The 140,628-nt window shown below is 42.4% G+C and overlaps 1 protein-coding gene across 1 annotated transcript; it reads right to left on the bottom strand.

Annotated features, from left to right (window-relative positions):
• Window positions 1–43,169: 43,169 nt before the first annotated feature.
• LOC140485920 (NXPE family member 3-like) lies at window positions 43,170–109,005 on the bottom strand. Its single transcript, XM_072584366.1, has 6 exons — window positions 108,979–109,005; window positions 96,790–96,969; window positions 92,789–93,576; window positions 66,556–66,629; window positions 60,905–61,108; window positions 43,170–43,714 (listed from the first exon to the last, which is right to left on the bottom strand). Exons 2-6 carry the CDS (start codon window positions 96,913–96,915, stop codon window positions 43,170–43,172), a joined length of 1,737 nt encoding a protein of 578 aa, XP_072440467.1. The 5' UTR covers window positions 96,916–96,969; window positions 108,979–109,005.
• Between the last annotated feature and the right edge of the window lie 31,623 nt (window positions 109,006–140,628).

Raw genomic sequence — 140,628 nt, 5'->3', positions numbered from 1 at the left:
ACCTTTGTTGAAATTCTTCCATTTCATACTTAATTCTCATGAACTTACTAAAACTGCAAATGAAGACCTACTTTCACCTTTTAAGCAGTACAACTGTCACTATAATGTTTACATTTAGTTACAACTGGGAAAGATTTCCCTTCTTCACCGCACATTTAAAATCCTGAAAAATTTTCCAAGACATTTCATCGACAATTTGCTCACCTCGATTCAATGTTTTAGCACAAACTATTAACAGTGTTTTTTTTCAGAGTATGTTCGCTTCTGTTGAAAATACTTCAATGAATGGGTATCCAGAATGTTGTATATCAATTTACAAAAAATAATTCCTGCTAAATATGGGTGTTGCACTTCTATAGCCAGCATTGAGATTAACACCTGAACATACCACTTTGTGTTGAGTTTTGCTTTTCACTGGAAGAGCATCAGACACTAGTATGATAGGCAGTGTTAGCAAAATGTAAACCAATAGATGATACTCATCACATGAAGGAATCACTTTGACATAACTATTAATAACTGTCCAGTATTGTCTAGTTGTTTGCACATACCTCATTCACAAAGAAACGGTAGATAATAAATATATTTCACCACAAATAAGAAATAATGCTAAGAAAATATACCCATTAGAAAACACTGCTTACTCAAGCATTCACAGGAAAGTTATTCATGTTTGCAGTGGCCATTGTGAGGGAATATGGCATGATCGATAAAGTACACGGAAGGAACCTGGCAAAAATGTGCTTAAGAGAACATGCACATAAACCACACCCCATTACACGTAAACAAAAACTCAAATGCCGTTTTCACAAGATACAGGTGTGACAGACTGAGATAGCATTGTTCTTATTAGTTTTAAGCTCAGCATCACACTGCTAAAACCTATACTCTGTAAAAAGACTTGTCCTTACATTGTACTATCTCATATAAACCACCTTACAGCTGATGAAGTATTTTTACTGGGGTGTAGTAACTGTTTCTGTTAATGCTTGGCTCTACTGCCCAGGAGATGATGAATAATTTTAAGAATGCTATGGTAATGGGGGATTCAATTGGAAGAGGAATAGATAGACATTTCTGTGGCCTCAACAGAGACTCCAGGATGATATGTTGCCTCCTTGATGTCCGAGTCAAAGATATCTCAGAGCTATAAGACAGTTTGGAGAGGGACGGAGAGCTGCCAGTGGTTGTGGTACACACTGGTACCAATGACATAGGTAAGAAAGGGCTGAGGTCCTTAAAGCAGAATATAGGGAGTTATGAAGCAAGTTAAAAAGTAGGTCCTCAGAGGTAGTGATCAGAGGGTTGCTCTGAGTGCCATGTGTTAATCAGAGTACAAATAGCAGGTATACCAGATGCATACATGGTTGGACAAGTAGTGTGAAGGGGAGGCTTTCTGATTCCTGGGACACTAGTACTGGATCTGCAGGAGGTGAAACCTGTGCAAGCTAGGCTGGTTCCAACTGTTCAGGATCAGGACTGATGTTCTAAGACATGTATTGGTGAATGTGACTGGAAAGGATTTAAACTAAAATGGCTGAGGGATGGGAACCTTAGTAGGGAAACAGGAGAGAGGAAAACAAGGGCAAAAGCAAAAAAAAAACTGAATGGGATATAAGAAAAGACTCAAACAGAGAATTCAAGGGAGAGAATCAAAATGCCACAGTACAAAATAATGCAAACATGATTGATAATGTTAAAAAGTCAAGCTTTGTGACTTTATGTCTTAATGGGTACAGTATTCACAACAAAGTGGCTGAATTCATGCGGCACTTAATAAAACTTACTATGACATTGTTGGGGTTTTGGAGAGTGACCAGGAATGGGAAACAAATATCCAGCAGCATTCAATTTTCAGGAAGGAAGTGGGGTAGCATTTTTCTGATTAAAAAGGAATTGCAAAGAGTGAGGAAGGATGTCAGCCCTGTGATGTAGAATCTGTATGGGTAACCTTAGAAACTGCAATTGGCAGAAAACGATATGGGTGGGTCACGCATATACCCAAAATGTGGTGGTGATCTGGGGAAGGCATTAAACAAAATATTAGAACCACAAATAATAAAAGGACAGCTGTAATTATACATGATTTTACATTGCGTATAGATTGGAATCCAAAAGAGAATGAATTACTGGAAAGTACATGGGATGATTTTCTCGTTCAATACATCAAAGAAACAATCAGACAATTGGTCATCCGAGATTGAATAATGCATAATGAGAAAGAAATAATTGGCAATCTAGTTGCATGACCTTTGTAGGGAAGGGTGACCATAATATGATAGAATTCCCTATTAAGGTGAAGAGTGACAATTAATTCTGAGACTTGGGTTCTGAACTTAAATACAGGAAATCATGATAGTGTGGAGGCGAGAGCTGACCATGACAAATTACAGAACTTTACTCAAGGAGAGGATGGTGAGAGGCATTGGCAAACATTTAAAGACAATACAAAAGAATTGCAATCATTGTTCATTCCGGTCCGGCACAAATAAAATGGGAAAGGTGACCCGACCATGGCAAGGCAAAAGTAACAATATAAATTAGGGATAGTGTTAGCCTAAGGAAAGGGCATACAAAATGGCAAATATCGACAACAGAACTGTTGATTGGGAACACCTTAGATTTAGGTTTCAGGAAAGGGGAACAAAGGGATTAATCAAGATGGAAAAATAGAGTCTGAGAGTAAACTTGCAGAGACTGTACAAACTAGCTGTTAAAGCCCTTATGGTAAGTAAAGAGAAAACATAGTGAAGGCAGAAACAAGGGGAATTCTAAGGGAAAACAAGATTTATCAGAGCAATTAAATACTTTTTGGTCTGTCTTTACAAGGGAAGACACAAATAACACACCAAAAATGTTGGGGGACACAGGGTTTAGCAAGACCGAGGAACTGAAGGAAGACAGTATTTGTAAGGGAATGGTATTGGGGAAACTGATGGTATTACAAGCCAAAACATCCCCATGGTCCAATAGGTTACCACTAACAAAAGTGGCCTAGAAATAATGGATACATTCTTGGTCATCATTAAAGATTCTATAGAGTCTGGACCATTTCTAAAGATTGGGGGATGGCTAATAATATAATCCCAACCATCAAAAGACAGGTGGTGAAGAGAAAACAGTGAAGAAGTCTGACATTGTTAGTTGGGAAAATACTAGAGTTCATGATAAAAGAGTAAATAGCAGAGTACTTGGAAAACTGACAGGATTGAACATAGTCAGCATTGATTTACAAAAGGGAAATCATGCTTGACAAATCAATAGAGTTGATGAAAGGGAACCAGTGGATGTAGCTCTCTTGGAATTTCAAAGGATTTCAATAAGGTGCCTCATAAGAGATTAACATGAAAAATTCAAATGTATGAGTTTTGGGTAGTGTATATACTGGATAGAGAACTGGTTGACAGACAGGAAACAAAGAGTAGGAATAAACAGTGTTTTCTTTCAGAAAGTCAGTCAGTGATTAGTGAGAGAAGTGTGGACTGCAGATGTTGGAGATGAGAGTCAAAACGTACGGTGCTAGAAAAGCACAGCCAGTCAGACAGCAACCGAGGAGCAGGAGAATCAACGTTCCAGGCATAAGCCATTCATCAGGAATGAAGCTTGTGTGCCAAGGGGGCTGAGAGATAAATGAGAGGGAGTTGGGGCTGGAGGGGGAAGGTAGCTGGGAATGTGATAGGTAGATGAAGGTGGGAGAGGCGAAAGGGATAGACCGGAGAGGTGGGTGGAGCGGATAAGTGGGAAGGAGGATGGACAGGTAGGGCAGGTCAAGGGGGCGGTGCTGAGTTGCAAGGTTGGGACTGAGATAAGGTGAGGGGGAATGAGGAAACTGATGAAATCTACATTGATCCTGTCCGGAGGGTCCGGAGGGTTCTTCCTCCAGGCGCGGGTGGTTAGGGTTTGTCAATGGAGGAGGACCAGGATCTGCATGTCTTTGGCGGAGTGGGAGGGGGAGTTAAAGTGTTTGGCCACAGGGCAGTGGAGTTGGTTAGTGTAGGTGTCCCAGAGGTGTTCTCTGAAATTGGCGTCCTGTCTCTGCAATGTAGAGCAGACCACATTGGGTTACAGCACATACAGTAGATGGTGTGTGTGGAAGTACAGATGAATCTCTGCCGGATGTGGAAGGATCCTTTGGGGCCTTGGACAGAGGTGAGGGGGAAGGTGTGGGTGCAGGTTTTGCATTTTTTGTGGTGGGTCAGGGACGTGCTGGGATTGGAGCCAACAGAGAAAATGCTGGAAAATCTCAGCAGGTCTGGCAGCATCTGTAAGGAGAGAAAAGAGCTGACATTTTGAGTCTAACTGACCCTTTGTCAAAGCTTAGCTGGACCTAACAAGGGAGTCGCTGGGGATGAATAATGAGAAGGATACCGAAATGCTGCAGTGTGATTTGAACAAATTGAGTTAGTTGGTAATACATGGCAGGTGAAGTATAATGTGCATAAGTGAGAATTTATCCACATTGGTAACAAAAACAGGAAGGCAGATTATTATCTAAATGTTCATAGAATGGAAAAGGGAGAGGTGCAATAAGAGCTGAATGTTCTTGTACACCAAGTGCTAAAAGTAAGCATAAAGAGGCAATGAAGACGGCAAATAGTATGTTGGTCTGCATAGTAAGAGGTTGCAACGACAGGAGCAAGGATGTCTTGCTGCAATTGTATGGGGGCTTGGTAAAACCACATCTGAAACACACCTTATAAACAAAGAGCAAAGATCAGTACAGCAGAGGAAAAGTGTTGAGAATGTGGTGCTGGAAAAGTGCAGCCGGTCAGGCAGCAATCAAGGAGCAGGGAAATTGTCGTTTTGGGCAAAAGCCCTTCATCAGCCATTCCTGATGAATGTCTTATGCCTGAAACGTCGATCCTCCTGCTCTTCGGATGCTCCCTGACCTGTGGTGCTTTTCCAGCATCTACAGTCCTTATTTTCTTCCAGCAGAGGAACAGTTCCTGAGGCCCACCAAGACTGTACTGATGCATGTTGCTTTTCTAAACTAAAGGCCTCTTGCCTCTACGCAGTCTCTATCTCTCTATTCCTTGCCTATTTATATATCTGTCAGGATGCCTCCTAAACATTGTTATTGTAACTGCTTCTACCACCACTTCTGGCAGCGCATTCCAGGCACTTACCACAATCTGTAAAAAAACTTGCCTCTCATATCTTCCTTAAGCTTTCCCCCTTTTGACTTAAACCCATGTCCCCTAATAATTGACATTTTTACCTTGGGGAAAAAGACTCTGACTATCCATTCTATTCATGCTTCTCATAATTTTATAAACTTCTATCAGGTCACTCCAAAGACTCCAATGTTCAGGTGAAAACAAACAAATTTTGACGAACCTCTCCTCGTAGTTAATACCCTTCAAACCGGGCAACATCTTGGTTAACCATTTCTGTGACCTCTCGAAAGCCTCCACATCTTTCTGGTAGTGTAGTGACCAGAACTATACAGGTTAGTCCAAATGTGACCTAATTAAAGTTCTACACAGCTGCACCATGACTTGCTACTCTTTACACTCTATGGCCTGCTCAATGAAGGCAAATATGCCATATTCCTTATTGACCATCTTATCCACTTGTAACATTTTCAGAGAACTGTGGATCTATATGTGTCTGCTGTACGTTGGTGCTTTTAAGAGTTCTGCCATTTACTATATACTTTGCTCCTGAATTAGACCTTCCAAAATGCATCACCTCATATTTGTCCAGATTAAATTCCATCCATCATCTCTCTGCTCAAATCTTCAATCTATCTGTATCCCACTGTATCCTCAGGCAATCACCCTCACTCTCCACAGCTCCCATGCATAAGGTGGTATTTTTGACTTTTGTAATTTTGACTATTGGATTTTGTAATTTTCTCTAAGACTGAATTAATCAGATCATAGGTCATCCCTTCACTTGTTATTCAGCCTTTCAACATTCCACTCACACCATTTGTGCTATTTTTTGACACTCTTAATTACTTGGAATAATCTTGCAATGATCTCTCCGTCTATAAATTCTGTGGCTGTGCACTTCCCTTCACTTCACCTAACAGAGGAGCAGCACTCCAAAAGCTTGTGGTTTCAAATAAACATGTTGGAATGTAACCTGGTGTCCTTTGACTTGGTCTACCCCAGTCCAACACCAGCACCTCCACATCATGGCTAGCACCTTAAATGGGTGATCAGATTAGATTACTTACAGTGTGGAAACAGGCCCTTCGGCCCAACAAGTCCACACTGACCACCAAAACGCAACCCACCCAGACCCATTCCCCTACACCTAATACCATGGGCAATTTAACTTGGCCAATTCACCTAACCTGCACATTTTTGGACTGTGGGAGGAAACCAGAACACCTGGAGGAAACCCACGCAGACACAGGGAGAATGTGAAAACTCCACACAGAGAGTCACCTGAGGCAGGAATTGAACCTGGGTCTCTGGTTCTGTGAAGCAGCAGTGCTAACCACTGTGCCACCATACCATCACATACTTTAAAACAGTGATCTTTAGTCCCATTCTGCACTCCTATTTCCATAGCCCACTAACTTCATTAATATATTTTGTGGAACTCTTAACAATACATTCTTACGATTATAGATGTGACTACCTTGTTCCTGGAGGCCATTTCTTAAGAAACATTTCTGCGAAGTGTTATGACCAGGTGTCTACTTTTGGATATATTAAACTTTTAATTCCAACATGGGCGTATGAATAGGAAGGGTTTAGAGGGATATGGGCCAAGTGCTGGCAAATGGAACTAGATTAGGTTGGGATATCTGGTTGGCATGGCCAAGTTGGACTGAAGGGTCTGTGTCCATGCTGCACATCTCTATGAATCTATGGTTATGTGTTGTTTTAAAAGAGGTTTGATAAAGCCAAGGTGATTTTAGACATAACTTCAGTGGTTATCAGAAGTGAAATGCTGGGACATCACCCCTGTACAGAATGAGCAAAACTTAAAATAGAAAGGCTGAAAAGAAGGAAGAGACAACAACAGATTGACCAGCAACCATCTCTCAACAGGAGGTCATGACCTTGTTTTCCTGAAGTTTGATAAAAACTTTAGCTAATACTTAGACATCTCCTTGTGATAATATTTGCTAGATTGGTCACAAGCCTCTAAGCAACAAGTGCTAGACATGCTACCTTTAGAACATGTGTAAATATTCAAATTCATGGATGCAAATGTCTTTGCACGATATGATATCATCCAACTGACTAATGTCTTTGTTTATTTCCTTACTTTTCTGTTGTACCTGGTACTCTATCCTGTGTACATTCATAGGTGTTTTCCAAATGGCTGTTAAATATTTGGATGATAATGGTATTAGGTAAAAAGTGGTTGACATATTGCATTAGGTAATCTTTTTATATCTTCATTTGAGGTTGTTTCTTGTTTCTGAATATTGACCAAATGTGCATCACCCACCTAGTCTGGGATCTGTAAGGTACACTCATTGGGCATATGCAACTCTCATACTGAAATTGCTGTTTGGTGATTGTATTGCAAAGTCTCCCTTTATGCCTTTCCTGTCTGTTCCATTTATCTGGCATCATCTCTGTGATACAGTTAGCTGTGGTTTTCAATGCACATTTTACTTCCTACACCACACAGATGGAGTATGATCACACTACCATTGTGACTCTATAGTACTTCCTGCACCAATACAAATGAACCAACCATGTTCATTCCCATACTTTGACTGTATAAGGTGCTACCACATTGTGATACCATATATAATAAGCTTCCAATGTTTTTCCCGTACATAATATTCTTTCCAGTCTTGAGTTTGTCAATAGTTGAATAACAAACATCAGAAGGAGCAGGTGGTGGTGTTGGTGGTTGGGATGGGTGGGAGTGGGGGAGTGGTGGGGTGGGATGGGGGGAGGGGGGAGACACATTGATACAGTCTCTTGTCATTAGATTAGTATTCCAGAGACTACGGAAATGTTCTGAGTCCCAGGTTTGAATCCCACCAAAGCAGATGGTGGATTTGAATTTAAGAAATCTGGATTTAAAGGAATTATGATGACCATGAAACCATGCCAATTGTCGTTAAAATTCAGCTGCTTTACCTAGCATTGTCTAGCACAGGTATCATCATCCTCAAAGATGTGGGAGCACTGTCGCCAAGCTGTTCCGTTCTTGGTAACTACCCAACAATGTGGAAAACTACCCAGGTATGTCCTACACACCAAAAGCAGGACAAATCTAACTTCCCTGGATGGTGCCAAGCATCTTGAATGTTGTACTCAGTCAGACAAGTTTGGCTCAGGGGAGGCAAGCTCTGGAGCGCTGAGGTACAGAGATGTTATCAAAAACTCAAAAAGTAAACAGCTTGTGAGACCTTTTATTTAAAGTTTGAACAATTGATGCATCCTGTATTTGTGTGGTCATGTTCCGACAGTACCAGGACTTTTAGTTTTCAGTAGTAGCAGTTGGTGCTGAGGTTATGGCTGCAGTACATCTCCCACTCCTACACACTCTGTTAGAATTCTGTTGAAGCTGTTTTTCTCCTGGGATGCTGGAGATGCGTGTGAGACAACCTGTTTTCTGGATTTGCCTTTTGCCAAAGGTGCATTTATAGGATGTTATTATTTTGAAACAGTTACTGTTTCGTAGCTAGCTAGTCCATTATTCTGTTAAGTTTTCGAATAGAGTGGGAGCCAATAATTTTCTTTCTTTTGTTGTATTTTAACTATGGTGTATGAATAAGTTATGTTTTACTTAACATCAAATAGTTTGACCAATCAACTTACATCAGTAACACAACACCTTACATTTACCTAAGGAAAAGTTAGGATCCAGAATACTTCTTAAGTATATTTTGAGGGGATTTGATCTGGTCCATAACAACTGGCGTTTATGATGCTGGAGACCAGTGGAGGAGGCTGCAATGCATCATACACTCGGTACTTCTGGCTGATGATTGCTGCAAATACTTCAGCCTTAGCTTTGCACTGATCTACTAAGCTTTTCCATCATTGAGGATGGAGCTATTTGTAGAGCCTCCTCCTCCAATGAGTTGTTTAGTTGTCAGTACCATTCGCAACTAGATGTGGCAGGACTGGAGAGTTAAAATCCCTACAGTGTGGAAACAGGCCCTTCAGCTCAACAGGTCCACACAACCCTTCGAAGTGTAACCCACCCAAGTCCATTTCCCCATTACTCTATATTTACTTCTGACTAAAGCACCTAACCTGCACACCCCTGAATGCTATGGGCAATTTAGAAGGCCAATTCACATAACATGCACATTTTCTGATTGTGGGAGAAAACCAGAGCACCCAGAGGAAACCCAAGCAGACACAGGGAGAATGTGCAAACTCCACACAGACAGTCACCTAAGGCTGGAATCAAACCCAGGTCCCTCGCACTGTGAGACAGCAGTGCTAACCACTGAGCCACCAGGCTACCACAGGTAGAGCTGATGTTTTTTTGGTTGTATTGCATTTAGCTCTGTCTATCATTTGCTGCTTATGCTTGTTGATACACCAGTAGCCCTGTTTGGTAGCTTCACCAGGTTGACACCTCATTTTTAAGTATATCTGGTGCTACTCCAAGCATGCCCTCCTGCGCTCTCCATTGAACCAAGGTTGATACTCTGGCTTGATGGTAATGGTTGAGTTGAGGTATGCCAGGCCATGAGGTTGTAGATTGTGTTAGAGTACAATTTGGCTGCTGCTGTTGGTCCACAGCACCTCGTGCATGCCCAGTCTGGAATTGCTGGTATGTTTAAAGTCCATTTAACATGGCAATAGTGCCACACAACATGATGGAGACTAATCTCAATTTGTCTCCTCAATGATACTGTCACAAAAAAATTTATCTGCTACGTACAGATTGGTATGAATGAAGTCAAATATGCTTTTCCATTTTGTTGGTTCACTCACCATCTGCTGCTAACCAAATCTAGCAGTAATGTCCTATAGAACTTGACCAGCTTGATCAGTTGTGTTGCTATCCAGCCACTCTTGTTGGTGGACATTGAAGAGTACATTCTGTGCCCTTGTCATGTTCAATGCTCCCCTTTAATGTTGTTCAACATGGATCAGTACTGATTGATCAGTTGTGTTATGCCACATATTGTATTCATCAGGTTTCCCTGCCCATGTTCCTGGTATTCAGACTTCATACACCATTATGCAGCCACCATTACTGGGCCAGAACATATCCAGTGATAGTGTTGGTTGTGTCTGGGACATTGTCTATAAGGTGGAATTCCAAATCTATGATTATTTACTGTTGCTTCACTAACCTGTGAGACAGCTTTCCTGTTTTTTTCATTAGCCCCAAGATGTTGGTAAGGAGGAAATTTGCAAGGTGAATCTATTTTCCCATTGTCATTTCCAAAACATCATTCTTCTAGTTTTATTCCCTTTCAGAGATGATTTCATGGTTTGAAATAATTAAGTGGCCTACTAGCCATTGCAGAGAGAAGTTAAGAATCAACAACATTGCTGTAAATCTGGAGACACGTAAACAGGATCAGACAAAGTTGGCAGACTTCTTTCCCTAAATGATATGAGTGACCCAAATGGACATTTAATGATAATCTACAATGATTACATATCATCATTGGGCTTTTAATTCCAGACTTTATATTGAATTCAAATTTCATCATCTGCTGTGGTAGGATCCAGGCCAGGGACTCCAGAGAGACACAGGGAGAATGTGCAAAGCCCACACAGACAGTGTGGAGTTTTCTTCTTCATGTTCCTCAGCTTCATTCTTCCTACCCTGTCTCTGCTCCTGTAACCATTTTATGATGTCACTAATAACATAATCCTTGTCTTCTACCATTTTCCTTAATGCCATGCCATCTTTGTAAAGACAGGTATACAGGTAGATTCCTGAGTCCACTGATCTATGTCCACTGGATTCTGTCTGACTTGAGGATCACACAAAGATACCTCTCCTTCAGATTACATCCTTGGAAGCCAGCACATCCATCATGTTCTTCGATACTTCCTTATCTTTAACCTCCTGCATGACTTTCAAATATCTACTGGCTATCCTCTTTCATGTATTTGCTAATTAATCAAAGTGGTCCAGAAGTTTACCCTGGACATCAATGACTCAATGTGCATTTACTTGTGATTTACATGTGATGTAAACTGTGTGATGTATTGATATATATATTTAGTTAATTCATTATAGGTTTAGGTTTCTGGGTTTTGAGTTAGTAACTGCTAGCTTTCTGTGTGCCTGAAGTTAATAACTAACTTGTAAGTATTTCTGTAGCTATGGTAATTTCTTTTATAACACTTTTTTGAGACCTGTGTTTGGTGGTGAATGGTTTTGTGCACTATTGTTGGATTTTTATTATCTCAGATTGTTTTGAGCCCAGCAAGTGGAACTTGTTCTTTTTTAAAACTTACGCAGAACATCCATAGCTTAGAGAGAAGACTTGGGCAGACCTGTGAAGTCCTTGGAACAGAATAGCTTTGTACACTGATGCTCCTGAGAAGAAAAGGGCATATAGTGAACAGGGCTGCCTTAGAGTGACGAGTTAGTATTAGTCTCAGACCAGAAGTGTTGGGGTAAGTCTCTGAAGAGGTTACTTAAAGCAGAATACATTTAACTATGAAAAAACTGCCTGCAGTGCAAGTCTAAAAATTTAAGTCACAACGGACTTAAACTTACTGAGGTATTAAATAAAAGGACTGTGAAATAAAATGGAAAGCTTCTCCATTTTCTCCATGATCCAGTGCCATTTTGAAAAGATTTAAGAATTTGACAAATAAAAAATATAGCTTAAAGAAAGAGTCCATCAATCCTGAGCCAGCTCATCAACAATGCCTTCGCCACCTCATTGTCATCTACACTGGATCGGACTAACATTGAAGTTGCCACCCTTCAGGCATCACCTTTTACCATTGGGCCAATTCTCCTTCTCCACTTGTGTTGTACAAGTTGTGTTTTTGAGCTCTGTGCTAGGGTTGTGGTTTGCATAATATTTTCTTTCTTTTCAATTTATGAAGGAATGCTTTATGATTAATGTGCTTGTAATTTTGCTGTGTGGCAAAAGAAAACTTCTGTATTATTGTTCTTTCAAAATCTGCAGCAATGTGTGCTTATGTTTTAACAAGAGACCACTTCGTTAAAACCAACACAAACCAAAATATGATCTATTAAGCCAGGTTGTTTCTAGCTCTTCTGTTCCTCTCTCGACAGATGCTGTCAAACTTGTTGGGTCTTTCCAGCATTTTTTGCTTTTAACTTGAGAACCTAGTTCTCAAGTCTGCTGGTCGGCATGGTAGCTCAGTGGTTAGCACTGCTCACAGTGCCAGGGACATCGGTTTGATTCCAGCCTCAGGCGATGTTGTGGATTCTCCAGTGTCTGTTGGGCCAAAGGGGCTGTTTCCACCCTGTTGGGATTCTATGATTCTGGTGTTAAGAAAGTGACCTTCCTCCATTGGGATGGATGAGGGCTCAATTTTGTCCTATGACATCAGAAGTAGTAGTGGTGGAAATGCCAATTGTCTGCATGTCTGGAAAAATGAAGGGAATTCCATCAACTTTCATAACTTACAATGTTTCACAAACTTTTTTCTTTTCCAGGTGAGCATAGGACCTAGCACTGGAATTGGCAGCTGCTACACTAGCAACAGTGACATCAGAGAGGTAAGTTGGTACCTGAGGATCGGCGACTTCATCATTGGTTGGGTCCAACACTGGCAGCGGTGAAGCAGTGGTGGAAAGTCATCACAACAACATTGATGAGGTAGGCCCAGTGATGAGAGATGTGACTCTGACATTGGTGGGTCTGGCGCAGGTGGTGGCGAGGCAGTGGAGGAGGAGAATTGGCCCATTAGTAAAAGATGGTGCCTGAAGAGTGGCAACTTCAATGTTAGTAGGATCCAGTGTAGATGTCAATGAGGTGGTGAGGGCATTGTTGATGAGCTGACTCAGGACTGATGGACTCTTCCTTTAAGCTTTTTCTTTTAAATTCCTAAATATATTTAAAACGGCACCGGATCATGGAGAAAATGGAAAAGCTTTCCTTTTTATTTTGCTGTTTTTATCACTGTAAAATACACATGGCAATAAAATCATAAATCATAATGCGCAGCAACATAAGTCTCATAAACTTGTAGACTCTAGTTCACTGCCTACTCCACCCATCATGTACAAATATTGCTTCCAAAGTGATGTCAATTTTATGAGCTTGAATTGTCTAAAGATCACTTGGCTAAGATCCATGTGTGCAATGTATTCATGGGCTGGCCAAAGAGGATGATTCGGGTAAGGAACAATGAACCGTCACAAGATATTCTTTGTGCAAAGTCAGATCATGTTGGTTTCTAAGACATCACCTCCTGATGCAACTCTGTGCCTGGCCCAAATGAGGCCCACCTATAGTGCTGGACTGGATATGCTGAACAGGAGCACATGGGGGACAATGGAACAGGAGGCTGACCTTCGACATGAATGCTTTACTGTCATTGCACATGCGCTTTGGTGGCTGAAACAATGTTGTTCGACAAGGAACAAGAGTAAGTGAAAGTGAGGACTGCAGATGCTGGAGATTAGAGTCAAGAGTGTGGTGATGGAAAAGCACAGCAGGTCAGGTAGCATCTGAGGAGCAGGAAAATTGATGTTTCGGACAAAAGCCCTTCATCAGGAATGAGGCTAGGAGCCTGCCGGGTGGAGAGATAAATGGGAAGGGAGTGGGGCTGGGGGGAAAATAGCTGAGAGTGTGATAGTTGGATGGAGATGGGGGTAATGGTGATAGGTTGGAGGGGAGGCTGGAGAGGATAGATGGGAAGGAAGATGGACAAGTAGGACGTGAAATGAGGACAGTTCTGAGCTGGAAGGTTAGAACAGGATAAGGTCGGGGGAGGAGAAATGAAGAAACTGATGAAACCCATATCGATGCCATGGGTTTGGAGGGTCCCAAGGCGGAAGATGAGGCATTCTGTCTCCAGGCGTTGGGTGGTTAGCGAGTGGTGATGGGGGATGCCCAGGGCCTGCATGTTCTTGGCAGAGTGGGAGGTGGAATTGAAGAGTTCGGCCATGGGGTGGTGGGCTTGGTTGGTACAGGTATCCCGGAGATGTTCTCTAAAGCGCTCAGTGAGTAGGCATCCTGCCTTCCCAATGTAGAGGAGACCACATCAGGAGCAACGGATACAGTAAATGACGTGTGGAAATGGAGGTGAAACTTTGATGAATGTGGAAGGCTCCTTTGGGTCCTTGGACGGTGGTGTGGGGGGAGGCATGGGCACAGGTTTTGCAATGCCTGCAGTGGCAGGGGAAGGTGCCAAGAGGGGAGAGTGAATTGGTGGGGCGCGTGGACCTGACGAGGGAGTCATGGAGGGAATAGTCTTTATGGAAAGCGGATGGTGGGGTGAGTGAAATATATCTCTGATGGTGGGGTCTGTTTGTAGGTGGCAGAAATGGCGCAGGATGATGTGATGTATACAGAGGTTGGTTTGGTGGAAGGTGAGCACCAGGATGTTTCTGTCCTTGTTGTGGTTGGAGGGATGGGGTTTGAGTGCGCAGATGCAGAAAGTGGATGAGATGCGCTGGATGGCATCATCAACCACGTGGGAGGGGAAATTGCAGTCTTTAAGAAGGAGGCCATCTGGTGTGTTCTGTAGTGGAACTAGTCCTGCTGGGAGCAGATATGACAGAGGTGGAGAAATTAGGAATACAGGATAGCATTTTTGCAAGGGGCTGGGTGGGAGAAGTTGTAATCCAGGTAGCTATGGGAGTCAATGTGTTTGTAGAAAATGTCAGTGTTGATTCAATCACCATTGATGGAGATGGAGAAGTCCAGGAAGGGGAGGGAGGTGTCTGAGACGGTCCAGATGAAGTTAAGGTCTAGGTTGAATGTGTTGGTGAAGTTGATGAACTGTTCAACTTCCTCGTGGGAGCACAAGATGGCGCTAATGCAGAAATCAATGAAGTGGAGGAAAAGGTGGGGAATGGTGCTGGTGTAACTACAGAAGATAGACTGTTCCATGTAACCGACAAAGAGACTGGTATAGATGGGGCCCAAGCTGGTGCCCATGGCTACTCCTTTCATTTGGAGGAAGTCGGAGGATTCAAAGGAGACATCGCTGAGGGTGAGGACCAGTTCAGCCAAACAAATTAGAGTGTCAGTCGAAGGGTACTGGTGGGGACATCAGGCGAGGAAGAAACAGAGGGCTTCCCCTCTGTTTCACCATGTCCATGGTGAAGAGGAGGCCTGGGGTCAGGAAAATGAAATTCTTGGAAGAGGTAGAGGGTATGAGTGGTGTCGCGAATGTATGTGAGGAGTTCCTGGACCAGAGGGGTTAGGACTGTATTGAGATATGTGGAGATGAATTCAGTGGGGCAAAAGCAGGCTGAGTCGATTGGTCGGCCAGGGTAGTCAGGCTTGTGGATCTTGGGTAGGAGGTAGGCAGTGCAGAGTCCCCAAACTATGATATTGGAAGCTGTGGGTGGGAGATCCCCCGGGTTGATGAGATTGTGTAAGATCTGGGAAATGGTGGTTTGGTGATGGGGGTTGAGGTCATGGTCGAGGGGACAATAGTAAGAGGTGTCTTCAGTTTGGTCCCTGGTTTCAACAGTGTACAGGTCAGTGATCCAAACTATCACTGCACACCCCACCCCTTGCCCACTGGTTTGATGGTGAGGTTGGGGTTGGAGCAGAGGGAGTGGAGGGCTGCCCGATGTAAGGGTGAGAGGGTGGAGTGGGTGAGGGGGTTGGACAGGTTGAGGTTGTCAATGTCCCAGTGGTAACTGGAAATAAAAAGGTCGAGGGCAAGTAACAGACCAGCACGGGGTGTCCAGGTGGGCGATGTGTTGGAGGCGGGAGAAGGGGTCCGCGAAAGGTGGGTGGGCATCTTGATGGAAAAAGTAAGCTCGGAGGTGGAGGCAGCGGAAGAAGTATTTGATGTCACAATGCGTATTGACTTCATTAATGCGTGAGTGGAGGGGGATGAAGGTAAGGCCTTTGCTGAGGACTGATCATTCATCCTCAGTGAGGAGGAAGTCTGGGGGAATGGTGAAAACCCGGCAGGGCTGGGAGCTAGGACCTGGTATAGGGCAGGAGCTGGGAGTTGGAGTGGAGACTGTAACTGGAGTGGCAGTGGTAGTAGAGATACCGGGATGATGTTATTTACAGAATTGATGCTCACCCCGGGCATCGGGGGTGGGGGTGGGGAGCGGGTGCGGTGACTGTGGGATCAGCAGGGGAGGAGGCATGTTGGTGGTGTTCAGGTGAGTGGCATATGTGGGGCGGCAGCAGCTGCCGGGGCAGAAGTGGTGGAACGCATAGCATCAGCGATGACATTGGGGGCTGCACTGGCAGTAATAATGGGGGTGGAAGTTGCGAAATGTGGTGTTGGTGATGTCGCTGGGGCTGAGGCAGTGGCAACCAAGGTGGTGGAAGTAGTGGAGCGTGTAGCAGAAGTAATGTCAGAGGGGGTGAAAGTGGCTGCAGCAGTGGCAGAGTCAACAGAGGAGGTGGAAGTGTCGTTCCGGTTGGGCCTAGCGTTGGTCTCGGCAGCAGCGGATCTCATAGCAGTAGAGGCGGCAGTTGTCTGGCCAATGGTTGCATCTGCTGTTGTCTGGCCGGTGGTAGCAGAAGCGGCATGATCAGCTGTGGCTGCAGACTGTTGAGCAGTAGGGACAGAAATGACATCATCATTCACCGCGGTAATGATGGCTGGCACAGCCCCGTGGTGTTGGTGGCCAAGCAGTTCCAGAGGCCGGGGAAGCTTCTGGAGTGGTCGAGGAATGTCGATTATTGAGGTGAAGACATGAAGGTTTGTTGTACTTACAGTTTTTGATGTCCAATATGGTGTAGAAAGAGCGTTTGTGAAGTGCGTGAATCCTTCTGAGGATGTAATACAGCAGGGGTCCTTTGCAGTCCTGACAGAGTGCGGCCCTCAGTTGAGGCAGGGCTGACTGCAGAGAGATTTGGTGGCGGTGCATGGCTGTGAGTGTGGAGTGGAGGATCCAGAAGGAGAACTGTTGCTGGAGGTTTTGAATTTGTAGTCTGTAAAGGTTGTCCTGTTCAGATCCAAATTGTGTTGGTCTGAATGTAGTCTGGAGTCCATGTGGGATCTGTTGATTCCGTAGGCAGGCACTGAGGAAGGAGATGTAGCTGTGGTAGTGAGTCTGTTTCAGGAATTGGCTGAAGACCTTCAGGGCAGAGGAGATGACCTGGGGGGTGCAGTGAGAGAGAGACACTCACTGAGATCCTTGTAGAGGGAGGAAGAGAACTTCTTCAAGGTCGGTATCCTTGGAAGAGGATTTGCAGTGCCTTGTAGCCTCCTCCGCCATTCAATAAGATCATGGCTGAACTGATTTTAATATGAACTCCACATTTCTGTATACTCCTGAGAATCATTCATTCTCTTAGTAATCAATAAATTATCTACTTTTGCCTTAAAAGTAGTCACCTTTAAAAAAATACAGACCAGAAATCTGCCATCCTTACCTGGTCTGACCTACATGTGACTCCAGATCCACAGCCATGTGGTTGACTCTCAACAGCCCTCTGAAATGGCCTAGCAGGTCATTCACTTGTATTGGGAGCTTTGAAGTCTCAAAGAAATGAAACTGGACCAACCAATGACAATGCAAACATAGAAAAAGCCAACGACAGAAACAGCCCTAACAACTCTGCAAAGTTCTCCTTACTAACATCTGGGGGCTAGTGCAATGTTGGGAGAGCTGTCTCACAGACTCATCAAGCCACAGCTGGACATAATCATAATCATGGAATCATATCTTGCAGACAATATCCCAGACACCACCATCCTCAACCCCAGATATGTCCTGTGCCACCAGCTGAACAGACCCAGCAGAGGTAGCCACACAATTGGTGTACAGCCAGGAGGGAGTTGCACAGGGAGTGCTCAACATTGACTCCAGACCCCATGAAGTTAAACATGAGTGAGGAAACCTCCCACTGGTACCACATATCACCTTCCCTCCACTAACGAATCAGTACTCTTCCATGTACAGCAACAATACTTGGATGAAACACTGAGGGTGGCTAGGGGACAAAATGTATTCTGGGTGGGGCATTTCAAAATCCACCATCAAGAGTGGCTTGACAGCAGTACTAATGATTGAGCTGGTCAGATCCTAAATGACAAAGCTGATAAACTAGGTCTACAGCAGTGGTGAGAAAACCGTCAAGAGAAAATAGTATACTTGACCTTGTCCTTACCAGTCTGTCTGCTGTAAAGGCATCTGTCCATCACCGGATCAGTAAGAGTGATCACTGCACAGTCATTGTGGAGGGAAGATCCAGACTTCACATTGAGAATACCGTCCATTATATGGTGTTGTTAATGCCTGCTTTGTTCCACAAATCTGGAAGACACAAGTGTCAGTACAACACCAGCTGCTTTATTATTGGACAGCCGGCAAGAGATTCTCAATGTCCTCAAAAGTTGTTGCGTGTCCACTTTTGGTGACAATTCCACACGAATGTCTGCCCCACACGCAGACAGTTTTTTTCATATGGATTAAACAAAAGGATTATCAGTCACATGATCGATTGTCATTACATAATTTAAAGTAGATAATTATGAATTTACAAAGCCTGATGAATGTCGATGTCCTGTGATAATGTGTGAATGGATTACAGGAACTGATGATCATATTCTTCATGATTTTGTATTGATGGGAAGAGATTAAGACAGATGGGTTTTGCCTGCTGTAAGTGGGGGATTCACATACTTACGCTAATGTGGAGGGGAAGTAAGACAATGGGAGCGGGATGCAGTTTAACAAGGTTGTGGCCATGGCTATCAGTCTTGTCTAGAAAGGTCAAATACTTCTGTCTGAGGCTACAGGGGGAATCGACATGTGTGTCTCCACTCGGATCCTCTTCTGGGATACTGTCAGCCTCCCCCCTACTGAGATGTTCTGTCTATATTGTAAGAGGACAGGCTTCCAATTGATACTGCAGTGAGTCTTTTTGGCAGTGGAATGTTTAACCCTTGAGTCCCCAATGTGCCTTGAACAAGAAGTAAAACATGGAACTGATCCCTTGTGGCTTTCGAACTTCCTCAGTGTTGAACTACCACCATGAAAAATGGGACAGATTTCAAACAGATCTAGCAACTCAAGACTAGGCATCTATGAGGCATTGTGGGCCATCAACTGCAGCAGAATTGCACTCCAGCACAATCTGCAACCTCATGTCTTGGCATGTCCCCCACTCAACCATTACCATCAAGCCAGGGGATCAATCCTGGTTCAATGGGGAGTGTAAGAGGGCATGACAAGAGCAGCACCAGGCATACCCAATGATGAGGTGTCAACCTGGTGAAGCTACCAAACTAGACTACTTAAATGCCAAACAGCATAAATAGCAAATGATAGACAATGCTAAGCAATCTCATGGCTAATGGATCAGATCTAAGCTGTTCAGTCATAGAGTCAGAAAGTAATAAAGCACAGAAACAGACCCTTCACTCCAACTAGTCCATGATAACCATGTTCCCAAACTAAACTAACCCATCTGCCTGTGTTTGTCCCACATCCCTCCAAACCTTTCCTATTAATGAACTGATCCAAATGTCTTTTACACATAATAACTGTCCCTGTATGCATCACTTCCTCTGGCAGTTCATTCCACGCACAAAACACTCTGTGTAAAAATGTTGGGCCTTATGCCCCTTTTATATCTTTCTCTCGGCTTAAAAATATGTCACCCAGCCTCGGGAAAAGACTCTTGCTGTTCATCTTATCAATGCCCCTCATGATTTCATAAACCTCTATGAGGTCACCCCTTGAACTCCTATGATCTAGTGAAAAAAATCCTCCAGTCCTGGCATTATTTCTCAACTGTTGTATTCAATTCCCTCACAATAGAATATAACATTATAATAATTTTCCTGATTATTTACTGTACCTACAGAGTAACCTTCCATGATCACATCTATATCTCAGAGCTCTGCAACCTCTCACCACTTAGATAATTGGTTAGTAAGTTTACAGATTACACCAAAATTGGTGGTGTTGTAGATAGAGAAGAAGGTTATCTCAGAGTGTAGCAGGACCTTGATCAGATGGGGCTGAAGGACTGAGGAGTAGCAGGTGGAATTTACTTTAGATAAATGTGAGGTGTTGCATTTTTCTAAGGCAAATCAGGCTGAGGGCTTGACTTTATATGGGTTAACGATATCATAAGGGGCATGGATGCAGTGAACAGCCAAGGTATTTTTTCTCATGGTAGGGATTCCAAAACTGGAGGGAAAAGGTTTAAAGTGAGAGGGGGAAAGTTTTAATGGGATCTAAAGGGCGACTTTTTCATGCAGATGGTGATGCATGTATGGTATGAGCTGCCAGAGGAAATGCTGGAGGCTGGTACAATTATAACATTTAAAAGGCATCTGGATGGGTATATGAATAAGATGGATACAGAGGGATATGGGCCAAATGCTGGCAAATGGGACTAGATTAGGTTAGGATATCTAGTCATTCTGGACAACTTAGGCTGAGGTGTCTGTTTCCATATTGTATGCATCTATTATCTTTCTGCCAAATGGGCAATTTGACTTTCCCATATTGTACTGTATTTGACAGATCTTTGTCCACTCACTTAAGCTATTGATATCCCTTTGTAGGCTCCTTACGTGCTCTTCACAGCACAATTTCTGACTGAAAAACAAATGCTAGAGATCACACTGGGTCAGACAGCATCCATGGAGAGACAGCAAACTAACATTTCAAGTCTAACTGTTCTGACTGTTCATCAGAGCTCGGATTAGGATTGCCTCTAGTCCTGGCAATGGTCATTGCTCCTTCTGGAACTGCTGAAATTACAGAGCTGCTGGCAAATCAGATTGAAAATTCATCTCCAGAAGGACCTCATGCAGTCAACATTGCATTCAGTGTAAAATGACTGCAGACAGCTGGACTTTGGGTGGACGGTCTCTCTGCTGTCTTTTCAGTCAAGGTTTGTGGGAAAAATGACAGCCTAAACAATTCAGTGAAGAGTATTTTCATTTATTTGACTTATTTACCTTGAGCTTTTATGATGGGTGAACCAGTTGAGATCCTTTTCATAATTTGCAAAATATTTTCTTCCAGTGATTTTCTAATCATTTTTTCTTTAGGTTTGTAACTGAAGTGATTATAAATATAAATTTGATAATCTTCAAGCGTCATATGTGCATTAATGTATGATCCATGCCTTATGCAGATATAGCTCCCAATCTGAGACTGGTACAGTTGAGAAAAGGAGCGAGTCAGTCAGAGCAGGCAGGGACAAAGCAGAGAACAAGGTAGGACTGGTAAACGAAACTGCATTTATTTCAATGCAAGGGACCTAACAGGGAAAGTAGATGAACTCAGGGCATTGTTCGGAACATGGGACTAGAATATCATAGCAATTACAGAAACATGGCTCAGGGGCACCATGTCAGTGGGGGAGCACTTTGGGGCCAGTGACCATAATTCTATTCATTGTAAAATAGTGATGGAAAAGGATAGACCAGATCTAAAAGTTGAAGTTCTAAACTGGAGAAAGACCAATTTTGATGGTATTAGGCAAGAACTTTCAAAAGCCGATTGGGCAGCAGATGGACAGCTGGAAAATGGGAAGACCTCAGAAATTAAATAAAGAGAGTCCAGAGACAGGACTGGCAGCTTAAAATTCCGAGATACAAATGCTGCAGGAAGAACAGAAAGGGAGGCAACAGAGGAGGGGAATGGTGTTTTTGATAAGGGATAGCATTACAGCTGTACTAAGGCACGATATTCCCGAAAATACATCCAGGGAAGTTATTTGAGTTGAACTGAGAAATAAGAAAGGGATGATCACCTTATTGGGATTGTATTCTAGATCCCCTAATAGTCAGCAGGAAAGTGAGAAACAGATTTGTAACGAGATCTCAGTTATCTGTAAGAATAATAGAGTGGTTATGGTAGGGGATTTTAACTTTCCAAACATAGACTGGGACTGCCTTTGTGTTAAGGGTTTAAATTAGATTAGAATTCCCTACAGTGTGGAAACAGGCCCTTCAGCCCAACACTGACCCTCCGAAGAGTAACCCACCCAGACCCATTCCCCTACATTTACCCCTGACTAATGCATCTAACACTATGGGCAATTTAGCATGGCCAATTCACTTAACCTGCACCTCTTTGGATTGTGGGAGAAATCCAGAGCAAACCCACGCAGACATGGGGAGAATGTGCAAACTCCACACAGTCAACCAAGGTAGAATTCAAACTCAGGATCCTGGCACTGTGAGACAGCAGTGTTAACCACTGAGTCACCATGCTATTGTAGATGAAGGTGCTTTCGATGGAGAGCAATTTGCTAAATGTGCACAATAAAACTTTTTGATTCAGTATGTGGATGTACCTACTAGACAAGGTGAAAATCGTGACTGATCCTTGGGAAATAAGGCAGGGGAAGTGACTGAGGTGTCAGTGGGGGAGCACTTTGGGGCCAGAGATCATAATTCTATTCGTTTTAAAATAATGATGGAAAAGGATAGACCAGATCTAAAAGTTGAAGTTCTAAACTGGAGAAAGACCAATTTTGACAGTATTAGACAAGAAATTTCAAAAGCCATTTGGGGGCAGACGTTTAAGGGTAAAGGGACGGCTGGAATATGGGAAGACTTCAGAAATTAAATAAAGAGAGTGCAGAGACAGGATATTCCTGTTATGGTGAAAGGAAAGACTGGTAGGTGTCGGGAATGCTGGATGACTAAAGAAATTGAGGGTTTGGTTAAGAAAAAGAAGGAAGCATATGTCAGGTATTGACAAGATAGATCAAGTGAATCCTTAGAAGTGTATAAAGGCAATAGGAGAATACTTAAGAGGGAAATCAGGAGGGCAAAAAGGGCAAACATGAGATACCTTTGGCAAATAGAATTAAGGAGAATCCAAAGGGTTTTTACAAATACATTCAGGACAAAAAGGTAACTAGGGACAGAATAGGGCCCCTCAAAGATCAGCAAGGCGGCCTTTGTGTGGAGCCGCAGGTGATGGGGGAGATAGTAAATGAGTATTTTGCATCAGTGTTTACTTTGGAAAAGGACATAGAAGATATAGAATGTAGTGAAATGGATGGTGACATCTTGAAAAATATCTATATTAAAGAGGAGGAAGTTCTGGATGTCTTGAAATGTATAAAGGTGGATAAATCCCCCGGTACCCAATCAGGTATACCCTAAATGTCTGTGGGAAGGTAGGGAGGTGATTGTTGGGCCACTTGCTGAGATATTTGTGAGGTGTTGGAAGACTGGAGATTGGCTAACATGGTTTAAGAAAGGGAACTATAGAACAGTGAGCCTGATGTCAGTGGTGGGCAAATCGTTGGAAGAAATCATAAAGGACAGGTTGTACATGCATTTGAAAGGCAAGGACTGATTCAGGATAGTCAACATGGCTTTGTGAGTGGGAAATCATGTCTCACAAATCTTGATTGAGCTTTTTGAAGAAGTAACAAAGAGGATTGATGAGGGCAGAGTGGTAGATGTGATATATATGGACTTCAGTAAGGCGTTTGACAAGGTTCCCCATGGGAGACTGATTAGCAAGGTTAGATCTCATGGAATACAGGGAGAACTAACCATTTGGATACAGAACTGGATCAAAGGTCGAAGAGAGAGGGTGGTGATGGAGGGTTGTTTTTCAGAGTGGAGGCCAGTGATCAGTGGAGTGCCACAAGGATCAGTGCTGGATCCATTGCTTTTCATCCTTTATCTAAATGATTTGGATGTAAGCACAAGAGGTATATTTAGTAAGTTTGCAGATAACACCGAAATTGGAGGTGCAATGATCAGCGAAGAAGATTACCTCAGATTACAACGGGATCTTGATCAGATGGGCCACTGGGCTGAGGAGTGGCTGATGGAGTTTAATTTAGATAAATGTGAGGTGCTGCATTTTGGGAAAGCAAATCTTAGCAGGACTTTTACACTGAATGGTCAGGTCCGAGGGAGCCATTGCTGAACAAAGTGACCTTGGAATGCAGGTTCGTAGTTCCTTGAAAGTAGAATCACAGGTAGATAGGATAGTGAAGAAGGCATTTGGTATTCTTTTCTTTATTGGTCAGAGTATTGAGTACAGGAGATGGGAGATCATGTTGCGGCTGTACAGGACATTGGTTAGGCCACTGTTGGAATATTGCGTGGAATTCTGGTCTCCTTCCTATTGGAAAGATGTTGTGAAACTTGAAAGGTTTCGGAAAAGATTCACAAGGATGTTGCCAGGATTGGAGGATTTGAACTACAGGGAGAGGCTGAACAGGCTGGGGCTGTTTTCCCTGGAGCGTCGGAGGCTGAGGGTGACGTTATAGAGGTTTATAAAATCATAAAGGGTTGGATAGGATAAATCAACAAAGTCTTTTCCTTGGAGTTGGGGAGTTCAGAACCTGAGGGCATACGTTTAGGGTGAGAGGGGAAGGATATAAAAGAGACCTAAGGGGCAACTTTTTCATGCAGAGCGTGTTGCGTGTATGGACTGAGCTGCCAGACGAAGTGGTGGAGGCTGGTACAATTGCAACATTTAAAAGGCATTTAGATGGGTATATGAATAGGAAGGGTTTGGAGAGATATGGGCCGAGGGCTGGCAGGTGGGACTAGATTGGGTTGGGATATCCCGGTCGGCATGGATTGGTTGGACTGAAGGGTTTGTTTCCGTGCTGTACATCTCTATGACTCTATGACTTTATAAGTAAAATTTGGGCCCAGTAATTGACTGTAATCCGTTGTATTTGAAGGCCAGTTCGCAAGTAGCAAATGCCAGGAAAACTGTCAATGTTACCAGCAATACAGCTGACACTGAAAACAAAAAGTGCTGGATATCACAGCAGATCAGGCAGCATTCATGGGCAGAAAGCAAACTGACGTCTCAAGTATAGATGGTTCTTCATCAGAGCTGACTTGAAGTGTGGCAGGGCCTGTGTTATGCAATAGTTGGGGGGGGGGGTGGTGCAGCGGGTGGGTTTGGACTACTGAGGGAGAAAGGATGTTGATAGTTCAGATTAAGTGATCAGAATGGTATGTCAATAGTGCTGGCACAGTCACGATTATTGGTGTTGATGCCAATAATACTAGTGATTGTGCCAGTAATGCAGGTAATGTCACCATTAATACTCACAACTCAATGGGAATTCCTGGTTACACTGGCGATCCTATGAGTGTTGATGGTCTAAGCTGACCAGCTAACATCACCAATGAACAACTGGTGTGTGTGTGTGTGTGTGTGTGTAGAGTTCTGTGAAGACACGATATGTAATCCCTACCACAGGTCACTGTAAGGTATTTCGCTCACTTGTATGTTAGGGCTTTACAGAAACATCACTCCAAAGATGATAGCAGCACATCCTTTTTTAAAATACAAAGATCGGTTCCACGTGCTTCAAGTCAAAACACAAACATTGAGTGCCGGCGTCAGAACCCTCGCTGATATTTCTTTATTGTTACTTTATTATTTTACCAATTTTGGCTTGAACTGTGAACTGTAAGCTAAAAATAACCCTGGGACTGTGAGCAGCATCTGTGTTAAATAAAAGGGACAACCAAAGTGGTGTTTGTTTGTAAGGCCAGGCCTGGCAGTTAGTCGCAGGTTTGGACTTGATTAAGAAATTCTCTTGACTCTTCAACAGTAGGGGAAAGCTATATATTGAAGAAAATGGTAGATGTTTGGACATTAATGAGGTCAGTACATTGGAATTGATGCCAGCAAGTCTAGGAATCAGCATGATGGTCAAACAGGGGGAAGGGCTGAAGAGGTTTGAACTGGTTTTGGTCTATGTTTTAGCTGTTGATACTACAGCATGAAGATTTGCACCCTCCCTCCCTAACCTCCTGTTATCAGCCATTGGATGCTAAGAGAATAGAAACTAAGTAATGAACATTGCTGATGTGAACTGAAAAGGTGGCTGTAAATGATGTCTTCAGAAAAGCAACCAAAAAATAACCTCTGCCTGTGGAACAATACATCATGCAAACTGCTTAAGTAATTGGCCAGGTTTGTTATTTTCTTTTACATATCATTTACCCTCTGTTTGCTTATCTGTCTTTTGTGTGAATGGGGCTAAAAACAAAGGTTATTGGATTTAAATCAAAAACATCCATTACATTACTTTGTTGTTTAATTTTGCTCTGCCAAACATTTTGTATCTTGGCGCATCGAGATCGAAGTTTTTATTTTCATGAATCTAGGTTGAACCCGTGAGATCTCTTTCTTCCATGATTTAAGATTCCTTTCTAACTTCCTACTCTAATCCGTCTCAGAGGCTGTGAGCACTTTGGTAACTGGAGGATTATTGGAAAGTTCCACATCCTGGGTTTTGCAAAAACTTCAAAAACTTATCCCAAACAGGTATACATAGTTCTACATACAAAATTGGGGTCAATTCAATAATTATAAAACCTGGTAAAACAGAGGTTATAAGGCTAACAATTGAAACTTTGATATTAAGGTTTGGAGATTTGACAATGCATTCTGTTCTGTTGATTATGTGTCTATCTGCAGGCGAGTATGTTGTCCACAGCTGCTTTTGGTCAACACCTTAGTTTTCTTGCTGCTGCTGAGACTCAACACCACTGAATAATCATCATTCTCAGAGCATTCTCTTCATGCCCAATTCATGTGTTGCTCTTTGGTCTGAGCTGTCTTCTGTACCTTCACCATGATCAGGAGCAACTTCAAATGATCTGGACTTATTGCATATTATATAAAATTGTACTGGTATCCAAATATATGTACAGCAAATCTTTTATGAACTGACACCAATGGGACCAGAAGTGTACTGGTTGATCAAGAGGTCCACATAATCAATGTAAAAGCACGTACTCAGCAATAGAGATGTAATGCAGGGGTATACATATCACTGTTATGCTTTATTTACAGCATAAATCACTGAAATAATTATACAGAGAGTCTTCTCACTCACACCCTCAGCTGACATTATGGAGATCGTGAAAATACAATAAGGTTTGCTGTGTTTGAGCTGTATAATTTCTGCCGGTTTCTCAAGCGTTTATCTCCGTTAGTAAAGTGCTGATTAAGTTTGCTGTATTTATTTTTCTGGTTCACTCTCTTTGCCCAGTGGAAAGTAATTCTCTCACAAAAAACAAATTTGCTGAAAAAGCTCAGCAGGTCTAGCAGCATCTGTGGAGAGAAATCACAGTTAACATTTCAGGTTGCGTGACTCTTTCTCAGAATAAGAATCCTCTACCTGGTCATCATCACGTACCTCTTTCATTCCCCCCATCTCTGAAGAAAAATGCCTGTGTCTCAGACAGCGTATCATCTGCCATCATTTCCGCCACCTCCAAATGGACCCCACCACCAGAGATATATTTCCCTCCCCTCCCCTATCAGCGTTCTGAAAAAACCACTCCCTCCGTGACTCCCTCGTCAGGTCCACACCCCCCACCAACCCGACCTCCACTCCCGGCACCTTCCCCTGCAACTGCAAGAAATGCAAAACTTGCGCCCACACCTCCCCCCTCACTTCCCTCCAAGGCCCCAAGGGATCCTTCCATATCCACCACAAATTCACCTGCACCTCCACACAGATCATTTATTGCATCCGCTGCACCCGATGTGGCCTCCTCTATATTGGGGAGAGAGGTCGCCTACTTGCGGAACTTTTCAGAGAACACCTCTGGGACACCCGGACCAACCAACCCAACCAGCCCGTAGCTCAACACTTCAACTCCCCCTCCCACTCCACCAAGGACATACAGGTCCTTGGACTCCTCCACGCCAGACCATAGCAACACGACGGTTGGAGGAAGAGCGCCTCATCTTCCACCTAGGAACCCTCCAACCACAAGGGATGAACTCAGACTTCTCCAGTTTCCTCATTTCCCCTCCCCCCACCTTGTCTCAGTCAAATCCCTCGAACTCAGCACCGCCTTCCTAACCTGCAACCTTCTTCCTGACCTCTCCGCCCCCACCCCACTCCGGCCTATCACCCTCACCTTGACCTCCTTCCACCTATCACATTTCCAATGCCCCTCCCCCAAGTCCCTCCTCCCTACCTTTTATCTTAGCCTGCTGGACACACTTTCCTCATTCCTGAAGAAGGGCTTATGCCCGAAACGTCGATTCTCCTGTTCCTTGGATGCTGCCTGACCTGCTGCACTTTTCCAGCAACACATTTTCAGCTTTGAGCTCCAGCATCTGCAGTCCTCACTTTCTCCTCTCGGAATGGAGGGACAATTGATTGCTGGGCATACTCATTCAGTTTTGCCTTCTGAGCATAAGTTGTGATGGAGATGGCAGTCCCTTCACCATTGGTGTTGCATGAAAAGACAGCAATGCAATGCTAGAATGTTGATTTGTTGCTCAACAATTTATGATCATTGGTTTCAGAGAATATAGCTTAAAAATGCATTGCTGGAAAAATGCAGCAGGTCAGGCAGCATCAAAGGAGCAGGAGAATCGACGTTTTGGGCATAAATCCTTCTTCAGGATTGAGGAGGTTGGGCCAAGCAGGCTAAGATAAACCGTTCTGCTGGACAGTTTAAAAAAGGATTGTGAGGTAACAATGTAATATCAGTTGTGAATGATCTGCGATCCATTGTCAAAAATAATCTATTCCCCAATATCAAATAATCAGAAAATAGCAATCATCAGGTTATGTGGCTAAGCAATTAATGCAATTGAGAGGCTTGCGAAGCCATTTCAGGGGGCACTTGAGACTCAACCACATTGCTGTGGGTCTGAGGTCACATATAGGCCAGACTATGAGAAAGGCAGATTTCTTTCCCTGACAGACATTAGTGAGCCAGATGGGCTTTTCCTGACAATTGACAATGGTTGTCAGTGGATTCTTAATTCCAGATATTTTATTTTAATTGAATTCAAACTCCACCATCTGCCATGGCAGGATTTGGACTACCAGAACATTGACTGAGTTTCTGGATTAATAGTCTCATGATATTACTACCAGGCCATGTCCTCCCCAGCACATGGACTGCAGCAACACAAGAAGGTAGCAGCTCACTCCCACTTTCTCAAGGGCTACTTGGGACGGACAACAAACACTGGCTAGTCAGCAATGCCCAGGTATCATGAGTGAATGAAAGAAGTTGGCTTTGTGCGTGGGAAATCATATCTCACAAACTTGATTGAGTTTTTTGAAGAAGTAACAAAGAAAATTGATGAGGGCAGAGCAGTAGTTGTGATCTATATGGACTTCAGTAAGGCATTCGACAAGGTTCCCTATGGGAGACTGATTAGCAAGGTTATATATCATGGAATGAAGGGAGAACTAGCCATTTGGATACAGAACTGGCTCAAAGGTAGAAGAGAGAGGGTGGTGGTGGAGGGTTGTTTTTCAGACTGGAGGCCTGTGACCAGTGGAGTGCCACAAGGATGAGTGCTGGATCCTCTACTTTTTGTCATTTACATAAATGATTTGGATGCGAGCATAAGAGGTACAGTTAGTAAGTTTGCAGATGACACCAAAATTGGAGGTGTAGTAGGCAGCGAAGAGGGTTACCTCAAATTACAACAGGATCTGGACCAGATGGGCCAATGGGCTGAGAAGTGGCAGATGGAGTTTAATTCAGATAAATGCAAGGTGCTGCATTTTGGGAAAGCAAATCTTAGCAGGACTTATACATTTAATGGTAAGGTCCTAGGGAGTGTTGCTGAACAAAGAGACCTTGGAGTGCAGGTTCATAGCTCCTCGAAAGTGGACTCACAGGTAGATAGGATAGTGAAGAAGGCGTTTGGTATGCTTTCATTGATTGGTCAGAGTATTGAGTACAGGAGTTGGGAGGTCATGTTGTGGCTGTACAGGACATTGGTTAGGCCACTGTTGGAAAGATGTTTTGAAACTTGAAAGAGTTTAGAAAAGATTTATGAGGATGTTGCCAGGGTTGGAGGATCTGAGCTATAGGGAGAGGCTGAACAGGCTGGGGCTGTTTTCCCTGGAGGGGTGACCTTATAGAGGTTTACAAAATTATGAGGAGCATGGATAGGATAAATAGACAAAGTCTTTTTTCCTGGTATCCGGGTGTCCAGAACTAGAGGGCATAGGTTTAGGATGAGAGGGGAAAGATATAAAAGAGACGTAAGGGGCAACATTTTCATGCAGGAGGTGGTACATGTATGGAATGAGCTGCCAGAGGATGTGGTGGAGACTGGTACAATTGCAACATTTAAGAGGCATTTGGATGACTTTATGAATAGGAAGGGTTTGGAGGGAAAAGGGCCAGGTGCTGGCAGGTGGGACTTGATTGGGTTGGGGTATCTGGTCTGGATGGACAGGTTGGACTGAAGGGTCTGTTTCCATGCTGTACATCTCTGTGACTCTATGACTCTAAGCTGTTGAATAATGTAAAGTTTGGAGAAGTAATTTGTCACAGGATGTAAATCTCCCTGAGCGCTGTGAGTAAGTTAGTTATTAGTTTTTGTCTAAATAGTGGATGGATCAGGTTGTGGATGTAAACATTCCCTCTGCAGGTGGAGTTTTTACATTGTGCTTGCACTACATGCATTCAGGATCATTGAATATTCTGATGCAGCCCCGGACAATACACAGACACATGTTTGCAGTCTTGTGTGTTGTCCTTTTTGTCATTTGTACAGGTTGCACTGCCCTTGCAAAGCACTTATTGTTATGACACGGGGATAGACAGCCGAATTAAATCAGTCTTTTGCAATTAACGCATTACAATTAAAACCTTTAAATTGACCCTAAAGGTTCCAAAACAGACTTTTTGGAAGAACCAATTATAGACGCTATGAATTATCAACTCCAGATACCAGTTTGCATTGTTATGAAGTTGAAAGTGTGTACTGTACCTTTAAGAGAGAGTGAATGCTGTTTTGCACTAACAGCTTACAAACACCTGTCATGTGACTAACTAGCAGTCTCAGAGTGTACTGGAAATTTGAAAATATGTGATATTTGGCTGTGAAATGGATACCTGAGTTCCGGTTGCTGTTTTGACAACAATTCAAATTTAGTCAATCAGTTTAAATTATGCCCCAGGATACTAAAACCCAATCGAGTTTGAATGTATTGTTTTTGTGAACTTGGAATTAATGAGACAACCTGATGTTTGTGGTATAAAAAAAATCAGCATTTTGGAAGTTAGACAGGGAGACCAACTGCCAATGACAGAGTAACTGCCAGCAAAAGACTCTCTCTCAAATGTACCTTTTACAGATGAAAATTATTTGCATTAAAAAGAAAGAAGACAACCCAGGGAGATCTTCAGCAAGAAGAATAAAGATATAGGAGATGACAGCCGCTGTGTGGTTTTGAAAGTAAGTTGATGTAATTTTATTATGTATGTATTGGAACAGCATATTGTTATAGAGTTGGAGGCAGATTATAAGCAGTTAAGAGAAAGGAGGTTTAGATTGTAAATAGTTGTTGTTTAATATTCACTTTTAGAGTTAAAGAATAAATTGATATTTTACTTTAAGTAGTGGAATTTGGGAGTTCTCTGTCACTCATATTTTTAACAGATTACGAGGTGAGGTGAGTTTTTCTGGGGGTTTGGTTTAAATAACAGAAGGGTTCACTGCTGTGTTGTAACAGTACCTTAAACAAAATACTTAGCAATTTATTAACAGTATAGTACTGTTAGCAAGCAATTTAAAAAAAAAAAATGTAATCTAATTAGTTATATGCTTTCAACCCAAAACTTTTGTTGTCAGCACCATTCACACAAAAGATAGACAAACTCACACGGTTAAGGAATAAATAAAAGAAAATAACAAAACTGGCCAGGTTATTTAAGTGGTTTTCACTATGAGGTGTTCCACAGGCATAGATGATGGTTTCTTGGTTGATATTCTGAAGATTGTGATGAGGGTCACCTTTACAATTCACTCAGATGAAGGCAGTAACACTTATAACTATTCTCCAAGCTCCAAGAGGTACTCTTAGGAGCTTCGACAGGGAGCTTTTAAATTTTCATGCTGTAACATCAACAGTCAGACTCTTTCTCACTTAAAACACAGCCCAAAACCCAATTCACATTCTGATCACTCCCTGACTTACTGGCCATCTCCTCCATAGAGTTCCAGTCACTATTTAGCATCTACCATTGCTTGAGTATGGAGTCTTTTTCTTGATTTGCTGGAGCCAGTTCCCAGGTACTAATCTTATCAATAGCCAATTTCTGCTATTTTTAAAAACATGCGAGGTGCTGCATTTTGGGAAAGCAAATCTTAGCAGGACTTATACACTTAATGGTAAAATCCTAGGGAGTGTTGCTGAACAAAGAGACCTTGGAGTGAAGGTTCCTAGCTCCTTGAAAGTGGAGTCGCAGGTAGATAGGATAGTGAAGAAGGTGTTTGGTATGCTTTCCTTTATTGGTCAGAGTATTGAGTACAGGAGTTGGGAGGTCATGTTGCGGCTGCACAGGACATTGGTTAGGCCACTGTTGGAATATTGCATGCAATTCTGGTCTCCTTCCTATCGGAAAGATGTTGTGAAACTTGAAAGGGTTCAGAAAAGATTTACAAGGATGTTGTCAGGGTTGGAGGATCTGAGCTACAGGAAGAGGCTGAACATGCTGGGACTGTTTTCCCTGGAGCGTCGGAGGCTGAGGGGTTGACAAAATTATGAGGGGCATGGATAGGTTAAATAGACAAAGTCTTTTCCCTGGGATGGGGGAGTCCAGAACTAGAGGGCATAGGTTTAGGGTGAGAGGGGAAAAATATAAAAGACACATAAGGGGCAACTTTTTCATGCAGGGGGTGGTACATGTATGGAATGAGCTGCCAGAGGATGTGGTGGAAACTGGTACAATTGCAACATTTAAGAGGCATTTGGATGGGTATATGAATAGGAAGGATTTGGGCCGGGTGCTGGCAGGTGGGACTAGATTGGGTTGGGATGTCTGGTCGGCATGGACGGGTTGGACTGAAGTGTGTCTTTCCATGCTGTACATCTCTATGACTCTATGACTCTATTATGCTTTTCTCAGGTGACAAAGCATTTGTTGAAATTTTGTGCACACCACGAAATCATGGACAGATATTGAGAATTTTGGACTTAAGGTGAATCTTTCCAACTGACCCTAAGATTACTTGGACTTCACAGCCAATCAAAGGGATTATTTTGGAATGTTGAATGACATGGTTAAGATTCTTGAGGTCAGGATTTTTAGTCGGGAGAATTGATCAATGTACAGAGTCCACCTGAGGAATTTTGTGATAATGGTATCTTTAACCCGTACTGTGTGTGCTTGCTGCCCCTTAAAGAGCCTCACATCACACAGAAATAGAGCTCACTGCCACAGACAAAAGATGCTAATACTCTCCCTTTCGGGTATTGAGTAGATTTTTTTTGACTTGTGTACTCACGATGTGGTTGAGGAAGGAAGACAACATGTGTTTCACAGCGTGAATCACAGGCTCAGTCTGTCAATCTTGGTGATCTCACAATTCCCATTGAAAACCCACAAACATTCATGGTTCATTTTTGCCTTGACCTCCATGTCAATCCCATCAATTTGATCTTCCCACAGTCTTACCCCACCTCTTATTGTTAAATCTTCATCTCTCACTTTATCCGTTGAGCTCCAGGAATACACCTGCCTCATGTCAACTGTCATTATACAATGATCCCCCAATGAAGCCAGAGTATTGATTGTTATCTTTGACAGCTCTCCACCCCCACATTGCCCCTTGCTCTTGCATGCTCTACATCTCCCACACTTATGTGTTAAACTGCCTTCATTCACAATTTATGTCCTACCTACACCTCAGTCTGCTGTCACCAACCCCTACAATTGACTTCCCTTACATCCCCATTACAAACATTGCCTCTGTAGAGATTCACTCGCACAGTCGTCTTGAGTTGGCATTTCTGGATTCATGCCACTATTTGGACCTTGACCAGTTTGATCCTACCGTTGAAGAACTGGGTTCAGTATATGGAAAGAATATGTTACTTTTCCCAGGCAAATGACAGAGAGACAGACAAAAAGCATTGAGTAATTCTCCTGACAGCTTGTGGACCAGCAGTTATTTCGGTTTTTAGGAGCCTAACTTTCCCTGAGGCACCAGATACTAAAATCTTTCAAGAGCTTCTGGATTTAATTCAGAAGTATTATGACCCAAACCTCTTCCATTTCTGAGATGTTATTGGCTTTACTCAGCAGTTCAAAAACCAGGGGAATCTGTATTGAGATTTTTGATGAGGTTAAGATGACTGGCAGAAGCATATAAATTTGGTTAGACCCTAAATGAGATGCTGAGAGACCATTTGGTATGTGGGATTAATCTCGTGACCATACAGAAGTACAACCTAGCTGAAGCCCGACTGGACTTCCAACAGGCACTACAACTGGCTTTATCATTAGAAAGTGTGGCAAGCGGAGCTTATGAGTTATGGGATGTTTCAGTGGAAGTGGACACCTTCACCAGACTGACTGAACTTGGGGAATACCACTTGAGTGAAGGCAATTGCATAGCCTCACTCTGCACCTATCCTGAACAGAGGGACTCTAGGTCAGTCCACAGCAAAACCCCAAAATAAAGCCACGTCTTGACAAACCAGTTAAATTTTTTGCAAGAACCTGGCAGGACATTATAGTTGCTGTCAGTGTGTGGACTCACAACAGCAAAAAAAGTCTACTAGGCCTGAATTGAGAAAGTATCTAGGAGGGTATGCACCTGGAAGGTCTAACTACATTATCTTGGAACAGTAAAATTGCTTAGCAACATCCAAATCAGAGCCAATCAAAATAAACATCTGGTTAAATGGTCACCCAGATCTAATGAAGGTCAATAGCAGCATGGCTGTATCAGTGATTGTGGAAACAACCTTTAACAAAATTCTTTCTGGACTCCAAATTTTAAGTTTGCGCAAGATCTTGGACAGTCTGAGATCCTATATTGGGGAACCTCTCCAGATTAAGGATGCCACTGCGGTTCCAGTCTCTTATGAGAAGTAACTGTTTCAGTTACCAAGGATTGTCGTCAAAGGCTCAGGCCCAAGCCTAATAGGACAAAATTGGTTAAGAAAGATTCAACTTAATTGGCTCAACTTTTTCAATTAGAAAATGGCTGCCTGAGTGATGTCCTAATTAGATACCTGGAGGGGCCAAGGCTACCTTGCATGTTGACCAAGGCCCACCCAGTGTCATTTACATGTAAAAGGTAGAGGCAGAAATCAGAAGGCTGGAAAGCAAACGCATCATCAACTAGTACAGTTTGCAATGGGCAGCGCTGGTCATACTGATTGTGAAGCCAGATGGATCAGTTCGCCTTTGTGGGGATTTCAAACAAATGGTAAATCCCTTTTTGCAGTTGGATAAATACCCGATCGCTTGCATAAATGACTTACACACAAAACTAGCGGGGGGAGATGTCCTTCATGAAGCTGAGCATGAACCATGTGTACCCACAATTGCGAGGATTCCCAGAGGTCTGCTCCAATTAATGCCCATAAGGTTTTGCAGCACTCTACAGGGTATACTATACTTTTGGGGCATCACCAGCCTGTGCCATTTTCCAATGGATGATGTAAACATTTTACAAGGTCTACCCTAGGTCACCATTTATTTGGATGATGTACTAGTAACCAGAAAGAACAATAAATAGCACTTCAAAAGCCAGACCGTGGTGCTTAAATGTTTCTCTCAGGTGGGTGAACACCTTAGGAGGTAAAAATGATGTGTTCCAGGCATCCCAAGTGACCTAAATTGGCTACAGAATTGACAAGACTTCCCATTGGACGATAAGTGTGAGGGCAATCAAAGGTGCCCTGGTTGTCACTTTTTTCCTGGAGGTATGGTCTTTCCTTGGGTCCGCGCATTATTATGGGAAATTCAGGCATAATCTGGCCTTAATTCTGGAATCCTTACGTCTGCCATTGAGAAAGGATCAGCCTTGGAAATATTCCTGTACCCAAGGCACCTTCTTTAAGAAAGTTAAGAAGCAACTATTGTTGTTTTAGGTGTTGGCACACTATGATCCAAAATGAGGTGTGATGCTGACATGGGATGCCTCCCTGTATGGTATCAGGGTGGGGTTGGTTTATTGTGGCCCAGCAAGACGGAACTCCTGATAGTATATGCTTCCCAGATTTGGCTGATGCTGAATGAAAATATGCCCAGAGACAAAAGGAAAGTTTGGTGGTCATCTTTGGTGTGTGAAAGTTCCACCTATAACTTTAGGGACTTCAATTTGTAATTGTAATGAACCACAAACCCCAGCTAGGGCTGCTTAAAGAGGATAAGGCTCTGCCACCAGCAGCTTAAGATTAAATTCAGTGGTGAGCTCTTATTCTGAGTACATACAATACAAGTTGGTACACCATCCAGGAAGCCAAGTGGCAAATGCAGATACTTTGAACTGCCTCCCACTAGTAGTGTGTCACTACTAGAAGAGTTTGTTCTGGTTTTAAACTTTCTGGACACCCTTCCGGTCACTGCTGACAATATGAGATTGTGGACACAAAAAGATCCTGTCTTGGCAAAAATAAAACAACTGATGTTGATGTGGGAAACTAAAGGGACATCATAACCAGAACTGAAACCTTTCTCGACCCAAAAAGACCAGATCATAAAAGAGGATGGCATATTACAGGGAGTAAGAGTGATTGTCTCGAGCAAAGGTCACCTCCAGATAATGGCTGAACTCCACTGGGGTCATCCAGCGGTTTCCAAAAGGAAGATGTTGGCAAGAAGTTGTGTCTAATGGACAGGATTGGATGCCTACATAATCGCATTAGTGGGGCAGTGCCCAGAGTGCCAACAAGGATAAAACTTACCACCAGCAGCTCCCCCATATTCGTGGGAATGGCTGGGTAAACCCTGGGCTAGTGTACATGTCCATTATGCCAGTCCTTTCATGGGCTCTACGTTTTTAGTCATTGTGGATGTCCAAAGTGCATAGAGTTGGTTCTTCAAACACAAGGACAATGATTGAAAGGTTGTGAGCATCTTTTGCGTTACACAGACTCCTTGGGGTGTTGGTCACCAGGAGGGAATTCGAGTATTTCCTAGCATTGAATGGCATTCAATATGTAAGGATAGCTCTATGCTATCCATCATCCAATGGTCTGGCAGAAAGAACAGTCTATACGATAAGAGCTGGCTTAAAGAAACAGCCTATAGCTTCACTCGATTCCAAACTGTCCTGGTTCATGTTTGATTATAGGACCAGCGCAGATGCAACTACAGGGACAGCTCCAGTAGTGTTGCTAATGGGGAGAGGACTCTGCACCAGATTAAACCTGATCTTCCCGGACCTGGAAGGGAAGGTGAAATGGCGTCAGGAATTCAAATGCAGGACACAAAACTCATCTAAGCACAAGAGGCAGTTTAATTCAGGGCACAAAGTTTGATGATGAAACCACAGAAATGGCCCTGCATGGGTAAAAGGTATAGTCGATTGGAGATCAGGTCCCATGATGCATAAAGTTCAGGTAGGTGAGGCGATCCTGTGTGAGAATGTGGACCATATGAGACCTGTAACCTCACAAATGGGGCAGGAGCAAAACATATCCGGCCCCTCAGAACATCCAGCAAAGCTGTCAGAAACCATGGATTCTCCCCCTCTGCCTAGCATCGCAGAAACCTCTGAGAATAAGTTGGACACGGCAGATATCACAGCCTTGATGCCGCTACTGCTTGGAGAATAAGATAAGTTTTTGCCAAGATGCTCCAGGCACAAGAGGTGGACGATGACCTGGTGTGTGCCACCAGTATCTTAGACACAGTCAGAGAAATAGGATTTGGTGCGAAAACACCCCAGGAAAAGCTATAGGGAAAAGAACAGACCTACGTCCTAGAATTTTGAGAGAGAGCAATGTAATGATTGTGACAATGTCAACCAGCTGGATCTAATTGAATATGAGTTCCCTGATTGGGGCTGTTAATCTGGTCCAATCAGGGAGCCCTGGCTGACAGATATAAACAGGAGTGTCAGGGGTTTTCTGCTCACTATAGGAACTGCCTCTGTGCTAGTAGGTCTGTATCGTGTACCAAGTAAATAAAGGGAGACTTGGTGATGGGATACCAGCCTTCATGGAGTTATTTTAGTTAATACTGCATGAGGTCAGGATTTTTAGTCAAGGCTATTAATCAATGCACAAGGTCCACATGAGGAATTTTGTGAGAATGGATATCTTTAACATGTACTGTGTGTGCTTTCTGGCCCTTAAAGAGCCTCACATCACACAAAAATAAATCTTACTGCCACAGAGGGAAGATCCTTACTCTCTTCATTCCAGGTGTGTGGTAGATGTTTGTCATTTTGACTCTGCACTCACCACGTGGATAAGGAAGGCAATATGTGTTTCACAGAGTGAGTCACAGACTCAGCCTGTCAGTCTTTGCGATCACCCAATTCCACCAGAAACCCACATACTTTCATGGTCTGTTTTTGTCTTGACCTCCATGTCAATCCCATCAGCTTTGATCTTCCCACAGCCCCTCCTCAAAACGTTTTCTTAAATGCTTTTCTCCGCACTTTATCCCCTGACCTCTAGGAATACACCTGAGTGATGTCAAATGTCATTATGCAATACCCCTCCTAATGAAACCAAAGTGTTGATGACCTCTCTACCCCCCACAATACTCCTTGCCCTTTCATGCTCTACATCTTCCACACTTACGTGTTGAATTGCCCCCATTCACAATTATTGTCCTGCCTGCATCTCAATCCACTACACCAACTCCCACAATTGACAACCCCTGCAACCCCACCACAACCAAAGCCCTTGGTAACCTTCTCTAACTTTTGGTTCAAGCCCTGGACTGATCAAAGCCTACCCTTCCCTGACTAACTTGGAAAGATAATCCTGACTCATGAGTTACCATTCCCCTGATTGATGCCCGTGCAGGCCTTCAACTAACTTAACTGCTGACATCCAGGCTGGTGATACTGAACCTGCAAGGCCAGTTATGGTCCAGACCCTGGACTGCATCGATATTGATCCACTGGCCCAAGCATGCAACTGACCATGTTCAAGTCGTGGACTGAGATTGAAAGAAGTCCTTGCCTTCCTATGTCCCTGAATGAAAATAGTCCCCTTTACTTGACCAAGGACTACTCCCGTTAGACTTTGAGACATGGCTATTTGGTTGATGCACATGCAATGAGTTTGCTACATGAGCTGCTGACACATGTTGCAGTGTGACATTGAAGCAGTATGGTGATGTACAGTAACATGTCCATCCCCTTGACTGTGCAATGTTGCTAGGATTTGTGTCCACACCAAAAAGGGAAGCAAGCCTGAAGTATAGCGAGACTGTAATTTCTGAATTTGGCAGCAAGGTGCAAAAAGGCAAGGCAAGGTAGAGAAATCCAAGGAGACACAAAGTGAGCGATTGCAAAGAGAACAGGCTGAGTGCCCTGAGACACACCCTCCTCTCTTCCATGGTGGTGCCTGCCCCTTTCCACAAAGTGGCCTGACAGCAGTGTAACAATGTTGGTGCACTCAAAGGCACTTCCAAATGGGTTCAAAAATTGTATGAGGAATTGCTGCTGTCTGGTCTCTCTTCTCCAAGTGGGAGAACAACAAACTATGTGGAACTGAGATGAGAACATGTGATAATCAGATGCTAATGCATGCAAATAGGCACCTCATTGCACACGAGTAAGATTCTTGTCTTGCCATTAAATTCTTGTGGAGAAAATTAATCATTTTTCATTTTGATATCAAGAATGTTATGTTTCCAATCTTGTCGTATTTCCCAACTGATTTGCCATTGCATGTTGTTCAGAGGCTGCAAAAACCTAGCCTCAGTACACCTGTAGGTAAGCCATCTTTTTTATGACAGATGCAGGCAAATGGGACTGTATTAATTTAGGATTGCTCTTCAGCATGGACAAGTTAGACCGAAGGGTCTGTTTCTGCGCTGTACATCTCTATGAGTCTATGTGATCTTTATATATATGGTCTATCATATCTTGATATCGAACTTCTGGAATCCCATCTTGTTTATCCTTGAAAATTACAATTGGAGAGTCCGACTTCATCCCTGACTTATTAAAAAGGACATTTTTCCTTGGGGACCTGCTGAATATGATCTAGCCATCTGCAGATGATGATATTCCTCAATTGCCAGAGCTGGTCATCACCTGCTGCAGATTGTTGAATCTGCCGTGCTCAGCTAAGACTGAAATATTTGAGATCAATGTTGCAATCTGGAAGCATTGCAGTTGGAATCTATTATCTGTCACCTTTGAATTTTAATATGTAAATCAACACATGACAGTAGACTGATTGTAGCTTGTCTGTGTATTTCAATGCTGCCAAATGCTCCATCACAAGGATCTGTGTAGGCAATGCTTGATGCCAATGCATTGGATGTTAGACCTGTTGCAAAATGTCAGCTCATCTTCGGGTGCACCACACTGTACCAGTTTCTTGAATGAAATGTGCAAAGGGATGATATTAGTAATGGCACCAGAAGGTGCATGCTGTCTATTTCATTCTAGATATATCATTCAGATGGAGGTGAAGGCTTCAGCTTTTCTGATGGCATCCTTGTGATGTGTCAAACTTACCAGACTGCCTGGCTGGGTTCTGCAAGCTGGAATATGGCATTACCTCTGGGCCTTTTTAACATCATGGAAGAAATTTTGTAAGTTTCTTTGAGGTTGATCCTTATTTGCCTTGTTTTCATATGCTGCTGTAATACGTAAAAATTCCAAAGTAATGTCATTTTGTAGAAAAAAGCTTGCAAGACACTGTGTGAGCAAGACAAGTCACATCTCACCTGAGATTTGCATGTTTTACTGATCCTGCAGATGACTGATAGTTGTTCTAAAGTCAACAAATTGCAGATGCTACTGGCCTGCTACAAGTGTCTCAAATATACACCTTTCAATTAGAGTCAATTGTATATTCTTTAGGTTTATCCAGAACAGCTTTACTAAGTGGATACTCAATAGTGTAGTGGAGGTGAGTTCCAGGATTTTAACCCGGCAACACAGAAAGAACAGTAATCTATTTCCAAAACAGGATGATGGGTAGGTTGGAGGGAAAATTGCACGTAGTGGCATTCCTATGTAGCTTTTGTCCTTCTAAATGATTTTGGTCACGGATTTGGGAGGTACTTTCTCAACATTTTTGGTGAATTTCAGCAGTACGTCCTGTAGATTGTAGCTGCTGTGACAACGGAATGTCCATGCTGGTTGGAGGAGATGATTCTGGATGTTGTGCCAATCAAATGGAATGCTTTATCCTGGATGGCGTCAATCTTCTTGGATTTTGTTGGAATTGCACTCAGCATACAAGTAGAGAGTATTCCATCACACTGTTGATTTCTAGATGGGCCTTGTAAGGCTTGGGGGATTCAGGAGGTGAATTATTTGCTGCAGGATTCCTAGACTCTGACCTGCTCTTGTTGTCACAGTGTTTATATGGCTTGTCCAGTTCAGTTTATCTAGTCAGTTATAACCTACAGGATGTTGCTTGTGTGGGATTCAGTGATGGCAATGGCATTGAAATGTCAAGAAGCAAGAGTTAGATTCTCTCTTGTTGGACATAGTCATATCTGACATGTTGTGGCATGAATGTTATTTGCCACTTTTTAGCCCTAACTAGCAAATATCCAGGTCTCATTGTATTTGGTCATGAATTGCTTAAGGAACTGCGGAGTTGCAAATGATGCTGAACATCCCACTTCTGACATTATAAAGGAGGAAAGGTCAGTGATGAAGCAGCTGAAGATGGTTGGGCCTAGGACACTACCCTGAGGAACTCCTGCAGAGATGTTCTGGAGCTGGGATGACTGACATCTAATAAACACAACCACCATCCTATGTGCCTGGTATGACTCCACCAGCGGAATGTTTCCTCCCTGATTCCCATTAATTCCATTTTGCTAGGATTCCTTAACATCACAGTCAAATGCAGCCTTGATGTCAAGGATAGTCACTCTCACCTCACCTCTGGAATTCAGTTTTTTTGTCCATGTTTGAAACAAGGCTGCAATGTCATCAGGAGCCAAGTGACCCTGGCGAAATCCAAACTGAGCGTCACTGAGCAGGTTATTGCTGAGCAGTTGCTGCTTGATAACAATATTGCTACCTTTCATCATTTTACTGATGGTTCGGGAGTAAACTGATGGGGCAATGGTTTGCTGGGTTGAATTTGGTCTCCCTTTTATGTAGAGAATATACCTGAGCAATTTTCCACATTGTCAGGTAAATGCCAGTGTTGTAATTATATTGTAAGAGCTTGGCGAGGGACCAGCAGGTCTGGAGCACAAGTCTTCAGTACTTTGCCAGAATGCTGTCAGTATCCATAGCCTTTGCAGTATCCAGTGGTTCTAACCATTTCCTGATATCATGTGGAGTGAACTGAAGTGGTTGAAACTGGTATCTGTGACTCTAGGGACAACAGGAGGAGGGCAAGACTTGGAAATTCTGGTGCTGCAAATTCTTCAGTCTTTTCTTTGGCATTGATGTCCTGGGCTTCCCCATCATTGAGGGTGGGAATATGTGTGGAACCTTGCCTTCTAGTCAGTTGTTTAATTGTCCACCAGCATTCACAGCTGGGTGTGGCAGGACTGCAGATCTTAGAACTACTCCATTGGTCTTTTGCACTATTATTATTGATAAATTCAACATTATTAAGATGTCCAAGGTCAATGCATAAGACATATTGTAAAACAGAACTGACCAACATCTGAACCCTAAGCACTCTTACTGTGCATACATCATAAATGGATGATGAAATGATTGAAAGTCTAATATTATTAATAGCTTTAAATTAAGGGGTGGTAGGTATAGGACAGATATTAGGGGTAGATTATTTACTCAGTGAGTCGTGAGTTCATGGAATGCCCTGCCAGTAGCAGTGGTGGACTCTCCCTCTTTATGGGCATTTAAATGGGCATTGGATAGGCATATGGAGGATAGTGGGCTAGTGTAGGTTAGGTGGGCTTGGATCGGCGCAATAAAGGGCCTGTACTGCGCTGTATTTTTCTATGTTCTATGTTCTATTACTGTGCTTTGCAAACAGCTGCATCATATTTTTGCTAAAACATTGACCATTAGCTTCCAAGCATTAGTTGACCATGCCAATGTGAAGACCATGCGCATAACTGACGGTACAGCGCACCACAACCAACCCCACCACAGACAAAAACAGATATCCCTATACACGCACATGTGCACACACACTATCAAACACAAACTCACACACACATTCACCACATCTACAACCGATTTTACAAACATAACCATAGAGCATCCAAGCCTAAAATAAAATACTATATTCATTTGATCCAGAGCATAATTTAACTTGTTCATAAAGGGCACACATATGAAAGAAATACATCTACTTCATTCTTTATAATAATTCTTTTGGGATGTAATTCATGTGGTAGGTAATGTGCTATTGTCATCTCCCAGGCATCCACAAAGGCCACGTTGATGCCCTCAAACATCTTTCTCATCACTAAGTCAAGTTGATAGGAATACCAGTCACTGTTGTAGAGACTGACCTCCCCTGGAAGGGCCTGGACATTGGCAGTCTTTATTATAACCAGTGTATCTGGGCTCCTTTCCAGCAATCGTAGAATTGACCTGCGGATATTCTGGAGCCTGCGGATGTATGGTTCAACTGGGAAAGTGTTGAAATGACACCAAATGGTGAAGGCTATAACAGTGTTCTTTCCACCTTTAATCTCATCCAGTTTATTTGCGATGAATGGCAGGTCCTGACTTGAAATGGGGAGGATTCGGATCGGTGTTCCATGAGCATAATATTCCACCTTGATTGTTTTTTCTATATTCAAAGCGAGATGTGGGCCAGTATTTTTAGAATTGCCAAGGTTAAATGTCCTGAGATCTGAAATAGAAGATGGAATAACATTGATACTGGAAGATGAGTCATAATTTTGTGGATAGTAATGAACAGACATGAATTAGGCAGATTACTTAAAATGCAGTGTGTTAATATAGAGACCATCTCACCCTCCATTGCCTGGACCAACAGATCATATCAGAATTGGGTTTTCAAGAATGCAAGTGAGTAGCCAGTTTAAATAATACAGACAGGCAGATCAAAAGATTCCTGAGCTGCATTCAGATGAAGCAGGCAAATAAACTCTTGTCCAATGCATAATGAAGATGAGAAGCAGCAGTTATGATGAAGCACTTGAACAAGTGAGTAAACCGAAAGGCTAAGGTCTGTTCAATCTGAACAGTTAAGTGGGTTAGTGGGTTCGGAGGCACTCAGTGATCCGCAATGTGTTGGAATATGTGGTGTACTGAAATTGCATTATGCCGTTTGTTCACTTCAGGCTACCACCCTCGCAGAAGGAGACAAGAGCAGAGTTTTGCAACCTCCAATTTGCATGTGAGGGAAGGTGTGAAATTTTTGTGATGACATTTCTACCAGCCTCCAGTTTGACTTTTGAAGGCTTTAAATATTTGACTTGAGCAGTAAGAAAATAGGTGGGTTTAGATCGAGCTACCTAGCGTCTAGTTTAGCTAGATTTTGCTAGATGGGCATAGATGGAAAGTACTCAGGAAGTGTGAAGAATAGCACTGTAAACATATGTACTTAGAATCACAGACATATGCTCTGCCAGACCTGAACCAATAGTAACCCCAACCCCCATCCTTTGACTCAACGCCTGTCATTTCTGATGGCTACAGTGTATTGGTGTACCTATACAAATTGTTAGAAGAAATATTTGGGACTAGTGCACTATATGGACTTACAACAGAGAACCATGATATAGAAAATAATTATAATGTTATCATTTTATATTGAGTCAGTTGACTTAAAGCCAATAAAAGAGTTGAAGAAGATTGCTGTGCCATTTCAACTAGTTATCTCCAGCTGAGAAGTAGGAAGCCAGTAATCAGGAAACAAAATCTGTAATTTTATAATGCCTTTCATGAACTTCGGATGTTTGAAAGGGTTTTATTGTCAACAAGTTAATTTTTGGATCAAATGTAATCATTGTTGTTGTGTAATCATTGTTGCACTGTAGATTATCAATCCCTCAGAGATCAATTACTTTTCTAACAGAAGCAAAATACTGTAGCTGCTAAAAATCTGAAACAAATTTAGAGTTAAAAATCACACAACACCAGGTTATAGTCCAACAGGTTTATTTGGAAGCACTAGCTTTCAGAGCGCTGCTCCTTCATCAGGTGGTTGCGGTGAACCACCTGATGAAGGAGCAGTGCTCTGAAAGCTAGTGCTTCCAAATAACCTGTTGGACTATAACCTGGTGTTGTGTGATTTTTAACTTTGTACACCTCGACACTGGCACCTCCAAATCAAAACTTAGAGTTTGCTGCGTTTATCCAGCATTCTGTTGTTCATGTTTATTTTTCTGTCTGACGTTCTCAGAATGTTTTCAACTATCAGTAATATCCATGCTTTAGATGCAAAAAACTGAAGAGATGTGGATCCTTATGTGGTTACCAGATGATGGACTTGATAGGATTTTCATCGTAAATTAGGAAAACCATCAAGCAAGCCTTGAAGCTAATCTATCCATGAAACTGAGAACCCGTTGAAATGTCTCAAATTGAAACCCTCTCCCTAGGATTATAACACAGATCCCCTCAGTTAGTATTTTGAAATCTACCAACATTATCAGCTCATTTGGCACTTTGCATCGCTTTCAGCTAATGGAGCGCTGTGACACTCATCTTTCCATTTCATTTCAATTTAATTTGAGTAATTATTATACTTGCTTCTCTGTCATGAAAATAAAATTCATATGAAAGTTACATTGTTAACAGTCTTGAATCCATAACAATAAATATCAAGAAGGTATGAAAATACTTTTTAGCTCCCTTAGACAAAACATTTACACGATTGGGAAATGGAACATTCTATAGCATAAGGTGAGCTGTATTGCAGTGTTGATTTATATATTCATGTTCAGGGCATACTTTTATAGTTTCATTGTAATAGGAGCCATTAGCCCATTGAGCCTGCTCTGCCATTTTAAGATCACGGCTGATCTATCCATCATCTCAGATCCTCCTACCCACATTATCCCCACAATCCTTAATTCCCCTTCCATGCAAAAACCCATCCAATTGTGCCTTGAATATATTTAATAAATACATTCCACTGCTTCCTTGCGCGGAGAATTCCACTGACTCATTACTCTCTGCGAAAAGCAGTTCCTCCTCATCTCTGTCCTAAATTTAAACCCCCTAACCTTGAGGCCATGTCCCCTAGTTCTAGACCCACCCAGCAGAGGAGACAACATACCTGCCTCTAACTTATCTATCCTTTTCATCACTCTATGTGTTTCTATAAGATCCCCTCTGATTCTTCGAAATTTTGACAAATACAGTCCCAAGCGACACAACTTTTCCTCACAGGGTAATCCCATCATTTCTGAAATCAACCTGGTGAACCTCCTCTGCACCGCCTCCAAAGCTGGTATTATCCTTCCTCAAGTAAGGAGACCAGAACTGCGTACAATATTCCAAGTGAGACCTCACCAATACCCTGTACAATGGCAGCAGAACTTCCCTGCTCTTAAATTCAGTTGCTGTAGCAATGAATACCAATATTCCATTTGCCTTCCTGATTATCTGTTGCACCTGCAAATCATGTTTGAGCACTCCTAAATCCCTCTGGACAACAGCATGCTGCAATCTTTCACCATTTAAATAATGCTCTGACCTACAATTTTTACTTCTGAAGTGGATAACCTCACATTTACCAATATTATACTCCAACTACCAGACTCTTCCCCACTGACTTAACCTATCTAAATCTCTCTGCAGACTCTCTACATCCTCTGCAAAGTTTCCTTTACCATTCAATTTAATGTAATCAGCAAACTTGGATATGTTACACTTGGTCTCCTCTTTCAAATCATTTATATATATCATGAACAGTTACGGGCCAAACCCTGACCTCTGTGGCACCCTGCTTCCCAATGATCTCCAACCTGAGAAACACCCATTTATTCCAACTCTCTGCTTCCTATTGGTTAACCAGTCCTCTATCCATGCTAGTATATTCCCTGCAACTCCGTGCATTCTTATCTTACGGATGAGTTTTTTTTATGCAGCACTTTATCGAACACCTTCTGAAAATCCAAGTATACAACATCCACTTCTTCCCCTCCATCCACTACGCTTGTTACATTCTTAAAGAACTCTAGGAAGTTTGTCAAACATGGCCTCCCCTTTCTGAAACCATGCTTGTCAGAGACACTTTTTAAATGAGTTAGTCGCTCTATAATTCAAACGTTTCGTCCCCTGTCTAGGTGACATCCTCAGTGCTTGGGAGCCTCCTGTGAAGTGCTTCTGTGATGTTTCCTCCGGCATTTATAGTGGCTTGTCTCTGCCGCTTCCGGTTGTCAGTTCCAGCTGTCCGCTGCAGTGGCCGGTATATTGGGTCCAGGTCGATGTATTTGTTGGTAGAATCTGTGGATGAGTGCCATGCCTCTAGGAATTCCCTGGCTGTTCTCTGTTTGGCTTGCCCTATAATAGTAGTGTTGTTTCAGTCGAATTCATGTTGCTTGTCATCTGCATGTGTGGCTACTAAGGATAGCTGGTTGTGTCGTTTCATGGCTAGTTGGTGTTCATGGATGCGGATCGTTAACTGTCTTCCTGTTTGTCCTATGTAGTGTTTTGTGCAGTCCTTGCATGGGATTTTTTTACACCAAACGGAGAATTCAGCACAAAGGTATACAGGAAAGCCACACACACAGACCAAGTCCTGAACTATGAAAGCAACCACCCAACACACACAAACGAAGTTGCATCAAGACACTATTCAAAAGGGCCACAACACACCGCAGCACACCAGAACTGCAAAAAGAGGAAGAAGAACACCTATACAATGTATTCGCCAAAAACGGATACCCGCGCAATTTCATCAACAGGAGCTTTTCCGAACTGACAGCCAGACTACTGCGACCACTAGGACTCATAACAGCACACAAACCAACAGCCACTCTCAGACAACAACTCACCAAAACGAAGGACCCGATACCCAGCATGAGCAAAACTAATGTAGTGTACAAAATCCCATGCAAGGACTGCACAAAACACTACATCGGACAAACAGGAAGACAGTTAACGATCCGCATCCATGAACACCAACTAGCCACGAAACGACACAACCAGCTATCCTTAGTAGCCACACACGCAGATGACAAGCAACATGAATTCAACTGGGACAACACTACTATTATAGGGCAAGCCAAACAGAGAACAGCCAGGGAATTCCTAGAGGCATGGCACTCATCCACAGATTCTATCAACAAACACATCAACCTGGACCCAATATACCGGCCACTGCAGCAGACAGCTGGAACTGACAACTGGAAGCGGCAGAGACAAGCCACTATAAATGCCAGAGGAAACATCACTGAAGCGCTTCACAGGAGGCTCCCAAGCTCTGAGGATGTCACCTAGACAGGGGACGAAACGTTTGCAACACAAATTCCCAGCTCGGCAAACAGAACCACAACAGTAATAGTTATTGTTTCCATTGTTCTGTTAAATTTCCTAGTAGCGTTTAGTTATTCCAAGTTCTTCTTTCTGTTGTTGTATTTTAACTATAGTTTTGAATAAGTTGTGTTTTGCTTAACATTTGAGTAGTTTGACCGATCTGAGACACAGCACCTTACATTTGCCTTCAAAATAAAAAAAAAGTTATGCTTGAGACTGAATATTTTGAGGTGGTTTGGTCTGGTCCATAACAAATTGGGCCTCTTGTTGGGATCAAAATCTCTAATTCCAAGTTGGGTTTAAGATTATGGGATGTGAAGACAACAAGTGGTAAGTGCTGGTGTCTTTCATTTTGGGTGTAGAATTCAGTTGGTTTAAACAGCCTTATGTAATAATGGCTCTTTCAGTCACTATGAATTTCCTGGGTGTGGAATAAATCATTTTGGGAGTTTTAGAGAAAGTAAGCAAGGCAATGCTTTCCAAGTTGGCAAACAAGCTGGAGTTGGAGTTGCCTGTGTCTTTGAGAAAAGGGAATATAATTGTATCAATCACATGGCAATCACAGGAATGCCATCAGAATCTTTGGAAATGGTTAAAATTGAATTGAAAATGAAGTAGCTTAAACATAAAAAGGAAATGAAACCATCTGAATTACAATTGAAAGCAGAGGAAAAAGAAAAGGGAAGGATAGCCCTAGCATAAGAAATGGAGAAAGAGAAGAAAAGCAGAAGGAGTGAGAGTTTGAACTTCAGAAGTTGGCAATTAGAGAGGAAAGTCGATTTAAAAGGTGGGAGGTGAAGGTAGGGTTAGTGAGGTGGAAGAGTGATGACTAGCATACCCATCATAGACAAAGGCCTGGTGGGGATCTATTTAAATATGTCCATGTGTGTATAAGTTTGACAGGAAGGATGTGGAAGGTATTTTTTCATTTCATTTAAAGAAGTGGCTAAACAAATGAAATGTCCGGTGACCATGTGGGTATTGTTGATTCGAACAAAGTTAATCAGTAGAGCTAATTAAGTGTTTACATCATTATCACTATCTTCTAGGAGGCATCTGGGGAGTATAATGAGGTGAAAAATCCCCTCTTAAATGCATATAAGCGAGTACCAGAAGCATACAGACAATGTTTCAGGAAGAGAAGAGGAACCCAGCTCAAATGTAATTAAATTTGAGAGGATCAAAGAAAGTAGTTTGAGAGGTGGACTAGGGGATTCAAAATGGATCAAACCTATGATACTCTTCGAGAGACAGTTATTTTGGAAGCGTTCAAAAATTTGTTTCCTGAGGTAGTGAGAACTCATGTTGAAGAACAGAGAGTGAAAATGGCAAGATTAACAGCAGAAATGGCAAATAATTATGTGTTGGTTCATAAATCAAAGTCTGGATTCCAACATTAATTTCCATCTGCAAAGGGTAGAAATGGGGGAAAAGAGAAATCCCCAGATGTTAAGGGAAAAGGAGATCTCATTGTAGATAGAAAAGATAGTCTACCACAGGGTAAAAAAGAAACAATGAGGTGGAAAGAGTAGTAAAAAGGCCACATGAAGTTGTAGAGTTAGTTGTTTAGAAAAAGCACTGGGAAGACAGATGTGAGAAAACAGGAAAAGCCAGTGAGTGTTGTTGAAGTGATGAAGGAAAGCACAGTGAAAGCTAAAAAGCTGCACCAGAATATACAACCTGGTCAGGGGTTGGTTGAGATGGAAGTGCCAGATCTCTTTCAAGAATTTACTAGCATGGGTAAAGTTTATTCATATGTGCCAGAAGGAGCAGGTAAAGAAATTAAAATTTTAAGTGATACAGGATATGTCCATCTTTGTTGTTGGGAGATGAGGAGATATATAATTCAGCAGGACTATTGCCAGAAAAGGTGGCAATATGTAGAATTCATGGTGAGGAGAAAGTGTTCCATTATGTAACCTGAGGTTAGAAAGTTCGGTAAAAAGTGATGAAGTGGTGTTAGGAGTAATAGAGAAATTCTCTGTTCCAGGAATACAATTTATCCTTTGTAATGATATTGTAGGATCACAGTCGGTGTGAGTGATTTGTACTGTGATTGAAAAACCAATGCGGAATTCAGGCAACTGAAGCATATCCAGGGAACTTTTCTGATTGTGTGCTAACAAAGTCACAAAGCCATAGGTTGAAGTGGGAGGACAAGTCAAAGAATAAAGATGAGAAAGTTGAAGTTCATTTGTTAGAGGCTATGTTTGATCAAATGGATGTGAAAAAATAATAGATGGATGACAAAGTGGATACTTTTAGTTAAGAGAAATTAACTGAATTGTGGGCAGCACGGTGGCACTGCTGCCTCACAGCGCCAGAGACCCGGGTTCAATTCCCACCTCGGGCGACTGTCTGTGTGGAGTTTGCACATTCTCCCCGTGTCTGCGTGGGTTTCCTCCGGGTGCTCCGGTTTCCTCCCACAATCCAAAAATGTGCAGGTTAGGTGAATTGGCCATGCTAAATTATCCCATAGTGTTAGGTGTAGCAGATTGGGTCTGGGTGGGTGGCAGGTCGGTGTGGACTTGTTGGGCCGAAGGGCCTGTTTTCACACTGTAAGTAATCTAATCTAATCTATTACAGAAAAATGAAAAACTAAAGCAGTTGCAGCTTGCTGATTATGAAGGTTCGTTTCAGATGCTCTATCACCATACTGGGTAACATTATTAGTGAGAGTCTCTGGTGAATCGCTGGTGATATGTCCCACCTCTCTACTTATAGGTCTTGGTTTCTTAAGATGGGTGATGTCATTTCTGGATCTTTTTTTCAAGGGAAGGTAGATAGGATCTACATCGGTGTGTTTATTGATGGAATTCTGGTTAGAATGCCATGCCTCAAATAATTCTCGTGCGAGCCTTTTTTTGTCTATCCTAGGACGTGTGTATTGTCCCAGTCAAAGTGATGTCCTTCTTTGTCTATATGCATACAAATTAGTGATAGTGGGTTGTGTCTTTCCATGGCCAATTGGTGTTCATGTATCTTGGTGGCAATTTTCCTGCTTGTTTGTCTGAGGTATTTTACAGTTCTTGCATGGTATCTTGTAAATGACATTAGTTTTTCTGGTAGTATCTAATGGATCCTTTAGGTTCATTAGTTACTGTTTAAGTGTGTTGCTGGATTTGTGGGCTACCATGATGCCAAGGGGTCTGATTAGTCTGAATATCATTTCTGATATGTCTTTCACGTAAGGTAATGTAGCTATAGTTTTTGGTGCATTGTGTCTGCTTGTTCGAGTTTGTTTCTGATAATCAGCAAATTGCATTTATTGGGTACCCATTTTTCTTGAAAACATTGTATAGACATTTTTCTTCTGCTGTTTGCAGTTCTTGGGTGCTGCAGTGTGATGTAGCTCATTGAACTAATGTCTTGATGCAGCTTAGTTTGTGGGTGTTGGGATGATAGGTTTTGAAGTTAAGTATTTGATCTGTGTTTGTTGTTTTTCTGTAGACACTGGTTTGAAGCTCTCTGTTAACTGTACGTTCAACTGTCACGTCAAGGAATGTTACTGTTGTTCTCCTCTTTTGTAAATGTTATGACTGTCAGGATATTGTTGATAGCGTTGTATGTTTCCTCTAATTTGTTCCATTTTGAGATAACAAAGGTATAATCTACGTAGCGGACCCAAAGTTTGGGTTGGATAGATGGGGGGGCAGCTTGTTCCAGTCTCTGCATTACTGCTTCCACTATGAGCCCTGATATTGGTGATCCCATGGGTGTTCTGTTCTTTTGTTTGTTGGTTTTGTTATTGAATATGAAGTGGGTGGTGAGGCACAGGTCCACTAGCTTCAGGATGTTGTCTTTGTTGATGAAGTTGGTCCTGCCTGGTGTTTGTGATCCTGGTTTTCCTAGTAGTGATGCTAGTGTTTATTTGGCCAGGTCGATGGTAATTGATGCAAAAAGGGCTGTAACGCCAAAGGAAACCATTATTTCATCCTCTTCTATCTGTCTTTGATGGTGTTCAGGAATTCTTGGAGTGAATGGAGTGGCGTGAATCTTCAATTAGGTGTTTTAGTTTTTGGTGGAGTTCCTTTGCTCATCTGTATGTTGGTGTTCCAGGTAGGGAGACTACGGGTCTGAGGTGGGGGAAGGGGAGGGGGTGGGGGTGGGGGGGGATGTTGGGGGGGGGGGGGGTGCGGCTTCAGGTTTGTGTATTTTTGGTAATCCTTAGAAGCATGGTGTGCTGGATCCATCTGCTTTCATGTTTTGGAAATCTGTTCTGTTTAATTCTCCTGATTTTTTAAGTATTGTGAGAAAGGATGAGATTCTGTTTAGTAGTTGTGGGGTCGGGTCTATCGTCACCTGCTGCTAAGTGTCAGTATCTGCAAGCAAAGCATTTGCCTTTTTAAGAAGTAGGATTTTTTTTAAATAACAGTCATGTGTCCCTTGTCTGCAGATAGGATAACAATGGTTTTGTCTTATTTAAGTCTTTCTGAGCTTTTATTTTCTTGAGCATTAAGTGTGCTTCCTTCCTTTTTTTGACCTAATGTAGGTGAAACAGCTTGTCTTGCACATCCACTAATATCATTTATTGTATCCGTTGCTCCCGATGTGGTCTCCTCTACATTGGGGAGACTGGGCGCCTCCTAGCAGAGCGCTTTAGGGAACATCACCGGGACACCCGCACCAATCAACCAAACCGCCCTGTGGCCCAACATTTCAACTCCCCCTCCCACGCTGCCGAGGGCATGGAGGTCCTGGGCCTCCTTCACCGCCGCTCCCTCACCACCAGACGCCTGGAGGAAGAACGTCTCATCTTCCGCCTGGGAACACTTCAACCCATCAATGTGGACTTCAACAGTTTCCTCATTTCCCCTTCCCCCACCTCACCCTAGTTCCAAACTTCCAGCTCAGCACTGTCCCCATGACTTGTCCGGACTTGTCCTACCCGCCAATCTCCATTTCCACCTATCCACTCCACCCTCTCCTCCCTGACCTATCACCTTTAACCCCTCCCCCACTCACCTATTGTACTCTATGCTACTTTCTCCCCACACCCACCCTCCTCTAGCTTATCTCTCCATGCTTCAGGCTCTCTGCCTTTATTCCTGATGAAGGGCTTTTGCCCGAAATTTCGATTTCACAGCTCCTTGGATGCTGCCTGAACTGCTGTGCTCTTCCAGCACCACTAATCCAGAATTATGGTCTGCTGTGTTTCTTTTGAAAGACCAATATTTTTTAATGTGGATTCAAATGATGCGAGGAAGTCCTTTTTACTCACGTCTTTGTAATTGTAGTATAACCCTCTGACCAAGACTGCTTTTTCTGTATCAGTTAGTGGACGGTCTGAAAGCATCAATGTTGTATGAAATTATTTTTTGTGTGAGTTTATCTGTGTCATCTGACTGAGATCTACCTGCCAACAACTGTTCTTCCTGCACAAATGCCTCAGGGATCAGGTACTTCATAAGTGTCAAAAATACAACCCCCCTCCTCAACACCCCATTAACCAAATAAAGCAGAACAAAACGGCCGCAGAATGTTAAGGAAATGATAAATGATGCTCACAGCTGACGCCATAAATCCAATTGGGAGATTTTGCACCAAAAAATTTTCATCAATACCACAACAGACCTTGAATGGACAAATACATCAGAATGAACTATAAGCTTTAAACAACAACAAATACAGAAAAAGAGAAAGCGCGCACTTCAAGATACGTTAGATAAACTCACACAAAAAAGCATTTCATACAACCCTGGTTCTTGGATAAAAAATCTAACAAATCGTCCATTTGCTGATACAGAAAAAGCAGTCCTAGTCAAAGGCCTAGTCCAAGACCTTCCAAGCTTATTGAGCTAGCTTACATACTTACCATCAACCTGAGCTACAAGTCTTCTCAAAAATCACTAAAGCAGTTTGTATCAAATAGCACACACAGACGAAGAATCTTAGTATATTCTAGAATATTATAATCATAAAAAGAGCCTCTTGATAGGAAACAGACACCAACATATATGCAAGTGAATGAGTAAATGGGCAGAAGTTCTGCAAACGGTATTGCCAGTAGGTTATAGCAAAGGAGTGTTGTGTGTAGCACATGAATTAGCATAGGAGATAATTTGGAGGTAAGGAAAATTCAAACCAAAATACGTAAACATTTTTATTGGCCTGGACTACATCCTTATGGACTTAAGCCTCTACAGTTGACATGGGTTCAAAAGATGATTGAACATATGCTCAAAGACAACATAGTTGAAGTAAGTTGCAGCAACTAGAGCTCACCCATAGTAATGGTGCCAAAATAAGACTATACCCAACGATTACGTGTGAACCATCACAATGACAATGCAATTGCAAAGTCTGATTCATATCCTATTCCACCTTTGGAAGACTGTATTGAAAAGATGGGACAAGCAACCTATACTTCTAAGTCGGATTTACTCAGAGGATACTGGCAAACAGATTTATCCAATACACTGAAGACAACATTAGCTGACATCAGATGGACTGTATCAGTTTAACGTCATGTCATTTTATATGAAAAATGTGCCAGCCACTTTTCAAAGAGTAACCAATAAAGTAATTTCTGGATTACCCAATTGTGTGGTGTACCTCCATGATCCAGTGATTTTTAGTTACACATAGAAGGAACATTTGCAGTATCTATTGGAATTATTCAATCAACTTCAGGAAGTGGAATTGGTGATGGCCTGGCTCAGAATGAGTTGAAAATGTGTTGCTGGGAAAGCGCAGCAGGTCAGGCAGCATCCAAGGAGCAGGAGAATCAACGTTTTGTTTCTTCTTTTGGCTCAGAATGAGACCCCAAAAACCCAAGTCAAATTCCTGGGCCATGTCATTGGAATTGGACAGATGGCACCACAGGATGTGGAAATAAAGGTTATTGGGCAGTTTCCCATTTGACTGACTAAGACAGCAGTACTACAATTCCTGAGATTGAGTGTTTCTTATCGGAGGTTTTTATCAAATTTTAGTGGTGCGGTTGCTCTATTGACTGACTTATTGAAGAGGTGCAGAAAATTTTAGTGGTGGAGGACTATCAGAAGGCAGCCTGAAACCTGCGTTAATCATTGCCCCAGTGTTAGCCACACCGAATTACATAAAGCCATTCAAGATAGCTGTTGATGTGAGTGCTGTGTGTGTCAGAGCTGTACTCTTGCAAGAAGATGACAAGGTGATAGAAAGACCTGTTGCTTTTTTTTAAGAAAATTGAATGGAATCAACAAAAATATTCCACAATTGAGAAGGAAATCTTGAGTTTGATGTTGGTGCTATAACATTTCAACATTTATATAGCGAGTAATGTGTCTGAGACAGCTATATACATTGATCATAACCTATTAAAGGTTTTGGAGAAATTTAAGGACACAAGTTCCAGACCGTTTAAATGGCGCTTTTTATTGCAGCCATTCAATTTGAATAATATGCATGTGGCACGATGAGACAATATAATTGTCGATGTTTTAATATGACTATGATGAAGAAAGATGGAGGCGTTTGGTGGCAGGAAAGGAAATGGACTGAAATAGACTGTAGTAGTGAATGAGTGCCTGCTTAGAGTCAAGGTAATGTATATTTCATTGAAATGCCCATCAGCTATGATCGAATGGTGGAGTGGACTTGATAGGCCGAATGGCCTTACTTCCACTCCTATGTCTTATGGTTTTATGCTCTTATATGTAGTATGATGCATTAATAGCATACAGTTAAGGATTGTGACAATGATGTTACTTTAACAAGATATTTTGCCCTTTTTTTTTCAAGACAGGTCGTAAAAGCAGAGTAGCAAAAATGTCTGGGCAAGAGCCTTGTTTAACAATGGCAGGGGAATAGTCAGTTCTCCCAGTTCAGGATTGTTCTAGTTTATTTTAATTATAACAGTGAGAAGCTGTTGCAGTGGAAAAAGGTTCCAAGCTTCAGCAGATGGTTCCTGATTGGCTTTCTCTGTGAGATCTCTCCTACCTGTAAGAACCTGAGTTTGAATTTGCCTTTTGCCAAAGGGTGTGTTGATAGGATGTTGAAGGAATTGGAACAGCTCCTTAGTTAAATTGCTTTATTGAGTCGGTTGAGTTTTGAAATAGTTAAGTTATTCTAAATTTTGTTTTCTTTTGTTCGTGTTTCAACTGTAGTGTTTAAATAAAGTCTGTTTTGCTTGACCAGTTATACCACACCTGGAATATTCAGTTCACATCCTTTTTAAATAAGAAAAAGATTGGGTCTAGGCTACCTTCTTGAAATATTTTGAGGGGGGGCTGGCCTGGTCCATAATAGATTGGGGACACGTGCTAGAATTGATTTGATAATTCCAATTTGGGATTAGGGTTGTTGGACTCAAAGGTCGCGAGTGGTAGTTGTTCATGACTTATGGGCTGGGTGTTAAATTTAGTTGGTTTAAACAGTGCTTGGGGTATTAATGGGTCATTCAGTCACCCAGAGTTTTCTGGGGTGGAAGAAATGAGACAGCTTTGGCAAACATAATTAAGAAGAATCCAAAGGGTTTTTACAAATACATTAAGGACAAAAGGGTAACTAGGGAGAGAATAGGGCCCCTCAAAGGCAGCAAGGCGGCCTTTGTGTGGAGCCACAGAAAATGGGGGAGATACCAATCTAGTACTTTGCATTAGTGTTTACTGTGGAAAAGGACATGGAAGATATAAAATGTTGGGAAATAGATGGTGACATCTTGAAAAATGTCCATATTACAGAGGAGGAAGTGCTGGATGTTTTGAAATGCATAAAGGTGGATAAATCCCCAGGACTTGATCAGGTGTACCCGAGAACTCTGTGGGAAGCTAGAGAAGTGATTGCTTGGCCTCTTGCTGAGATATTTGTATCATTGGTAGCCACAGGTGAGCTGCCAGAAGACTGGAGGTTGGAAAACGTGATGCCACTGTTTAAAAAGGGTGGTAAAGACAAGCCAGGGAACTATAGACCGGTGAGCCTGACCTCGGTGGTGGGCAAGTTGTTGGAGGGAATCCTGAGGGACAGGACGTACATGTATTTGGAAAGGCAAGGACTGATTCGGGATAGTCAACATGGCTTTGTTCGTGGGAAATCATGTCTTACAAACTTGATTGAGTTTTTGAAGAAGTAACAAAGAAGATTGATGAGGGCAGAGCAGTAGATGTGATTTATATGGACTTCAGTAAGGCGTTCGACAAGGTTCCCCATGGGAGACTGATTAGCAAGGTTAGATCTCATGGAATACAGGGAGAACTAACCATTTGGATACAGAACTGGCTCAAAGGTAGAAGACAAATGGTGGTGGTGGAGGGTTGTTTTTTCTGACTAGAGGCCTGTGACCAGTGGAGTGGGACAAGGATTGGTGCTGGGTCCTCTACTTTTTGTCATTTACATAAATGATTTGGATGTGAGCATAAGAGGTACAGTTCGTAGGTTTGCAGACGACACCAAAATTGGAGGTGTAGTGGACAGTGAAGAAGGTTATCTCAGATTACAACAGGATCTGGAACAGATGGGCAAATAGGCTGAGAAGTGGCAGATAGAGTTTAATTCAGATAAATATGAAGTGCTGCATTTTGGGAAAACAAATCTTCACAGGACTTATACACTTAATGGTAAGGTCCTAGGGAGTGTTGCTGAACAAAGAGACCTTGGAGTGCAGTTTCGTAGCTCCTTGAAAGTGGAGTCGCAGGTCAATAGGATAGTGAAGAAGGCGTTTAATATGCTTTCCTTTATTGGTCAGAGTATTGAGTACAGGAGTTGGGAGGTCATGTTGTGGCTGTACAGGACATTGGTTAGGCCACTGTTGGAATATTGCATGCCATTCTGGTCTCTTTCCTTTATGAAAGATTTTGTGAAACCTGAAAGGATCCAGAGAAGATTTACAAGGATGTTGCCAGGGTCGGAGGATTTGAGCTATAGGGAGAGGCTGAATAGGCTGGGGCTGTTTTCCCTGGAGCGTCGAAGGCTGAGGGGTGACCTTATAGAGGTTTCCAAAATTATGAGGGGCATGGATAGGATAAATATACAAAGTCTTTTCCCTGGGATGGGGAATCCAGAACTAGAGGGCATAGGTTTAGGGTGAGAGGGGAAAGATATAAAAGTGACCTAAGGGGCAACCTTTTTACGCAGAGGGTAGTACATGTATGGAAATGAGCTGCCAGAGGAAGTCGTGGAGGCTGGTACAATTGCAACATTTAAGAGGCATTTGGATAGGTATATGAATAGGAAGGGTTTGGAGGGATATCGGTTAGGCGCTGGCAGGTGGGACTAGATTAGGTGGGATATCTGCTTGGTATGGATGTGTTGGACCGAAGGGTCTGATTCCAAGCTGTACATCTCTATGACTCTATGACTCTAAATGATGTGCAGGCTTTAAGGAAGGTGAGAAAAGCAAAGCTGATGGAATTGTCAGACAAGCTGGGGTTGGAGCTGCCTTCATCTGTGGGAAAAGGAGAGATAATTACTGCAATAGCTCGGCATTTAAATTTGCTGGAAATACCATCTGAAACTTTGGAAGTGGCTAAAATTCAATTGAAATTTAACTGGCTTGAGTTGGAGGCAAAAGAAAAAGAGAAAAATAAATGAAACAATTTAAATTACGATTAAAAGCACTGGAAAGATAAAAACAATGAATTGCCTTCGCAGAAAGAAAAGGACAGAATTTTTTCAGCAGAGCAAAAAGGAGAGGAAGGCCCAGCAGAAAAAAGGGAAAAATGAGAGAGAAAAAAAGAGAGAAAGAGATAGAAGAAACGGAAAAAGAAAGGGAGGGGATAGGGAGAAAGAGGGAGAAGGAAGGGAGGAAGAGAGAGAAAACAGAGAGAAAGAGAGAGAAGAAAGAGAGAGAGGAAAAGGAGAAAGAGAGAGAGGAAAGGGAGGAAGAGACAGAAGAAAGAGAGAGGAAAGGGAGAAGAAAGAGAGAAGGAAAGGAAAAAAAGAGAAGAAAGAGAGAAAGAGAGAGAAGAAAGGGAGAAAGAAAGAGAGAGGACAGAGAGAAAGAGAGAGAAAAAAGGGAGAAAGAGAGAGGAAAGGGAGAACGAGAGAGAGGAAAGGGAGAACGAGAGAGAGGAAAGACAGAGGAAAGGGAGAAAAAGAGAGAAGAAAGGGAAAGAGAGACAAAAGGAAGAAAGAGAGATTAGAAAGTGAGAAAGAGAGAGAGAAGAAAGGGAGAAAGAGAGGGAAGACAGGGAGAAAGATAGAAGAAAAAGGAAAAAAAGAGAAACAAAAGAGAAAAAAGAGAGAGGAAAGGGAGAAAAAGAGAGCAGAAAGAGAGAAAGAGAGAAGAAATGAAGAAAGAGACAGAAGAAAGAGAGAGGAAAGGGAGAAAAGGAGAGAAGAAAGGGAGAAAGAGAGCGTAGAAAGGGAGAAAGAGAGAGAAGAAAAAGATAGGAAAGTAAAAAGAGAGAATAAAGGGAGCAGAGAGAGAAGAAAAGGAAAAACAAGAGTAGCAAGGGAGAAAGAGAAAGGAAAGGGAGAAAGAGAGAGAAGACGGAGAAAGAGAGAGAAGAAAGAGAAAGGAAGAGAAAAAAGAGAGAAGAAAGGAGAAAGAGAGAGAAGGAAGGGAAGAAGAGGGAGAAGAAAGGGCGAAAGAGAGAAAAGAGAGAGAGAAAGAGAGAGAAGAAAGGGTGAAAGAGAGAGAAGAAAGGGTGAAAGAAAGAAGAAAGAGAGAAAGAGAGAGAAGAAAGGGAGAAAGAGAAAAAAGAAAGGGAAAAAGAGAAGAAAAGGAGAAAGAGAGAGAGGAAAATGAGGAAGAGAGAGAAGAAAGAGAGAAAGAGAGAGAAGAAAAGAGAGAAAGAGAGAGAAGCATGAGAGAAAGAGAGAGAAGAAAGGAAAAAAAGAGAGTGTGGAAAGGGAGAAAGAAAGAGAGTTTGAACTTCAGAAATTGGTACTAATATAGGCAAGTAGGCCTAAAAGGATGGAGGTGAAGGTAGAAAGTAGACTTAGTGAGGAAGAGAGTGAGGCTAAACAAACCCTTCATAGCCAAAGGCCGAGTGGCGATCTGTTTAAATATATCCAAACATTGCCTAAATTTGATGAGAAGGATGTAGAAGTCTTTTTCATCTCATTTGAGAAGATGGGCTAAACAAATGCAGTGGCCAGTGACCATGTGGGTTTTGTTGATCCAAACAAAATGAGATATTAATGAGGTATTCCGAGGCAGTGTCTGGGGAGTATAAGGAAGTGAAGAAAGCTATTTTAAGTTCATATTAGCTTGTGCCAGATGCCCACAGACAATGTTTCAGGAATCTAAGGAGGAACCCTGATCAAACCTACATTGAGTTTGGAAGGATTAAACAAAGTAATTTTGATAGGTGGATTTAGGCATTAACAATAGAGCAAACATACGACGCTCTTAGAGAAACGATTATTTTGGAGGAGTTCAAAAATTCAGTTCATGAAATAATGAGAACTTATGTGGAAGAGCAGAGAGTTAAAATGACAAGGTTAGCAGCTGAAATGGCTGATGATTATGAATTGTTCAAAAACTAAAATTTAGCTTCCAACATCAATTTCAATCTGTGAGGGATAGCAGATCACCACCACCTTCTCAAGGGCAATCAGGTATGGGCAATAACTGCTGGCCATCCAATGACCCTATGCCTCACAAGTGAATGAAAAAAACTTAGATTAGACCAGAATAAACATGAGAATCAACACACTTAACCTGGTACAAATTCTGTCAAATATTCAAACCACTGACGTATAGTGGAATCTCCAAAAATGTAGACACTTTTCCCACGGAGACAGTTTATAATAGTTGCAGGAGTGTTGAAACGCTGAATGTTGCAGCTTGTTGACACCCACTGGTCCTGAGAATAAAATCCAGATGGTGAAAGGAGAGGCTTCCCAGGGGAACATTTTCCAGGGTCTGCAGTTGAAAGAAAAAACCAAAATCATTGAAAGACACTGAAATCAATGGCCTTCTCTATAGATGTCCATCATTCAAATGATTCATGACAATTTCTGAAACAATGAGATTTCCAAACAATGGATTTCTATGTGTCTTGAGATAAAAAAGTTAAAAACAAAGCAAGAGAAAAATGATAACATTGTAACAAAGCAAACGTATGAATTAGGAGTAGGAATAGATCACTCAGCCAAAATAGGTTTTGCCTCATCTCTGTCTTGAATGAGTGGCCCCTTATTTCTAAGCAGAATTCAGGATTTATGAAGGAAATTAAAAAGCAGGACCTCGAGAACAGTAATGTCAGGATTACTCCGAGAACCATGTATTTGTAAGCATGGGAATATGAGGATCACTCAATTAAACATGTAAATGGAGAACTGGAGTAGAAGGGAGTACATCAGATGTTTGAAGCTTTTGGACCAGTTCTGGAGCAGCTGGGACCTATACAAGGTGGATGGTTTACAACTTAAAGGGACTGCAAGACAAATGCAGAGGTAACTGCTTCTGGTATAATTTCCTGTTGTTGATCCTGCTGATTTCCTGATGGGTGTTTGGTGAGTAGGACTGGGAATTGAATATTTGAAGTATCAACACTGAAGAAGAACAGAAAAGAAGGAAAGGGATGTCTTGATGAAATGCATAACTTGGACTTTGAATTAAATAGCAATGTGGGGTGGGGAGAGGAAAGACTCCAGTTGTATAGTAAATTCAAAACTCAAAGCTAAAGCAGAAGGGAGGAGTGCAGGTAGGTGATGAGACTAATTGTTACCAGAAAACTAAAGGAAGGGACAGAATGTAAGAACATCATAATGCACCAAATCAATTGAAAAAGTGTTGGGAAATTTGATAATAGAACAAATTTAAAGGCCTTGTATCTAAATGCACAAAGCATTCAGAATAAAATTAATGAGTTAACAGTGCAAATAGAGATGAGTAGGTATGATTTGGTGACAATTACTGAAATGTGGCTACAGGGACACCAGGTTTGGGAATTGAATACCCAACTGTACTCAATGTTTCAAAGGAGAGACAGGAAGGAAAGGAAATGGAGTAGTTTGTTCGTAACGGATAGATCAGTGGGAAATTATAAAGGCACTGAAGATCTGAAGATCAAGATGTAGCAGTCTAGGTCAGAATAAGAAATAACAAGGGATGTAAGTCCTCTATCAGATTAATTTTTAAGTCCTAAAAAAGTAGTCCTGTAGTGGGGCTTAGCATAAACCAGGAAATACTGAAGGCTTATAAGGAAGGTACTCAATAATCATGGGAGATTTTAATAAACATTCATCAAAATTACAGGGGTAGCAACAAGGGAGAGTTCATTGAACTTATTAGAGATTGTTTTTGAGCAATGTGCTATGGAACCAACCAGGGAGCAGGTTATTCTAGACTTGGTATTATGTAATGAGGTGGGATTGATAAATGATTTCACAGTGAGGAATCCTCGAGAGAAGAGTGAATTTACCATATTAGAATTTCAAATTCAGTCTGAGGGAAAGGAACTGGACATTCCAAACAAGCATTCTGGAGTTAAACCTAAGTAATTACATGAGCATGAGAGCACGTTTGATCCTACCTAACAGGAAGGTAGAACAATTGATAAGCAGCAGCAAATGTTTCAGAAGATACATCAATTGCTCCCAACTAAAACATATTCCAGACAGTTGGAAAGATGGTAAGAGGCGGGATAAACATCCCTGGCTAAGGACAGAAGTTAAAAATAACATAAATACAAAAATTAAGATATGCCATATTGCAAAGGCCAGTGGCAGCCTGAAAGATTGAGAAACTTCTAAAGATCAACCAAGGATTATTAAAACAATAAAGAAAGCAAAGATAAGTTTTAAAAGAAAACAAATGCAAATTATAAAACAAAAAGCAAATGAAACTTGATTCTAAAAAAGCTTCTAGAAGAACAGAAAAGGAAAGGGGGTAGCTAAAGTGAATGTTGGTTCACTGGAGGATGAGATGGGGAGTTAATGGTGGGAAAAACAAAATGGCAGAGATGTTTGAAAGAAGTCCACAGAGACTGGTATTCTGACACCAAGTCAACCTTTATTTACACATAGAGAGTGCTTAACAATGATCCAACTCTCACAGAGGCAGTTCTCAGAGTGACAGGATGTCTGACACTCCTGTTTTTAACAGTCAGCCAGGGCTCCCTGTTTGAACCAGAACAACAGCCCCAATCAGGGAAATCATATTCTATGAGATTCACCTGGCTGACCTCAATACTATCACTAAACAATAAATCAAGATTTTGTCTCAGTTTCCATGGTAGTGGATGGAGTACATCCCAATAGCAACAGGTAATGCAGAAGTTATAGAAAGGGAGGAACTTAGAACAATCATCATTAGAGAAAAAGTACTGAGTAAAATATTGGGATTAAATGCAAATAAGTCTTCAGGATCTAATGGGTCTTAATAGAAGTAGCAACAGAGATAGTGGCTGTAATATTCCAAAACTCTCTGGATATGGCAAAAGTCCCAATGGATTGGAAACTAACAGAAAACAGAGAGTTGGGATCAAATGAGTCTAAAGGTTTTTCTTAGAGCCGAGGAGATTGAATAGGGACATAATTGAGATGTATAAATTTATGAGGGGCATAGATAGGGAAAACAGGAAGTAACCTTTCCTCATTGATGCAGGGACCAATGACATAGATTTAAGATAAGGACAGTAGATTTAGAGGGAATGTGAGGAAAAACCTTTTCACTCAGAGGGTGGTGGGGGCTCACTGTTTGCAAGGGTGGTGGAGGCAGAAACAGTCATAACATTTAAGAAGCATTTTGATGTACTCTTGCAATACGTAGACATTAAAGGCTGGGGGCCAAGTGCTGGCAAATGGGATTAGAAGAGTTGGGTGCTTGTCTCCGACTGACACAGATGCGATGGGCTGAAGGCCCTTTTCCTATGCTGTTGACCTCCATGACTCTATGACTTTGATAATTAGCTTCCGAAATCCTAATGATTCCAGATGATTCCACATGATTGGAAGCTTGCAAATGACACCACACTATTGATGAAAGGGGCAGGAGAAAAAGCAGGCAACTAAAGACTGACCAGCCTTTCATCAGTGGTAGGGCAACTCTATTATAAAGGATGTGATAAATTGACATTTGGATAAAATAAGAGATAAATATAAGAAGTTGGCCATAGTCAGCATGTGTTTGTGAATGGAAAATCATGTTTAATAAACTTGTTTGAGTTCTGAGGATATTACAAACAGAATTGATATTGGTGAGTGGATGATTGGAGCATGTTTGGATTTTCAGAAGGCTTTGATAAGATTGCTTAGCAAAATTAAAGCACATGATAGCAGGTAAGATATTAGCACGGATTAAGGGTTGGCTAACAGACAAAGATTGTAGGCATTAATTGGTCAATTCTCGCAGAGGCAATCTGTGACTCATGTGATATCACAAGCGTCAGTACTTGAGGCCCCCCCACCCCCCCCAACCGATTCACAATATTTTATCAATAACTTGGATATGGGGACCAAATATAATATTTCCAAATTTGCAGATAATACAAACTTAAATAGGAGTATATGTTGTGAGAAATATGTAATGTAACTTTAGGGATTTGGACAGCCTTAGTGATTGGACAAGAGCATGGCAGATAGAAAAAAAATGTGAACAATGTGAGATTATTCACTTTGGTGGGAAGAAGAGATGTGCGGAGATTTCTTAAATGGTGAGAGGTTGGGAAGTTTAGAAGCACAAAGAGACTTGTGAGTTCTGATCACTAAGTCATTGAAGGCTCATCTGCAGGTACAGTGAACTATTAGGAACGTTAGCCTTTATTACAAAAGGATTTGAGTACAGCAGTGGTTAAGTCATGCTTAAATTAAATAAAGGAAGTGCAATGAAAGTTCACCAGACTTGTTCTTAGAAAGAAAGGACCGTCCTATAAAGAGAGATTGAGCAAATTGATTTTATTCTTCCAACATCAGTATTTCATACAGGCACCTTTTAAATGACAGGGTTGTGGCATCTTGGATTTAGATAGATGTTATGTTGCCATCTTTCTTTAGAACAAATATAAATGGAGATACACCAAACTGTGGTGGTCCAAATGATAACATTTTGCTTCACTCCTCCTGGATGAGCACACTGCACTTCCTTGGATAACCATTAATGAGGTTGCATCACCCTTAAGATGTAATATTGTACCACCCTTACAATTGGCAATTGTATCAGGATCATTTGGGTATAGGTGTTTGACATTATTGGCTGATTTCAGTGCTGACATATACAGCCTATTCCACAGTATTGAGTGTGGTTTGAATCTCATGAATTGTAATGACACAAGATCTGTGTATACTGCATTCAATATCTTGACTGCCCATGTGACATTGATGCACTATAACGACACCACGACCTCCAAGCGAGGTTCTAGGAATTGACCTGTATGGCTAGCTACTTCCTTAGGGTGTCAGAAAAGGGCGTCCTGACATCCAAGGAAACTTCCTTCCACTTCCTATCTACACCTGGTCTAAGGATTCCAACATTGCATTCAACAGCCTGGATCTCATTTCACAAACTGGAACTTCTCTGTTCCTGTCACTCTGCCAGGAGGGGTACTTTTTCTTATACTGGCTCGTGCATGACAGTCTCTAGTAACTTTCTCAAAGTTAAAGCAGTTTCCCTTTAGGAGCAGCAAGTTCAAGTCACGAATACCACTGGGTTCTGTTTCGAACATTCAGCCAGCTAGAAGCAAGTATTGTGATTGGCTACTTGCCCCAACAGGGCTGACCATGGCAAACAGTGAATCATAGACCTGAAAATAGGAGCTAATCAATTTTTAGCCTTCCATGTGCATTTTAGTTCATTTATACTTTCATGAATCTCTGTGGGTAATTCTTCTCTATTAACACGCCAATATAACTGAAAGTTGGCAATGGGAAATGTTTTGGGGTTCATCTAGTATCCTATTGCCCTGGTAAGGCAGACTAGAGTCAGTTATGTAGGCTTATGGTATGGGTAGAGATAGAATACAAAGTCTATGCAAAGGCGATGAGCGCACTAACCATTAACTTCATTGCAATATGAACAAGCCTTTTTCACTAGCAATAGACACAAAGCATCATGTTGACTGGATTATATGGGTGACAATAGCCCTCCATGCAAATGGCAGCCATGATTTACTGGAGCTCCAAACAGGGTCAACCTCTAACAGTGTGTCTCCAAACCTGCCCTCATGCTGCTATTGTGCCATTCAGTACAAATGGTTCTCTATTCTGTCACAGCCACTGGTTTCTCCCTTTTATAGCAAACTGATGCTTTGGAATATATTATCTTTACAGCAGCAAAGGATTACTGAAACATTCTTCTTACTCGTGTTGCATCTGACAGATAAAACATCCAATGTGACAATCATTGCAAATAATTTATATTTCTCCTACCTGAACGAGGTGAAGGCTTTACAGTTATATAATTCAGATCACTGGGCGATATGGGTGTCTTGACATTGATTCCACTGAAAATACATTATTATCATATGTTAACATCACAGAATCCATACAGTATGGAAGCAGACCATTCAGCCCATTAAGTCCACACCAACCTTCTGAAGAGCATCCCACCAGACCCACTCCCCTATCCAATCCCTGTAACCCTGCAGTCCCCATGGCCAATCCACCTAGACTGCACACCTTTGGACTATGGGAGGGAACTGGAGCACTCAGAGGAGACACAGGGAAAACGTACAAACTCCACATAATCAGTCACCTGAGGGTGGAATTGAATTTGGATTCCTGGTGCTGTGAGATAGCAGTGCTAACCACTGAGCCACTGTGCTGCCCGTGCATTTGTTAAAGAATTACGTCCATAAACTGGAACGAGTGAAAATATCAGAAAACAGGAAGCACAGGAATAAAAGCCGACATTTCATTGTTTGAAAACGCAAATAGTATTTCACTGAGTCCTCCTGAACACTTCAGCCATGACATATCCAAGGACTATTCCCTTTATCAATAATTGTATTGTGTCCCAGTTATCAGTGTCTTTTGTAGCTAGATTCAAGCAATCACGGGTCAGTTAAATATGTGGATATCAAACACCACCTGAACAATTCATAATCAGCCTACTGTCTATAAGGAAGGAGGAATTTTATCTCCCTTAGCCTGATCGACAACAGACCAAACAGAAGAACATAAGAACCAGGAGCAGGAGTAGGCTGTCTGGCCCCTCAAGCCTGCTTCACCATTCAATAAGATCGTGGCTGATCTTTTCATGGCCTCAGCTCCACTTACCCTCCCTCTCACCATAACCCTTAATTCCCTTACTGTGCAAATAATTATCTATCTAAGCTATATAAAAAAAAATCAATGAGGAAGCCTCAACTCCTTCACTGGGCATGGAATTCCATAGATTCACAACCCTCTGGGTGAAGAAGTTCCTTCTCAATTCAGTCCTCTTGTCCTAGTTTCACCCATCATTGGAAACATCCTCTCTACTTCTATCTTATCTATTCCCTTCATAATTTTGTATGTTGCTATAATATCCCCCCTCATTATTCTAAATTCCATTGAATGTAATCCCAGTTTACTCAGCCTCTCCTCATAAGCCAACCCCCTCAACTCTGGAATCAACCTAGTGAACATCTTCTGTTCACCCTTCTGGTGCCAGTACATCCTTTCTCAATTTAGGAGACCAAAAGTGCACACAGTACTCCAGGTGTGGCCTCACCAACACCCTGTACAGCTACAACATAACCTCCCTGTTTTTAAACTCAATTCTTTAGCAATGAAGGACAAAATTCCATTTGCCTTTTTAATTACCTGTTACACCTGCAGACCAACCTTCTGTGATTCATGCACAAAGACACCCAGGTCCCTCTGCACAGCATTATGTTGCAACTTTTTACCATTGTTATTTCTCTCAAACGGGATGAGTTCACATTATGAACATGGTACTCCATCTGTCAGACCCTTGCCTACTCACTTAAACTATCTATGTCCCTTTGCAAAGTTTCATAGTTCTCTGTACACTTTTGCTTTATCACTTATCTTAGTGTTATTCGCAAACTTTGACACACATGACATGTCGTTCCCAACTTCAAATCATCTATGTAAATTATGAATAATTGCAGATCCAACATTGATCCCTGAGGCACACCACTAGTCACTGATTGCCAGCCAGAATAGCTACACCATCTCCCTTACCTTCCTGTCTGTCCTTCCAAATAGTCTGATAGCCCTCGATATTGAACTCTCAGTCATGACCATCATGCTATCATTTTTCCGCAATGACTATTAAATCACAATCATTTGTCATGATTTATGCTGTTAACTCATTAATCTTGTTACGAATGCTATGAACATTCAGGTAAAGTACTCTTTTGCTAATTTGGTACCCTCTCTTGAAATTCTAAATGACATGTTTGCCCCTTCTATTCCACCCCAATGCTAATTAATGCTGCAATTCTCCTGGATAGCACCCATCTGACATAACAAAATTCCATATTCTAAAACCTAACTGTAGCAAACAGAATAAAAACATCACTGACTAAGCTACATTTTTTTCTGGGCAACTTATATTCAAAGCTACTAAATAAAACTGCTTTCCTATTTTACTTTGAAACACAACCAAAAAATCTACTTCATAAATACCCTTACACTGTCCTGTCGGTTGTCATTTGATTTCTGGATCCAATTCAAAATTGTTCTGAGCTCCAAAGGATTTATTTCCACTCTGGTCATTTTCTATCCTGGTAACCACAGACCTGCTTGTCGTACTGAAGATTTTTTTTTATCCCCTGGAGATTCTCCCTCTCATGTAAGCGGAGTCAATCTTCCAGGTTTATTCTAAATACTCATGAATTTGATCTGTTTAACCCGAGTGCAAGCACCCACCCACAGTTCTGTGCAATGAACCATGTAGATTGTCAGCTGATAACTTCTCTCTCTTTTTCTCTCTGTTTCTCTCTCTCCCCTGCACACCTCCAATCCTGGCAAACTGAAGCCTATGAAGTTCTATCATATTTTGGGCAAACTTGCAACCCAATACCTCCATGGTTTCACAACTCTCTTTCTCTCAAAGTCTGTTACTATGGCCACATGCTTCATATAGACTTTCTATCCAGGTAAAAATGCTGAATAGCTCTTCCTTAGACCCAACCGTACTCTATCTTGGAAGCAAATGAACAGTTTAAAAGCATGATCATTTATAACTTGGCTTCTTCAACATTTTCCTGGGAATTGAGAGTCTAGCAATCTAACCTCTGTAAGAACAGGTACTGCTGCCATAGTCTCCACGTGTGAACATCTTACATGTTCTTTCCAGTCAAGCAGCCTCAGCCTTTAAAATAACAGCCCACAGGCCAGAATCGCATCACCAAGTCACTCTTCAGTTACAAGTGCACAGTACATGGGCTCTGACCAGTTTGCTCAAAGCTAGTCCCTAGAATGAGGCGACTTTCCTTATAATGACACCAGGAGAAAGTGAAGACTGGAAATGCTGGAGATCAGAGTCGAGATGTTTCCGGTAAACATAAAAACCCTTTATCACCAAAACGTCGACTCTCCTGCTCCTTGGATGCTGCCTGACCTGTTGTGCTTTTCAAGCACCATACGTTTGAGACTTTCTAATGCTCCTGTTTATATTTGGCAGCTAGGGCTCCTTGATTGGCCCAGGTGAACAATCCATTCAAGGATCTCAGGCTACCAACCCCAATCAAGGATCTCATAATCAATGCGATCCATTTGGCCATGGTTCCAAACATGACATCCCTCCCCAGTAAGTCCAGAGATATAGATCTCTTGCAACTTCTCCTTGGGACATTTTTATACCTTGTACGGTTCCCCTGACTTGGAATCTAAAATAGTCAGCATGTACCAGACCATTGCCCATTTCTTGCACCCGGAGTCATCTGGGGAGAGTTTCTTCATCTCCTTTGGCAATAATAGTATTGAGGTTGATTCCATCATGCCTCTGAGATTTCCTTGACACTAGACAAATTGAGGAGAACCCATGGTTTCTGACAGCCTTTTTGGCTATTCTGAAGGGCCAGGTATGTTTTGCTCCTGCCCTGTTTGTGTGGTAGCAGCTTCCTGGAGATCCACGTATTTGTTCAGGACTGCCTCACCCGCCTTCGCCTCTGAGCTTACTTTTACAATCAGGACTCCTGCCCACCTTCCGAGGACCCCTTTGCCTGCCTCCAACACACTCCATCCGCCTGGACACCCCGTGGTGGCCTAATACCCGCCCTCCACCTCTTCATTTCCAACTGCCACCGAGACATTAACCGCCTCAACCCATCTACCCCCCTCCTCCACTCCAATCTCTCACCCTCATAACCCTCCACTCCCTCTGCTCCAATCCCGACCTCACCATCAAACCAGCAGAAAAAGAGGGTGCAGTGGTAGTTTGGCGCACTGACTTCTACACCGCTGAAGCCAGATGCCAACTCAAAGACACCTCCTTCTACCGCCCCCTCGACCATGACCCCACACCCCCCCCATCACCAAACCATCATCTCCCAGACCATACAGAACCTCATCACCTCAGGAGATCTCCCACCCACAGTTTCCAACCTCATAGTCCGGGAACCCCCCCACTGGCCGGTTCTACCTCCTTCCCAAGATCCCCAAGCCTGACCACCCTGGCCGACCCATTGTCTCAGCATGCTCTTGCCCCACTGAACTCATCTCCACCTACCTCGATACTGTCCTATCCCCCCTAGTCTAGGAACTCCCCACATACGTTCGAGACACCACCCACGCCCTCCACCTCCCCCAAGACTTCTGTTTCCCCAGCCCCCAACACCTTATCTTCACCATGGATATCCAATCCCTCTACACCGCCATCTGCCATGACCAAGCCTCCAAGCTCTCCATTTCTTCCTCTCCTGACGTCCCCAACAGTACCCTTCCACTGACACTCTCATTCGTTTGGCTGAACTGGTCCTCACCCTTAACAATTTCACCTTCAAATCCTCCCACTTCCTCCAGACCAACAGGGTAGCCATGGGAACCCATATGGGCCCCAGCTATGCCTGTCGCTTTGTTGGCTACATAGAATAGTCCATCTTCTGTAGTTACACTGGCACACTCCGCACCTCTTCCTCCGCTACATTGATGACTGCATTGGCGCCACCTCATGCTCCCGGGAGGAGGTTGAGCAATTTATCAACTTCACCAATACATTCCATCCTGATCTTAAATTCACCTGGACCATCTCTGACACCTCCCTACCCTTCCTGGACGTCTCTATCTCCATTAATGACAACCAAGTTGACAATGACATTTTTTACAAACCCACCAACTCCCATAGCTACCTGGATTACATCTCTTCCCACCCTACCTTCTGCAAAAATGCCATCCCATATTCCCAATTCCTCCGCCTCTGCCGTATCTGCTCCCAGGAGGACCAGTTCCACCACAGAACACACCAGGCGGCGTCCATCTTTAGAGAACGCAATTTCCCTTCTCACGTGGTTAAAGATGCCCTCCATCACATCTCATCCACATCCCACCCCTCCGCCCTCAAACCCCACCCCTCCAACAGTAACAAGGACAGAACCCCCCTGGTGCTTACCTTCCATCCTACCAACCTTCGCATAAACCAAATCATCCACCGACATTTCTGCCACCTCCAAATGGACCCCACCACCAGGGATATATTTCCCTCCCCACCAAATTCAGCTTTCCGCAAAGACTGTTCCCTCCGTGACTACCTGGTCAGGTCCACGCCCCTCAACCACTCACCCTCCCTTCCTGGCACCCTCTTCTGTCACCGCAGGAATTGCAAAACCTGTGCCCACACCTCCCCCCTCACCTCCATCCAAGGCCCCAAAGTAGCCTTCCACATCCATCAAAGTTTTACCTGCACATCTGCCAATATCATTTATTGTATCTGTTGCTCCCGATGCAGTATCCTCTACACTGGGGAGACCGGACGCCGCCTACCAGAGCGCTTTAGGGAACATCTCTGGGACACCCACACCAATCAACCCCACCACCCTGTGGCCCAACATTTCAACTCCCCCTCCCACTCTGCCGAGGACACGCAGGTCTTGGGCCTCCTTCACCACCGCTCCCTCACCACCCGACGCCTGGAGGAAGAACGCCTCATCTTCTGCCTTTGAACACTTCAACCCCAGGGCATCAATGTGGACTTTACCAGTTTCCTTATTTCCCCTTCCCCCACCTCACCCCAGCTCCAACCTTCCAGCTCAGCATCATCCTCATGACCTGTCCTACCTGTCAATCTTCCTTCCCACCTACCCACTCCACCCTCCTCCCTGACCTATCACCTTCATCCCCACCCCCATTCACCCATTGTACTCTTTGCTACCTTCCCCCACCCTCCTCTCTGACCTATCACCTCCATCCCCACCCCCATTCACTTATTGTACTCTATGCTACTTTCTTCCCACCCCCACTCCCCCCTCATTTATCTCTCCACCCTGCAGGCTCCCTGCCTCTATTCCTGATGAAGGGCTTTTGCCTGAAATGTCGATTTTCCTGCTCCTCGGATGCTGCCTGACCTGCTGTGCTTTTCCAGCACCACTCTAATCTAGACTTTGGTTTCCAGCATCTGCAGTCCTTGTTTTTACCTGAACACAAACCCTGACCCTCACATCAAACTTCCTTCCCTGAAGTAAATTGTCCCTCTCACTCACAGAAGGCATGTGGCCAGCGTTGGTATTCCTACTGCTACCTCCCCCTCTCCCCCAGGTCTAGAAATATCAGGTTTAACCTGGTGCGGAGTCTTCTCCCCATCAGCAACTCTGCAGGAACTATCCTCTGATCGCGAGAGGGGTGGTCCTATAATTGAACAGGAATCAGGTCAGTTTGGTATTGAGTGAAACTGTAGGCTGTTTCTTTCAGCCTGTTTTAATGTTTGGACTGCTCTTTCCATCAGACCATTGGATGATGGATGGTATGGAACTAGCTGAACATGCAAAAGTGCCATTCGACATCAGGAAATACGCATGCGTGACTAATGACTTTGGGAGTCTCCGTATTGCAGATGATGCTCGCAGCTTTCAATCATCATTCCTGAGTTTGCTGAATAAACTTTATGTACGTCTAACCACTTTGAATGGGCATCCACGATGATCAGGAACATTGAGGCCATGAAGGGACCATCATAGTTGACGTGTTACCCAGTCATTCCCACAGATGTAGGGGCTCAGCCAACGGTAATTCTTGTTCTTGTTGGCACTCTGGGCCCTCCCCTCCAATGCAGCTCTGGCAGCATCCAATCGATAGCTTCTTGCTAGATCTTCATCTTGGAAGGCCCTGGTGGAGTTCAGCCAGTATCTGGAAATGACCTTTACTTGGGATAATCACCTTTGCTCCCCACAGTAAAATGGCATCCTCAATGGTGATCTGGCTTTGTGGGTCCAGAAAGATTTCAGTCTTGGTTGTGATGGCCGTTCTGTTTCCCCCATTACCACTAGCTGTTTTAGTTTTGCTAGGGTGGGATCTTTTGGTGTCCATAGGTGGATATTGTCAGCGGTGACCAGAAGGGTGCCCAGGAAGTTTAAAACCAGAACAGACTCTTCCAAGGCAGGCACCACCGAGGGAGTATCTGCAAGTGGGAGGAGCCTCAAGGCATCTGCGTTAGCCACTTGGCCTCCTGGACAGTGTGCTAACTAGTACATGTACACACTGAAAATAAGGGCCCATTGCTGAATTCAACCAGAAGTTATAAGCAGCACCAACATGTCTTCTTTAAATAGGCACATCAGGAGATTGTGGTCTATTACTATTACAAATTTAAATCCATAAAAGGTGTTGGTGGAACTTTTTCACACCAAAGATGGCCGCCAAATCTGTAGTTGCATCAGCCAAAGCCCACGAAGCATATGCTATCAGGCACTCCTCTCTGTTAGGCCACTGGTGAGCTAACACTACCCCAATATTGTATGGGGAGGTACTGCATGTCAGCAATACCTCTTGGTTAGGATTAAAGCAGGTCAACAACTTAGATGACAAAAGCTGCGTTTTCACTTCCCTGAAGGCTACTTCTTGGCCACGTGACCATTTCAATGCTGACCCTTTTTCATTAGCGGGTGGAAGGGTACCAAGACAGAAGCCAGTTTGGAGCTGTGATGGTTGCCTGCCTGCAGACAATGGGTAGTCAATTAAAGTGGAAGACTAAGTCATCCTCAAGTGCAGCAGCTGGAAGAGAGATCTCACTTCTAGTCATTTTTAATTTCAACAGTTTCTCTCCTGAAGTGACACTTCCCTCCGTTAGTAAAATATCAGCAGACCTCAACTTAGTGTTTGAATTCTTTATTTGGCCCCCCAGAACCAGAAGCTCTTTAATTGAAGGCTCTCTGCCACTAACTGTTCAATCTGCAAAGTTTTCTCTCTGATATTTGTGAATACAACAGGGCAAGGTCAAGATACAGACTTGATTCTGTGGTGCAGGGATCCTGATCTCAAACAAAAGATTCGGCCACAGTGATTATGCTAACTGCTCTGTAAACGTTCTGGTTTCCTTTTTCACTTTACTTAAGGTGCAGGGTAATGTGTGTAGTTTTCTGTGGAAGATTACAGTTAGGACATCTGCCTTGGCCTCACTTCCCTCTTTTCAAACAATGTTAAACTTCTGATAGACAATTAGAGAAAGAAAAGATCACAAGTCAAACTTTACGTTTATTCCTAAACTGAAATATTATGGATGTATATCTCCTAAATTCACAACCCACCATGAATTCCCTGTTTTCCTTCTACTTCCTTTTTAAATAGTGTGGTTATCGTTTCCTTTGACAGCCATGTTTGAGGTACATTTCCTGTTTTTTTTTGTGTCAGACAAGAATGAGCAATTGTTGCAGTTCCTTGTTACGGTCTTTAAATGTTTGCCATTGCCTGTCCACCATCATCCCTTTAAAACGTTTTCCCAACTTACCATAGTTAAAAATTGCACAACACCAAGTTATAGTCCAACAGGCTTATTTGGAAGTACAAACTTTTGGAGTGCTTCTCTTTCATCAGGTAGCTAGTGGAGTTGGATCATAGGGCACAAAATTTACAGAAAAAGATTATAATGTATGTAAATTTGCTCATTAAGCTGGAATGTTTGGTTTCAGACATTTTGTTACCATACTAGGTAACATCATCAGTGAGAGTGTCCGGTAAAGTGCTGATGTATTGTTCTGCCTCTCTATTTATAGGTCTTGGTTTCTTAAGGTGGGTGATGTCATTTCCAGTTCTTTTTTTAAGGGAAGGTAGATAGGATCTACATTGGTGTGTTTATTGATAGCATTAAAATGCCATGCTTCTAAGAATTCTCGTGCATGTCTTTGTTTCATCTGTCCTAGGATGTGTGTGTTGTCCCAGTCAAAATGGTGTCCTTCTTTGTCTGTACGCATGGAAACTAGTGATAGTGGCTCGTGTCTTTTGGTAGCTAGTTGGTGTTCATGTATCCTGGTAGCAAGTTTCCTGCTTGTTTGTCTGATGTTTTTTATATAGTTCTTGTTTGGCATTTTCAGTAAGAACAGAGAAAATGGTAAAACAGGGGTTGGTATGGCACTGTTAGTCAAGGACAATATTACAGTTGCAGAAAGCATGTTTGAGAACTCCTCTACTGAGGAGAGGTTACCCCGTTAGACCTTTTCTACAAGCCTCCGAATAGTTCCCGAGATATAGAGGATAGGATTGCAAAAATGATCCTTGATAGGAGCGAGAGTGACAGGGTAGTTATTATGGGGTCTTTAATTTTCCAAATATTGACTGGAATACTATAGTTCAAGTACTTTAAATCGGTCAGTTTCTGTCCAATGCGTGCAGGAGGGTTTCTTGAAATAGTACGTTGACAGGCCAACAAGAGGTGAGGCCACATTGGATTTGGTACTGGGTGGTGAATTCGGCCAGGTGTTAGATTTGGAGGTGAGCATTTTGCTGGTAGTGACCACAAATTGGTTATGTTTACTTTAGTGATGGAAAGGGATAGATATATACCGCAGGCCAAGAGTTATAGCTGGAGAAAGGCAATTCTGATGCGATTAGGCAAAATTTAGGATGCATAGGATGGGGAAGGAAACTGCAGGAGGTGGGCACATTGAAATGTGGAGCTTATTCAAGGACCAGCTACTGTGTGTGCTTGATAAGTATGTACCAGTCAGGGAGCAAAGAAGTTGTTGAATGCGGGAGCTGTGGTTTACTAAGGAAGTTGAATCATTTGTCAAGAGGAAGAAGAAGAGAGGATGAGATGTGATGGCTCAGTTAGGGAGCTTGAGAGTTACAAGTTAGCCAGAAAAGACCTAAGGAGAGAGCTAAGAAGAGCCAGGAGGGGACATGAGAAGTCATTGGCAGATAGGATCAAGGAAAACTCTAAGGCTTTCTATAGCTATATCAGGAATAAAAGAATGACGAGAGTAAGATTAGGGCCAATCAAGCATAGTAGTGGGAAGTTGTGCATGGAGTCAGTGGTGATAGAGGAAGCGCTAAATGAATACTTTTCGTCAGTATTCACACGAGAAAAAGACAAGGTGGTTGAGGAGAATATTGAGATACAGGCTACTAGTCTAGATGGGATTGAGATTCACCAGGAGGAGGTATTAGCAATTCTGAAAAGTGTAAAAATAGATAATTATCCTGGGCCAGATGAGATTTATCCTAGGATTCTCTGGGAAACCAGGGAGGAGATTGCCAAGCCTTGGCTTTGATCTTTCTGTCATCATTGCCTACAGGGATAGTGCCAGAAGACTGGAGGATAGCAAATGTTGTCCCTTGTTCAAGATGGAGAGTAGAGACAACCCTGGAATTTAAAGACCTGCCAGCCTTACTTTGGTTGTGGGTAAAGTGTTGGAAAGGGTTCTAAGAGATAGGATTTATAATCATCTAGAAAGGAATAACCCAAGAAAACCTAAATACATAAATAGAAAGTGGGCCATGTTACCAGTGCTTCATCCGGAGGCTCACTGGTGATGTTACCTAGTATGGTGATGAAACATCTGAAAATGAACCTTCCACCTCAGCGAGCAAACCTACATCCAGAACCTCAACAAAAGCTACAAATCTTTGCAAAACCCACTAACTTTCTCTCACTCTCTCTCTCCCTCACATGCACACACACATACATATAAGGCTATGGGGTGATCTGAGCTGAGATATCATCTCAGGAAGGTGACTTGAAAGTAGTTCTGGGACTTGCATATTGGTGAATCGAAACCTACAACCCATTCTAAAAAATGAAAGATTTAATAGCAATCCAGGTTTGTTCAATGTCTCACATCACTGTATGACACTATGAATATAAGCTTGTACTCCCAATTAAACCTATAAGCTGGACTATAACCTGGTTTTGTGTGATTTTTAACTTTATCCACACCAGTCCAACACCGGCACCTCCACATCATGGCTAATTTATCATAGCCAACTTGAGCATCATGCCATCATAGCTTCCTTTATTTAGATTCAGGACCATAGTCTCACAATCAACTGAGGTATTCTCCAACTTAATAAATAATTATCATATTATGGTCACAGTGGGATCTTGGTATCAATCCTTGAAGAAGAGGACATATGGATAAGGTGGGTTAAGAAGGCATACACAATATTTGCCATTACTATTTGAGGCATTAAATACAATAACAGGGAAGTTCTAATGGAGTAGTATATAACATTTATTAGACCATAACTGAAGTAGACTGTGCAATTCTGGTGACCACATTATGGAAAGGATGTGTCAGAGCAGAGAAGGTTGAGGGGAGTATCTGATTAAGTTCTACAAAATTATGTGGGACATTAATAACATAGATAGGAAGAAACCCTTCCATTTAGTAGAGGGATCAATAAGTAGAAGGTTTGATTTAAACTAAGGACAGGAGGTTTAGAGAGGATTTCAGAAATCTGTATTTTACCCAGACGCTGGAAGATATCTACATTTCATTGCTTGAAAGGATGTTGGAGGCAGGAACCATCACAACATGTAAGAGATATTTAGATTAAATGCTAATGCCTCTCTTTGTGCTGTAAAATTTTCCGTTCATTCTAAAAGCCCTGAAACTTGGTTTCCAATCTTTAATCTTATTAGTAACACATTTTTCAAATTCTGCAAAGCCATCACAGAGGAAATCATCAAACTGAATTGTTAATATTTCTGAAAGTTTCCCTTTATATCAGTAAAGCATAGCACTCTTGGGACCTGCTGTAAATGAACACAGCTATTGTCAGCAAAAAAGGTCTCCTGAACAAAATCAATTCCTCATATCATCACACAGACATATTTAATTTCTTTTTCATATTTTCCCTTTTGCATCACTTGCCCTTTTGGCAGGTTTCAGAATCATTTATTTGAGTTGTTTCATCCAACAGAAACACGGCTTTTACATCATTTGATCTATACTCCTGTGGATATAGACCAAAAATCTAAAAAATAAGATCTTTAGAATTACTTTTCCTACTGTGGAAAAGTCCAATCTAACATTCAAATCAGCCAACTGACTCCAAAATCTGATGCAATTAGCTTTGTATTAGTTTACTAGTTGCATGTTTGTGACATTTTCCACACAAAACCACCTACCAGACAAAGCTGGCTATTTCATACTTCAAAACAGACCCCAAATGCCTTCTAACTGTTTAATTCCTTTGTTTTGCCTCTCGTTAGTTTATCCTCTTAATTTTTGGATGTGATCAAATCTACACAGCCACCAGGCCTTCTCCTTTTTGTATGTGGAGCCCTGATTTAATTGTGTAATCTATTCAAGCTGCAGGATTAATACTGTAAGAACTCACATATGGTTGGAGACCTTTTCTGTCTCCTACACATCACTCTCAGAAACACCATTAGAATTCACACTACACTTTTTTTCCACACTTTACCCCATTCTATCAGTTCATAGATGTAATTTCTTGGCCTTGAATATCTTGAACATCAATCCAATATTTAACCTTGTCGTAGCTTTTCCTGCACAATGTATAATACAGCTGGAAGAATGTGAACAGTTCTCAGGAAAGGTACACTGGCATTAGAGGCAGTCCAGAGAAGATTCACTGGGCTGATACCAGATACGGAGGGGCTGTTTTATGAGGAGAGGTTGAGTAGATTGGGCCTGTGGTCATTGTAATATAGAAAAATGAGAAGTGGCTTTATTGAAACACAAGATTTTTATAGGACTTGCCAGGATCGATGTGGAAAAGTCATTTCAGCTTGTGGGAGAATCTAGGACCAGAGTGCTTAATCTCAGAGTAAAGAGTCACACATTGAAGACAGAGAAGGAATTTGAGAGGGTAGAGAATCTGTGGAATTCTATACTGCAGAGGGCTGTGGAAGTAGGTTCGTTAAGTATTTAAGTGTTATGGACCAGGCCAGACCCCCTCAAAACATTTTAAAAATGTAGCCCAGGCCCTGACTTTTTTTAATTTAAAAGGCAGATATGAAGTGGACATTCCAGGAGTGATGCAGCTGGTCAAGCCACTAGGCTATAAGCAAAACGCAATTTATTTACACACTACGGTTGAAACACAAACAAAAGAAAACAGAATTTAGAATAATGTAACTATTTGAAAACCCAACAGACATGATACTGCAACTTACAAAGAAGCTGTTCCAATCCCTGCAACGTTCCACACATGTACCTCTTGGCAAAAGTTAAATTCAAACACAGTTTCTTAAAGGCAGGAAAGATTTCAGAGAGAAGAGTCAGGAGAGAAGAAACATCTGTTGAAGCATGGAACTTGTTTCACTGTAGCTGCTTTCCTGCTACCAGCAGTTTCTGATTGCCCACTAAAACAAATCAAACTAGAAAAAAACCTGAATTGGGAGAACTGACCACTCCCCTGCCATTGTTTAAAGTAGACATTTCCAGGCATAGTGGCATCTCTGCATTTATGATCCCCATTAAAAAAAAAACCTTATTATGAGGTAAAAAGGCGGCTGAGGGATTTGAATGTCCAGTATTCCATAAGATATCTGGCAATATGAGGAACGGCTGAGGATACTGGGATTGTATTCGTTGGAGTTTAGAAGATTAAGGGGAGATCTAATAGAGACGTACAAAATAATACATGGCTTTGAAAAGGTGGATGCTAGAAAATTGTATCTGTTAGGCGAGGAGACTAGGACCCGTGGACACAGCCTTAGAATTAGAGGGGGTCATTTCAGAACAGAAATGCGGAGACATTTCTTCAGCCAGAGAGTGGTGGGCCTGTGGAATTCATTGCCACGGAGTGCAGTGGAAGCCGGGACGCTAAATGTCTTCAAGGCCGAGATTGATAGGTTCTTGTTGTCTAGAGGAATTAAGGGCTACGGGGAGAATGCTGGTAAGTGGAGCTGAAATGCGCATCAGCCATGATTGAATGGCGGAGTGGACTCGATGGGCCGAATGGCCTTACTTCCACTCCTATGTCTTATGGTCTTATGGTCTTATAATATTATGTTTCAGCCATGGAGGGTCCATGTTTAACTTTGACTCACCAGAAAAAGCTAAGGACCTCCTGGATACTTTAAAATAGACTGGCTGGTTTGAATAATATGGACAATAATGTTTACTTTGGTTTTCTCTGTAATTTGCTTAGTTTACCTGGTTGTTGGGGTTTTTAAAATATATGTGCGGGTCCTAATTTTTTTTTCTTTTTCTCTCTCTTCTCCCTTCTCTCTCCCCTCCCATTATTCTTTGTTCCCTTTTCTCATCATTTCCTTTTTGTTTTTCTCCCTTGGTATGAGATAGGGTGGGTGGGGGGGGGGGGCGCAGGTGGTTTATGTATTTCTTTTCTACCAGGTGTGCCTACGGTTAAAGTATAGATGGGGCAGGTTTAGCGCCCACTTTTAACTCGCTTGTTATAAGATGTGTGCAACTTTTTCTTAATTTGTGTTGTCTGAGACTGGGGCACAGCTTCAGCTAGAAGGAGCCATGGAGGGGGTTAGTGGGTAGTATGAGCGCCTCCTGTGGGCAAAGGGGAACGTCTCCTTTCATTTGTGTTATATGTTGGTTTGTTGTAGAGGTAGTTGTTAGAAGTTTTGATTCGGTAATTTTGGTAGTTGTATTTTTAAATTCATACAAACTGTTTGCTGCTTTCTCTTGGTGCGCTATGAGTGGGGTTCTTCCTCCTGGGGGGTCACGGACTGTCTCAGACAGCTACGGCTAACCATTCGTTTAAATGGTGCACCTGGAATGTTAAGGAAGTTATTCACCAATTAAAAGAAAAAAAGATACTTTCAAGCCTTAGAAAAGAGAGGTCGATGTAGCCTTGCTGCAAGAAACACATTTAACCGATAAAAAGTACTTGAAGTTACAGCAAAGAGGGTTTGGACAGGTGTTTTTCTCATCCTTTAATTCAAAAAGTAGAGGAATTGCTATACTTATCCAGAAGACTCTCCCATTTCAACTGTTAGACCAAATTAAGGATGAATATGGGAGGTTTATGATTCTAAAAGCATTAATGCATGGAAAGAAGTATGGGATTTTGAGTGAATTTTGCCCCCTGGCACATCCCCTCAAATTTTTAACTGATGTGCTTTCCAGGCTGATGGCCCTTGGGGCGTATTGTAAAATTTTAGGGGAGACTTTAACTGACTTATTGACCCTGAAGTGGCCAGGATGCCTCGTGGCCTTGTGGGTATGACCCTGCAATCTAGGCAGCTGGTGGACCTGAACAGGGAGCTGGGGTTGGTGGACATGTGGAGATATCTTCACCCCGAAGGTGGGATTTCACCTTTTTCTCTGATCCACATCAGTGCTATACCAGGATTGACATGTTTTTTGCCCCATTGACCTTTTTGAATTTGGTGCTGTCTTGCAGAATCGGGAACATAGCCATTTCCGATCATGTGGCAGTGTACGTGGAGGTTAAGGTCAGTGGTAACAGGACAGGCCCACGGCACTGTCTTGAAGGAAAGCAAGTTTATAAGAGTATTTTTCATGGGAATTTGAAATCTTTTGGGAGATTTATTTGGGTACAACCAGTAATCCATCGGTGATGTGGAAGACTGCCAAGGCCTATGCACGGGATTTGATTATTGCTTACTTGGCGACCCGGAAGAGGCAGAGGGGAGAGCAGCAGCATTTGTTCGAGGCTTGCCTGAAGGCAGCTGAGTTAGCATACTTTGACAGACCGTCTGTAATCAAATTACAGTGGATTATAGCCCTCAGGGCTATTTTGAATGCTGCGTTCACCCAGACAGCAAAGAGAGAACTCTCTTTTGTGAAACACAGATTGTTTGAATATGGTGATAAACCGGGTAGATATCTAGCATACCTGGCCAGAAAGAAGAATGCCCCCAGTCTGACACATCCATCAGAGAGAATGCTGGCGCTCTTACTTGCGATGCCAAAAAGATTAATGCAGTATTTAGGAAGTTTTACTTTGAACTGTACTGGTCAGAGGGCTGTGAGGACATATTGGCAAAGATGCAGTTTTTTTTAAGACCCTGGACCTTCCAGGTGTAACGTCAGAGCAGGCGTCTTTTCTGAATGCCCCTCTGACAATCCAAGAAACACAGGAGGTGGTGAGGCAGCTCCAAGAGTGGTAAAGCGCCCGGCCCAGACGGATTTCAAAGTGAGTTTTATAAGGAGTTTATAGACAAGCTGGCTGGGCCACTGTTGGATACGTATAGTGACTCGTACATCAGGACTGCCTCCCATCCTCTGTGAGAGAAGCAAATATTTCTCTCATTCTCAAGAAAGGGAAAGCTACAGGGGATTGCATTTCGTACAGGTCCATATCACTATAGAACATAGATTTTAAAATTCTGTCAAAAATGCTGGCGTTGAGGCTCTTGCCTTTCATTGTAAAGGAGGATCAGGCAGGTTTTGTTAAGGGTCATAGGTCTACTAATAATATTAGAAGAGTATTAAACATAGTCCAGGTATGCCAGCAAAGGTCGATTCCAAGCTTGGGAGAAAGCGTTTGACTGGGTGGAGTGGCCATACCTCTTTTACGTTCTGGAGTGGTTTGGTCCTGGAGGGGTTTTTGCCAGGTGGGTGGCAGTGCTATATAGTGACCCGAAAGCAGTGGCTTTCATGAATGGTATACGGTCAGATAATTTTAGTATTGGCAGATGCAGCCAACTAGGGTCCCCTCTCTCGCCACTATTATTTAATTGGTGATTGAGCCATTGGCAGAGGCTACAAGGAGGGATCCCAACATAATTGCCCATTGAGGTAGGGTCAGGAAGGCATAAGATCACCCTTTACGTGGATGGCGTTCTTCCCTTTTTAACTGATCCAAATGTGCCCCATTTAATACAAGTGATTAACCTATTTGGTTTGTTTTCAGGGAATAAAATTAATTTTATGCAATCGAGGGCCATGCCTTTGTGAGGCTTTACTAGAATATCCAATCTTGGGAATGGAACCCATTTCCCTTTTAGGTGGTCACAGGGAGGTTTCCTGTTTTTAGGCATTTTTATCACCCCAGCCTTTGATCAATTGTATAAAGCTAACTTTGTGCAGTTGCTAGAGAAGATAAGACAGGACCTTCAGCGCTGGGAGGATCTTCCGATATCCTGGTTAGATAGAATAGCTCTGGTCAAAATGAAAGTTCTTCCTTGTTTATGATATCCCATGCGAATGCTGCCTTTGATGCTGCCTAGGCAAGCACTATGGCTGTTTAACAGTTGGCTTGGATCTTTCATCTGGCATCACAGGCAGCCTCTTATTAAGCTTGCCAAATTGTAGCTTCCACAGGGGATGGGAGGTTTGGATTTCCCAGATTTTAAGAAATATCAGTTGAGTTCCTGACTACCCAATGTGGCGACTTTGGCTTGCCAGGACCCACGGTCAATCTGGTTGGACATTGAGGCCCCCCAGACAAAATGGCCCCTCATCAATTTGTTCATGGACAAAGTGAGGAATGTTATGGACCATTGCAGAAAGCTGATTGTCCTTAACATGGTTAATGCATGGAGAATGATGCTGCATGGTGAGGGTAACTTACAAAAAACTTCCCTGTACACTCCCATAGTGGGAATGTTAGGATTCCAGCCAGGGTCAATGGACTCTGACTTTGAATGCTGAAAGTCTAGAGGAGTCTTCTGTTTGGGAGATTTATTTGACGGGGAGGTCTTTCACGCAGCTGAGTCAGAAATATGAGCTATCTAGGAGGGACCTTTCATTACTTACAGGTTAGGGACTTTATACAGAAAAAGACTACATTGATGGTTAGTCCCTATAACTCCGATATAGAGAGGAGAGTGCTTTGGTCTACGGGCGCTGTCTCAGTCAGCACCCTCTATCACTTGTTCGGAGGTAATTTTTCAAAGGACATTGAGTGGCTGTGCAGAATCTGGACTCAAGAATTGGGGTGGAGATCTCGCCAGAGGCATGGGAGAATATTTGGGAGAATGTAAGGAAGATTTCAATTTGTAAGAGGACGCAGGCAATGCAATTGAAGGTACTCCACAGAACTCATTTGGCACCGAAGCAGCTTGCCAAATTTAAGACATGAGCAGCCCCAATGTATCCAAAAAGTAAAACAGATGTTGATACTCTTACTCATTGCCTGTGGTCATGCCTCAAACTTCGTAGGTATTGGGGTGTTTTTGCGAGTGTTTTGGAAGAGGTCTTGGGAACTGAGGTTAAGTTGGATCCAGTATCCCTCCTTTTGGGTTTGCCAAATCTCCCTTCTTTGGATGCGCATGGGAAGAAACCGTTTAATATTCTTTCATTCTGTGTGAGGAAGAACATCCTGATGAGCTGGGTGTCAGAGAATCTGCCAGGATTCTTGGGGTGGCGTAGTTTAGTTATGGCTCACATCCCCCGGACTTCCTTATAAGTATGGTGCATCAGAAAACAGAACTGCTTTATAGAACATGGCAACCCTTTCTGAATTATATAGATGCAGACTTGTTGGCTATTTTGTTCAGGGCCTTTGTGTAGTCATGAGGGCTGTGATTAGCGGTCCGGAGGCCCTTGGGAGGAAGAACTCTGAACGAATACGGGTTTGCTTACTGATGCTCCTGATGATGGGGAGCTTTGGTGGGATTGCGCTGAGTGCGGTAACTGAAGGTAATTTAATTTACCTTGGTTTAATATAGTTTTTTTTAGTTATTTATTGAATTGAAGTTTTTGCAGGATTTTTTCTCTCTCCTCAGTGGTTTTTGGAGTAGAATAGTAGTATGTTTACTGTTACTGTCATTATATTATAAGGTTGTTACACTGTTTTGCAGTGATTGGTAATTTAGTAAAAAAATTTAAAACCTTTTTTCTCAATAAAAATACTTACAAAATAAAAGAACATTTTGGAATATTGCATGCAATTCTGGTCTCCTTCCTATCAGAAAGATGTTGTGAAACTCAAAAGGGTTCAGAAAAGAGGTTGGAGGATTTGAGCTATAGGGAGAGGCGGGAGAGGCTGAATAGGCTGGGGCAGTTTTCCCTGCAGCATCGAAGGCTGGGGGGTGACCTTATTGCGGTTTATAAAATCATGAGGGGCATGGATAGGATAAAGAGACAAAGTCTCTTTCCTGGGGTGGGGGAGTCCAGAATTAGAAGGCTTATGTTTAGGTTGAGAGGGGAAATATATAAGAGAGACCTAAGGGGCAACTTTTCCATGCAAAGGGTAGTATGTGTATGAAATGAGCTGACAGAGGAAGTGGTGGAGGTTAGTATAATTACAACATTTAAAAAGCATCTGGATGGGTACGTGAATAGGAAGGGTTTCGAGAGATATGGGCCAGGTGCCGGCAAGTGGGACTTGATTGGGTTGGGATATCTGGTTGGCATGGACAAGTTGGACTGAAGGATCTGTTTCCATGCTGTACACCTCTGTGACTCTATGACTCCAAAGAAAATTTCAGCAACCTGAATTAGATTTTGAAAGGGAGAGAGAAAGAGAAAAAATAAATGGCAAAAAGGTAAAAGAAAATCAAAGCATTAGATTTCAAGAAAAATGCATGAATTAGAATAAGAGAATAAAAGTAACATTTAAATCATTGAGGACAGCTTCAATTCTTGATGTTGTGAAACTTGAAAGGGTTCAGAAAAGGCTTACATGGATGTTACTGGGGTTGAGGGTTTGACCTACAGGGAGATCCTAAATAGGCTGGGGCTGTTTTCCCTGGAAGAATGGAGGCTGTGAGGTGACCTTATAGAGATTTATAAAATCATGAGGGGCATGGATAGGGTAATTGGACAAAGTCTTTTCCCTGGGGTGGGGAGTCCAGAACTAGACGGCATAGGTTTAAAGTGAGAGGGGAAAGATATAAAAGGGACCTAGGGGATATATTTTTCATGCAGAGGCTGGTGCATTATGGAATAAGCTGTTAGGGAAAGTGTGGAGGCTGGTATAATTGCAACATTTAAAAGGTATCTGGATAGGTATATAAATAGGGAAGGTTTAAGAGATATATGGACCAAGTGCTAGCAAATGGGACTCGATACATTTGGGATATCTGGTAGGCATGGACAAGTTGGACCAAAGGGTCTGTTTCAGTACTGTGAATCTCTAAGACTATGACCTGAATGGGTATCAATACATTGAGCTTTTGGTTTCAACTCGACAAAAATTAATGACTTAGGGCCTGAATTTGTTGAAGAAAAAGTCTGAATGTATTTTGTTTCACTGGGAAAACTGCCATGAAACAATGCTGTTCAAAAAGTCATTTAATACAGAACATATTTATAAGGAGGATTACAGTCTTATTCAGCTATTTCAGATGTACAGTCTGGTGGCTATGTCATAGTAAAAAACGGTTATTTTCAATGCATAAGAGTTAGTATCAGAGGTTTCTAGACAGAAATTAATAAAGAAAACTTTTGTAGAATTTGGTAGAGATTGGGAAATGATATGTGAACGGTTGCATCGGTCGATGAAGGCTAAACAAGCTTGTGATAACCTTAGAGAAGTAATACTTAACAGAAGAATTTAAAATTAGTGTTCTGCTGGGAATAAGCTCTCTCATTAAAACCATAAAGTTTCTAAGGTAAGGAAACCTTCTGATGAAGATGAGTTATCTTATAAGCAAATTAGCAACAAGCCTTTCTTGTTAATCTTAGAGAGAAACTGAAGACATAAGGTATCAGATCAAAGTGAACAAATTGGCTTGTGTGGGAGGGTAAAACAGAGCATCTTCACAGTAGTTATGAGAGGCAGTCTGGAGGTCAGGACCGTTTCAAGATGCTGACATGTTTTCATTGTCACATAAAAAGATGTGTGAAAGCTGAATGTTGTAAGTCATGAAGTACAACCATAGCTGCTGTGGTTCTGTTCACCGAGCTGGGAATTTGTGTTGCAGACGTTTCGTCCCCTGTCTAGGTGACATCCTCAGTGCTTGGGAGCCTCCTGTGAAGCGTTTCTGTGATGTTTCCTCTGGCATTTGTAGTGGTTTGAATCTGCCGCTTCCAGTTGTCAGTTCCAGCTGTCCACTGCAGTGGCTGGTATATTGGGTCCAGGTCGATGTGCTTATTGATTGAATCTGTGGACAGATTCAATCAATAAGCACATCGACCTAGACCCAATATACCAGCCACTGCAGCGGACAGCTGGAACTGACAACTGGAAGCGGCAGATTCAAACCACTACAAATGCCGGAGGAAAGATCACAGAAGCGCTTCACAGGAGGCTCCCAAGCACTGAGGATGTCACCTAGACAGGGGACAAAACGTCTGCAACACAAATTCCCAGCTCGGCGAACAGAACCACAACAACCAGCACCCGAGCTACAAATCTTCTCCCAAACTTTGTACAACCATAGCATTTACAAGGGTACAAAATGCACCTTCAGAAAATGCAGTGCAAATAGGAAAAAAATGATGATAAGTTATTAGGTTTCTCTGCCACAGGGAGAAGGTAGCAGGCTCATTGTGGCAATTGTATGTTTAAAGATTAAGCATTCTCATTCTTGTCTGGTAAGACACAATTGCTGATGCTGGCAAATGATGAGAATTGCTGTTAAAGAAAATTTGTGAAATAATATGTACCAATATGAGGTTTGTTTGAATTTGTTTACCTGCTGCTTGTATGGAATCAATTTAAAAAATGTTTTTATTTTCAAGCTTGTAATAGTTGAGGTTGTCCATAATTTGCTATTGTTGGTATAGATTTGTGTGAATAGGGAATCTCCTGGTGATGGATAAGCTTTGGCTGTCTCCAGTGGTTTTAGGAATACCTGTTGAGCTTTTGAAACCGATGACAGAAAAACATCAGCTGTCTTAAAACAATCCCTGACTTGCAGTAACTGTGCTGCAGAAATAAATCCTTTTACTGAAGATGTGTTGGAAGAGTCAGAAATGACAATGCTTAATTTAAAAAAAATTGTTGCCTCAGGCTCAGAAGAAGTGTACATTAAAAGGAGACAGGTAAAGCTATCTGAATTACAATACATATGGCAATCTTAGGCAATGTCTGGTAAAACTGATAGCAATCATAGTCAAACGTATTGGAGAAGTAAAAGAAAAGAATGCTTTGAAGATAAGAGACACAGCTAGATCCAACACTGACACTATATAGCAGCAAGAAACTGTAGTTTTATTATTCTTTCAATTGTTGCCCATCCTTAATTACCTTTGAATTGAGTAATTTGCCAGACCATTTCAAAGAGAAGTTACAAATCAATCATATTGATGTGGGTCTGAAGCTACATATAGACCAAAATGGCTCAGTATGGCAGACTTCCTACCTCTAACAACATTAAGTGAACCCAATGAGTTTTTACAATAGTCAATGATAATTGTCACAATTATTATTACTGAGACGATCTTTAGATTACATTAGATTCCCTAAAGTGTGGAAACAGGCTCTTTGGCCCAACCAGCCCACACCGACCTTCCGAAGAGTAACCCACCCAGATCCATTTCCCCTCTGACTAATACTATGGGCAATTTAGCATGGCCAATTCACCTGACTTGCACACCTTTGGACTGCGGGAGGAAACCAGAGCACGCGGAGGAAACACACACAGACACAGGGAGAATGTGCAAACTCCACACAGACAGTCGCCTGAGGCTGGAATCGAACCTGGGACCTGGCGCTGTGAGGCAGCAGTGCTAACCACTGAGCCACCGAGCTGCCCAGAACTTTTAGGTTCCAGAACTTTTAACTCAATTTAAATTCCTACCAACTTTCTTGGAGTGCTTTGAGTTCAGGTCCCTAACTCTTCAATAAATTGTTTAACTATTGTTTCTTTTTCACCAAACCATGCTGACTCTTCCCAATTAACTTGCGTTCTTCAAAGTCTACAGTCATAACCTCATTAATGATTGATATTAACAGCTTCTTCATAACAGATTAGGCAAAAACAATGACTGCAGATGCTGGAAAGCAAATACTGGATTAGTGGTGCTGGAAGAGCACAGCAGTTCAGGCAGCATCCAACGAGCAGCGAAATCGACGTTTCAGGCAAAAGCCCTTCATCAGGAATATGTCAGGCTAACTGACCCAAGTTTTAGAATTTACTGCTCTCATCCCTTCTTGAATAGAGGGATTGTATTTGCTACTTTCCAGTCTGATAGAATCTTTCCTTAAATCGAGGAAGTTTCGGAAAATTATCAGCGATGCATCTACTACGTCACTAGCCACCTCTGTTATTATCCTAGAATGAAGTCGATCAGGACCCAAGGATCTCTCAGTCCCCAGCTCCATCATTTGCTCGGTCACACTTCCTTAGTGTTTGTAATTTCACCAAGTTCCTGTCTCCCTTCCACTTCCCAATCTATACCTGTTACCACACTTTCTTTTGCATCCCATCAATTCAGAAGCAAAATATTTATTCATTTGATCCACCACTTCATTACTAATACTTTTTGACCTACTATTCTCAAGCAACTGAGAACTAACGCACAGTTCTAAAGAAAGGTCACTGGACCTGAAACGTTACCTTTGCTTTATCTCAACAGATGCTGCTAAAGCTGCTGAAATATTCAAGTGATTTCCATTTTTGTTTCACATTTCTATCATCCACATTCTTTGGTTTATTTTTAGCACATTCGTTATTTACTCTTTGCTTTTTTAAATGTCTGGAGAAATTCTTGGGATCTATTCTTTCATTTCTAGCTAGCTTCTTTTATGTATTTCTTCTGATTAATTTGATAGTCATTCTTTGCTGTTAATTACATGCTGTCCAGTCATCTGACCAGCCACTTGCCTTTGTGCAATTATATGTTTTCTTCCTTACATTTGTTGCTTACTTAACTTCGTGGATGCGCTGGTGATTATTTTCCAGAGTTCAATAGAATCGGGGTTGGTTCCTGAGGATTGGAGGGCGGCTAATGTTGTGCCACTTTTTAAGAAGGGTGGGCGGGAGAAAGCAGGAAATTATAGACCAGTTAGTCTGACCTCAGTGGTGGGAAAGATGCTGGAGTCTATTATAAAGGATGAAATTACGGCACATCTGGATAATAGTAACAGGATAGGACAGAGTCAGCATGGATTTATGAAGGGGAAATCATGCTTGACTAATCTTCTTGAATTTTTTGAGGATGTAACTCGGAAGATGGACGAGGGAGATCCAGTGGATGTACTTTACCTGGACTTTCAGAAAGCTTTTGATAAAGTCCCACACAAGAGGTTAGTGAGTAAAATTAGGGCGCACGGGATTGGGGGCAAAGTACTAGATTGGATAGAGAATTGGTTGGCTAATAGGAAACAAAGGGTAGTGATTAACGGCTCCATTTCAAAATGGCAGGCAGTGACCAGTGGGGTACCGCAGGGATCCGTGCTGGGACCGCAGCTTTTTACAATATATGTAAATGATATAGAAGATGGTATCAGCAATAACATTAGCAAATTTGCTGATGACACAAAGCTAGGTGGTAGGGTGAAATGTGATGAGGATGTTAGGGGATTACAGGGTGACCTGGACAAGTTAGGTGAGTGGGCAGATGCATGGCAGATGCAGTTTAATGTGGATAAATGTCTGGTTATCCACTTTGGTGGCAAGAACAGGAAGGCAGATTACTACCTCAATGGTATCAAATTAGGTAAAGGGGCTGTTCAGAGAGATCTGGGTGTTCTTGTCCACCAGTCAATGAAGGCAAGCATGCAGGTACAGCAGGTCGTGAAGAAGGCTAATAGCATGCTGGCCTTCATAACAAGAGGGATTGAGTATAGAAGCAAAGAGGTGCTTCTGCAGCTGTACAGGGCCCTGGTGAGACCACACCTGGAGTACTGTGTACAGTTCTGGTCTCCAAATTTGAGGAAAGACATTCTGGCTATTGAGGGAGTGCAGCGTAGGTTCACGAGGTCAATTCCTGGAATGGCAGGATTGCCTTACACGGAAAGACTGAAGCGACTGGGCTTGTATACCCTTGAGTTTAGAAGACTGAGAGGGGATCTGATTGAAACGTATAGGCTTATGAAAGGACTGGACACTCTGGCAGGAGGGAACATATTTCCGTTGATGGGGGAGTGCCGAACCAGAGGACACAACTTAAAAATACGGGGTAGACCATTTAGGACAGAGATGAGGAGAAACTACTTCACACAGAGAGTGGTGGCTGTGTGGAATGCTCTGCCCCAGAGGGCAGTGGAGGCCCAGTCTCTGGATTCTTTTAAGAAAGAATTGGATAGAGCTCTTAAAGATAGTGGAGTCAAGGGGTATGGAGATAAGGCTGGAACAGGATACTAATTAGGAATGATCAGCCATGATCATATTGAATGGCGGTGCAGGCTCGAAGGGCAGAATGGCCTACTCCTGCATCTATTGTCTATTGTCTATTGTCTATTCTTCAGATGGTAGGTCTTTCCTTGGAATTTTTCTCCGTAGCACAAATATATTTGTACAAAGTTTTCTGTAATCTCCGTGTAATTGTTTGCCACTATATCTCTAAGGATTTATTCCCTAGCCTCCTGTCCTTGTTTACTACAACAAGCTCAGTTTTAATTCTCAAATGGTCTCAAATACTTTAAATTAAGTTTAAAATATTTTAGTCTTAGACTCAAATTGCTCCCTTTCAATCAAAGTAAAATTCAATCATATTATGATCACTGTTATCAAGGAATGCCTTTACTCTACAGTCATTCATGAATCCTTTTCAATGGCGTAATACAACACTTCTGTAAATTATTTTCTGGTCAGTTCCAGAATGTGCTGCTATAGAAACTACCGCAAAAGCATTCTATGAACTCCAGGCTCTTACCTAAATTCTTCCAGTTTACATGTTTAACAACATCACCTATAATTTTCATCATCTCCATCCAACTGTTCTTCATCCTGAACTCTTGAGCTAAGATCATTTCTAACTATTGCACCAATGCCATTCTTGATTAATAGTGCTAGTCCAACACCTTGACATAGCTCTGTATTTTTCTTGAATGTGATATGACTCTCAATACTCAGGATACAATTCTGATCATCTCGCAGCCACATTTCTATAATATCTATGCGGTGATATTTATTTACTTCAATGATGACTATTGATTTGTTCACTTTGCAATGAATGCTATGCACTTTCAGATACATAGTCGTGAGCTTTGCCTTTTCATTTTCTAAGTAACTGCTAGCTTTAACTGAAGATGTAGTCTTAGGTTTATTCTTTCTGTCCCTGCAATTCTCTGAACTTCATTCACGTCATAAGATGATTCACAATTTTCATTTCACATTTAGACTGCTTATATATTAAATTAGCAACGATATGTGACAGCTTCTAATCTCCAATTTAATGCGAACACATGTTCAAGAAGTGAGTAAAGTCATGTTTTTACATTGATTCTCCAGCATTGACAGTTCCACAAAGTACACTAATGAATCTCATAGTCTCAGCAGGGAACACCACCTAAGGGTTTTGAATCAGTGACATACCTTTGGAAGTAAAGTCCTTCTTCTCCTATTAAGAGATTCTGCTGATAACCTCCCATTGTGTGGGTGACACGAGCAGAGCATGGAAGTTCTTTAGGTCTGTAACAAAACCAGGGCTCCCCAGTTCTGATATCAGTAAAGTTACAGAGTGGTTGAGATTGAGACAAACAAAGATTACACACAGTGGTCTCAGAGACAGCTCCTAATGTGAATGTACTTTGAAAGTACACTCTCTCTGGTTGTTCCTCACGTAGTCTTTTAAGTGCTTGGATCCCTTCACTGGGATGAACCAGTAAAACAGAGACTTCAACTTTCCCCGGCCAGAATAAAGTAAAATTAATATAGTAAGTTCCATTTTGTTTGTCTATAACAGTTCCTGCTGAACCAGCTTTTAAAGCTGGGGTGTGGATCCGAGCTTGGAGATAGTCACCCCCATATCGCTTTGGGGAACCTTCAAAATCTCTCATCTGCAGCATCACTTGTAACTGATCTCCCACATAGAAAGTCTTTGCTGAATTTAAAATTACAAAGCGAACACGTGATGGGTCACTGCTTTTCTGAAAGGGCACAGAAGAATTCGGGGGTGTAGGCCATTCGATCATTTTCATAAGGAACGTTCTCTCTGACCTTTCTTCAGGGGTGAAGCTGTGAGTCTGGTATCCACATTGCAATAGCCTGTCTGTCCAAAGAGATGTTTCCTTCTCCTTTAGTTGTACAGTTGTAGAATAGAATTTTGGAGATGGGTAACTCTTCCAACTTGCCTCTGTTCCCAAGATTGATTCATTATGAGTCTGTGGAAAGTTACAACTTTATAAAACAACAAATTATGGAGATTTACTTTAGGTTTACTCTCCAAAACACACCCAGATATGGCCAAGAAAGAAGAGGGGATTTTTAAAAAAAAGAAGGGGTAAAGTTTCAGTGAGTTATTCAGGCTGATGCTGGATTAGAGGATGTTGAAAACTGCTCCAGGAGAGCACAGGCATGTGAAGATGATCCCAGTTTTAGAATGTTCACAGTAAGAAGTAGAAGTTAGGAACCAGAGAATGTGAAACTGCTAAGTATCAAAGGAAAATAACAAAAACAACATGTTTTTCAGTGAGGAGAGGCTGCAGAAAGATTTAGCCAGGAAGTAAGGGGACGATAGCAGTAGATGTGAAACAAGCTGAAATACTGTTGAGAGTCATTCCATTTGTGCACCTTGGAGTGGAGAGAAAACACAAACCCATAGACACACACACACACAAACACCGAAATGTGCCAGATAAACATACACGCATACACAGATATAGACTCACAGGCACAAAAACAGACATGTGCACAGATACAGACACACACAAAAAAAACAGACATGCACACACATACAGACACACAAACACACACACAAAAACAGACATATGCACACATACAGACAAAAACAAACATGCACACACATACAAACACAAAAAGAGACATGCGCACACATACAAACACACACACACACAAACACATGCACACAGACAACACACACAACATACACAAACACACAGATATACACACACAGATACACAAACACACACATACAGATAGACACACAAGTCGTTATCCATCAGAAACCCGCATTTCTGGGTCTGATGGCAGTGCAGACTTCGCTCCCACCCCAAATCCAAAAACATTTTCTCCTGCCCAGTGTGGACCTCCCCGTCCCACCACTAGAAGCAACTACCCTGCCCTGCACACGCCCCCCCTCCCCCCCGCACTCCCCACCCCCACCCCCGAATCAACATCCTTCTCATCCCAACCTTTCCCTCTCAGCAAATTTGACACTACCCCTCCAGGACCTAATACCCCCTCCCTCAGTCTCCTGCCATATCCAATACCTCCCGATCATCCCTGTCTGCTTAAACAATCCAATACTTAACTGCCCCCTTGCTAATTTACATCCCAGCAACCTGGCACCTATTCTCTTCCTGCTTGGCACCCTACTATCCTGGTACCCTGACCTCACATTTGTCTTACACTTGACTGCAGTAATCAAAGTGACTGTCTGTGATGCTGGACCTTTTCATTACAGAATACAACAGCTGATTGCTGTGAAAAAGGAACTGCTCGAAGCTATGAGGGACCTTTAAGAATTCAAATACAGCGTGCCATTTCTGAAGCTGCCCTGATCAGGATATCCTGTCAAAAATGCAGAGCTGCTTCACAGTATTCAGAAAACAAGGATGGAATGGCAATCTGTATGAGTTTGAAAAACCTAGCAAACAGTCAATTGCAATTGTGGAGCAGATAGTGAAAGCTGGGTCAGGGGATGGCTCAATATATACTCCTGCTCCTCCAGACTCATACCTGGAGAAAAATTGTTTTCCCTTTCCATACTCCTCTGCTCCTGACTCTGTGTTTCACCAATGCTGCCAACATCTCTGTTGCGTTGCTGTCACACTTTGCAGGAATCACCAGAAATTTTGTTTAAAATGTCCTGATCAGCACCATACAGGCAACAATTTCCTTATGAGCTAAACAGAGATTGAAGACAGCAGTAATTTACAGTAATCCTTTTCGTGTTAACTATCATTCTCAAAAGGCTATCAGAATATTAGAATTAAAATCCTGACTTCTTGCCTCCAGGCCAATCTAAGTATCCTCTGTGTCTCCAAGATACACTAGTTTTATGAGGGACAGGTCTCCTGCAACACTGTGGGTGATGGTAACTGTCTATTTATGTAAATTATCCTGTCGCCTTGAATTGGGGTGAGATCATCAGCAAGTCACTTGACGAAGTGTGAAGTTAACCTTGAATGTCTTCCCTAATACAACTTAGCTATGTAGACTGGGTAGATGTCAAGTTCAGTCGTGTTTATTGTAAAGTTAACTGATCCCTGCTAAGCAGTAGCAAAGAAGTTTTTTTTTAATGAGTATGGGTTAGGAAACTAAAATAAGCAGCAAGCCAGCAGGTCATAATTGTGATTAAATATGGACTATTAATTTTCAGCTTCCATCATCTGATTTTCATACCCATCAAAATGGATTGAAACCAGTCAGGCATGGAAACTTCCATGTCCTTTCTTTAATCTCCATCTTGATGATAAGTTTCACATATTGGAAATGAAAGGTCTTGCTGCCTGCAATTATTTAGTTTGGAAACAACGACCACAGACAGGGAAACATAGAGTGAGTGGAATTCAAACAAGTGCTTTGACAGCACAATGGACACAGGAACTTGTTCTCTCTCCCACTTTCTGCTCAGGAAAGTCAAAGCAACCAGTGACAACTCGAATGATGTCTGCCATATTCATGGCTGCTGCAAACCAACCATGGGATTCACCTCCAATGCCCCCTAAAGACTTTAAACTGCATATTCTTTTAACTTCTCTTTTGTATTGTACACTATCCTCTTTTAAACTTTGTACTTGTGTTTGTGTGCATGTGTTTGATGTTGCATCTTGATTATTTTTCGCAGGCTTAGTAAATGATAAAATTCATCTTTCTTTCACTCTAGTAAACCTTGCAAAAGGGTCCTTAATGTCTCAAATGAACTATAATCATGCTAGAAAAAAAGGTAAAACATTTGCTGTGGCCAGGTGAGGAGTTTGAGAAGAGCCAAGCCGTTCACCTCTTCATCTAATTGTAACAATCTTCTGAACCTGGTTACTATCCAGTAAACCTTGCGGGAAATTTGTACTTTAGCTGTGAGCACATTTAACCTTAGCAGGAGTAAGTTTTGGCAATGTATCATTGTCAATGTTTATTTTCAAGGCTCCAACATGAATAGTTGCTTTTTGAGCAAGGTGCCAGGGAACTACAGTTGCCAGTGGAATTTTGTCAGCATAGGAGTGAAAAATAAAATACTTTGAAAAGAAAAGTAAAATACTTAAAATTAGATCAAGAGTGTTTTCTTAAGAAAACACGACATTCACTACCTAAATCTCAACAAATTTCTCACAATCAACATACATACTCACATTTTCAAACTCTGCAATGTTAAGCCTTATTTAATATGATTGCTGTTTTATCATTCTACGCACCTGTATTTTAAACACCATCACAATCATAGACAAAGGTACCAGCACTATAATCAGTTTCATCACCCTGAAATGCAAACGGCACATGGAGCAGGGCTGCGATGAGCCTTTACCAACTTGTTTGTCCATAGTTGGAGCTCACTGTTCACCAGAATAAACAGTGTGTTCACGTCCTTCTTAAATCTGCAACAATAAAACAACAAAAATCACTAAAACAAAGCTCAGAATATATTTATTACCAGAGGTCACATTGAATTTTTCATTCTATTTGTATAAAGCCATGTGAATACACAAAGCATCTATTGCAGGGAACTCCAGAATTACAGATATTACAACTTGGCAGACGGATAATTTCATAGAGAAAGGAGTTGAAGTAGATATTGATGGTACATTCAAATCTTGTAATCTTAATCTAGATGCCAAATTATTTGGTGAAGAAATGTTCCCTTTCTAGAAGGAATGTTGTAAATCTTGAGCATGATACATACCAGTGTGACTCATATTGTACCCTCATATAGGACCAGTACTGGTTAAAATGTCACAGAGAGATCAGCTTTACTTCTCTTTCAGGGCACATTGGGGACTTTAGGGTTAAAAATCCCACTACCAAAGGACTTACTGCAACAGCAACTGAAAGCCTGTACTCTTTCAGTCCATGCATGTGGATTCTCCCATTCCATGCAAGTAAGCCCAGACAAGACCTTTGTCCTGATGAATGGCTTTTGCCCGAAATGTCGATTTCGCTGCTCGTTGGATGCTGCCTGAACTGCTGTGCTCTTCCAGCATCACGAATCCAGTATTTGCTTTCCAGCATCTGCAGTCATTGTTTTTACCTCTTTGTCCTTTCCAGACAGGACGAATAGCCCTGGCACCAACCCAGTTAACTGCCTCCCTCTCCCATTGTCTTACCTCACTTCCATATTAGCATAGGGATGTGAATCCCCATTCACTTCCCTCTCCCATATTAACACAGGTATGTGAATCCCCCCATTTACCTGTCCTCCATATTAGCATAAGTATGTGAGTTCCCCATTCGTAACAAGCAAAACCTTTCTGCCTTAATTTCTTTCCATCAACAGGTAATCATGGAAGATACGATAATCGGTTGCTATAGTCCATTCACACGTTATTACAGGATATTGACATTCATCGGGTTTTGTAAATCCATAATTACCTACTTTAAACTATGTGATGACAATCAACCATGTGACTGATAAGTCTTTGTTCAATTCCTATAAAATATACTGTCTCTGGGTGTGGGGCAGAGATTCATGAGGAAGAGTCACTACAAGCAGACACACAGCTACATTACAGATGCTTTGAATCTCCCGTCGGCTGTCTGTTAATAAAGCTACTGCTGTTATACAGATAACCTGTGTCGTCCAGATTTGTGGAACAAAGCAGACATCAACAGTACCACCAATACCTTGATTCCCAGGTCTCAGTTGTTTTTTTCTCAGGGCTGGAACTTTTAATCCTTGTCTCTTTCATATATCATGTCTGGTTTTCAGTGAACCCGATGGACAAATGCAAGGTCTTATGATGCAGTGGTAGCATCCTTATCTCTGAGCCAGCAATTCCAGGTTTAGGTCCTGTGCCATGATAAGAGTGAGGCCACTACCTGGTCAGATATCTTGTAGAAGGTATTGACAAAATACTTGGCCCATAAGAATGGTCAATCTAGTGGAAGTCAGTGGATCAATCCTTGGAAACGAGGACAGGCAGAAATAGAAGACAAACCAATTCTGTCTGAAAATTGGACAAGGCCTTGTAAACAAGCAATACTTGTACCCTTTCAGCAACCAGATAGAGTGGAGCTCATTTAAGGCACATCTCTTTCCAGAATGTAACAGTACAATTGTCGAATTGCAGGAACTTGTAGCATTAAAGGAGGCCATTTCGCCCAGAATAGCTCTTCTAACACTTTGAAAGAGCTGTTGAGCTTGATCCTACACCCTCACTTTTTGCAATAGCTTTCCCCAAACTTCAGTTTGAGTCCATTATGCTTTAAAAATTTGTAAATGATGCAGTCTTAGTTAGAAGTTTACAAATGATGCAAAACTCAGTAATGGAGTCAACAGTGATGGAGATAGAGCATTAAGTTGGATTAAAAGTAATTTCAGTGTTAAATGGTGGACTTCCTGAAGACTGTGAACATGAGTCAAAAGATTTTTCTTCTTTCCTCTCAGAAACAAGCAAACATTGTGGTTAGAAACCACGGCAGCCTTTGTCTCTGTCTGTGAGCTGACATGCTCGAGTAGTCTTGTGGCCTGTGTAGGTCACAACTCAAGGACAGCCTTCAGACATCTTTGTGCTAAAAGGAAACAAAGACATCTTCTCACTCTGAGGGACAAAAATCAGAACTGTCAGTGAATATCATCAAAAAAGAACTAGGTCAAAAGGCTCCGAACTATCACGCATAGCCAAAAATTTCAAAAGCAACTATTCCACTACTAATGGCAGCATTATCAATATAGAATCCCTACACTGTAGAAGCAAGCGGTTTGCCCCAAATGAATGTCCCACCCAATCCTTATAACTGTGTATTTCTCATGGCCAATTTACCTAGCCTGTACATCATGGGCAATTTAGCATGGCCAATCCACCAATCCACATGTTTGGACTGTGGGAGGAAACCTACACATATATGGGCAGAATATATAAACTCCACACAGACAGTTGCCTGAGGGACCCTAGTGCTGTGAGTCAACAGTGGTAACCACTGAGTTACTGTGCTGCCCTTAAATTCATCCAAGTTAATGACAACAATATAGAACATAGAGAATACAGAACATAAAACAGTATAGCACAGTACTCAATGCGGCCCTCAATGTTGTGCCAGCCTTTTATCTTACTCTAAAATCAGACTAAACTACCCTTCATTGTACTATCTTCCATATGCCTATCCCAGAGTCTCTTAAATGCCCCTAATCCATCTGACTCTAGTATGACTGTCAGCAGCGCATTCCACACATCCACCACTCTCTGTGTGAAGAACTGACCTCTGACATCTCCCCTAAATTTTCCTCCAATTACCTTAAAATTATGCTCCCTCATGACAGACATTTCCGCAATGGGAAAAAGTCTCGGGCTATCCACTCTGTCCATGCCTCTCAACATCTTGTACACCTCACTCAAGTCACCTTTGCTTCAAAGAGAAAAGCCATAGCTCCCTCAACCTTTCTTCATAAGACATGCCCTCCAGTCCAGGCAGCATCCTGGTAGATCTCCTTTGCACCCTCTCTAAAGCTTCCACATCTTTCCTCTAATGAGGTGACCAAAACTGAACACAATATTCCAAATGTGGTCTAACCAGGGCTTTACAGAGCTGCAACATAACCCCACAACTCTTAAGCTTAATCCCTGCTAATGAAAGCCAACACACAATACTCCTTCTTAACAACTTGGGTGGCAACTTTGAGGGATCTATGGACAAGGACCCCAAGATCCCTCTGTTCCTCTACACTGCCATAATCCTGCCTTTAACCCTGAATTCTGCATTCAAATTCAATCTTCCAAAGTGAATGACTTCACACTTTTCCGGGTTGAACTCCATCTGCCACTTTCTGGCCCAGTTCTGCATCCTGACAATGTCCTGTTGCAACATACAACAGCCCTCCACACGATCCACAACTCCACCAAACTTTGCATCATTAGCAAACCTTACTAACCTACCCTTCCACTTCCTCATCCAAGTCACTTATAAAAATCACAAAGAGCAGAGGTCCTAGAAACAATCCCTGCAGAACACCACTGGTTATCGAGCTCCAGGCTGAATACTTTCCAACTAACACTAACCTCTGTCTTCTATGGGCCAGCCAATTCTGTATCCAGACAAACATGCCTCCTTACTTTCTGAATGAGTTGACCATGGGGATCCTTATCAAATGCCTTGCACAAATTCAGATACACCACATCTACTGCTCTACTTTCATCAATGTGTTTTATCACATCCTCAAAGTATTCAACAAGGTTTGTACAAAGCCATGCTGACTACTTTTAATCAAACTATAGTTTTCTATGTAATTATATATCCTGTCTCTCAGAATCATCTCCAATACTTTGCTCACCACTGATGTAAATCTGAATGGTCTATAATTCCCAGGATTTTCACTATTCCCTTTCTTGAACAAGGGAATAACATTTGTAATCCAGTAGATAGTGAGTACACAGTACACCATAAATCAGGATAGCATCAAATCAAAAGAAGAAACTTACAATGTCCTGAAGTTTGGGGAAGTGTTAAAAACAAACAAAATAGTACCAAATAAAATGTGAGAAAATAAACTTTGAAAGTAACATGCAGGGACAGACAACAAGAGTGTCTTTCATTAAATATATGAAAAGGAAGAGAGAGATTAAAATTAATGTAGGCTTCTTATGAAGCTGAGGATCATAAAATAATATTCAGGAACCAAGAAATAGAAGTCATAGAGCCATAGAGATGTACAGCATGGAAATAGCCCCTTCGGTCCAACCCGTCCATGCCAACTAGATATCCCAACCCAATCTAGTCCCACCTGCTCATATCCCTCCAAACCCTTTCTATTTATATACGCATCCAAATGCCTCTTAAATGTTGCAATTGTACCAGCTTCCACCACTTCCTCTGGTAGCTCATTCCATACATGTACCTCTCTCTGTGGGAAAAAATTGCCCCTTAGGTCTCTTTTCTATCTTTCACCTCTCACCCTAAACCTATGCCCTCTAGTTTTGGACTCCCCGACCCCAGGGAAAAGACTTTGCCTATTTACCCTATCCATGCCCCTCATAAGTTTGTAAACCTCTATAAGGTCACCCCTCAGCCTCCGACGCTCCAAGGAAAACAATCCCAGCCTGTTCAGCCTCTCCCTGTAGCTCAAATCCTCCAACCCTGGCAACATCCTTGTAAATCTTTTCAGAACCCTTTCAAGTTTCACAACAACTTTCCGATAGGAAGGAGACCAGAATTGCACGCAGTATTGAATAAATCCCTTCCACTTAGGACATCAACATTGTTGTTAATACTGCCACATTTCCCTCCCCTTTCTCCTGCTTTCTTATTCCTGAATACTTGCTGTCCAGGAATATTAAGAACTCATTGTTAACTTTTTTTTAAAACCATTTCTCCATTAGTGCAACTATCTCATTATCCCATGTGGGAATTTGTGTCTTTCCTTCACCAACGTTTAATTACTCTACAATAATTGATACATATATAACTTAGTAACTCTTTCATCTCATCTGCCATTTTCCTCAGTCTAGTCTCTGTAATTTATGATCCTTCTAATTTAACTGCTGTCTTTGTCTCTGTCCTCTTATCTAATTGCATCCCTTTTCTGTTTCCTACTCTGTCAAATTATTTCAAACTTCCCCAACAGTTCTGGTGGGTCACTCCAAATAAGCATCAGTCCCAGCTCCATTCGGATGCAACCCATCCGTCTTGTACAGTTCAGTTTTCACCCAGGATTGGTTCTAATGCTTAAAAACCTTAATCCTCTGTGAGTTCTAATGTTAAAGAACGCTAATAATTAAAACTACCTTTGATGTAAAAAACTGAAATCTAACCTTGCAATTCATTTGCATTTTCTTCATTTGATGTTTTTCACTTTATTATCTTGCAAAAAAAGTGCATAAAATTCCCACAGTGGGGAAACAGGCCATTTGGCCCAACAAGTCCCCATTGACTCTCTGAAGAGCGTCCCACCCAAACCCATCCCCCTATAACTCTACAGGACTTGTGGCTAAGGCAGCTAACCTACATGCTATAGGCAATTTAGCATGGCCAATCCACCTAACTTGTACATCTTTGGACAGTGGGAGGAAACTTGACTACCCAGCAGAAACCCACATAGATACAGGGAGATGTACAAACTCCACACAGACAGTCCGCTGAGACTGGAATCGAAACCAAGACCTTAACGCTGTGAAGCAGCAGTGCTAACCACTGAGTCATAATGCCACTGTGCAGTAGAAAATGTATCCAGTTGGACCTTGCAGGCAGCTATAAATGGCTTGCTCAGGACAAAAAAGGACAGCACCTTAAAGTGTATCTATGAAAAACCGTTTGTAATAATATAGAATCCTTCATTTGGGAATCTTGCTGCTGGCGTCAGTATAACAGTTCAAGTGTCTTTGTGCCTCTTTAAGGCAGAAACAGTGTTACGAATTGAGAAATAAATGTGATTTAGAGATTGCCTTTGTTAAAACAGATTCGCTCACAGGAACTATGGATTCAAGCTCTTGTTCTTGTTTTCAGGAAGCACCTGAAGGCATTCCAGGTATGAAAGACATCTCAATGGATATCCACAAACAGTGGTATACCATAAGGATCAGTGCTGGATCCACTGCCTTTCATCATATATATAAATTACTTGGATGTAAACACAGCAGGTATATTTAGTAAGTTTGCAGATTACACCAAAATTGGACGTGCAGTGAAAAAGATTACATCAGAGTACAACAGGATCTTGATCAGATGGTCCAATGGGCTGAGGAGTGTCAGATAGAGTTCAATTTAGATAAATGCAAGGTGCTACATTTTGGGAAAGCAAATCTTAGCAGGACGTATACACTTAATGGTAAGGTCCTATGAAGTGTTGCTGAACAAAGAGACCTTGGATTGCAGGTTCATAGTTCCTTGAAAGTAGAGTTGCAGAGAGATAAGATAGTGAAGAAGGCATTTGGTATGCTTTCCTTTATCAATGTAGGAGTTGGGAGGTCATGTTGTGGCTGTAAACAACATTGGTTAGGTCACTTTTGGAATATTGTGTGCAATCCTGGTCTCCGTCCTATCGAAGGACGTTGTGAAATTTGAAAGGGTTCAGAAAAGATTTACAAGAATGTTGCCAGGGTTGGATGATTTGAGCTATAGGGACAGGTTGAATAGGCTACGGCTGTTTTCTCTGGACTGTCAGAGGCTGAGGGGTGATGGAGGTTTATAAGATCATGATGGGCATGGATAGGATAAATAGACAAATTCTTTTTCCGTGGGTTGGGGGGGTCCAGAACTAGAGGGCATAGGTTTTGGATAAAAGGAGAAAAATTTAAAAGGGACCTGAGGGGCAACTTTTTCACACAAATGGTGATGCGAGTATGGAATGAGCTGCCAGAGGAAGTGGTGGAGACTGGTACAATAAGAACATTTAAGAGGCATCTGGATGGGTATATGAACAGGAAGGGTTATGGGCCATGCACTGGCAAATGAGACTAGACTAGGTTAGGATATCTGGTTGGCATGGATGAGTTGGATTGAAGGGTCTGTTTCCATGCTGTACATCTCTATGACTCTATAACTCTAAATGTAAATTGACACTTAAATGGCTTTTAGGACCTTACCTCTATTTGAAGGAAGATCATAAAAGTCAAACACATTTAACAGATAAGACACTTTAAAATATGAAAAATAAACACAGCATGGGGAAAAGAAACAGACTTCAAACTGTGAAATAAAATCACCACACTTCCGTTTGGGGAAGGATTTAATATTTGATACAGGGTCACATGACAAAGATGCTACATTTCCTCCTTACTTATGACTAGCAAACTGCTACAAGCAGTTGGTCATACTATTGGACTGTCGTAGCACATCAGATTGAAAGAAACCCAGAACTGAAGTCCTGCAAAAGTAGAACAGGAACTGCATTTTCCCCTTGCCCCATTGATTTACAAGCTTCCGATGAAAGCAACCTCTGGTTGTTCAAATTGAAATTCATTACAGACAATTAACTCCTTCTGCAATTTGAAAGTCCTCATTTGGACTCTTGATAGTTCAGCTTCAAAATGGGAGGATTGCATTGAACCCACAGAGATGAAAGTCTACTCAATGTTTATAAATAATATTTTTCTCTTTGACTGTAATTGATCTTTGTATGTGACATATTCGCTTCATGAATATTGATAGCAAGACTTTGTTTTATTTACTCATGGGATGTGAACATCAATGGCTGCTCCAGCATTTATTGCCCATCCCTAGTCGCCCTTGAGAAGGTAGTGGTGAGCTGCCTTTTTGAACCACTGCAGTCCACCTGCTGTGGGTTGACCCACAATGTCATTCAGGAGGGAGGTCTGGGGTATTTACCCAGTGACAGTGAAGGCACAATGATATATTTCCTAGTCAGTATGGGGAGTGGCTTGGAGGGGAACTTGCAGCTGGTGGTGTTCTGATGTATCTATTGCCCTGGTCTTTCTAGATAGAAGTGGTACTGAGTTTGGAAGGAACTGTCTAGTTAATTTCTCCAGTACACCTTATAGATCGTACACACTGCTGCTACTGAGCATTGGTGGTGGAGGAATTGGATGCTTGTGGGATGTGATGCCAATCAAGCAGGCTAGTTTGTCCTGAATGGTGTCAACCGTCAACCTTCATGAGTGTTGTTGGGGCTGCACCCATCCAGGTTAGTAAGGAGCATTCTATCACACTCCTGACTTGTGCCATGTAAGTGATGGACATGCTTTGGGGAGTCAGGAGGTGAGTTATTCTCCACAGTATTCATCGCCTCTGACCTGCTTTTGTAGCCGCTGTGCTTATGTGGTGAATATAGTTGAGTTTCTGGTCAAAGGTAATGCCAAGGATGGTGATAGTAGGGGATTCAGTGATGGAAACACTACTGAATACCAAGAGATAGTGGTTAGATTGTTCATATTGGTGATAGTCCTAGCCTGGAATTTGTGTGGCAATATTTGTGGAGCCTCCTCCTCCTCCAGTCAGTTGATTAAGTGTCCACCAGCATTCCTGACTGGATGTGGGAGGACTGCACAGCTTAGATTTGATCCATTGGTCATGGGATCGCTTTGCTCTGTTTATCACATATTGCTTATGCTGTTTGGAATGGAAGTAGCCCTGTTTGGTAGCTTCACCAGATTAACACCTCATTTTTAGGTATGTCTAGTGCTGCTCCTGGCATGCCCTCCTGCACTCTCCACTGAACCAGGGTTGACCACCCCCCAACCTCCATGCACCGCTTGATGGCAATGGCTGAATGGGAGATATGTCAGGCCTTGAGGTTGCAGATTGTGTAGAAATAAAATACAATTTTTTCCTTTAAAGAACAGATGACATTGCTGTTGGGTTATTTAAAATGGCTGACTTTACATACCAAGTTATGTACACACATCCACATACAAATCTTAATCACAGGCAACTTTGAAGAAATACTGTAAATCTGTCCATAACAACAAATTTGCATCAAAACTTTTCTATAGACTTATTTTTAGAGAAATTTAGCACAAGTTTATTAAGTTCTCAAATAGACTATGTCAACAAACCCTCGGCACTAATTTGCAGTTTAACACAGAACATGCTGCTGTATCAGGCCCAGAGTGCACAACATCATTTCTCTCACAGCTTTAGTCCTTGAGCCTCTCACTTTCTGTCTCTCCCCATGTCACCTTACCTCTGAATGGTCTACATGTTTGCAAAGAAAGAAGCAAAGTCAGAGTCTCTTTTATTCCCACTGTTATCTGATTAAACCTTTCCTCGTACCAATCATCTTCAGTCCCAAGGCACTTTACTTCATCAATCAGAATTGATTTATGTCAATACAAATTTACTAGCATTACATATTTACGTAGGCAATGTCCTTTAAATGAACTAATCTAAGGCATTGAGATAATAAATAAGCTGTTGTTCCTCATTTCACATTTTCACACAAGCCAATTTCCACAGGCAGCCTTCAACACTTTTTCCATTTTTTGATGTGAGAACTTTATAACGTAAACTTCAAGAATTCCTCTACTTTGGCATCTTGTCTATACTGTGTCTATACTGAAGAGGTTTACTGCTCCCAGATGAACTGTTGCTCCAGCCACCATTTTATCTATATTATCTTTCTATTTGCACACAAACAAATGATACTGTCAGGAAAACTGGCTTCACAGTCTTTGAGGTTGAGCTCTTTTAATCCTTTAGCTCATTCCTGAAACAGCTTTGAATTTTCCATTTCCTCTCAGAATCTCCTACACCCACTCAGTGATCACCTTTACCTTGGCACCATATTGGCAATACACCTTTTCGAAATCATATTCACCATTACATAAATATCACTCAATGCCACATTTCTTGAGACTACAGAATTTCTAATTATTCCTCCTGTACAGAGTTAAAAAATCACACAACACCAGGTTATAGTCCAACAGGTTTATTCGGAATACTAGCTTTCGGAGCGCTGCTCCTTCATCAGGTGGTTGTGGAGTATAAGGTCGTAAGACACAGAATTTAAGGCAAAAGTTTACAGTAACTGAAACTATATATTGAAAAAGATCTGGATTGTTTGTTAAGTCTCTCATCTTTTAGACTGATTTGGATCTTTTAGAATGACCATGTTAGTTTCAGTTCTTTCATACGTAAATTACAGAACTTTTTTAAAGTTATATTCTCAAGTGAACTTTAACAATTGGTACCATGACGGCCCAGACAATGCATTGAAGGTGTGACGTGCCCTGTGTGAGAGTGTCTGTGCTACAATGTTCAGACTGATTCTAATCTGAAAAAATGGATTTACAGAATCTTACAGGGATTCCTGCAGTTTTTGAGCAAAATAAAATGTAATTCTGCAAGTACAAATTCACTCCACAAACTTATATGTGTGTGTGGGTGGGGGGTTATGAGTATCTGTGAGAGGATGTGTGTGCGTGTGTTAGTGTGAGAGTGTATGTGTGAGCCTACGAGAGAGGACTTGTGTATGAGAGAAGGTCTGTGTGAGTGTATGGGTCTGTAGAGTGTGTGCGTGTCTGTACGAGTGTGGGTGTGTGTAGGAGTGTGTGTATCTGAGTATATGTGTATGTGTGTCTGTGAGTGTGTGTGTGTTTGTGTGTGTGTCCTTGTCTGTGTTTGTGTGTATATAGTGAAGTGGGGTCACCTGCAATGTGACATGAACCCAAAGTCCTGGTTAAGGCCATCCCCATGGGTACCGAACTTGGCCATCAGCCTCTGTTCAGCCACTTTGTGGTGTTTCCTGTCCCGAAGTCCGCCTTGGAGGACGGTCACCCAAAGGTCCAAGGTCAAATGTTCCTGACTCCTGTACAGTGCAATCTTCCAATGTGCCAGGATTTTGCTTCTTACTGAATCACTCCAAGGAACAGTAATTCTCCTCAGAAAGCAAAACTGAGAAACCGTGAATGCTGATTATTCCTGCAGAGTCTAGCCTCTATCACTTACTTCCCCGTGGGGTGAAAGAACATGTATCCCCTGGAGATTACCATCTCTAAAAAAGCTCTCAGACTGACAGGAGCACTGTGCTACTAACCACCGTACAGCCAACCAAGACAAAGCAAAGAGGCTGGACTGCTCACCAAATAGGACAAGTTCACAGTGAGAGGTACAAGATGCATTCCTGGCCTTTTGTAAAAAGAGCTATATCTTGGAGCTTGCGACTTGGAGAGAAAGGTACATGTTGTCACAATAATAGAAATTGCTGGAGAAATTCAGCAGCTGTGAGGAGAAAGTCAATGTTTCAGATCCAGTTCTGAACAAGTGTCACTGGACCCAAGTTGAGTTGCTTAGTTTCTATAGCAATGTCTATTTTTATTTCAGATCTCCATCATCCGCAGCTCTTTATTTTACAAGACCCACGTCACCCTTTAGACCTAAATGAATAATTACTGCCTCAATTCTTTCAAGGATGAAGTCCTGCACAATGATGACACCGAATTGGCCGTTTTGTGATTGGAACTGAGTTAAATAAAACTGCGAAAATGGATGTTGCTACCGCTGTATAAAACAGCCCATTACTCCGTTTCCCCCCATTTCAAATGCAGTTACAGACAGAGGAGCGCCAGTTCTGATGAGAGGTGAATGTCTCTGTTTCCCTCCACAGGTGCTACCAAACCGACTGAGTTTCTCCAGCAACTTCTGTTTCTGTGTTTGAGGCACCTTGACTTGTTTGGCTGTGCAATGTAAATTTATACTCTCAACTCCATCACAGCCAGGCAAAATTTAGGGGGTTTGTCTCCACGGATTTAACACGAGAAGTTTTTTTCTTGTTCTTACAATTCATTAATTCCCTGTTTAATGGGTGAAGATTTTTTGTTTGCCGAATATTGTACGCTGCTGGATCATTGATACAGTTTGATTCCTACTCAATAATTCCGAAAATATCTGCACACAAACACCAACAGCATGTTTGAACCATTTAAACATCCCAGTTGAGGTTCAGCAGTTCCAAAAGGGGAAGATAAGGCACTCGATACTTAAAAATGAAAAAGAATGCTTACTTTCAATCAGCCTTTCACAGCCAGATGTTCCTTCACTTTGAAGAGAGTTGTCCAGAGGAAAAGAAACTTGAAAGAGCTTTGGAACGAAAATAAATTACACACAGTGTGGATAACGTGAACATCCTGCAAAAGACCACGCCCCAAAATACACGAGTACCAATATTTCAACGAATCATTAAAGACGGGATGACACTGGCAGAAACAGAGTCCATACATTGTGGTCTGTGTCTGTGCTGCCTGACTCGATCAATTCCAGAGCAGTTTCATAACCGGCCGGTGTCGTTCATTCAGAGTTTGATGTGTTTGGTTAAGTACGCCTGTGCATGAGAATATCACCAGTGACTTCATTTTAAAAGCCGCATGCAGTGACACCCCAATTCAGACCAACCTGAAGTGGCTGCTGTCATCCCGCGAAGTAGCCATTTGACAACTCAGGAGTGAAACAACAGTCTCTAGATTCTCCAGAATATTAGTAGTCTCCACGGGTCTCTCCATCTTTGTCTCCACCATTGAGGTTCCGCAGCGCCCGAAAATGGGGAGTTTACCACCAGCTTAGTCTGACATTGTCTACACTTTATACTGTGATCCTGCCCCTTGTTTTTAGTGCGACCAGCCAAGGCAAACATCCTATCTGCATACAGGCTGTCATGACCTCTGAGCTTGAGGAAGGGCAACTAGGGACAGCAATGCCCAAGGCCCACCAATTAATTAAAGTGAATTTTAAAAATAAGTTTCTGTGAGATCACTGTAATTCTGTAATTCGTTGAAACTCCAGAGATTGCAGGACCAGTTACCTCAACCACTCCTTATAAAAACAATCAAATCATCTCAGAGGTTGGTCTGGTGAATCTCCCTTGCACTCCTGCATTGGGAAGTATATCCTCAATATTTCAGGTGCAGAGCCACCAAGGCTAATTTCAGCAAGTCATATTTCCTTCTGCATTCTTGCAATGAGCCCAACAGACTTTCAAATTGTTTACTGCACTGTAAGCTAGCTTTTACTGAGTTTTGAAGAAGGGCACTCAAGTTCCTTTGGGATGCCAGCACTTGCCAACCCGTCAACTGTGAAGAAATCCTTCCTGTTTCTACCAGAATGGCTAACTTCAGGCTACGTTTTAGCCCAATTACATCAAAGTTGAAGTCTGCTTGAAGCCTCCTTACATCCTCCACAAAATTTACAATCCCAATTAGATTTGTGTTACCAGCAACTTTGGAAATATTACATTTGCTCTGCAGGTATATTCCCGCACACACACAACATTATGGATTGCTTGTTGCAGACTGAAATCTATCTTTTTGTTTCTGGGAGCAGTCATACTGCAAAGGGACTTATATGCAAACTAACTGCACCTGCTGAGTAATGTTTGCCAAAATCAGTTCGCCTACAGTTTCATTGAGTGCTGACTAGGTTAAAACAATATGGGGGCAGGATCTTTGAATTGAAGTTGTGGGCGAGATGTCAGAAGTAGGCATCAAACATATAGCCGGACAATGTGCTTCCTGTATTGATAAAGGAACAGGTTTCTGCAGGTGGCACCAATTTTGTCCCACTGGCCACAATGTCTGCAAAACAAGTAAAAAATAAAACTCATAGTTTGGTCTGGTACAATGATTGCTGGCCATCTGCCTCTCTATCTCTCCCCCTCCCCCCACCCTCGTCTCTGTCTGTCTCTGTCTGTCTGTCTGTCTCTCTCTCTGTTCCCCCCCATCCCCACCCCTCCCCCCCCACCCCGTCACTGTCTCTGTCTCTCTTTCTCTCTCTACTTTGCTATCGAGTTTCTGGCCATCTCCCACATGTGACTGCAGACCCACAGTAATGGTGTTGACTCTAAACTGCCCTTTTAGGCAATTAGGAATGGGCAATAAAGGCTGGACACCCACATCCCATGAATAAACACAAAAGAATACACTTGGTGGTGTGAAACAGGGTTGGGACGGGGTCTGGTTTTCACTAGGATTGCTAACAGTACAGAACATTCTTCCTAAAGGGTGCATAAACCATTTGGAACTGTAAAGCTGCTGAAGAAGTATGACGTTTGTCAAGGACTGTCAAAAAGTGTCAAAACTTGTCAATGTCTGTCAAGAATTTCAGAGTTGCACAGCATGGAATGAAGAACATCAGGGCCATGGTTAATGGGGTAGGACACAGGGCATTATGGCCATTTGTGGATACATGGGAGATGGGTGGAAGGGTATAGGATGGTATGAGGGATAGTATGAAGGGCCTAGGAGATAGGTAGAAGACATTAGGTGGAATGGGCTAGCAAAGAGAATGAATTACATTTTATTCTTTTATTTTCATTTTCAGATGTATTGCTGGAGCAGCAAGGCAGGCTTTCCTCACAGCTCAACATGAATAGCAAATAGCCTTCTCAGCCTTTCCTGGGTTACAGCCCAACCTCTCTTCTGGCCTGCCCCTCCTGGCTGAAATTGGGAACTGCAGGTGACCATTTATAAAGGTCAGGCTAATGGAATACATTGTATTAAGTAGCCACCTTCTACTTCTGACGTCGAATTTTATCTGTTTTGGTCTTCTTGCCTACTCTGCAAAGTTATAAATTTACTGTAATTTATTGCAGTCATTCTCAATATTGACTATGTGATCAATGTTGATATCATTCACAAATTTAGAAATTTAGGAAGGTCCCAAAGATGAATTTAAATTGTGAGCAAAATGATCTTCTACCACTCTGAATAACTACCCTTTACTCTCTGATTTTGTGCAATCTACCCTGACTCCACATGTTCTGATTTTATTTATTGGTCTGTTAAGGGGTACTTTAGCAAAGTGTTTTTTTTATGTATGTGTGTTTGCATTTCCTCTTATGTAATGTATGCCTAATTATTCGTTACATATTTCTTTTCTCTAGATGCGCCGCTATTGCCCCTTTTAGTCAGGATTCCATTGTTCTCCTAACAGCAGTGGTGAGCTGAATGATTTATAATTCCTGTGTATGCTTTGTCCCCTTTCCTAAATATAGGAATCATATTAACTATTTAACATTATGATAATGGAAGATCATTGGTGAAGCAGCTGAAGATGGTTAGGCCTTGGACATCACCTCAAGAGACTCCTGCAGAGATGTCCTGAGCTTAAGATAATCGGGCTGTAACAACCACAACAATCTTTCTTTCTGCTAGGGTAGGGTATGACTTTAACCAGAGGTGTGTTTTTCTACTGATTCCACTAACCTCTGTTTTAGTAGGGCTCCTTGATTCCACCCTTGGTCAAATACAACCTGGATGTCAAGGGCAGTCACTCTCACCTCCACAATTCAAGGCTGTAATGAGAACTGGAAGGAAGCAACTGACAGAACCCAAATAAGTGAGTAAGCTGAGTAAGTGTCTCTTGATAGAAAGGTCATGGCACCTTCTACAATTTCACTGATGATTAAATTTGGTTTACCCTGCTTTTACTGGCAATACCTAGTCAATATTCTCACATTGTTGACTAGATGCTAGTGTTACATCTGTACTGACACAACTTGCTGGAGGATGTGATTAGCATGCAAAACTTTAAGAAAACAGCTAAAATGTTGTCGGCACTTATTGCAATTTCCAGTGCCTTCAATCATTATTTGATATTCAATGGAATGAATTAACTAGGCTGAACACTGGTATCTTGATGATGCAAATCTTAGGAGGCAGCCAAATTAGAGCATCCACTTGGACCTTCTAACTGAAGGTGATTGCAAATTATTTGGCCTTATCTATTGCACTGATGTGCTGAACTGCCCCATCATTGAAGAGGGGAATATTTGTGGACTTTTCTCCTCCAGTCAATGCTTTATTGGCCCACTATTATTCATTACTGGATGTAGCAAGATTACAGTGATCAGATTAATGGTCCATTGGCTGTGAAATTGGCAAGCTCTGTCTGTCTTTCTCAGCTGCAGTTTCCCTGAGTTTGCACGGCACACCCTCTTGCCATATTTTACCAATGGTAATTGGACTAACTAATAATCCTGAATGGATGGTCATTCCAGTCAAATCATTTTCATCAATTTTGCATCCATAACAGGCAAACATTGAAAATCCTTCACCCCCTGATGACTATTCATCTTAAAGTATGACAATACACTGACTTTTGTTGCCCTTATTTGAACAGGCCAATGATTATCATTTGATGGATAAGTTAGCACTGAATTAGTACATCCTTTCACACATGGCTCCATATACATGAGTAATAAAATCCAATTTCAATCTCGATTCAATTTTAATTAATGCAGTCCAAAATGAATGTAAACCGAGTTATTTTTAGTGTAGAAATTTTTGTCTTCCTTCCACTTATTCTGATTAAGATAAGCAAAAAAAAATCTTTTTATACTGTCTTCCTTGACTACACCTGTTTATGGCTGCTGAGTTACATTTGGAATGAAAGAAATGCATGTAGCCAATTTGTTCACAACAAGCTCCTACACTGTGCAGATAATTTGTTTTTATTATGCTAAGTGAGGGGTAAATATTTGCTGTCAACTGTCCCACAACTGACACATTTCTTTCTTAGATGTATTCTCAAGATCAGTATTGGCAGAAGTGGTTGGCTGCACCTTCTTCACAAATAAGTCATGGAATTCAGGAGGGTGTTGTTACCTGGTAAAATTAATCAATAAGGGAATTAGGGGATTGGGGAAGAAGACAGAACTAAAAGTAGAATTGTGGATTTTCAAATAGGCCATGATCTCATTGAATAGCAGGCAAGACTTAATGGGTTGAATGGTCTTCTACTGCACTTATGTCTTATGGCCTTATTGAATAATGTTCAGCACCTCAGCTACTGAAGCCTTCAGTGTTCAAATGCAGCAAGACCTGGACAAGCTTCAAGGTAACTAGTAGCAAGCAATGCACAAGTGATAGACAAGAACAATTTCCAGCAAGACATCGCTCAAGTATTATCCCCTTGACATTCAATAATATTACCATCACTGTTGAGACTACCAACATCCTGGGAGTTAACATTGACCAGATACTGAACTGGACTAGCCATATAGATACTGGGGTTTTCTGTGGTAAGTAACTCACCTCCTGACTCCTCAAACCCTATTCATCATCTACAAGACACAAGTCATGATTGCAATCTAACACTCTTGACTTGCCTAAATGGGTCTACTCAAGAAGCTTGACATTATTCAGAATGAATACTGGATTAGTGGTGCTGGAAGAGCACAGCAGTTCAGGCAGCATCCAACGAGCAGTGAAATCGACGTTTCGGGCAAAAGCCCTTCATCAGGAATAAAGCTGAAGGGCTTTTGCCCAAAACGTCAATTTCGCTGCTCGTTGGATGCTGCCTGAACTGCTATGCTCTTCCAGCACCACTAATCCAGTATTTGCTTTCCAGCATCTGCAGTCATTGTTTTTACCTCATTGTTCAGAATGAAGCAACCTACTTGATTGACGTCCCATCCGACACCTTCAACATTCATTCACTCCACCACCAACACACATTGGCAGTAATGTGCACCACCTACAAGATGCAAAGCAACAACTCACCTGTCCTCTTAGACAGGAGCTTCCAAAGTCCATTATTGCTACCATCTAGAAGAACAATGGCAGCAGATGTATAGGAACACCACAACCTATAACTTCCTCTTTTAATCATATGCTGTTCTGACTTGGAATTATATTCCCTTCAATGTGGCTGGATCATAGTCCTGGAATGTTCTATCTAATAGAATTGCAGATGTGCCTAAATTTCATAGAATATGGTAGTTCAAAAAGGCAGCTCACCCAAGTAATGACCAAGGACAGTCATAGTTAAGCAAAAAAGGCTGACCTAGCCAGCAATGCCCAAGTCCAATGAATTAATGGATGTTTTAAAAAACCTGTGTCTTCTTTTTCTTTATTCTTTCATGGGATTTGGGCATTATGGGAAAGGTCAGTGCCCATATTGAATTGCCCTTGATCTAAGTAGCTTCTTCTGAGGGAAAAAAATCTTCGAGGAGAAAGTGAGGACTGCAGATGTGGAGATCAGAGCTGAAAATGTGTTGCTGGAAAAGCGCAGCAGCTCAGGCAGCATCCAAGGAACAGGAGAATCGACGTTTCGGGCATGAGCCCTTCTTCAGGAATGAGGAGAGTGTGCCAAGCAGGCTGAGATAAAAGGTAGGGAGCTTCTTGGCACACTCACCTCATTCCTGAAGAAGGGCTCATGCCCGAAACGTCGATTGTCCTGCTCCTTGGATGCTGCCTGACCTGCTGCGCTTTTCCAGCAACACATTCTCTTCTGAGGGCAGTAAAGAATTAACCACATTGTCATGGATTTCACATGAAGCCCGGCTATAATCCAAAAAACTTAGGAGAAATGCTTCTACTGTGCCACTGAAGGGTCTGCTGAAATGCTTTTTTGAGTTGGGCCATTGAGATCTTTGAATACATGCAACTCAGTTGAACTGTACATTAAATCATACATTTGGCAGTGCTTCAGTAGGAGACTACAAACCTTTGTCAGATGTAGATATCTATTTTGATTACAGTAGGGAATATAGTTTAGAAATTCCTATAATTGGACAAGCAAGCTGTATAAGATCAGGTGATTAGTCGGCTTTGTGTGTGAAAGACAGCAGATGTTTCCTTTCCAGACACTACAGCATCAGTTTCTTCTTATCGGTGTCACATGATTAGAATCATCATCTACATTTTCTATGTTATACATAGCTGTGGTTGACCTTACTTAGCATGATCTCACCAGTGACTGACAAACTCAGACATTCTGAGGAAGGGTCACTTGACCCGAAACGATAACTCTGATTTCTCTCCACAGGTGTTGCCAGACCTGCTGAGCTTTTCCAGTGATTTCTGTTTTTGTTACAGACAAACTAAATGTTTTCTAGGGAAAGTTAGATTAGTGATTACTGGAGATCAGTATTTGCTGATTTCACTCTGTCCTTACTCATTTACAGAAATGAGAAACAAAATAAAAGTTTCCTCAATTGTCTCCTTCCCCTATTGTGCCTTTTGATTTTAAGATGCAGTTTTCAGAATCTATGAGTAATTCCAATAAGAGATACATAGGCTACTGTAGAAAATTATCAGAAACCTAATTAAAACAACATATTAAAGATATAAAGCATTGAATTTTTTGGCTAAATGTCAGTTTTGTCGAGTTTCACAGCAGATTTCTCTTCACACAGCTGAATGAGTTTTTTTCCCCACATCTTGACAAACATCTTTCATTAACCATCTATTCCTGCACATATAGCACAGGTCTCATTAAATCCCAGCCCCATTCTACCAATCATCATTCCTGGAACAACTCACCATTCAAAGGATGTCCCCTGATAGTTGCCATCTCTGGCACCCATGCCACCTTTAAAAGGTTGCTGTGCCCCCAGTCAAGTGTTGGCATTCCAGCATCACTCTTCTCTGGTAATGTAATGGCACAGTCGCATTACTTACAGCACATAACTGACACTCCCTCATGCAACTATATTCTTGCACCCAAGTTGCTGTTTAGCCACTAGGCCACAAAGGGTACCTGTCTGCAACCACATCCCATCCATTGCCTAGCTACTGCTACACAGCTCCCTGTGCTCACTTTAGGCCCACATCTTATTGTCTAGTATGGGAACATCACAAACAGTCAGTTCTGCTCTGACGCAGTAGTTCTGTTCTCATGCAATCCCGTGTTATAAAAAAATCATTTAACAGCAGCACCATTTACACCCTTTAAAACTTTGCTCTTTAGAAAGTGTCCCTAATTCATCAATTGTGTTATAGCGCATTCGTGTTAATGAAACATGAGTTATAGCAGAACTGCCTGCACAGGAAAGCATTTGGACAATTCCAAAGATGAGCTTTTGTTTGTTATCATCAAAAGCAAACACAAACAAAATGAATAGAGGCTGCAGGTTGTCCTTACAGTGCATTATGAACAATGACTCTACAATAGTATGTCTGGTTGCTGCACCCAGCTTTCAATCACTGGAAATGTATGTCAATCCGATCTAAATAACTTGGGTCATCCGATGCAGCTGAGCTCTGTCACCAACAAAGAGAGCCTCCTGTGACTTAATATCCGCCTCCATCTCCATGAAAGACTGCTCCCCATTCTCCTGGTTCCTCAGCATCTATCATATGACCTCATTACCTGTGCCAGTTGTTCACAGTACAGCATGCCAGGATGATGAAGCACACTTTCAAAGAACTGTACTGGAGGACCTCCCTCCTCCCACACCAAACCAAGCAGCAGAACCATATCTTCAGGAGCCATAAGGTCATCAGAAAGTTGGCCATTCAGGCCCGTGAGCCTGCTCCACCATTCAATTAGATCATGGCTGATGCGAAAATCCTCACATCCACTTCCTTGCCCTTTCCTCACAACCCTTTATTCCCTGAATGATCTAGAATCAATCTATCTCAGCCTTATGTAAACACAAGGGCCTTGCCTCTGTAGTTTTCTCTAGTAAAGAGTTAAAACCTTCTGAGACAAGAAATTCCTCCTCATCTCAGTCAAAAGTTGGCACCCCTTTATTCTGAGACTGTGCCCCCATGATCCTGAATTCTCCCATGAGAGGAAGCATCCCCTCTGACTATTTGAGGATCTATAATACAATCCCAATAAGGTGATCATCCCTTTTTCATTTCTCAGTTCAATCCAAATAACTTCTCTGGATGTATTTCCGGGAATACCCATCCTCAGTAAAGCTGTAATGCTACCCTTATCAAAAACGGCACGCTCCTTCCTCTCTTTCTGTCCTTCCTGTAGCATTTGTATCCTGGAACATTAAGCTGCCAGTCCTGTCCATCCCTGAGCCATGTTTCTATAATTGCTATGATATCCCAGTCCCATGTTCCTAACAATACCCTGAGTTCATCTGTCTTCCCTGTTAGGTCTCTTGCATTGAAATAAAAGCAGTTTAATTTACCAGTCCTACTTTGTTCTCTGCTTTGTCCCTGCCTGCTTTGACTGTTTGACTCGCTTCTTTTCTCAACTCTCCCAGTCTCAGATTGATCTCTTTCCTCACTACCTCCTTATCTCCCTGGGTCCCATGGCCCCCCCCACCCCCAACCTTACTAGCTAAAATCCTCCCGGGCAGCTCTCGCAAATCTCCCTGCCAGTATATTAGTTCCCTTCCAATTTAGGTGCAATCCATCCTTCTTGTACAGGTCACGTCTACCCCAAAAGAGATTCCAATGATCCAAAAATGTGAATCCTTCGCCCATACACCAGCTCTTCAGCCTTGCATTCATCTGCTCTCTTCTCCTATTAGAACTCTCAACGGCCTCCTTTTTAAATTCCTGACTAACTCTCTGTATTCTCAGTTCAGAATCTCATCCTTTTCCATTCCTATGTCGTTGGTTCCAATGTGTACAATGACCTCCTGCTGGCCCCTCTCCCCTTGAGAACATTCTGCACCCTGTCTGAGACATCCTTGATCCTGGCATCAGGGAAGCAATGCACCATTCTGTTTTTTTGCTGCTGGCCACAGAAACGTCTGTCTGTGCTTCGGGCTTGAGAGTCCCCTAACACAATCAATTTCTTGGAACCCAACATACCCCTCATTGCATTAGAACCAGTCTCAATACCAGAAACTTAGTTGTTCGTAACAGAGGAAGGATGTTTTGGTCATGGAGGATATACATCAAAGTTTTCCCAGACTGATTCCTGGATTGGTAGGCCTGATGTATGAAGAGAAACTGGATCATTTAGAATTGTTTTCATTGGAGATTAGAAGGATGAAGGGAATCTCATAGAAGCGTATCAAATTCTAACAGGACTAGATAGGGTAAATTCAGGAAGATGACCAGGGGAGTCCAGAACTGGAGTCACACTTTAAGGATACAGAGTAAATCATTTAGGACTGAGATGAAGAGAAATGTCTTCATCCAGAGAGAGGGGAGCCTGTGGAATTCTCTGTCGCAGAAAGCAGCTGAGGCCAAAACATTGAACATCTTCAAGAAGGAGTTAGATATAGTTCTTAGGGCTAAAGGGTTCGTAGGGTATGAGGAGAAAGCAGGAACGTGGAACCGAGTTGGAAGATGAGCCATGATCATATTGAGTAACGGAACATGCTCAAAGGGCTGAATGGCCTACTGCTGCTCCTATTTACAATGTTTCTCTGTGCCAGTGTTCCTGTCTACCTGCTGCCTTTGTTCTTCTACATGCAGGCAATAGCCTAGTGTTATCATCGCTAGACAATTCATCCAAAAACTCAGCAAATGTTCTGGGGTCTCTGACTCAAATTTTGCCATGGCAGATGGTGGAATTTGAATTCAATATTATGAATTAAGAATCTGCTGATGACCATGAAACCCTGGTCAATTTTCGGGAAAAACTTAGCTGGTTCATTGATGCCCTTCATGGAAATAAAGCAGCCATCCATCCTCACCTGGTCTAGTTTACATGTGACTCCAGACCCACGACCATTGGACTCTCAACTGTCCAATGAAATGGCTATGTAACCCAATCGGTTCAAGGGCAGTGAGGGTAGGGCAATAAATGCTTGCTAGACAGTGACAGCCAAATCCCAGGAAGGGATTTGAAAAAGTGGTTGTGAGTTTGGAAAGTGCTGTTGAAGGATCCTTGATGAGTTTCTGCGGTCCATCTTGCAGATAGGAGCAGCTGTGTGTACTGATGGTCTGTGTGGAGGGAGTGGATGCCTGTGGATGTGGTGCCAAACAAGTGGCTGCTTTGTCCTTGATGGTATCAAGCTTCTTGATTGTTGTTGGGGCTGCACTCATCCAGGCAAGTGGGGAGTATCCCATCACACTCTTGACTTGTGCCTTGTGGATGGTGGACAAGCTTGGGGGGGTGGGGGAGGGGGCAGTCAGGAGGTGAATTAGTCACTGCAAGAATACAACAGTAGGATTATGGGATTGACATATGGTGCACTTTATTCAATCTGCTGGTGTGTCAGATACTCAGGACTGTCCAAAGATGTTGACAGGTTTGCAAGGACACACACACACACACACACACACACACACACTGGACTAGATTCCCATCACTCCAGTGGCTGTGCCTCAGTCCCCTGGGTCTTGAACTCTGGAATTCCCTCCCTAAACCTCTTTCTGTCTGTAAGATGCATCTAAAACCAACCTCTTTGAGCATGTTTTTGGTGGACTGTCTGGATATTTCCTGATGTGAGTTGATGGCACATTCTGGCTAACACTCCTTTGAAGCCTCTGAAAATAAATTACCTTAAAGGCGAATAGCTGATGTTAAAGACTGAAAGGAACAGTCCTCCAAAGAGGAAGGATTTTGGTTGAAATGAGGGGATTAATATCCAGGCTGGGTGGGAAGACAGCTGGAGTTAGTTTATCAAATACTTTCCCATCCGTGCCATTGTGGAATGACAGAATTTAGGAGAAAGTGCGGACAGCAGATGCTGGAGATCAGAGTTGAGAGTGTGATGCTGGAAAAGCACAGCAGGGCCTGATGAAGGGCTTCTGCCCGAAATGTCGATTCTCCTACTCCTTGGATGCTGCCTTAATGACAGAATTTATCAAATTAAAACGAACCACATGTTTTAATGTTGCATCATTTCGGCAGATGGGAAAAAAAAGGTTTGATTCAGACACATTTCCTCCAGGGAGCCTGCACCAAACAGGAGATGGCAAACATCAAAGTATGATCTTCAACCAAGTTTCCAATGATTGTCAAAGGAAGTCATTAAACAGAAAAAATGGCAATCAGCCAGATAAGAAAGTCTGATTTATTGTAGAGCACAATTTAAAGGGACAGACATTTGTACAGTTCTGTGTACAGTGTGAACCCCTCACCTCTGAAATAGGAGATTGAAACATTACTGCAGGACCTCAGCCATTGAGACAGACTCGTATTGCTCTGCAGGGAAGTGCTGCACTGTTGCAGGAGCAGCACTGTCAAAGGTGTCTGATGTCCTTCTGCCAAAGTTAAATTTGGATCCATTCAATTACAGACCCTCCCAGTGCCTCAATGTACGTAAATGTAGCACTGTCACAGTTGCTGCACTGTTGGAGGTGCTGCACTGTCATAAAAACCCATCTGCTTCAGTAATGTCCTCTTGGGACAGAAATCTGCCATCCTTCCCCGGTCTGGACTAGATGTGACTCCAGACCCTCAGTGTTTGTTGATTACCCTGTGAGCAATCAGGGATGGGGGACTAAATGTTGACCCAGCCTGTAACACGTACATCCTGGAAACGAATTTTAAAAAACTGCCATTCCTGACCATTGTGACTATGTATTGTTGAGGACATAAATCTTGACTTTGATTTTGTTTCCTCTCTATTCTGGCATAAAGGGGCAGAATGGTCCACGGTTTCAATCATCTATCGGTCTCAGATGCCTCAGGCAGTGACTTGTGAACACACACTAATCGGGTATTGATCACATTGCTGTTTGTGGGATCTTGCTGTGTACAGTGTGAATCCAGTTTCTCCCTCCACAACAATGGCTGCACTTCAGAAAAAGAATGCGTCTTGTTGGCTGCCAAGACTTTCGATTAGATTAGATTACAGTGTGGAAACAGGCCCTTTGGCCCAACAAGTCTACACCGACCCGCCGAAGCGCAACCCACCCATACCCCTACATTTACCCCTTACCTAACACTACGGGCAATTTAGCATAGCAAATTCACCTGACCTGCACATCTTTGGACTGTGGGAGGAAACTGGAGCACCCAGAGGAAACCCACACAGACATGGGGAGAACGTGCAAACTCCACACAGTCAGTCGCCTGAGGCAGGAATTGAACTCAGGTCTCTGGCGTTGTGAGGCAGCAGTGCTAATCACTGTGCCACCGTGCCACCCTTTAAGTTTAAGAGAAACACAGTTATGGCGAGGAGATCACAAGTTCAGGAGGGGAATGCTGTGGGCCAAGTGTTAAAAGTAGGACAGGAATAGTCATAGAGTCATGCAGCAAGGAAAGAGACCCCTCAATCCAATCAGTTCACAGTGAACCTAATCCCAAACTGAACTAGTGGGTCAGACAGCATCCATGGAGAGAGAGCAAGCCAACACCTCAAACTTACATGACTACCTACCAGAGCTGAAGCTGAAGTTCTGATGAGGAGTCATCCAGACACGAAACGCCAGCCTGCTCTCTCCCACAGATGCTGCCCAACTTGCTGGGATCTCCAGCATTTGTTGTTTTCAGTACATATTCCAGCATCTGCAGGAATTTGCTCCCAAACTAAACTAGTCCCACCTACCTGCTCCTGGCCCATATCCCTCTACACCTTTCCTATTCATTGACTTATCCAAATGTCTTTTAAACTTTATAATTTTACCTACATCCACCACTTCCACAGGAAGTTCATTCCACACATTCCACCACCCTCTGTGTAAAAACAAATGCCCCTCATGTCATTTTTAGATCTCTCTCTTCTCACCTTAAAAATGTGGCCCCTGGTCTTGAAATCTCCCATCCGAGGGAAAAAAAACCCACAACTACCTGTACCTCTCATTATTTTGTAGACTTCTCTCAACTTCCTATGCTCCAGTGATCAGGGTTATTTTTGACTGGTGCAGTCTTGATGGGCTGAAGGGCCTGTTTCTGAGCTGCAGCCCTCCATGACTCCATGTCAATGACTAAATATTGGTAAAAGCAAAAATGTGAATTATCTGAGCTGTCACTAACTGTGAATTTCCAGAAATGATACTTCTCATTTACATTCTCAGTGTAAACAAAATCTACCCATCGAAGCTGATCCCCCATTCAACACGATCAAGTCTTTAACTTTCTCGCCCATTCCCCACCTCCCAAAATTCCTTGAGATATCATAAATCCATCAATCTCAAACTTAAATATTTTCAATGATGGATGCTCCACAATCCCCTAGAAGGGAGGGGCGGGGGGAGGTAGAGAAGGAGGAGAGAATTCCGAAGTGAAGAAATGTCCCCTTGTGTCAGTCCAAAATGATCAGCCCCTGATCCTGACACTGTGCCCTTGTGTTTGAGATTCCACACTTCTGGGGAAACTGCCTCCCAGCTTTCAGTCTCTCACTCCCTGCTTATTGAGACCATGCACTGAAAAGATGTGGATTCATCTCACTGAAACTCATTTCAGCCTGCTCCAGGCAAACAGAGTCTGTGCCCTAGGAGACAGGCTGGACATGGACCTTGCTGCAGGTGCGAGGGGTAGCAGAGCAGGACTGAACCTTTCTGTGTCCCCACACTGAGCTATTTCAAGATGCCATGGAGGAGTTTTCTAATTGTAACTAGTCATTGTCTGTAAAGACCTAACCCAATAATGGATCCTGAGCCCAGAATAGAATATCAGGATGTTTATGCCATTTGGGAAAGTTATCAGATGAGAACTTGTGGTGAACATTTTGAAAGCTGTTTTCAAATAGTTTGAGATTACAGAACACTCTTACATGAAGTGGCTTAAACGGACACTGTGTGCTGAACTGATTCACTGGACCAAGAATGCCAAGCATTCAACATGAACCAACTAAACAAGCAACCAGCATGGAACACTAGGACTGCTCCAATGTGTCAGAGAATCCAAAAGAAGACGTGGGTGGCACAGTGGAACAGTGGTTAGCACTGCTGCCTCACAGCGCCAGAGACCCGGGTTCAATTCCCGCCTCCCGTTCTCCCAGTGTCTGCATGGGTTTCCTCCGGGTGCTCCAGTTTCCTCCCACAGTCCAAAGATGTGCAGGTCAGGTGTATTGGCCATGCTAAATTGCCTGTAGTGTTAGGTAAGGGGTAAATGTAGGGGGATGGGTGGGTTGCGCTTTGGTGGGTCGGTGTGGACTTGTTGGGCTGAAGGGCCTGTTTCCACACTGTAATGTAATCTAAAAGTCTAAAACAAAATTGGACTTGCATTCATGCAGCACCAATCACAATCTCAGAATGTCTCAAAGTACTTTACATCCAATTAACTACTTTTCAAATTCACTCTTTGTAATATGGAAACCAATTTGCACACAGCAGTCCCCCAAAAACAGTAACAGAGATAAAACCAGTGCTGCACTTTTAGAAGGTCAGTTCTGAGGGAGTGCCACACCGCCGGACGGTCAGTGCTGAGGAAGTGTTGGACTGTCAGAGGGTCAACGCTGAGGGAGTGCCACACCGTTGGAGGGTCAGCACTGAGGGAGTGCAGCACCATCGGAAGGTCAGCAATGAGGGAGTGCCACACTGCTAGAGGGTCAGTACTGATGGAGTGTTGCACCATTGGAGGGCCAGTATTGAGGGAGTGCTATTAATCTGAAGAGCTGTTGTCTCTTTCTGGTGGGTGTAAATGATCACAATTGTCATCACGTCCTGGAATGGAATGTTCTAAGACAGTAAGACATAGAAGCATAAGTTCGACTATTCAGCCCATCGAATTTGCCCTGCCAGTCAATCATGGCTGATAAGTTTCTCAACTTCATCCTCTCGCCCCCCTCCCCACAACCCCTGATCCCCCTGACAATCAAGAACCTATCCATCCCTGTCCCAAACACACTCAATGATCAGGCCTCCACAGCCCTCCCTAGCAACGAACCCCACAGTCATCACTCTTTGGCTGAAGAAGTTTCTCTCCAACTCTGTAATGTGGTTCTTTATTTTAAGACGAATTGAGTATAAAGTAGGGAGATTTAGCTAAAGCTATACAAGGCAGTAATCAGACCTTGCCTAGAATACTGTGAACAGTTCTGGTCTCCTCAACAAAGGGAAAAGAAAACTGGCATTAGAGGCTGTCCAGAGAATGTTCATTAGACTGATCCCACGTTTAGAGGGATTTTCTTCTGAAGAGAGCTTGCGCTCACTGGAGTTTAGGGGAATGAGCGATGACCTTATTGAGATCTACACGATTCTTAGGGGACTTGACAGTGTGGATGTGGACTGGTTGTTTCCCTATGTGGAACAGACTAGGATGAAAGGGGATCATCTCAGAGCAAGGGGTTTGCACATTTATGACAGAGATGAGGAGGAATCTCTTCTCTCTGAGGAGAGTGAGTCTGTGGAATTCCCTACCACAGAGAGCTGCTGCGGCCAGGTCCCAAGTCCATTCAAGACTGAGACGGACAGATTCCCGATCAGCAAGAGAATCAAAGGCTACTGGGTCAAGGCAGGAAAGTGGGGCTGAGGATTATCTGACCAGCCATGACCTCATTGAATGACAGAGCAGACACAATGGGCCAAATGGTCTGGTTCTGCTCCTGTGTCTCATGGTCCTCTCTCCAGTCCTGGCCAATGATAAATACTCAATGAACACCATGAAGCCTGCCTGTTTACTCAGCGATATTTGTGGGATCTTTCTGTACAAAAATTGCCTCATATTTCCCACAGTACAACAATGATTACACTTCAAAAATACACTGTTTGCCGTAAACTGCTTCAGGTAATCCTGCAGTTGTGATAAGTAATATGGAAGTTCACCGGTTATGGACTTGCTCAGGGTAATGTTTAACTATCAGCACTGGCCCCATATTCCCCAGAATGTGTCACTCACCCCCCCCAACCTCCTCACCTTGACTCTACTGCAGCCCCCCAACACTCCCCGACTGAGCTTACAGCCAGATGCTGTGAAATTGGCATGCTGTACGTCACTGCTACATCCCAAATATCTGTAGGAGTGACAGTGTCCAAATCCAAACCTTCACCCAGTGAAACCCACACCTTAGAGATTCTGTGAATTCAGGACTTCTCGTTACTTGAAAAAAAATTGTTTGCTGAAGAAAAGAAACTTGAAGAGAGCCAGTTTGGCAGCAGCTGCCAATTTCATAATAGTGCTTCTGTCCCACTGTGACTCTTTGCCAAGATGCCCACACCCGTCATCATCAGCTTCATCATCACTTTGCAAATAAATTGGGTCTTATATCTGTCCCTGAGCTCAGGGTTCCTTAGACACTCACTCTGGCTGATCTTGTGGGTGATTCTGCTCAGTCTCTGTGCTCTGACAGCTGTCTGTGTTACAGGTGGGAACTCCTGTCTAACAATAACAAATCTCCTTCAAATCTCTCGAACCAAATATTGGGTGGGGGGGGGGAGCGATTTCATAAAGAGAGAGAGAGACAGCTTAGCATTAAAAACTAATTGTTCAGGACAAGAAAGTTTATCTTAAAGTTTGTTGGAACATTGTTGCTTAATGTACAGATTGAGAGTTTCAACGCTGGGGTTACAATTGTAGCCTGAGAATACAACCCTTCTCAAACTGGGTCTCACTCCCAACTCTGACTCACATGGATGTGTATTTAAAACCTCATTCCTGTCTTAGAAGAACAAAGCACATTCTGACATACAAACCCAGTACTGAGGGTGTGCCACACTGTTAGGAGATCAGTGCTGAGGGAGTTCCACACCGTCAGAGGATCAGCACCAAGGGAATGCCGCACTGTTGGAGGGGCAGTGCTGAGTGTTGGAAAGGTTATAAGAGATAGGATTTATCATCATCTCGAGAGGAATAAGTTGATTAGGGATAGTCACCATGGTTTTGTGAAGGGTAGGTCGTGCCTCACAAACCTTATTGAGTTCTTTGAGATAGTGACCGAACAGGTGAATGAGGGTAAAGCAATTGATGTGGTGTATATGGATCTCAGTAAGGTGTTTGATAAGGTGTCCATGGTAGGCTATTGCACAAAATACAAAGGCATGGGATTGAGGGTGATTTAGTCATTTGGATCAGAAATTGGCGAGCTGAAAGAAAACAGAGGGTGGTGGTTAATGGGAAATGTTCATCCTGGAGTTCAGTTACTAGTGGTGTACCACAAGGATCTGTTTTGGGGTCACGGCTGCTTGTTATTTCTATAAATGACATAGATAAGGGTATAGAAGGATGGCCTAGTAAATATGCAGATGACATTAAGGTTGGTGGAGTTGTCAGTCAGGAGACAGGACAATCTGCTCTTGTTTTAATGGTGCTGCTAGGATTTGAATGAATGTCCCTTTTAATCGATCAGGTTTCCAACATTGAACTCTCCTGCGATATGCACAGAGTTGCCCACATAGATAACATTCTTAAGTTTCTGAAGAAAGGTTTGAACCATCAAGTTTTGAATCAAAACTTTGAGTGAAATGACTCCTAATAAACTCACCTTTCCCGCTGCAAAGTCTATATGGACAAAAAAAGTTGTTTGAACATTTTCTGCTCCTCTGCCATTACTTTGCCAAAGAAACTCCACTTCTGAATGAAAAATGAATTTTCCATCTCACTTCCAAATATGAAACAGCCACAAAGTGGGAACAATTTGGAAGAATATCTCAGCCCAATTCTCTCAAGTATTTCCTTATAACTGATCTGAAGATCAGCCTCCTGGCCCTTCTTTCCATTGTTTCCAACACTTCAATGTCTCATTTATTTTTCAACTGAAGAGGAGCTCAGGATGAGCTCTGAACAAAATACTGTAAAGTTTTTTCCTGACTATCTACTGTTTAACTCTGCATTTCAACACCCTATTGGCTTTGTTGACTGTTGCTCTACATTGGCAGAATTTATTGAGCATTAGATCTGTAGACAATAGACAATAGACAATAGGTGCAGGAGTAGGCCAATCTGCCCTTCGAGCCAGCACCACCATTCATTATGATCATCCTCAATCAGTATCCTATTCCTGCCTTATCCCCATAACCCTTGATTCCACTATCCTTAAGAGCTCTATCCAACTCTTTCTTGAAAGTATCCAGAGACTTGGCCTCCACAGCCTTCTGGGGCAGAGCATTCCACACAGCCACCACTCTCTGGGTGAAGTAGTTTCTCCTCATCTCTGTCCTAAATGGCCTACCCCTTATTTTTAAACTGTGTCCTCTGGTTCGGGACTCATCCATCAGCGGAAACATGCTTCCTGCTTCCAGAGCGTCCAATCCTTTAATAAGCTTTTACGTCTCAATCAGATGCCCTCTCAGCCTTCTAAACTCAAGCATACACAAGCCCAGTCACTCCAATCTTTCAGCGTAAGATGGAGGATGGGAAAAATTTCTGGCTGTAAGAGCTGCTTCTTTTTTTGAGGTATTTAAGGTGTTGGAGGTGATTTTCTCGAATTCCAGGAGCAGCAATTACTGTTTTATATGCTGTTGCATTGTTTTGGAAATTTGGGAAAAAAAACTCAAAAAACAACAGCAGTTTTAAAAGGGAGAAGAGCAGATAAAGGAAGCACATGGTGAGGACAGTGCAGGACAGAGAGAGAGAGAGTGAGAGAGAGAGAGAACCTGCACAGTTACTGCCTTTGCTGTTCTTGAACTCATGTGTCGCTGGACATCGGAGTGCATCTGGGAAAATTAACAAAAATTGAATTTCACAACTAATCTTGGAGGAACCGGTTTGGGTGAAATTCACAACACAGAATCAGATAAGTTAATTGTTGTTTTAAGTCTGTCCAAGAGAAAGGCTGCAGTAGTGAGTACAGTGGGTTCTTTCTTGATTATATGTTTTTGGAGATAAGTCTCTTGATTAAAATTAAAATATAAGCCATAGCTCTGAATTTAACCTGGGGCAGTGTTTGTAGAGGAAAAAGACGGTGTTATCTTCTGGGTCTGTAGATTGTGAAGGAGCAAAAATGGCCTTTGCAGTGATGTGTACTTCTTGTCAGATGTGGGAATTTAAAGAGAGTTTAAGGGTTACTGTGGATTATATCTGCCATAAATGCTGTTGGATGCGAATCTTATCAGACCGAGTGGATCGGTTGGAGAGGCAGATAGAAGCGATGAGGAATTTGCAACAGCAACAGTATGTGATGGATGGTAGTTATAGGAAGGGAGGAAAGTCTCAGATACAGTCACATAGATGGGTTAACTCCAGGAAGGGTAAGAGAGATCGGCACCTAGTGCAGGAGTCTTTTGTGGATATACCCATTTCAAACATGTATGCTGTTTTGGAAAATGTAGGGGGTGATGGATTCTCAGGGGAACGTAGCACGAACAGCCAAGTTTCCGGTATTGAGACTGGCTCTAATGCAACAAGGGGTACGTCAGCTTCCAAGAGATCAATTGTGTTAGGGGATTCTGTAGTCCGAGGTACAGACAGACGTTTCTGTGGCCAGCAGAGAAAAAGCAGAATGGTGTGTTGTTTCCCTGGTGCCAGGATCAAGGATGTCTCAGAGAGGGTGCAGAATGTTCTCACAGGAGAGAGGGGCCAGCAAGAGGTCATTGTCCACATTGGAACCAACGATATAGGAAGGGAAAAGGTTGAGATTCTGAAGGGAGATTACAGAGAGTTAGGCAGAAATTTAAAAGGGAGGTCCTCAAGGGTAGTAATATCTGGATTTCTCCTGGTGCTACAAGTTAGTGAGGACAGGAAAAGGAGTATTGAGCAGATGAATGCATGGCTGAGGAGCTGGTGTATGGGAGAAGGATTCACATTTTTGGATCATTGGAATCTCTTTTGGGGTAGAAGTGACCTGTACAAGAAAGACGGATTGCACCTAAATTGGAAAGGGACTAATATGCTGGCAGGGAAATTTACTAGAACTGCTTGGGAGGATTTAAACTATTAAGGTGGGGGTGGGACCCAGGAAGATAGTGAGGAAAGAGATCAATCTGAGACGGGTACAGCTGAGAACAGAAGTGAGTCAAACAGTCAGGGCAGGCAGGGACAAGGTAGGACTAATAAATTAAACTGCGTTTATTTCAATGCAAGGGGCCTAACAGGGAAGGCAGATGAACTCAGGGCATGGTTAGGAACATGGGACTGGGATATCATAGCAATTACAGAAACATGGCTCAGGGATGGGCAGGACTGGCAGCTTAATGTTCCAGGATACAAATGCTACAGGAAGGACAGAAAGGGAGGCAGGACAGGAGGGGGAGAGGCATTTTTGAGAAGAGATAGCATTATAGCTGTGCTGAGGGAGGATAGTCCCAGAAATACATCCAGGGAAGTTATTTGGGTGGAACTGAGAAATAAGAAAGGGATGATCACCTTATTGGGATTGTATTGTAGACCCGCTAACAGTCAGAGGGAAATTGAGAAACAAACTTGTAAGGAGATCTCAGCATTCTGTAGGAATAATAGGGTAGTTATGGTTGGGGATTTTAACTTTCCAAACATCGACTGGATAGTGTTAAAGGTTTAGATGGAGAGGAATTTCTTAAGTGCGTACAAGACAATTTTCTGATTCAGTATGTGGATGTATCTACTAGAGAAGGTGCAAGTGACCATAATTCTATTCAATTTAAAATCGTGATGGAAAAGGATAGACCAGATCTAAAAGTTGAACTTCTAAATTCGAGAAAGGCCAATTTTGACGGTATTATGCAAGAACTTTCGAAAGCTGATTGGAGGCAGATGTCCACAGGTAAAGGGATGGCTAGAAAATGGGAAGCCTTCAGAAATGAGATAACAAGAATCCTGAGAAAGTATATTCCTGAAAGGGAAGGCTGGTAGGTATAGGGAATGCTGAATGACTAACAAAATTGAGGGTTTGGTTAAGAAAAAGAAGGAAGCATATGTCAGGTATAGACAGGATAGATTGAGTGAATCCTTAGAAGCTTATAAAGGAAGTAGGAGTATACTTAAGAGGGAAATCAGGAGGGCAAAAGGGGGACATGAGATAGCATTGGCAAATAGAATTAAGGAGAATCCAAAGGGTTTTTACAAATATATTAAGGACAAAAGGGTAACTCGGGAGAGAATAGGGCCCCTCAAAGATCAGCAAGGCGGCCTTTGTGTGGAACCACAGAAAATGGGGGAGATACTAAATGAATATTTTGCATCAGTATTTAATGTGGAAAAGGATACGGAAGATATAGACTGTAGGGAAATAGATGGTGACCTCTTGCAAAATGTCCAGATTACAGAGAAGGAAGTGCTGGATGTCTTGAAATGGTTAAAGGTGGATAAATCCCCAGGACCTGATCAGGTGTACCCTTGAACTCTGTGGGAAGCTAGAGAAGTGATTTCTGGGCCTCTTGCTCAGATATTTGTATCATTGATAGTCACAGGTGAGGTGCTGGAAGACTGGAGGTTGGCAAATGTGGTGCCACTGTTTAAGCAGGGTGGTAAGGACAAGCCGGGGAACTATACACCGGTGAGCCTGACCTCAGTGATGGGCAGGTTGTTGGAGGGAATCCTGAGGGACAGGATGTACATGTATTTGGAAAGGCAAGGACTGATTCTGGATAGTCAACATGGTTTTGTGGTGGGAAATCATGTCTCACAAACTTGATTGAGTTTTTTGAGGAAGTAACAAAGAGGATTGATGAGGGCAGAGCAGTAGATGTGATCTATATGGACTTCAGTAAGGTGTTCAACAAGGTTCCCTATGGGAGACTGATTAGCAAGGTTAGATCTCATGGAATAAAGGGAAAACTAGCCATTTGGATACAGAACTGACTCAAAAGGTAGAAGACAGAGGGTGGTGGTGGACGGGCGTTTTTCAGACTGGAGGCCTGTGACCAGTGGAGTGCCACAAGGATCGGTGCTGGGTCCTCTACTTTTTGTCATTTACATAAATGATTTCGATGCAAGCATAAGATGTACAGTTAGTAAGTTTGCAGATGACACCAAAATTGGAGGTGCAGTGGATAGCAAAGAGGGTTACCTCAGATTACAACATGATCTGGACCAGATGGGCCAATTGTCTGAGAAGTGGCAGATGGAGTTTAATTCAGATAAATTTGAGATGCTGCATTTTGGGAAAGCAAATCTGAGCAGGACTTATATACTTAATGGTAAGGTCCTAGGGAGTGTTGCTGAACAAAGAGACCTTGGAGTGCAGGTTCATAGCTCCTTGAAAGTGGAGTCGCAAGTAGATAGGATAGTGAAGAAGACATTTGGTATGCTTTCCTTTATTGGTCAGAGTATTGAGTACAGGAGTTGGGAGGTCATGTTGTGGCTGTACAGGACATTGGTTTGGCCACTGTTGGAATATTGCGTGGAATTCTGGTCTCCTTCCTATTGGAAAGATGTTTGAAACTTGAAAGGGTTCAGAAAAGAATTACAAGGGTGTTGTCAGGGTTGGAGGATTTGAGCTATAGGAAGAGGCTGAACAGGCTGGGGCTGCTTTCCCTGGAGTGTCGGAGGCTGAGGGGTGACCTTATAGAGGTTTACAAAATTATGAGCGGCATGGATAGGATAAATAGCCAATGTCTTTTCCCTGGGATCGGGGAGTCCAGAACTAGAGGGCGTAGGTTTAGGGTGAGCGGGGAAAGATATAAAAGAGACCTAAGGGGCAACCTTTTCATGTAGAGGGTGGTACCTGTATGGAATGAGCTGCCAAAGGATGTGGTGGAGGCTGGTACAATTGCAACATTTAAGAGGCATTTGGATGGGTATATGAATAGGAAGGGTTTGGAGAGGTATGGACCGGGTGTTGGCAGGTGGGACTAGATTGGGTTGGGATATCTGGTCGGCATGGATAGGTTGGACTGAAGGGTCTGTTTCCATGCTGTACATCTCTATGACTCTATGACTCTATGTAAGATAGTCCCGCCATTCTGGGAATTGACCTTGTGAACCTACGCTGCACTCCCTCAATAGCCAGAATGTCTCTCCTCAAATTTGGAGACCAAAACTGCGCACAATATTCCAGGCGCGGTCTCACCAGGGCCCTGTACAGCTGCAGAAGGATCTCTTTACTAAGATCCTTTTGCATCTTTCAATCTCATCTGCAAAAAAAACACCTTTAATGGAGAATCTGAAACACCAATATTTCATTCCTATCGATATTACTCTGCAAATGTCAGCATTAAATGGAATCTGCATTATTCTGCCCATGTTTCTATGTTTTTGAGCACATTGCACAATTCTAGGTTTCATGATATCCATTGACCTTGTGAGATGGGTGTAGCAGCCTCCTGGCTGCCAGAACACAGACAGATTGCTAACTTGGCAAAAGTGAGAACTGCAGATGCTGGAAACCAGAGTTTAGATCATAGTGGTGCTGGAAAAGCACAGCAGGTCAGGCAGCATCCAAGGAGCAGGAAAATCGACATTTCGGGCAAAAGCCCTTCATCATTACTAACTTGGCCAAACAGCAAAGGCTGCTGGGTACATTGGCCAAGTAAAACTCTGAAATCACAAGACCCACCCACCAAAAATACTGCAAACACAGCAGCAGGTGATAATGGCATTAGCATAATGTAAAAGATAACAGTTATTTTCAGCAATGACAATACAAAAGAGAACCCAGACAGAAGGCACTATGTCCTGCTCCACAAGAAACTAACAATAGCGTGCTATCCAAATGGTTGGCTCTTGTTTCAAACTATTAAGTGTATCCCACTGATTGGCCAGAACTATAGGAAGTTCCAGAAAACCATCTAAAAGTATAAAAGCAGGGTTGACCTGCAGATGTCTCTCTTGGAATTTACTGAGGCCTTCTGAGGGGACCATCATGGCAACAGGCAGAGACCAGCTGACTATCTGGGGATTAAAACAGCTTGGCAGAGACAGAAACAAAGCCAGAGAGAAAGTAATTGCATAAATCTACAATGACTCAAGTATTGTAATCTTAAGAGGACTAATTAGAACAGATATGGTATGTTTATTATTAAAGATCATTGTAAACTTGTTCTTAATAAAGTTGGGACTGTTTTGCATTGGTACGGGCTTGTGTTCATAATGATTTGACCTCTTTGGTATTGTGGGATACAAATTCATTCCTAACATTCTGGTTGGTGTTGTCTAAACTGTTTAAGGAGGAACTAGACCACATTTGGCATCTCTGTTCAGAGGCTTCAGTTTGAAGTGACTCTTAAGGTCCTCTGAATCCAAACTGCCAACCTTGCTTGGTATCTTGCCCATTCAGCCTAAAGCTGGTTGTTAAGAGGGTAGCTGTCCCATGTGAATGCCAGGGTGTAAGTTGAGCATGTGAGACATTTGCACTGAACACAACTGAGCCATAAAGCAGTACCTTAAAATGTGACGGGCACAGTGCAAGCCAGATGCCCTCCAGCCAGAATAAGAAGAGCATGAGCTGGAGAAGGGTAATGGGGGATAGAGGGACCATGAGGAAGTCAGCCTAGAGGGAGACAGATGTTTGCCTCTCGTGCAGAAACTCTAGAGACATTTTGGACTCCTCGAACAAATCAAGGGAGTTTTTAACCCCCTGTTTGATGGGGTCAGTGTGAGGAAACCTTTATTTATTTCCAGTTCCAATGAGGAGAAGAAATTTTCTTCTGAGTTTGAAACCTTTGTCCCTGACCTGGGAGTTTTTGATGGGGCTGGAACTGAGGGGATTTGAATTTTGGTTTACTTTGACTTTGAATGAGGAGAAGAAAGATACTTTGTATTTTGATCCCTTGCTGTCCCTTCCCCAGGAATATTTGGTGGGGAAAGAGTCAAGGGAAATTCTTTTTTTTAAAAGAGTTGAAGGAACTTTATTTTGAGTTCAAGAGAGATGAGGGATCTTTTAGTTCCAAGGAATTGAGGAATCTTTACTTGGAAGAGACATCCAGTAAAGAGCCCAGCAATAACATGCTTGTTGGCAAAATAGGACAATCTCAGACAATATCTTTTTAAAAGGTGGCCCAAATGGACAGAATTCTGTAACAGCCTAGCCTGGCCCTGCACCACAGGTTCCAATTCCTAATACATGTGGCAAGAAACATAACAAATTAGAAAAGAAGGTGACTAAGATAACCACCACAACAGCAATAGCATGAAGCCTGGAAGACTCCTGTCAATGTCTAGCTGAGATTAAAGATAAAAATCATACAACACCAGGTTATAGTCCAACAGGTTTAATTCGAAGCACACTAGCTTTCGGAGTGTCGCTCCTTCATCAGGTGATAGTGCCTGATGAAGGAGCGACGCTCTGAAAGCTAGTGTGCTTCCAATTAAACCTGTTGGACTATAACCTGGTGTTGTGTGATTTTTAACTTTGTACACCCCAGTCCAACACCAGCATCTCCAAATCATAGCTGAGATTAGATCACTGTAGGAAAGATTGGAAATCACTACTGATGAACTGGAACAGTTAAAACTTGTAGTCAAAGAGCAGGACACCAGAATACAGGAAGACCTGATCCATACGGGACAGTTGCAGTCACAATTGTAAAGAGCCTATTTTAGTGAGAAGAGGGCCATTGAGGGCCAGGAGGCAGCCTCAGCATACATTGACCAGCTGGAAGAACAGCGTAGGAAGCCCCAGGCAACTATACAGGTTATCCAAACCTGCAATGCAGAGCAATGCACCCTCGGCCCTGGTAGGGAGCTTTCAAAGTGCCAGAAAAAAAATATACAATCACCAGTGAACCAGGTCTCAGCCCAGAATAGAATAATGTGTGCCTTTGGTTTGTACCTCCGCAAGGAGATAACAAGAAGTCCCAGACTGACAAATCCACATCCAATCCACCTCCATCCCACAGGCAGGGACTCTGGCTGCCTTACTCCCAGGTGACTGCACCTTCAACCCCCTCTGCTGACCCACAGCCGAAATCAGAGCCCTTGCACATAAGCCAGGTATGGACATCTTATAGCTCCCCCCTCCAACTTGGAGGAATGAAAGAAGGGTCAGCAATACACCAAGGAATCCCAGACAGACTCCCCATTCATACAAGTTGCCTGCCCTCCGAAAAGGGGAGCTCCAACAAATGAAGCTCAAATCCAATCTGTGCTGTAACTGTGGCCGAAGCAGCCATTTCAAACAGGACTGTCGCAACCCTAAAATTCCAACCTAGCACTGGGGGGTTTGGATAAAGGGGCCAACATCCTGGGTGCCATACCGGCAGCAACAGCTGAAATGAAAACAGGCTGTGGCTTATACATTGAGGATGACAGGGGAATCCCCATAGAGGAAACAGCTTTCAAGGTCCCCAGCCGCGCGTGCACACGCTGCCTTCCACACATGGGGCACATTTATTCCATTGCCCTTCTTAAAAAAATGGGATCCATAACGGGTGACAAGTGGACAATTAATAAAATGTTATGTATAACACGGTGTCAGATAATAGACAAAGGTATTCACAGAAATTACTCTTCGTCCTTTTCAGAAAGTCAAAGGAACAGCTGATCTTACAGAACGTTTATTGTGTATTTTGTATTATTATAATGATGGTATCCAAAACTGTGGCATGGGCACAAGGGAAAATGATGTAACCAGGATACCTGTGGTACGACCCACCTGACATCATGGTATGTCTAGATGGGACTGACTAGCAGTTAATAGGTGAAAGGAAAGGGAAGTCCTGAATGATCTAGCCATACAGGGCCAGAGTGTCAACAGTCAATACCCTTGATTTGGCTAATTTGGTAAATAAACTCAGATTCTTGGCTCAACAAGTCAAACGGGCCCTAGTAGGAGTGAACACACACAGTCAACAAGAGACCACAGAATAACTACAAAGAATCAGGCTAGCCACCACCTAGTGACCGTACTAGAGGGGCACGCCAAGACGATTAATCGGATCATCCAGGGCAAAATCAAGGAGGACGGTGAGCAGCAAACTCGTACACTCTGCAGCATCTACTGAAACTGGATGTTTGAACCGCTGAGGGAGGGCCTCAGACAGGCAAACCAAGGGAAAGTCCCAGCTTGGCTCAGTGATGCATGCAGGATGACTTGATGAACAGCTCGAACACGTGTTTCAGGAGAGAACCCACACCAACATATCCAGCTCTCAGTTGTGGCAGCTTACCAAGGTGTGGTATAATGACAACTGCAAGGACACTCTTGGTGAGGCGCAGGACTTGGTGCTAGAGATTCCAACTGTCCCCAGTGACGAGGTTTGGTTGAGGACCTTTGAAGTCGAAAATATTGGAATTATAAAAACCGTATTTGGATGGGCTATCATGACACCCTCCCATATGCTGTGGAGAGACAGGGTCAATTGACAGGGACCACGTACACAAATAGACCTTACCATCATGCCCATCCACTGTCAACCATGAATTTGGATCTTCCCACATCTAGCTGTGGACCTAATTGCACTCACCTTGATACATTTCAGGGTACTGGTGCCTAAGATTGCAGGCTGGGAAAGACAGATATCCCAGGAGAAGGGCCGCTCACTATGAATAATACTGTATATGCACACAGGACTTTAAAGTGGATGGGCTCCCAGGGTTCTTACCATTGTCTTTTCTAATTGCTCTGATAACTGAATATTGTCTATCAACTACATTCCTGTACAGATTATCCCGATAGGAGTTTCCTTCATTTTGTACATAGGATAGGCTTGATCAATATATATAACGGCTTCCATATGAATACATAAGCTCCCCTGACAACAACATAACTAACATTTACAATTAGATTTGAACATTCACATCAGCTTTTTGCCCTTCAAAAGGTGGGGGAGGGATGGAAATATACCAGCCTCCTGGGTGTTAAAACACAGAGAGATTGCTAACTTGACCAAACAGCAAGGGATGCTGGGTACATTGGCTAAGTAAAACTCTGAAATCACAAAACACGACACACCAGACACACTGCAAACACAACAGCAGATGTTAATGACATTAGCATAATGTTAAAGGATTATGTAAATTATTTTGAACAATAACTAAACAAAGGAGAACCCAGACAGAAAGGCACCACGTCCTACTCCACAAGAAACTAACAGCAGTATGTCATCCAAATGGTTGACTCTTGTTTCAAACTAAGAAGTGTTTCCCCCTGATTAGCCAGAACCATAAAAAGTTCCAGAAGATCATCTACAGTAAAGAAACAGGGTCCACATTCAGGAGATGGTAAATAGAAAGGTTTATCTCTGAGAGTCAGTAGATCTGTAAAGAAATAAAGATTGTTTCAAGGCAACTGTGCTGTACTGATGGTTGTTCTTTATAGAAGTAAATGTCAGGCTTCTACTTATCGACTACAGCTCTATCTTTAACACTATGGTCCAAACCAATCTCCACACTCCAAGGCCTGAGCTCTCGGCTCTGCCCTCTGCAGCTGGATCCTCAGCTTTCTGAGCAACAGACCACAATCAGTGTGGAGAGGCAACAGCACCTCTTCCACGATTATCCACGATAATCTTGTTCCCTTCAATGATGCGTTCTCAGCCCTCTGTTGTACTCCCTGTACACTCATGACTGCGTGGCCAAATTTTGTCAGAATACCAGCTACAAGTTCACTGATGACACCACCGTAGTAGGCTGGATATCAAACAATGACAAGTCAGAATACAGGAAGGGGATAGAATGCTTGGTGTTGCAGTGCGAAGATAAAAATCTCTCCCTCAATATCAGCAAAACTGAAGAACTGATCATTGACTTCTGGAAGAAAGGAGGAGGACATGCCCCTATCTATGGAGCACAGGTGGAGAAGTTTGAGAGTGTCAAGTTGCTAGGAATGACAATAAACAACAAATCTGTCCTGGAGCTCTCACATAGATGCAAAGGTCATAAAGGCACAACAATGCCTCTTCTTTCTAAGGAAATTCAGCACCTCCATAAGAACCCTCACCAACTTTTACAGTTGAACAATAGAAAGCATTCTATCTGGCTGCATAACAGCCTGGTATGGCAACTGATCTCCCCAGGACTGTAGGAAACTACAGAAAGTTGTGAACACAACCCAGACCATCACACAAGCCAACCTCCCATCCACAGACTCCATTTAACCTCTCAATGCTGCAGAAAGACAGCCAACATCATCAAAGACCCCCCTCCCCACCCCTAACACCAGTGATACTCACTGTCAAACTCCTCTGTCAGGTAGAAAATACAGAAGTTTGAACACATGCACCAACAAGTTCAAGAACAGCTTCTTCCCTGCTGTTATTAGATGCTGAATGGACCTCTCTAATTTCTTGTTCCAGGTTTGTGCACCTTCTAATCTTGTCTGCCTCCCTCTGTCTAAACACCCTATGATCTATATGTCTGTGTTTGCTATGATCTGCCTGTACTGCATGCAAACAAAACTTTTTACTGTACCTCGGTACATGTAACAATAATGTTAGAAACAAACTCACTTATAAATCAGCCGGAGACAAAGCCATGGAAACAAGGACAATTTATTATGAACTTGCAAGTCTGGGCAAAAAGCGCAAAGATATCAGTTATGCAATCATTTTTATACAGTTTGTGTGTTGCAGGCTCACATCCCCTTTCCCTATTCTTACCATATCATAATCATTTATTTCATCTCATTCCCTTATTTGGCCTTTACTTGTGACTAACCTTAAGATAATTACTTCACTTGTTTTTCTCTTTCCTTATCTATGTACCAGGCTGTCCTTGGATGTCTGCATTCCTTGTTCTGTTACTATCAGCTTTATTGTGAAAATGCCCTTACTACTTCTTTTGTGGTCAGCTACAACACTCCGTAGTTATTTCCTAGCTTAAAACTATTTTCTTTAAAACTACCTCTTTAAAAGACCCCCTATATTCATTAAAGTCTTAGCCTTAAGTATACTACATACTGCAAGAATTCCATGACCTTTTGTATAATGTCTCACCCCTCCCCCCCCCTCCATCTACAGAAATTACACTCCACTAGCACTTACAACAATTACATTTCTAAATCGCTTTCAGAAAACTACATTTCTTATTTCCCATAATAATAAATCAAATCAGTTCACTCTAAGAATCCTCAGCTCTGGCCACAGTAACAGCAGAGTAAACACTTATTAGAAGGTTCAAATTCAATAAGCAGAAGGCAGGGATAGACTGTTGGTATTTAAAGTTGTCAATGCGCCAGGGCTAGGGAATTTTGGATGAATCAAATAATTTTGAAGGAAGTGAGGCTAGGAGTTGTGTGGGCACTGGCCATAATCTTTCTCTGGACTCAGGACAGGTAACAGAAGACTGAGAAGTACAAACATTACAACCTTTCTTAAGAGCAGTTGGAAGGATAATCCCAACAATTATAGACCAGTCAGTTGAACTTCAATGATAAGGAATATCTAGAAACAATTATTCAGGATAGAAGTAGTAATCACTTGGAATAAGGGGAGTTGATTATGAAGAGTCAGCGTGGATTTCTAAAGTGTATTAGTAACTTGTTGAAATGCTTTGAAGTGGCAACAGAAAGGATCAACGAGAGTAAGGCTGTTGAAGTAATATATGTAGATTTCAAGAAGGTGTTTGATACAATGCCACACAACAGACTTATGAGGATTATTATAGACCATTGTGTGAAAAAGGACAGTAGCAATAAACAAAGAACAAAGAACAAAGAAAACTACAGCACAAGAACAGGCCCTTCCGCGTCCAAGTCTGCACTGATACAGACCCTCTGTCTAAACCTATCACCTATTTTCTAAGGGTCTGTATTCCCCCCTATACCCTGCCCATTCATGCATCTGTCTGCATACATCTTAAATAATGCTATCATGCCTGCCTGTACCACCTCCGCTCGCAAAACGTTCCAGGCACCCACCACCCCCTGTATAAAGAACTTTCCATGCATATCTCCCCTAACTTTTCCCCTCTCACCTTGAACTTGTTACCCCTAGTAATTGAGTTCCGCACTCTGGGAAAAAAACTTCTTGCTATTCGCCCTGTCTATATCTCATGATTTTGTAGACCTCAGTCAGGTCCCCCGTCAATTTCTAATGAAAATAATCCTAATCTACTCAACCTCTCTTTATAGCTGGTGCCCTCCACACCAGGCAACATCCTTGTCAACCTCCTCTGCTCCCTCTCCAAAGCTCAATGTGGCGACCAGAACTGTACACAGTAATCTAAATGTGGTCAAACCAAAGTCTTATACAACTGTAACATGATCTGACAACTCTTGTACTCAATACATCATCCAATGAAGGAAAGCATGCCATATGCCTTCTTGACCACTCTGTTGACCTGCGTTGCAACATTGAGGGAACAATGGATCTCTCTGTACATCAATTTTCCCCAAGACTTTTCCATTTACTGTATAGTTCACTCTTGAATTGAATCTTCCAAAATGCATCACCACA

The sequence above is a fragment of the Chiloscyllium punctatum genome, chromosome 15 (genome assembly GCF_047496795.1).
Source record: "Chiloscyllium punctatum isolate Juve2018m chromosome 15, sChiPun1.3, whole genome shotgun sequence".
NCBI classification, from domain to species: domain Eukaryota; kingdom Metazoa; phylum Chordata; class Chondrichthyes; order Orectolobiformes; family Hemiscylliidae; genus Chiloscyllium; species Chiloscyllium punctatum.
This window is presented reverse-complemented; position numbering and strand designations above follow the sequence as displayed.

Excerpts from the sequence above, each read along its gene's own strand:
- LOC140485920 (XM_072584366.1), bottom strand. The coding sequence starts at position 96,915 with ATGGACAAACAAGTTGGTAAAGGCTCATCGCAGCCCTGCTCCATGTGC. Across the intron at positions 61,109-66,555 it reads AAAGCCTTCACCTCGTTCAG|ACCCTGGAAAATGTTCCCCT; the intron begins GTAGGAGAAATA and ends TTTCAACTGCAG. Across the intron at positions 43,715-60,904 it reads TTTGACAGAATTTGTACCAG|ATCTCAGGACATTTAACCTT; the intron begins GTTAAGTGTGTT and ends CTTCTATTTCAG.